We start from the raw sequence: 144,179 nt of genomic DNA, 5'->3' as shown, positions 1-144,179 counted from the left end.
ACCCGGTGACCCTGCCCCCCTCTGACGCACGGGACATGATGGGACTTGCCTGTGGCATTCCCTGTGACGTCACAGGGAAGTCCCGTCAATTCACCGTGCGTCAGAGGGGGGTGGGGTCACTGGGTGGACCCGCCCCTGTTATTTAAGAACCGTCAGACGAGGAGACGTCGTCACACAGCGGAAGCCTCCCTCCATGCCAGCATGGGTGCGGAGTGGCCCGGAGAAGAAAATGAAGAAGAGAAGAAGAGAAAAAGAGAAGAAGAGAAGAAAAGAAGAAGAGAAGAAGATGAAGAAGATGAAGAGAAGAGCAGGAGCCTCCCCCCATGCCATGGGTGCGGAGCGGCCCGAGGAGAAGAAGATAGAAGACGCCGCGGAGGAGATGCTGGACGAGAACGCCGGAGGAAGAACCAGAAGAGCCAGAAGAACCAGAAGAAGAAGATGAAGGAAGATAGAAGAAAGAAGAAGCATTTAAATAAAGGAATTGTCAAAAACTGTCTCTTGTCATTTTTAACATTTTTGACACTTTTTTAGTGAAATGGTAGGGGTAAGTACCCCCTTAGCATTTCACACGGGGGGGCGGGATCTGGGGGTCCCCTTGTTAAAGGGGGCTTCCAGATTCCCATAAGCCCCCCGCCCGCAGACCCCCACAACCACCGGCCAGGGTTGTGGGGATGAGGCCCTTGTCCTCATCAACATGGGGACAAGGTGTTTTGGGGGGCTACCCCAAAGCACCCTCCCAATGTTGAGGGCATGTGGCCTGGTACGGTTCAGTAGGGGGGGGCGCACTCTCGTCCCCCCCTCTTTTCCTGCGGCCTGCCAGGTTGCGTGCTCGGATAAGGGTCTGGTATGGATTTTTGGGGGGGACCCCACGCGGTTTTTTTTTTTTTGGCACGGGGTTTCCCTTAAAATCCATACCAGACCTGAAGGGCCTGGTATGGAATTTAGGGGGACTCCCATGTCATTTTTTTTTTTAAATTTGGTTCGGGGTTCCCCTGTGGGGAATTCCCATGCCGTTTTTATCAATGAACTTCTATGTGTATTGTCGGCAATGCAATAGCCGCGAGTAGTTTTAAATGGGTTTTTTCCTTTGAAATGTCATTTTGCTGTCAGACTGTTCTAAACACGGGAAACATGCGCCCCTTTACAGGCATACTATAGACACCCCCCAGCTATGAAATTTAAAGGGATATTACACTTTTATTGTTTGACTTTAAGCATTATTAAAATCACTGCTCCTGAAAAAACGTCCATTTTTAAAACTTTTTTTGCATTGATCCATGTCCCCTGGGGCTGGACCCAGGTCCCCAAACACTTTTTATGACAATAACTTGCATATAAGCCTTTAAAATTAGCACTTTTGATTATTCATGTTCGTGTCCCATAGACTTTAACGGTGTTCGCGTGTTCGAATAAACTTTTTTCCTGTTTCGCATGTTCTGGTACGAACCAAACAGGGGGGTGTTCGGCTCATCCCTAGTGACAAACAGTGCAGTGTTTATTGGTGATAAATACAAATCTATATACAGGTGCTGTACAGTGTTTCAGAAAAACAAACAGAACACAAATAGCCAAATAAAAACCTAGCCTTGTCTCAGCACCAATTACACAATATATACAGGCCCTAACTACCAGGCTGAAAAAGCCTACAGTTTGTCAGCTTCCACAGATGCAGCTTAACAGCTTTTTACCAACTTTTTGCTCTCATAGGCCAGTGTTGTCTGTGTTTTCCAGGCAGAGAGCGAAGGCTGTCTGTCACAGGTGAGTTTAAATTGGACTGGGGGAGAGGACCAAGATCTGAACTGGATCGTGGTTCAGAGATCTCTGAATGTGTATGAGAGGAGCCTGGGAGATGTGTAAACCCCAAACAGGAATTTTCTTGGCTCTCTCTGGGATGCTCTGCTACACTGGACTAACAAGAGATTTCCTTGTCAAAAGAAGTTTATTGAGTATACAATGTTATAAAGATACATAAAGTAAGTTTACAAGGATCTATAAAGTAAGCTCATTGTTTTACAGTAGGGTTTATATAGGTAAATATCATGAAATTTCAAATATTAAACATTGGGTTCACGTAAACCTAAATTAAAGATATATATCATTTCCTTAGTTACTTTTGTAGGTATTTAAATGATTTATACCTACTATACATATTGTTTACAAGTAGAGTGTATATAGGTCAAATAAATTCTGATAATGAGCTTTAATCGTAAGGTGGAGAAAAGGAAAGAGAAAGAAGAAAAAGGGTTGAAAGGTAGAGGTATGGTCCACAAGGTTGTCCCGCTCGTCAGTTTATTATTCTTTTTAGTTCTCTTTGAAGCCTTAGAATGGGTGTCTCTGTAAGTCATTTAATCTGTTACCATGGCAACAGGACAGAGTTATTGAAGTTTGACAGGAACTGTTGTTTTATCCAAGGATGCCAAAGTTTTTCAAATTTTGGAATTTGATTTTGATCGATGGCTACCATCTTAGCATGGGACATTGTATTATTCATTCTGTGAATTGTTTCTGCTAGTACCAATGTAGGAGATTTCCATGCCTTGGCCACTGTTTGTTTTGCAGCCGTTATTAGTTGGATCATAAGTTTGAATTGAGAGAGTGTTAACCATTCCGGTTTTAGATTAAGTAAAGTTAAATATGGATCTGGTTGTATTATTTTTTTAAATATTTTAGATGCAATCATAAAGACTTCCTTCCAGAAGGTTTGGATTACTGGGCACGTCCACCATATGTGTAAATATGTGCCTATTTCTGGGCATCCTCGAAAACAAAGAGCTGAGGTATTAGGTGAATATTTTGCCACTCTAGCGGGTACAAGGTACCAGCGAGTTAGGACTTTATAATTTGTCTCCAGTGCTAAGATGTTGGGTGAAGATGACTTAGATGTGAGCCATATGTTAGACCAGTCCGTGTCTTCTAAAGTTCGTCCCAGGTCCTCCTCCCACCTCTGAACGTAAGAGGGTCTATTAAGATTTGCTACTCCATATAATTGATTATAAAGTGATGAAATTGTACCTTTAGCAAATGGATCTTTTGTACAGATTGATTCAAAAATGGATAATTGGGATAATGGTGTATTCCCCTTTAGGAATGGTGTATAGGAAGGAATAGGAATAGGGAGGACTCTGAATAGATAAAGCAATTTGGGTAGAATAGTCATTTTGATTGCATTAATCTTCCCTATCCAGGATAAAGGAAGTTGCGACCATTGTTTTATTAGATTTGTGATCTGTCTTAATACAGGAGGATAATTGGTTGACAATAAGTCAGAATGAGATGCTGTTAAATGAATTCCAAGATATGGGATTGATTTTTCTGCCCATGTGAATGGGAGTGCAGCCCTAGCCGGGATCAATTCCATGTTTGTGAGTGAAATATTAAGCACTAGGCATTTCTTAGGATTAATCATAAGGCCGGATAGGGCTGCAAATCCATCAAGAGCTGGTATTAAGTTAGGACCAGAGACCTGTGGTGATGATAGAAAAAGTAATATATCGTCTGCAAATATACATAATTTGTGTGTAATACCTCCTACTTCAATGCCAGTTATAGTTTGGTTTGTTCTGATGTATTGGGCCATGGGTTCGAGTATAAGGGAAAATAATAAGGGAGATAATGGGCAACCCTGTCGGGTACCTCTTTCAATATTAAAGGCTTCAGATTTGTATCCAGCATATTTTATATAAGCTTTGGGTTTATTATATAAAGCTTTGATCCATGTTAAAAAGTGGGGTCCAAAACCCCATTTTTGTAATGAATATTGCATATATTGCCAGGATACTGTGTCAAATGCCCTCTTAATATCGAGAGATAGAAAACATAAAGGGATTTTCCGTTTTTTAGCAATATGTGCCAATAACACTGCCCTGCGTATATTATTGCCTGCCTGTCTATTTGGCATGAAGCCTACTTGATCTCTATGTATTAATTTTCCTATAAAGCTATTGAGGCGTTTTGCTATTATTTTTGCTAATAATTTAATATCGAGGTTTAACAGAGAGATAGGCCGATAATTCACACAGGAAGTATCATCAGAAAGGGGTTTTGGGATCATACAAACAATTGCCATTAGTGTTTCTTGCCGAAAAGAATGTCCATCTAGAAGTTTGTTAAAAGTTTCAGTGAGAATGGGAGAGAGTATTTCTGAGAATGTTTTATAGTATAAAGCCGAGTAGCCATCTGGGCCTGGTCTTTTGTTAAGTTTTAGGTCTTTTATGGCGTTAGCAACTTCATCTATAGTTATAGGCTCATCCAAACTGCTTTTTTGATTCTGAGATAACTCAGGTAAGGTTATTTTTGAGAAGAAGGATTCAGCCTCTGTAGGATTAAATTCATTGTTTGTCTTGTATAAAGTTGCGAGATGTGAGTGAAATTTATGGACTATTTTAACTGGATTACAAGTGTAAACATTTTTTGATAATTTCAAACGTATTGGTTTGAAAGATTTGTTAGTTGAATTTAATGCCCGAGCCAAATATGTACCTAGTTTGTTTGTATTCATGTAGAAATTGTGTTTGGAGCGTTTGAGGGATTTATCAACTGACTCAGTGAGAAATAGATCGTATTCCAATCTAGATTTTTCCAGATGAGATTTTGTACTCTGAGATGGATTATCTTGAAATGATATGTAGGCTGCATTAAAATTGAGTTCTAGTTTTTTTGCTAGATTTTTGCGTTCCCGTTTAAATAGTGCCATTTGTCTTTGTATTGAACCACGCAAGACAGGCTTATGAGCTTCCCACAGTGTTATTAGGGAGATGTCTGTTGTATTATTAATTAATATGTATTCCTTTAAAGCTTGTTCAATGGCCATCTGATGTAGTGGGTGTTTGAGCATTATGTCCGGTAAGTACCACGTTGGGTCATGCGCTTTTGGTATGGCTGAGGCTATAGTAGTGTATACTGCATTATGGTCAGACCACGGAATCGGAATTATATCTGATGCAATAATTTCTGGTATCATTCCTATTGTTAGAAAAATATGATCTATTCTGGTGAAGGTTTGATGAGGGTGCGAGAAATAAGTGAATTTCTTTTTCATTGGGTTACTTTCTCTCCATAAATCTACCAGATTGTATTTGGAAAGAAGTTGAGAAAAAGGTAATCTAGAGGTTATTTTGGATGGTGTAAAAGGTGATTTATCTAGAAATGGGAGGAGGACCTGGTTCGAATCCCCACACATTATCACTGTTCCTATTTTGTGTGTATTAATCACTTGTAATATATGTGAGAGGAATGGTGTAGGTTGTTTGTTAGGAGCGTAGTAGGAAATCACCGTGATTGCTGTATCCATTATATAACCCATGAGTATCAGGTATCTACCTTCTGGGTCTTTAATTTCTGATGATAAGGTGAATGGTGTGGATCGGTGAAATGCAATTAGAGTTCCCCTTTGCTTGGTACAGGCAGAAGCCGTGTAAATTTGTTGATAAAAAGGAGAAATATATTTGGGAGTAGAATCTTTGGTGAAGTGTGTTTCTTGGAGGCATACTATGTGAGCCTTCTTGTTATGGAAAGTACGGAAGGCTTTGGTCCTTTTTTGAGGGACATTTATTCCCTGAACATTCAGGGAAAGTATATTCAGTGGTGCCATGGCAATAGATCAAATAGTTTTGACTTACTTTTTGTTATGCAGAGCTGACTGCGCAGATCAACCTGTGTGGACTGAAGAGATGAATAGATAGAAAAGAAACCAGTGAATTCTGGAGTAAAGAGTAAACAAAAAACATATGAGATTAGATGATACATTGTATAAATTATTTTTTGCAAGTAATCACAATTTACCCATGAAAGAGAATAAATCTCTCTCTCAGGGGAATAAGTGCCTTCGTCACACTCCCACATAATATGGTTGGGAGAATGAGGAGGGCTAATGGGGGTACACGGATCTTCCGCTTACAGGAGAGAAGTGCTATGTCAAAAGACATCAAAATGATGTTTCATTAATTGGAGTGCAGAATATAGTTTTTGTTGAAATGATTTATTCCAGGGTGGTTGTATATGGTTAGTCTTGCCCTAGGCTAAATAATTCAGTTAGAAAGGTACTGTTAATAACTTTGGTATTGATGAAGATAGTTTGAATTATTTTGGGATTTTAACCCTTTTAGAGTAAACAATTACATATTTTATTCATATGTAACTGTTTAGATATGTTAACTCATAAAATTGAGGTTGTATTGCTTCAGATTAGAATAAACAAATACATAATTCTAGGAACTAGTTAGGTAATAATATATTTGTTTTAAGAAAAGAAAGAAAAAGCTTCCATTACTTCTGGATTATTGAACATATTTGTCCTAAAAAGTAATAAATCTATTGTTATTACCTGATAATATATAACTGAACACGAATTTCCTTATTTCACTTATATATTCTAAGGCTATATGAATCAGAAGTAATAAGAAATATAACTGGAATGTAACATGATCCCACACAGTGTGTGACTATCAGAATGCAGTTACATTCAGTTATAAATATAGGTTTTTTATAGAGAACCATCTCTTAGTATAATAAATGAAGAGATATCAGGAATTAGGATGTCAGTCCATTGAATCTTCTTGGTCCATGGATGATGTGGCATAACGGCCTCTTTTGTGAGAATGATGATTCCCATTTTGTTCTGACATTTTCTGGGTGCTGCCTGAAGGTGAAGATGATGCCATTCTTCTGCGTGTGGGAGTGTTGCTGCTTGTGGGTTCTGTCAGATTTAATTTTAAAAGGGTTTGTTGTAGTTCATCTGCTGATCTGCTTCTGTAAATTGTACCTTGGTAGTTAAATCTGACTGAAAAGGGGAAGCCCCGTTGATACATAATGTTGTGGCGTTGCAGTTCCATTAGCTGGTTTCATGGATCGTCTTTTAGTAATAGTAAGTTGGGATAGGTCAGCAAAAATTTGATAATTGTGTCCTTGAAAATTAAGTTCCTTTTTTTCTCTTGCAGCAATTAGTATTTGTTCTTTCGTTCTGTAATAATGAAATTTTGTGATTATATCACGTGGGGGTCCATCTTTCTTTTTGGCTGTGAGGGCTCTGTGTACTCTGTCCAGTTCTAAACGTTCAACAGGGATATCTGGCTTTAGTTCTTATAATAGAGCAGTAATAGTAGATTGCAGGTCTGTCACAGTTTCAGGTATTCCCCTTATGCACAAGTTTGAACGTCTGGCTCTAGTTTCGTAATCTTCGAGCTTAGTTTGAAGTATTAAATTCTCTTTTTTTAATTGTTCCAATTCTGTTATATTTTCTTGGGTTGTAATTTCAATTTCATCCATTTTTATTTCTAAGGCTGCGGTGCGGTTTCCCAGCTCTCTTATTTCTTTGGTTAGGCTTTTTGTTATTTGGTCTGAGGTTTGTTTTAAAGCCTTATGAAGCATCTTTTCAAATTGTAATAATATTACTGGGGACACTGAGGAGGCTTGTGGAGAAGTTTGTGAGAGGATTTGTTCTGTATCTGACTCAAATGGAGAGTCTTGCTGTGACATTTTCTGTCTGTGAGAGCGCCCTGATGCTGTATCTTGTGAGGTGACTGGAGCTGCTTCAGCTGCAGTGAGTGTCTGTGAGCTCTTTGTGAGGTGATTTTTATTTCTGCCACGGTTTCCTCCCAGTACCATATTTCCTGCCCAAACTTTCACAGTTTGTTCCCTGGGGCAAAAAGGTTCAAATGGATACCTTTTGAGCCTGCAGGCTCCGCTTTGTCCTTCTCTTCTCTCCTCAGCGGTGTGAAGCTCTAACAATGCATGTCTGCTCCGCTAGGCTCCGCCTCCTGCCCCCCTAACAAGAGATTTCATCTGAAGCTGACAAGGAAGTTCACAGAAAGTAGTAGATCCCATGCAGAGAGTCTTGGTTCTCCCTCGAGTCTCAGATGCAGCACCCCATCAAAAGCATTAGAGGAGTATAGAATAGTTCATACATGAGCATTTGGATTTGACAGAGAGTGCAGAGATCTGCCCTCTAAGAGAACTTAAGATCAGTAGAAGTCCAGAATGTACTTTACTTGAGGATTATAGCAAAAGAAGAACAAAGCAGCCCAAAATGAACAAACTTTATTCAAATCCTGTTGTAGGAATTATAGATGTCAGCTTAGAGAAAAACAGCAAAGGCTGGTTAGTCTTTTCCTCCCAGGACAAAAAACTGGAAATGAGATGAACAAGGGTGAAGTATTGGACCCTGTGGCAAAAGATCTCATCTGAGGGATAGAAGCTTTGAATCCAGGTAACCCGAAATCAAAAGCAGGAACCAAGGCCTTTTTGGCCAATAGGGAATTACTGTGATGATTGCTATTGTCGTTTGCAATAGACTTAAAAAAACTGTTTATGGATTGGACTTGAGGAAAGCTTGTGAAACCTTTCCTAATCTATCACAACATCCGCTCCCAGAGCTGCTGGCCTGGGTCCCTTGGAAATAGACTTTCCAGCTTACAAAAGTATGGCAATGCAGGCAGATTTAACTCCGGAATCTTGCCCAAAGATAGAATTAACTTGAAGGAACATGGATGTAGGGACCACTCCCTGCTCGATTGGGCCACAAAATATGGATTCCTCCCAGAAGTCTGAATGTAGACTCACTAAAATGTTAGAGAGATTCCTCTCTTCCCAGGTCACAATCACCTCTAATTCTCTCAGTAGACTAACCCTGTACTGTAGGTTCCAACCTGCCCCTTGAGGTAGCACACTACTGTCATGTTGTTCAGCTTCATCGAGACTAAAGAGCCTACTGTCAGGTGACAAAACACATAAGGAACATATAGGAGGTGGCCAGATATCTGTAATGTTCAAAAAGAAGATTTACTACTGTTCCACCACCCAAGGTTTTTCTGATGGTATGTGAGAGCCCAAATTAATATAGGAATGGGATGGACCATGGTCCCAATCATCATCAGGCATTGAAACGCTGACAGGAGAAGAGCGGAAAGCCAAGATAATCCACTATCCATATCACCAATATGCTCTAGCAGCAAAAAATAATGTATCCTAAACCATGATGAATTAGGCTCTCAGATACACAAGGACTTGTGTAGGGGTCAGATAACCCTTTTTTTAAACACTGGCCAGCCAACCTCTTGTAGTGTTCTGAGAACCCCTCTGGATTCTTGAAAAGGATCTCTGTTTTGAGAAGGAGTAGATTGAGAATCCAACCAGCAGACATGTAAGCTGCATAATATCTGTAGAAACAGAGGTACGTCAGAAAAGAGACAGCTCTTGGGAGTTAGAAATAGGCATCCCTCTGAGCAACAATAATACTCATGTTAAAATCTCAACTACTGGAATTGGTATTGCCGTCCCCCGAGAAGGTAAGATTTGAGGGTTAGCAGAACTGCTTGTCCTGAAGATCCAAGAACTCGAGACCAAAGCTGTACCCTCCTATCAGAAAAGGAGCAACCAAGTACCCATACAATATGTATGGGTGGCACAATCTGAAAAGCAAAGCTCTTTATTTGATTAGGGACTCTCTCTCTCCCATTCCAATTCTCCCAGGACTCCAAGCCAGGACTGCAGGAATAAATCTCTTCAGAGTTTATAGACACCAACTCTTGAACTGCAGTTTTCTATCCCTAAACACACGTTTACTCTGAGGCAGGAGGCCAGTCTAAATGCAATCTCAGCTCTTTGTTATCAATTAAAGCTTGCACTTGAAGAGGGCAGTTTTATCTCTTGCACGCAGACAAGAACTCTCACTTGTCGGAAATACAGTATTTTTCAGGGTAGAACTAATATTCTCCATCCCAATTTCCATTGTGTTTGAAGACAGGCAAGGGTCAAGGCAGGCTAACATATTGCAAATGCCAACAGATATACAGTATCTCACAAAAGTGAGTACACCCCTCACATTTTTGTAAATATTTTATTATATCTTTTCAGGTGACAACACTGGAGAGCTTCACAGGTTGCTACTGAAGTCCTCTTCCACTCCTCCATGTTGACATCATGGAGCTGGTGGATGTTAGAGACCTTGCGCTCCTCCACCTCCTGTTTGAGGATGACCCACAGATGCTCAGTAGGGTTTAGGTCTGGAAACATGTGTAGCGCTGGTAGATTTTTCAATCTACCACTGATAGGTTAATCTTGTGGGTTACTTGTTAGAGGAAGTTAGATTTGCCTCTGTTCCAGCTTGGCTGAGTTGCATGTAGTTCCACACTGTGCCGGTGGGTGTCGTTGTCACCATCAGCTGGTGTTGGAAAAGCAACGTGTTGAAGCATATGAGTGCTCCTCTGTCCCGGAGACAACTCGGTGGAGGTGGTCCTCCGAGTTGCATTCTGGGAGAGGGTATTTATGGGACAGACGCCATGTTTAGGGGTTTTTTCAGCTACCTGCTGGCCCTCCTGGCCGACAGGTATGCGTTAAGAGTACCACCTCGTGGTCCTCTGTTCCGGAGGCCCGCGTCGCTGCGGTGCCTGGGTGGGCTCAGAAGCCTGTCTGGGGTCTACCACAGCAGCAGAGGAACGGTCCTGAGCTGTCTATCCTGAGTGAAGAAGCTTGACAACTGAGAAGATCCCAGGGGAGGACCTGTCATGGAAGGATCATGCAAAGTGCTGGTCTGGAGAGGGGCCTGGTGACTCGGTTGGAGGACGTATCCTGAAGTAATCTTACTGCATAGTACTGCCGGGTTGGCTTAAAGGTTCAAGTACTGTGTCTGACATTCATTGCAAACCAATACATCCTGTGGCAGAGGATCGTACGGGTTTTATCCCAAACAAGTCTGTGGCAGAGACTTTTGTTCATGCTGTGTACTGGCTGCTGGGCAAGTGAGAGAGGCCTATCCAGGTGGGCAAAGATTGGGTCCCACAAGGGGGAGCGCATTCAACCATTCAACCGCAAGTGTTCAATTCCAGAGAATGTTCTAAAGAATACTAAGGAAAGGTATTTGAGCTTCCCTGCATCTTTCCTTCTGCCTCTTTCATGCTACTTCCTTTATTATTTGTTCATTAAAGCATTGGAAAATCTACTCAAGTGTTAGTGTCTACATCGTCCAGAGGTAAACTCAACGGAACCCTAGACCAGGTGCCGGTGAAACAGAGGTATCAAGAGTGAAGGTAACAGCCCGTTTTAAACCAGCAGCTCCACCGAGAGTTAGTGCTACACATGCTTGGCCAGTCCATCACCTTTACCCTCAGCCTCTTTAGCAAGGCAGTGGTCATTTTGGAGGTGTGTTTGGGGTCGTTATCATGTTGGAATACTGCCCTGCGGCCCAGTCTCTGAAGGGAGATGATCATGGTCTGCTTCAGTATGTCACAGTACATGTTGGCATTCATGGATCTCTCAATGAACTGTAGCTCCCCAGTGCTGGCAGCACTCATGCACCCCTAGACCATGACACTCCCACCACCATGCTTTACTGTAGGCAAGACACACTTGTCTTTATACTCTTCACCTGGTTGCTACCACACACGCTTGACACTATCTGAACCAAATAAGTTTATCATGATCTCATCAGACCACAGGACATGGTTCCAGTAATCCATGTCCTTAGTCTGCTTGTCTTCAGCAAACTGTTTGCGGGCTTTCATGTACATCATCTTTAGAAGAGGCTTCCTTCTGAGACGTCAGCAATGCAGACCAATTTTATGCAGTGTGCAGCATATGGTCTGAGCACTGACAGGCTGACCCCCCCACCCCTTCAACCTCTGCAGCAATGCTGGCAGTACTCATACATCTATTTCCCAAAGACAACCTCTGGATATGACACTGAGCACATGCAGAGAGAGTAAGAGTGATAACACCAAATTTAACACACCTGCTCCTCATTCACACCTGAGACCTTGCAACACTAACGAGTCACATGATATCGGGGAGGGAAAATGGCTAATTGGGCCCAATTTGGACATTTTCACTTAGGGGTGTACTGACTTTTTTTGCCAGCAGTTTAGACATTAATGGCTGTGTGTTGAGTTATGTTGAGGGGACAGCAAATTTACACTGTTATACAAGCTGTACACTCACTACTTTACATTGGAGCAAAGTGTCAATTCTTCAGTGTTGTCACATGAAAAGATAGAATAAAATATATACAAAATTGTGAGGGGTGTACTCACTTTTGTGAGATACTGTACCTTCTAAGGTCTAGATCAGCACATAAAGTTACCACTAGAGGATGCCACACCCCCAAGGACACACTCAATCACCATGCTTGAGTATACCCCTGAAGGACACAGAATCTTTCAATGACAACTCCATGCATCTGGCTATTCTCATGAAGGCCATATCAATCAAATCGGTGATTCCTTATGCTGGAAGCCCTCTTCCTCATGAGTGCCTAATATGACATCTTTCAGTGTAGATAGAAGTGTCCTAGTTGTGGTTTGAACTGAGGAACCCAGTCCTGCAAGGTAGACGTACTGATCACTAAGACACTCTGTTGCTCTGCCCTTCAGTTCAGTTTTGCACCACTCTTCTAGAATAAGCTCCTAACATAGACATTGTGGTAAAAAAAAACGCAGCACACCCTTTTGAAAGTGCTATCAAGACTTGCACTGCAGGTACTTGTGCAGCATCTTCCATTTTAGGCATCCTAACAGTCTTAGAAAAGGGAGGTACAAAAATCTGCATAAAGAACAACTTTAACAAAAGTGGAGTTATCCCTAACAGCCGGCATGGTATCTGGTTAAGTGGCTTGTGCTCATCTCAAGCCGCTCATACTTATGCATCCTAGAACTCTTCTGCAGGGTGTGCATTACACATGCTGGGCACACTCTGGACCAACCGCTGTTAGCCGGGTATTTGGTCAAAAATATAGTAGTCTTGCTGATGGCTGGGCACACTCTCAGACATGCTCATCATTGCATGTGTGCCTTAAATACCATCCTGCTATTTTTTGGGGAGTGCCACCTTATCTTAGCATCATCCCACTGATAGCTGGGAATAGTGTCATTCTGTACCACCAATAATTGGGAGCACTGATCCTCATTTTTTTGTGTGCCATGAATACCACCCTCCAGGTAGCTGGGGAACCTGGTATCATCCTGTAACTGTCCTGCTGTTAGCTGGGAACATCTCCACTCACTACCCTGTCAGAGATCCAGGAACTGACATCCATCAGTAAACCAAATAAATGATGGTAAGAGAAACACCATCTTGATAGGTCCTATGGGCAGGTCAGAAAAGGAACACAGTCTCTGAATCAGCCTCAAAATTTATGGGAGTGTGGTCTCAAGGGGTAGGAGCGAGGGCAGAGCGATCAGAAAAGTATGTTTAAATGTTTTAAAAAATCTGTACTCACTGAGTAGCTATGTACTGTATCTAATCACGGATCTTGTGGACAGATTACTGGGAGGGGCTGGGGAAGACCCGGCTGTCATGGTGCACGTTGGCACCAATGACAAAGTCAGAGGCAGATGGAGTGTTCTAAAGAACGATTTTAGGAACTTAGGAGCTAAATTGAGGAAAAGGACATCCAAGGTAGTATTCTCAGGAATACTACCGGTACATCGAGCCACAACAGAAAGGAAGAGGGAGATTAGGGAAGTAAACAAGTGGCTGAAGAGCTGGTGTAGTAAGGAGGGGTTTGGGTTCCTGGAGGACTGGGCCAACTTCTCAGTCGGTAACAGGTACTATAGAAGGGACGGACTGCACCTAAATGAGGAGGGTGCAGATCTGCTGGGAATGAAGATGGCCAAAAAGTTAGAGGGGTTTTTAAACTAGGCGATGGGGGGGGAGGGTCCAGAGGCAGAGATAGCCAGTGCGAAAGATATTCCAGAGGGTAGTATTGGGGGCATTAGTGATAGGTTAACCAAAGCACAAAAACACAAGGTGAGTATAGTAGCAAGTCCTAGTTGCAATCTCGAAACACCCAATACGAGGACAATATGCAACCCGTCTAAACTATGTGGCATGGTCACCAATGCCAGGAGCATGGCGGACAAGATGGGTGAACTAGAGACACTGTTGTACGAGGAGGATTTGGATTTTGTGGGAATTTCAGAGACCTGATTCAACAGCTCTCATGATTGGCTGGAAAACATTCAAGGGTATACCCTATACCGCAAGGATAGAGAGGGTAAAAAAGGGGGAGGGGTATGCCTATATATCAAGAATAATGTACAAGTGAATGTGAGAGATGACATCACTGAGGGAGCTAGAGAGGAGGTGGAATCCTTATGGGTAGAGCTCCAAAGGGATGAAGCTAAGGGGAAAATAATACTGGGAGTATGCTATAGGCCCCCTAACCTGAGGGAGGAAGTGGAGAGGGATCTCCTATCACAAATTGGATTAGCAGCAAAGATGGGAAGTGTTATCATAATGGGGGATTTTAATTATCCAGACATAGACTGGGCGGAGGGAACCGCGCATTCATTTAAGGCTCGCCAGTTCCTTAATGTCTTGCAGGAGAATTTTATGGGTCAGATGGTAGACGCACCAACTAGAAATAAAACATTACTGGATCTACTGATTACCAACAATACAGACCTGATCACGGATGTGGAAATACGGGGCAATTTAGGTAACAGCGATCACAGGTCAATTATTTTCAGTATAAATCACACAAATAGGAAACATAAAGGGAATACAAAGACACTGAATTTCAAAAGAGCCAACTTCCCTAAACTACAAACCTTGCTAAAAGGCATAAATTGGGATAAAATATTAGGAACAAAGAATACGGAGGAGAGATGGGTTTGCTTTAAGAGCATATTAAATAAGGGCATTAGCCAATGTATCCCATTGGGTAATACATTTAAAAGAGCGAACAAAAGTCCTGGATGGCTTAACTCCAATGTAAAAATGCATATAAAAGCAAAGGAGAAGGCCTTGAGGGATCATCCTCAGCATTCAGACTTTATAAAGAATGCAACAGGAAATGTAAGGGTGCAATTAGGACAGCTAAGATAGAACATGAAAGACACATAGCGGAGGAGAGCAAAAAAAAATCCCAAGAAATTCTTTAAGTATGTAAACAAGGTTTGCGAGCACTGAGCTTATTCTCTCTGGAGAAGAGACGCTTGAGAGGGGAAATGATTTCAATTTACAAATACCGGACTGGTGACCCCACAATAGGGATAAAACTTTTTCGCAGAAGAGAGTTTAACAAGACTCGTGGCCACTCATTAAAATTAGAAGAAAAGAGGTTTAACCTTAAACTACGTAGAGGGTTCTTTACTGTAAGAGCGGCAAGGATGTGCAATTCCCTTCCACAGGCGGTGGTCTCAGCGGGAAGCATTGATAGCTTCAAGAAACTATTAGATAAGCACCTGAATGGCCACAACATACAGGGATATACAATGCAATACTGACACATAATCACACACATAGGTTGGACTTGATAGACTTTTGTCTTTTTTCAACCTCACCTACTATGTAACTATGTAATGTGATTACATTTGTGACATTATTTGATTCTTTGGGGCAGGATAGATAGACAGATAGACAGACAGACAGACAGGGGGAAGTCACAGACTGGGCATTTTTTTCCATTACAACCTTGGCAGACCGACGACACCGGAAATCTTAAGACATAATCGTGAACTGTGGCAAAAAAAAAAAAAAAATTCCTAGCCAGCATTCACCCCATATAAATCTGCCTTCTTAAAATACAGTTCCTCCCTCCATGCTGCCAAACAAGCCTACTTTGTCAATCTCATCAATTCTCTGTCATCCACTCCTCATCATCACTTCTCTACTTTTAATTCTCTACTTTCTCCAAGTCCACTTCCAATCAGAAACTTATGCCGCGTACACACAACCGGACTTTTCGGCATCAAAGGTCCGACGGAATGAATCCGTCGGACAATTCGATCGTGTGTGGGCTTCATTGGACCTTTTCTGTCTAAAGATCTGACGAACCTTAGAAATAGAACAAGTTTCCTATCGAAAAATCCATTCGTCTGTATGCTAGTCCGACGGACCAAAAACGACGCAAGGGCAGCTATTGGCTACTGGCTATGAATTTTCTTATTCTAGTCTAGTATAGTCTATTCTTCGGAGTTCAGTCCGACGTAAAGTCCGCTCGTGTGTATGCGGTATAACTCACAAGATTGCCAATCACTTCAAAAACAAGATTGATGCAATTCATGGGGCATCTCCACTGCCCAGATAGCTATCCCAATTAACATACCCTGTACAAAACCACCCTCAATACTTTCATCTTTTGACCTTGTTACTACAGAAGAGGTTGCTAAAGTTTTCTCAGAAGCCTGCCTTACCATCTGTCTGCTAGACCCTGTTTCCTCACTACTATGGTCACCCTTTTCTTCTATCCTATGCTCCCTCTCTCACATTTTCAATCCCTCCCTCTCTGCTGGCACCTTCCCCTACCCTCTAAAACATGCGATGATCACCGCCATACTTAAAAAGCCCTCACTGGACCCCACCAGCCTGAACAACTTAAGACCCATCTCCTTGCTCCCGTTTATCTCTAAACTTTTAGAGAGATTGGTCTACAACTGTCCGAGCTAATACCTCACTGACAACAACCTTCTTGACCCCTTACAGTCTGGCTTTCACTTACTACACTCCACTGTAACTGACCTACCTAAACTTACTAATTATTTGCTAACTGCTAAAACCAATGGCAACTACTCCATACTCATAGTACTAGACCTCCCTGCAGCCTTTGATACTGTTGACAATCCCCTCCTCCTCAAAAAACTCCACTCTCTTTGCTTTCAAGACACTGCTCTATCCTGGTTCTCCCCCTACCTATCACAGCGCTCCTTCAGTGTTATGTATAACTCTGTCTCCTCCTCTCCACTTCCTCTTTCTGTAGGAGTCCCCCAATGTTCTGTCCTCGGTCTCCTCCTCCTCTCCATCTACACCTCCTTCCTCGGTCACTTGAAAAACCCCCATGGCTTTCAGTATCATCTCTATGCTGATGACACCCATATCTATCTTTCTTCTTCTCACCTCACTCCATCAGTCTTCTCTCGAATTACTAACTTACTAACTGACATATCAGCATGGATGTCACACCACTTCCTCAAACTCAATCTTTCTAAAACTGATCTCATAAAATTCCCTGCTGCCTATGCCCCCTCCCCTGACTTCCCCATCAAGATCAATAAAACAACCATCAGTCCATCCCCTCATTTGAGGGTGCTAGGTGTAATCCTGGACTCTGAGCTGTCCTTTGAGCCCCAAATCCAATCAAAGTCCAAATCTTATAGATTTCACCTCCTTAACATCTCCAAAATACGCCCCTTTTTAAATGCTTGAAATTACTAAGAAACGTATTCACTCCCTTGTTAACTCTTGCCTTGACTATTTTAACTCCCTCCTCATTGGCTTACCTCTTCACAGGCTATCCCCTCTTCAGTCTATCATGAATGCTGCGGCCAGACTAACCTACCTTACTAACCGTTCAGTGTCCACCACGCCTCTATGCCAATCCCTCCACTGGCTTCCCATTGCCCAATGAATAAAATTCAAAACATTAACAATAACATACAAAGCCATTTAAAACTCTGCCCAGAGCTACATCAACAACCTTGCAACCAAATATCACGCAAACCGTCCTCCACTAATAGCCAAATCTTTTATTTCCCCCATCAGTTCATCACTCACAGTTATTACCTTTTATTCCACCACCCCCTCCCTATTAGCTTGTAAGCTCCCAGGAGCAGGTCCCTCCTAACCCTCTTGTATTGAAGTGTATTGTTGCTGTATTGTCTGCCTTTTATTGTAAATAGCTATACAAACTGTTGGAGCTATATAAATCCTGTATAATAATAATAATAATAATAGATCTAAGCATTTACCTTTCTTTCTGTCTACCTATAATTTATCTCATATCTATGATTAATTGGTATCTATATATACAATAGATATAGATCTATAGATAGGTCAACCTCAGATCTACTGTATGTACGTATCTATCTATCTATCTATCTATCTATCTATCTATCTATCTATCTATCTATCTATCTATCTATCTATCTATCTATCTATCTATCTATCTATCTATCTATCTATCTATCTATCTATCTATCTTTTTGCCATCATTTATACATGGCTTATACAGGATAATTATAATTACAATATAATGTCAATCTAATATAAAGCATATAAAGTTCTAAACAAACAGTCAGGAAAAGCAGTTCTTACACTGAGCAGAAACCCCACAGAGGATCCACAAGAAGAAGGCGGTGTGTAGAAATATCATTCTCATGATTCAGAAATTCACCTAAAGTAAAATGTAGAGAAAATAAACAAAAATTTTATCTTGCCACAGTAAAATGTTAGGTGTTGCATAAAACTCACGTTGACTGTATTTGATCTTTGATTTTAGAAATCTCAGGTTTGTGTAGACCTAATCATTAAAACTCAATCAATATAAAGCATAGGTATAATTGAGATAGACTTGCTCTTTGATTTTTGAAAGAATAACCTTTAATTGGCCATTATAGTGTATGTAAAACCAAAAATTTGTGTTTTTAGTTTTCAATAGAGCAAGGAAGCATTAAAACCTGTGTCAATTATTTACTCCTGATCCCAGAGTAGCAACAAGAAGTAAGAATAAAATGAGGAGATTTTCCCTTTTAGATAGTCATCACCAGAATTAGTGTCCCCTTTGGAACATTTTACCTCAAATATTTTCTGTTGAAAACTTTAACATTTTCCCATCGCCTTTTGTCTCAGTGATGATTAAACGGGTTGTAAACCCTTGTTTCTTTTAAATAAAAATAACAAACATGCCTATACTTACCTGCTCTATGCAATCGTTTTACACGGAGCAGCCCCAATCCTCTTCTTCCGGAGTGCCCCACCAACATTCCAGGCCCCTCCTCTTCGCTGGGTGTCCTCACAGAAAGTCGCTTTCCCTGTTCGGACTTGCTACCGAGTCCCACTGCTTAGTTCTTTGACACAGACAGAGGGACTCGGCTCTGCCCCCACTCCCGTGTCACTGGATTTGATTGACAATTGAATTCCCCAGGCACAGCAATTGGGCCAGTGGCCTACTATCATGTGACAGCTGGGTTCAGCTGCACCTTAGCTCATCCTTAATTGTCACTGAGACAAAAAGTGATAGGAAATGTAAAAAGTTAGACGCCTGTCCGTTTTCATCCGATCCCATCCGATCCGATCTCCCAGATGGATGGAAAATAGGACCTCCATCCATATGGTTGTTGCAGGCAGGATCGGATTGGATAGTGGTGGACGTCAACTGAAAAACTGTCAGGCGGACCTGATCGGACAGCCCATGTGAAAGGGCCCTTATTCTAATTTCTCCCTCTGCACTTTATCAGCAGCAATTCCAGTGCTTTCCCTATCACAGTAAAGCATATTGTCAGCATGGCTGCTGGAAACACTGAGATAGAACCAGTGGTGTTTTTTTTATTGGTGGAGGGGGCAACAAGCAATGCACCCACAGCCACCCCCCACCCCCAAGTGTTGGTTGGGTCAATCGCAATCCCCCCAGTCGGTCAGCCCTGCACTGCCCCATCAAAGGCATGGGCAGCGCTTCCCTCCAGGCGATGGGCAGCGGCATCTCCTGTGCCTTCTCACGGCAGCCGTGCGTCTCCTCCCTCCTCTTGGCCAATAGGATCGCTTCTCCTTTCAGCTAATCAGGAAACGGGTCTCAAGACCTGCTTTCTGATTGGCCGGGAGGAAAATCAGTGTGACAATAGCGAATATTAATTTGCTGTTGTCACACAACTGGGTGGGCTCGGTGTATAGTGATCTGCGCCCCGAGCCCACCATTTTTTGAAACCTATTAGAGCCTCTGGCTCTAATCACATGCTTAAAAAAAAAAACCATTGGAATCCATGTGTCCGGTGCCCCGCATGTAAATTATAGCGCCGGACGCATGGAGAGGAGGTGGCGCCCCTAATGGAGTGGCCGCCACTGGATGGAACAAAGAACGAATAAAGGGTAAAAACAGTATTTTATTTTAAAGCCGCGTACACATGAGCGGAATGTCTCACAGAAAAAGTCAGATGGAAGCTTTGCATCGTCTATTCCGATCGTGTGTAGGCCTCATCTGACTTTTGTTTTCGAAAATTCTGACGGACCTAGAAATAGAACATGTTCTAAATATTTCCAACGGAATCAATTCCTATCGGTAAAACCGCTCGTCTGTATGCTGTTCCGACAGACCAAAAACTACGCATGCTCTGAAGCAAGTACGAAACGGAAGCTATTGGCTACTGGCTATTGCACTTCCTTTTTCTAGTCCCGTCGTACATGTTGCACGTCACCGCATTCTTGAAGGTCGGGCTTTGGTCAGACTTTGACTTGACCATGCGTAGGCAAGACCGTTTGAATGGAATTCCGTCGGAGTTCCGTCGAAGAAACCTTCGAGGTTTATTCCGACGGCAAACCCGGTCGTGTGTACAAGTTCAAGTATGTATTCTTAACTCAAAAAAGTCCCTTTTTTTTCTCTGGGTCTCCTGCAAATCTCCAAAGATCAGTGGTTCTCAACTCCTGTCCTCAGGACCCACTAACAGGCCAGGTTTGCAAGATAATTGAAATACATCACAGGTGATATTTGCTGCTCAGAGATGGCAGTATTCTAGTCTGCATCTCCCCAAGATAAAACTTAAAATCTGGCCTGTTAGTGGGTCCTGAGGACAGGAGTTGAGAACCATTGTGTTACATGGTGACTACGTTCATTCACAGTGTGTAATAATATAGCCACCCTCTCTTGCTTGCGTCCAAGATGGACTATGGACTATGAACTATTGGATTTGTAGCGTGCATCAAGCACTACACATTACAGCCACCAACGTGCACTGCATGTTCCACGCAAAGGAAAGTTAGGGGGGGGAGGAGAGGTTCAGGAGCTCACAAAAGATGTTACAAGGAGGCAGAAAAACCCAATAAGAAATGATTTCCTGAAAAATTGATTACAGGGCCAATAGGTAGTGGATGTGCATGGACTGTTTTGGCAAATAAGGATATTATTTAGTTTTATTTTAATTGTATATGATACAGTAGTTTAGCAAGTTGCAGTTATGGTCATTTTGATTTTTACAATTACCAACAACTAATATGCAACAAGATGGAATGGAGTATTCCCATAATATATGTATAATATATGTATAATATTTATTTTACCAAACCCTCCTTCAAACCCCCTCCCCCACCTAATTTAGGTTTAGTACCTAACCTTAATGTTTAAATACAGGTACTCTTTACAGCAAGTTGCAGAAGCTACACCTGATACACCTGGTGGCTAATACACCTGATACAGCCACCATTAAATAGTAAACCATCACTAATCTATGCCTTCAATAATAAAGCCACATACCTGAAGAGTAACCGAACAGCAGTAGCGTAATGCTCCTTTTTCCTTCTGGCTGAATGTTGCTTGGAGTTATCTGCTATTTATATGAATTTCTGATGTTTATCTTCAAGAGCAGATGGATGGTGAAGGTACATCCTGTTTTTCCAGAACAGTTAATATAAATTGATAACTCAAATCAATAGACATGTGCATTCGTTTTCATCCAAATGCATTTTCGTCCTAATTTCAGGTATTTTCGTTATCGTTTTAACAATCGATAATGAAAGTGCAGAATCCGAAAAACGAAAGATCCAACATAAACAAATGCTTTATTTTCATTTTCGTTGCTACAACAGCTCGATATAGATAGGAGATTCGACATGATGATGACAATAACAATCTGTGTCCATCAAACCTGTGGTCAAATTTGCCTAACCTTAACTCTATTAGTCCAAGATTATTCTACATAGAGAGAAAAGATTCGACGTAGGGGAGAAAAGATTCGACGTAAGGGAGAAAAGATAGATAAAAATAATGATGATGATGAATGTTATTGGCTGATTGTAACCAAAGAGGAGGAGCAGTAAAATAACTAGAACTAAGTACACACGTACTTTGGCTTATGGTGTCTGTTGAAAGTTCTAAGAAGATTCGACGGAGCAGGTAAACTATACGGCGTCGTACAGTTTAGCTGCTCCATCGAATCTTCTTTGAACATTCGACAGACACCATAAGCCTTCAATGACAGATTCGACCCTAATTTGGATTTTCGTACTAATGCAATTTTTAACGAAGAACGAAATAAATAAAAACGAATTTCGGGAGTAACTAAATAAATTTATTTTTCAGACGAAAACGAAATTCCGAAACGAAATATTTCAGTGTGCACATGTCTACAAATCAATAACTTTATTGGGTGTGTAACAATAAACTTATATTTACCATGGTACTTGAGCAATAATATTTATTACATTTTGTGTTGGGATGTTCTCCTCAAATGCAAATAGTAGTAAAAGAGGTAATATTTTTTTACAACAAATTTCAGAACTAGGTGGGTGACTTTTCTCAAGAAAGTGATTTATAGATGAGATAATATATTTCAAATAATTTTCCATTAAAACGAGGTGTATTACTTTTTTAAAGAAAGCAGTATAGTTTATAGACCAGGAAAGTAATGATCAGTGCCAAAAGGATACATGATACAAAGTAGGTATTCATAAATTAGGGTATTGGCCACAAGTCAATATTATAGTTTGTCCTCAGTGATCAGATGTCCAAAAAGTCAACTGAATTAAAGAAAATCCCTCAGCTGCTGGAGAAATATGCCCCCAGGCAAATAATAACATACAAATAGGACCAACACTTCTTTAATTCTATAACAGAGCAAGCTTCTGTTGTTGACCCTTGCAGTAATTTTAGACTCTCACCGGACTATATTATCCAACATGAGTAAGGGTCAAATAAAACTCATATTCCAAAGCAAATGTGTGGTGTCTTCTATCTTCTCAAGTGTTCTCCTTTAAGGCTCCATGCACACTGAAGCTCATAAACGGCCGTTTTTGGGAGTTTGGGCATTTTTTTTAACAGCCTATGAATTCCCCTCTATGTTATCCTATGTGTCCATGCACACATGGACGTTTTTGGATGTTTATCAGCAGTGGAGTTTATGGGCTGTTTTCTGAACGCCATAAAATCGCGTTCAGGTGTTCAGAATCGCGTTCAAAACGCCAAACGCTCATAAACCCTCATAAACATCGATAAATGCTCAAAAACATGGCTCACCAGCATTTTTTAATGTTTTTGATCCATTGAAAAAAAAGAAAAAAAAATACGCTAAAAAAACGCTAATAAACACTATTGCAAAAACATTAAAAAACGTTGAAAGACTCACCGCAAAGCTACTGCCATTTTTATAACATTATTTTAACGTCCAGTGTGCATGAAACCTAAAGCGCCAACATAGTGTTCCAAAAACAAAAAATAGCTATATAGTGTGAAATGTCAGGCCTAAAGTTACACTAAATGATATCCTTATTTTAAAAAAATCATCCATACATATCCACTAATTAATAACCCCGTTATCTATTTTCATGAAATAATCTCTTACGGTAGGGTAAGTTTACATTAGTAAGACTATGATTTGACCCAATTTTCAGTGCAATTATGCAGTATGACTTGGTTGCATTTTTTATGCATTTTTGATACTACTGCATTTTGACTCATCTCTGTGCATGGGAATTGTTTTTTTTTTAAGAATCATACTTGCCTAGGTGGATGCAGGATCGGTTCTATGCTGTATCTGTCCCCTGCCGGCTCTAAGGCTCATAGCTGCCTGAGTAGAGAGCGGGTGACTGTCAGTCACCAACTCTCTGCTCTTCCCATCCCCTGCGCTCACTGGAGTGCTGAGTTGTGGAGGGGCGGGAGCGACCGGCTCAGGTTCTCAGTGACTCGTTGAGAGGCTGAGATGGGTACTATTCAAGGCATGTGGGCAAATCCCAACCATATGGTAATGATCTTTTACAAGCCTGCACCGGCTCTGTGACATCAGCCAACAGCGGGATTTAGCCTGCTGTTTGCTGAAAATGAGTCACAAGAGTGCAGAACGAACTGCACTCCTGTGATCCACAGGAGAAGTACAGCCAAACAAGCTTTAGCTGTACTTCTCTTTGAAGAAGCCGGTATCCGCTGGCATCATAACAGCCAATGACTCTTCTCTGCTGTCAGCCATAAACCCCAGCTAAAACCAATGAGCTGTCACTGAAAAAACAGCATGCCCCCCCCCCCCCCCAATCCATACCAGGCCCTTCAGATCTGGTATAGATTTTAAGAGGTACCCCGTGTAAAAAAAAATGTGTGGGAGGTCCCCCAAAAAAATCCATGACAGGTTTTAAGAGGGGCGTATGCCAAAACATTTTCAAAGATGGCTTGGGGTCCTCTCCAAGATCCATACCAGGCCCTTATCCAAGCATGCATCCTGGTAGGCCAGGAAAGGGGGGATGAGCGTGCAGCAACCCCCTTCCTGAAACATACCAGGCCTCATGCTCTCAACATGGGGAGTACCCCCTGGCATAGCACCTAAGGGCCTCTTCCCCACAGTCCTGGCCCTGTGGTTATGGGGGTATTATTTGAATCTGGAAGCCCCCTTTAAAAATAAAGGGTCCCCCACATTCCATCCTCCTCCTATGTAAATGAGTATGGAGTACATAGTATCACTACTGTGATCCGGATGGCATTGGGCAGCCTCAGGGATCCCTCCTTCCTCCTCCCCTGGCAATCATAGCAGACTCCCTCACACATATATACACCACAGTTCATGCAGGTCTCCATTCAGCGGTCCAATTACTTGTGTAAAAACCCGGAAGGAGACACACATATACAAGGAACCAGGTGATAACTCCTCATGCTGGGACAAACCTTACAAGGTTGTCATCCTTTTTTGGCTTAATAGAACCCCCCCTGCTTACTAGGTCCTCTTGTGGCTCTCCCTCATAACATCATTTCTGGGGATTGGGATTGAAACCAAAGCGTGGTTTGGCTCACATTCCTAGTCACTCAATCCATCTTCTACCAAGAGTGTATATACAGAACCTCACAAAAGTGAGTACACCCCTCACATGTTTGTCATTTTTTTAATATATCTTTTCATGTGACAACACTGAAGAAATTACACTTTGCTACAATGTACAGTAGTGAGTAGGGATGAGCTTCGAGTTTGAGACAAACTCATGTTTGACTCGAACATCGGCTGTTCGAATAGCGAACAATTTGGGGTGTTCGCGGCAAATTCGAAAGCCGCGGAACACCCTTTAAAAGTCTATGACAGAAATCAAAAGTGCTTATATGCAAGTTATTGTCATAATAAGTGTTTGGGGACCTGGGTCCTGCCCCAGGGGACATGGATCAATGCAAAAAAATTTTTTTTAAACGGTCATTTTTTCAGGAACAGTGATTTTAATAATGCTTAAAGTGAAACAATAAAAGTGTAATAATCCTTTAAATTTCGAACCTGGGGGGTGTCTATAGTATGCCTGTAAAGGGGCGCATGTTTCCCATGTTTAGAACAGTCTGAGAGTAAAATGACATTTCAAAGGAAAAAAAGTCATTTAAAACTACTTGCGGCTATTAATGAATTGCCGGTCCGACAATACACATAAAAGTTCATTGATAAAAACGGCATGGGAATTCCCCACAGGGGAACCCCAAACCAAAATTTTTTTAAAAATTGGGGTGGGGTCCCCCCAAAAATCCATACCAGACCCTTATCCCAGCACGCAACCTGGCAGGCCGCAGGAAAAGAGGGGGGACGAGAGAATGGCCCCCCTCTTCTGAACCGTACCAGGCCACATGCCCTCAACATTGGGAGGGTGCTTTGGGGTAGCCCCCCAAAACACCTTGTCCCCATGTTGATGGGGACAAGGGCCTCATCCCCACAACCCTTGCCTGGTGGTTGTGGGGGTCTGCAGGCGGGGGGCTTATCGGAATCTGGAAGCCCCCTTTAACAAGGGGACCCCCAGATCCCGACCCTCCCCCCTGTGTGAAATGGTAAGGGGGTACAAAAGTACTCCTACCATTTCACAAAAAAAGTGTCAAAAATTTTAAAAATGACAAGAGACAGTTTTTGACAATTCCTTTATTTAAATGCTTCTTCTTTCTTCTATCTTCTTTCCTCTATCTTCTATCTTCTTTCTTCTATCTTCTATCTACCTTCGGTTTCTTCCTCCATCTTCTTCTGGTTCTTCCTCCGGTGTTCTCGTCCGGCATCTTCCTCTGCGGCGGCAGCGTCTTCTTCCCTTCTTCTTCTCGGCCCGCTCCGCATCCACCATGATGGGAGGCTCCCGCTGTGTGACGCTTCTCCTCTTCTGACGGTTCCTAAATAACGGAGGGCGGGGCCACTTTCTTGTGGCGTTCCCCGTGACGTCAGAGGGGGGAGGACAGGGAAGTCACTGTGCGTCAGAGGGGGGCGGGGTCACCGGGTAGCCCCACTCTTCATTATTTAAGAACCGCCAGAAGAGGAGAAGCGCCACACAGCGGGAGCCTCCCATCATGGTGGATGCGGAGCGGCCCGAGAAGAAGAAGGGAAGAAGACACCAGCACCGTGGAGGAAGATGCCGGACGAGAACACCGGAGGAAGAACCAGAAGTACCAGTAGAAGAAGAAGATGGAGGAAGAAACCGAAGGAAGATAGAAGATAGAAGAAAGGAGATAGAAGATAGAAGAAAGAAGAAGCATTTAAATAAAGGAATTGTCAAAAACTGTCTCTTGTCATTCTAAACATGTTTGACACTTTTTTGTGAAATGGTAGGGGTACTTTTGTACCCCCTTACCATTTCACACAGGGGGGAGGGCCAGGATCTGGGGTCCACTTGTTAAAGGGGGCTTCCAGATTCCGATAAGCCCCCCGCCCGCAGACCCCCACAACCACCAGGCAAGGGTTGTGGGGATGAGGCCCTTGTCCCCATCAACATAGGGACAAGGTATTTTGGGGGGCTACCCCAAAGCACCCTCCCAAAGTTGAGGGCATGTGGCCTGGTACGGTTCAGGAGGGGGGAGCTCTCTCGTTCCCCCCTTTTTTCCTGTGGCCTGCCAGGTTGCATGCTTGGATAAGGGTCTAGTATAGATTTTTGGGGGGACCCTACGCCATTTTTTCTTCAATTTTGGTGCGGAGTTCCCCTTAAAATCCATACCAGACCTGAAGGATCTGGTATAGAGTTTGAGGGGGACCCCACACCATTCTTTTTTTTACATTTTGGCCGTGGTTCCCCTTAATATCCATACCAGACCTGAAGGGCCTGGTATAGAATTTAGGGGGACCCCCACATCATTTTTTTTTTAATTTTGGTTCGGGGTTCCCCTGTGGGGAATTCCCATGCCGTTTTTATCAATGAACTTTTATGTGTATTGTCTAACCGGCAATTCATTAACAGCCGCGAGTAGTTTTAAATGACTTTTTTCCTTTGAAATGTTATTTTGCTGTCAGACTGTTCTAAACACGGGAAACATGCGCCCCTTTACAGGCATACTATAGACACTCCCCAGGTACGAAATTTAAAGGAATATTACACTTTTATTGTTTCACTTTAAGCATTATTAAAATCACTGCTCCCAAAAAACGGCCGTTTTTAAAACTTTTTTTTGCATTGATCCATGTCCCCTGGGGCAGGACCCAGGTCCCCAAACACTTGACAATAACTTGCATATAAGCCTTTAAAATTAGCACTTTTGATTATTCATGTTCGTGTCCCATAGACTTTAATGGTGTTTGTGTGTTCGAACAAATTTTTTGCCTGTTCGCATGTTCAGATGCGAACCGAACAGGGAGGTGTTCAGCTCATTCCTAGTAGTGAGTGTACAGCTTGTATAACAGTGTAAATTTGCTGTCCGCTCAAAATAACTCAACACACAGCCATTAATGTTTAAACAACTGGTAACAAAAAGTGAGTACACCCTTAAGTGAAAATGTCTAAATTGGGCCCAATTAGCAATTTTCCCTGCCCAATGTCATGTGACTCGTTTGTGTTACAAGGTCTCAGGTGTGAATGGGGAGCAGGTGTGTTAAATTTGGTGTTATCGCTCTCACTCTCTCATATTGGTCACTGGAAGTTCAACATGGCACGTCATGGCAAAGACCTCTCTGAGGATCTGAAAAAAAGAATTGTTGCTCTACATAAAGATGGCCTAGGGTATAAGAAGATTGCTAAGACCCTTAAACCTCGAGCTGCAGCATGGTGGCCAAGACCATACAGCGGTTTAACAGAACAGGTTCCACTCAGAACAGGCCTCGCCATGGTCGACCAAAGAAGTTAAGTGTACATGCTCAGTGTCATATCCAGAGGTTGTCTTTGGGAAATAGACGTATGAGTGCTGCCAGCATTGCTGCAGAGGTTGAAGGGATGTGGTATCAGCCTGTCAGTGCTCAGACCATATGCCGCACACTGCATCAAATTGGTCTGCATGGCTGTCATCCCAGAAGGAAGCCTCTTCTAAAGATGATACACATGAAAGCCCGTAAAAGTTTTCTGACGAAAGCAGACTAAGGATATGGATTACTCGAACCATGTCCTGTGGTCTGATAAGATAAACTTATTTGGTTCAGATGGTGTCAAGCGTGTGTTGGGCAGGTGAAACTGTCGGTACGCATGGTCCAGTCAAAGTTCCTCACCAAGGACTCAGGGCTGTTGGAAGGGCGGTGAGTGTTACCACAGTGGGGGGCTGGTGGTGCCAAGGAGTCTGTGAGGGAAGTCTGCTAGTACACGGTCACTAGTGGAGTCTTCATCAATACACACGGTGGATTATGGGGAGTCCTGAAGCACAAAAGAGACTGTGGGGATCTATGTCAAGTCGATGTTGCCTGCGGGCACATGATTTGCAAGTTGGGCTGGCTGGGAACAGTAGTCCATATTTCCTAGAAGATATGCTTTTAACCCACTGGGCCACTGGGGAGAGGTTCTGCAGGCCTCAGGCCTAGTGGCGACGAGCAATCAGAGCCAGTGGTGAGGCTTATTCAGAGTGGGCTCCTACTATTTTATAAAAGAATATGTGTCATGCTTCAATTAGTAACTGCAACCAGGTGCAAGGGTGCTTTGGGATCAACATGATGTTTTCCCATTGGCACTGTAATCCCACTGAAGTCTAAACCTGGTTGTTAACAGTTAGACAATGTTGTCCCATTTTAATGCTTTTGGCTTGAGGGGTTTTGTCTAATTTATATATTTTTTTATTTTTGAGAATTTTTGATACAAATAAAGTTGTTTTTTTCATTAATTAAAGCCACGTGTGCAGCATCTTTTCTCGGGATGGAATCTCCTTGCAGTCCTGATCTTGTTACTCAGTGTTTAGTGTAGTGTAGACCACACCAATTTCAGTGAGTTGGCAGTCTCTATATACATTTTTACCCATCTATGGTCATTTTGTGCTGTTGTATTGTAAATGTCCTCGTTACAGCGTTGGTCAGTGAAAATGCTGCTATTACTATATTGGTCTGTTTAAATGTTCATGTAACATTGGTGGTCGAAGTAAATGTCCCTGTTACAGTATATTGGTGACTGCTGTAAATGTGTTCAATTGGTGTTGACTGTAAATGCATCTATAACAATGGTGGTCAGTATTAAAGTGTTTGTGACTTTGCTGGTATCCCCTCTGGTTTATAAAGTTATTAACAACAGTATGTGTATTTTTAAAAAATGAGAAGGCTAAATAACATTTCTCACACTGCAGCTTTGCGGTCACGTGATCCTCTCCACTCTCCTTCCCCGATCTAAGGAGAGCAGTGCTGGTGTGTCCATAAGGGTGCATGGGCACCGCCCACTCTCTCCAGCCATCCCCTCTATGACCAATGGTTAGATTCATGTTAGATTCTTCTATCCGTGGCCACCACTGCCACCCCCTATTCAGGCGCCTGGTTCCTTTTCGGGCGCCTGAATTACAGTGGGGGGGTGTTTTTGAAGCACCTGATTAGAGCCATAAGCTCTAATAGATGTCAAAAAAGGTGACCTGCGAGCGCCATGTTTGGCGCTCACAGTTCACCCAGTTGTGTTAGAACAGCGAATGAATATTCGCTTTCCTAACACTGAACCACCTCTCTGCCAATCAGGTGCTCGGGTCTGTTACACATCACATGATTGGCTGAAACATCAGGCGCTGTGATTGGACGCCTATCAGGAGGAGAGGACGGGAGTAGAGGATGGGAGGAGACGCATGGAGGATACCGCTCGTCACCATCACCCACTGCCCCACCGAGACAGGGTAAGTGCTGGGCAGATGGCAAGCGGGGGCGGGGGTCATAGTGGCAGCATTCGATGGCACAGTGGCAGCATTCGATGGGCACAGTGGCTGCATTCGATGGGCACAATAGCTGCATTTAATGGACACACTGGCAGCATTTGATGGAACAGTGGCAGCATTTGATGGGCACAATGGCTGCGCTTGATGGGCACAGTGGCTGCAATTAATGGGCACAGTGGCGGCATTTGATAGCACAGTGGCTGCATTTGATGGTACAGTGGCTGCAATTGATGGGCACAGTGGCTGCATTTGATGGGCACAGTGAGGCTGCAATTGAGGTTTTTATTTCAGAATTTTTCAGTTTGTTTGCGCCCCCCAAACATTTTGAGCACCAGCCGCCACTGAAGGAGAGCAATGGGAGGGGCCGAGATTCCCCTCTGATGTCAGCCAGCCAGCAGAGGGAAGTCATGTGCCCCACAGCGGTGGGGTGAGAAAAGGTATTTAGTCTTGTCATTTAATTAAAAACACACACAAGTAATTAATAACTATATGAATCAGAGGTGATACAAGTATTTTTTGCTGCAAAAGTGGTTCCAATTTATTGGCAGGCAGTGGTTACTGAAACAGGAACTCCTCTGGACATTCTGATTCTTGAAACCTATATGACAAAAATCTGGCCACTGGGCTTCTGAGGCCCAATAAAGGCAGGGGAAAACCAAACCTGTAATGGAATAGAGTACTTTTCCGGTTAACTGTGATCAGTGTGTTAACATTCCTTATGTGATTCCTAGGACAGAGGATGCACTAACATATGACTTCCACTGAAGAGCCAGCAGCTTAAACTTTGCACAGCTCTCAATACCGGCTGTCAGTGACAGGTGGGGTCGCCACTTACCAATGCTATTGGATTCATTCTCAATCATGTGTTTTTCATGTTAGTAATAACATAGAGATCAAATGCAGGCTGGAGGCTCTGTTGACCGCCAGGATTAGCGTTGGGCGAAAGGTTTGACCTGAGCATGAGTTCGGGCCGAACATTGCCCGTTCATCAAACACCCAAATTGTCGGGTGTTTCGACCATTTGTTCTGCTCCGCAAACTTGTGGTGCATGGGCTCCCTCATTTTTCAAAGCTTGCGAAAGGACCTGAGAATTTGTTGCATCAAGGAGAAGGATCACTATTGGTTGGCAACCCACCTTGACCACCGTTACAAGGGAAAAAGTCTCAGAACTCATCCTGTCTCCGCTGAGGGAGCAGTGGATGAAATATCTGGAGGACACCTTAAAGAGGAGTTTATGTATTGCCTTTCCAGACTCTGCTAGGGTCCAGTCTCATGTAAAAGCTAGTTTTGAGGCTTCTGTTGGTCAAGAGAGGAGCGGTTGAGAAGAGAGCCGCCTCAGTGATGCATTTCAAACATTTTTTTAGTGCTCGGTGCCCAGGCCTGTCAGCTTCCACATCCCATCGGCAGTGTCTGCATCATATGGAGTTTTGAGGCTTCTGTTGGTCAAGAGAGGAGCGGTTGAGAAGGGGGCGCCTCAGTGATGCATTTCAAACATTTTTTTAGTACTCGGTGCCTAGGCCTGTCAGCTTCCACATCCCATCGGCAGTGTCTGCATCATATGGTGGGAGATTATCTAGGGGCAAAAACAGACATGGAGAGCTTTCCAGTTGATCATCCACTGGGTTACTGGGTCATGAGAATAGACCACTGGCCAGAACTTGCCCAGTATGCAAGAATTAAGTAGTCCTCTGCGCTACTAGGGAAAAATAAATATCCAAATAATCTTCTGTGGAATTGCTGCAATACCTGATGAATTCACAACTTCACAATTCACAAGAATATATAATAGTAAAGTGCACTCCGTCCACGCCCTACGCGTGACATCAATTGACTTCTTCAGGGGACTGAAGAAGTCACGTGACATGACCTAAAGTAACGCGTAGGGCATGGCCAGAGTACAGAGTGGACCAGAAGTGACATAAGAGGCGGACAAACGCCAATGTTTTTATCCTTTCAACCGCAGCTTACTGAATTTACATGTGAGCAGATATTATTTTAATAAATAGTCTTTTTTTAATGATACTACACTTTTGGAGGCACTTTTGTCTACGTCTTGTTTATATGTGAATTTGGATCTCCATCTGAGGATAAGCAAAGGACTCTCTAGAGGGATGGACCATCTTATCCATATTGGAGGTTGATCCAAGGCGCATGTTGTGTATATATGAGGTGAGAGTTCTGTGAGCACTGAGGTGTTGGTGGCAGCAGAAAGACTCTTATTATCATATCAAAGGTCTAATTATCAATATTATTTGAACACTTGAATTTCATATTTTGGACACTTTATTTGCACATTATTTGCCCAGTAGGGATGAGCTTCGTGTTCGAGTCGAACCCATATTGAACAATATGGGCCGCTCGCACCAAATTCGAGTGGCGCGTCACGGCCCATAATTCACTGCAGCATCGCAGTGCATTGTTGGCTGATGATTGGCCAAGCATGCACTATGACCCGCATGCTTGGCCAATCACAGCGCCGTTTGAACAGAGAGCTGTAATTGGCCAGAGCCAAAGAGGCTTTGGCCAATTATGGCTTAGGGGGTTTAGTACACGCCCCACACTATATAAGGTCGCCTGCACGGTAGCCCTGTGTAGTGTGTGCTGGCGTTCAGATAGAGAGATTTAGAGAGAGTGATAGACAGTGTCATTCGATTTAAGTTAGATAGAGTAGGCGGGTTGAGTAAGTTAGCAGCAGTTACAGTGTATTGTGTATACATATGCATCCCAGGTGTTGTGTATATATATATATATATATATATATATATATATATATATATATATATATACTGTATTCAGTTTAGCTAGATCCTGTTCTTCTCTTCCTGATATACTGACAGGCAGGCAGGTGTTTTTACAGTATTTCCAGCTACTGTACTGTGTACCCTGCACAGTCTCACCTACAGTATAGCAATCTGCACCCAGGTGCTTGTGTAGGCTCATTGAAGTATTTCCAGCTACTGTACTGTGTACTCTGCACAGTCTCACCCACAGTATAGCAACCTGCAGTGTAGGCTCATTGAAGTATTTCCAGCTACTGTACTGTGTACCCCGCACAGTCTCACTTACAGTATAGCTACCTGCAGCCAGGTGCTTGTGTAGGCTCACTGAAGTATTTCCAGCTACTGTACTGTGTACCCTGCACATTCTCACCTACAGTATAGCAACCTGCAGCTAGGTGCTTGTGTAGGCTCATTGAAGTATTTCCAGCTACTGTACTGTGTACCCTGCACAGTCTCACTTACAGTGTAGCAACCTGCAGCCAGGTGCTTGTGTAGGCTCATTGAAGTATTTCCAGCTACTGTACTGTGTACCCTGCACAGTCTCACCTACAGTATAGCAACCTGCAGCCAGGTGCTTGTGCAGGCTCATTGATTAATTTCAAGCTATTGTACTGTGTACGCTGCACAGTCTCACCTACAGTATAGCTACTTGCAGCCAGGTGCTTGTGTAGGCTCATTGAAGTATTTCCAGCTACTGTACTGTGTACCCTGCACAGTCTCACCTACAGTATAGTAACTTGCAGCCAGGTGCTTGTGTAGTCTCATTGAAGTATTTCCAGCTACTGTAATGTGTACCTTGCACAGTCTCACCTACAGTATAGCAACCTGCAGCCAGGTGTTTGCATAGGCTCATTGAAGTATTTCCAGCTACTGTACTGTGTACCCTGCACAATCTAACCTACAGTATAGCTACCTGCAGCCAGGTGCTTGTGTAGGCTCAGTGAAGTATTTCCAGCTACTGTACTGTGTACCCTGCACAGTCTCACCTACAGTATAGCAACCTGTAGCCAGGTGCTTGTGTAGGCTCATTAAAGTATTTCCAGCTACTGTACTGTGTACCCTGCACAGTCTCACCTACAGTATAGCAACCTGCAGCCAGGTGCTTGTGTAGGCTCATTGGTTTATTTCCAGCTACTGTACTGTGTACCCTGCACAGTCTCGCCTACAGTATAGCAACCTGCATCCAGGTGCTTGTGTAGGCTCATTGAAGTATTTCCAGCTACTTTACTGTGTACCCTGCACAGTCTCACCTACAGTAAAGCTACCTGCAGCCAGGTGCTTGTGTAGGCTCATTGAAGTATTTGCAGCTACTGTACTGTGTACCCTGCACAGTCTCACCTACTGTATAGCAACCTGCAGCCAGGGGCTTGTGTAGGCTCATTGGTTTATTGCCAGCTACTGCACTGTGTACCCTGCACAGTCTCACCTACAGTATAGCAACCTGCATCCAGGTGCTTGTGTAGGCTCATTGAAGTATTTCCAGCTACTTTACTGTGTACCCTGCACAGTCTCACCTACAGTAAAGCTACCTGCAGCCAGGTGCTTGTGTAGGCTCATTGAAGTATTTCCAGCTACTGTAATGTGTACCCTGCACAGTCTCAACTATAGTATAGCAACCTTCAGCCAGGTGCTTGTGTAGGCTCATTGGTTTATTTCCAGCTACTGTACTGTGTACCCTGCACAGTCTCGCCTACAGTATAGCAACCTGCAGCTAGGTGCTTGTGTAGGCTCATTGAAGTATTTCCAGCTACTGTACTGTGTACCCTGCACAGTCTCGCCTACAGTATAGCAACCTGCAACCAGGTGCTTGTGTAGGCTCTTGAAGTATTTCCAGCTATTGTACTGTGTACCCTGCACAGTCTCACCTAAAGTAAAGCTACCTGCAGCCAGGTGCTTGTGTAGGCTCATTGAAGTATTTCCAGTTACTGTACTGTGTACCCCGCACAGTCTCGCCTACAGTATAGCTACCTGCAGCCAGATGCTTGTGTAGGCTCTTGACGTATTTCCAGTTACTGTGCTGTGTACCCTGCACAGTTGCACCTACAGTATAGCTACCTGAAGACAAGTGCAGGTGTTATCATACTAAGAATACTACAGGCAGGCAGTTGATTCTGCTAGCTGCAGTATAATTGGTATATATATGTATATATATATATATCCCAGTTTTGTGCAGCTCACTGCAGGTCAATAGTATGTCTGGAAGGCCAACAAGGAGAGGCAGACAGTCACAAGCCAATAAAAGAGGGCAATCAGGCTCTGTGTCTAGAGGCAACAGTGCTGGTCGTGGACACGGTGCATCCTCATCAGCACGTGACCATGGGACACGCTCGGCCTTTTTTTCGGCAGCTGGCCATGTTGAGCTGCAACATGCGGAAGACTTGGTCGAGTGGATGATCAAGCCGTTCTAATCCTCCTCATCCTCTCTCACCCAGGCTCAGGGTACTTGTGTGGCAAAGCAGCTGCCAACGCGGCCTCTTCCCTTGGCTCAATGGCATCAGTGACTCCTTCCCTAGCCCCACCATGTCCTCCTGAGGAGTCCCTCGAACTGTTTGACCACAGTGTTGGGTACATGCTCCAGGAGGATGCCCAGCGTTTTGAAGGCTCTGATGATGATACTGAGCTAGATGAAGGCAGTAACGTGAGCACGGACAGAGGGGGTGCCCAAGAAGGACAGCAATCTGGCAGTCATGTTCCCGCCAGGTTTGCTCCAGTGATGAGGAGGGAGGGGATGATGAGGTCACTAACTCAACATGGGTGCCTGATAGGAGAGAGGAGGAGGAGGAGGAGGAGGCACATCACCAACGAGGCAGGATGCCCTCCAGGGGCCAGACTAAGTGCAGCACACTGACTGCATCACACCGCAGAGCTCCACATGTGCAGGGCGCTGCTGTCTCTGTGCGTTATTCCAAAAGTTCTTTGGTGTGGGCCTTTTTTAAAGACGAGTGTATCAGATCGCAACGCTGCTATTTGCAACATATGTCTCAAGCGTATCTCGCATGGCCAAAACATCTCCCGCTTGGGCACCACATGCTTGACCAGACATATGTTGAACTGCCATGCAGTTCATTGGCAAGTGTACCTAAAAGACCCACACCTAAGAACAAAGAGGACCTCTCCTTGCTCCTCATCAGCTGGGATCTCCAATCCCACTATACCTTGAGTCCTCTCTGAGACCTGCACTGAGAGGAATGAATTTGTAGAATTAGATTTGTTACAGCCAAGTACTTGCGGGCAATCTGCTATCGGTACACCGACGTCAGATTGTACCAGGCAAATTTCCCTGCCCCAGCTGCTGCAGCGCAGAAAGAAGTTCGCTCCCAGCCATCCACATGCCCAGCAGTTGAATGCTAGCACTTCAACTGCTACCTTTTCAGTTGGTAGACTCTGCCCCCTTCCGTGAGTTTGTGGAATGTGCAGTTCCTCAGTGGCAGGTTCCCTAATGCCGCGTACACACGGTCGGACTTTCCGGCATACTTGGTCCGGCGGACCAGAGTCCGCCGCACAATCCGACCGTGTGTAGGCTCCGGCGGACTTTTTTTCCCAAAAGTCCGCTGTACCTAGATTTAAAGCATGCTTTAAATCTTAGTCCGCCGGACTCAGTTCCTGACGGAAAGCCGGTTCGTCTGCATGCGTCTGTATGTTGGTCCGACGGACCAGATACGACGCAAGTGCAGAGTACTGCATCTCGCACTCGCTGCAATAGGAAAAACAAATTTGCCTATTGCGGTGAGTGCGGGGCATCCCAGGCCCTTAGGTCTGGGATGGATCTTAAGGGGAACCCCCTACACCGAAAAATCGTCGTGGGGTCCCCCCCAAAATCCATACCAGACCCCGATCCGAGCACGCAGCCCAGCCGGTCAGGAAAGGGGGAGGGGACGAGCGAGCGCCCCCCCTCCTGAACCGTACCATGCCGCATGCCCTCAATATGGGGGGGTGGTGCTTTGGGAGAGGGGGGGTGCCCTGCGAGACTCCCCCCCAAAGCACCTTGTCCCCATGTTGATGAGGACAAGGGCCTCTTCCCGACAACCCTGGCCGTTGGTTGTTGGGGTCTGCGGGTGGGGGGTTTATCGGAATCCAGGAGCCCCCTATAATAAGAGGGCCCCCAAATCCCGGCCCCCCACCCTATATGAATGAGTGTGGGGTACATGGTACCCCTACCCATTCACCTAGGGAAAAAGTGTCAATAATAAAACACACTACACAGGTTTTTGAAGTAATTTATTAGACAGCTCCAGGGGGGTCTTCTTCCAGCTTCGGGGGTCCCTCCGGTTCCTCTTCTCCCGGTGTTCCAGTTCTTCAGCTGGCTCCTCCGCTATCTTCATGCCGCTCTCTTGCCAGCGGAGGTCCGGACTACTGGCTTCTTCCCTCTTCTCTTCTCCAGATGTTGACACGACGGTCTCTCTGGCTGGATTGGTCTCTGAGCACTCCGATGTGACTTATATAGGCGGAGACGCTCGCTCGTCCCCACCCCCTTTCCTAACCGGGTCTGGTATGGATTTTGGGGGGGACCCCACGGCCATTTTTTGGCGTGGGGGGTTCCCCTTAAAATCCATGCCAGACCTAAGGGCCTGGTATGCCCCACAACAGGGCCTGCAGGCCCCGTCGTGGGGCATACCAGGCCCTTAGGCGAGATTCACTTCCTTTTCTAGTCCTGTCGTACCCGAGTCACGTTCAAAATGAACGGACTTGTCCGTGTGTGGGCAAGTCCGTTCATTCTGAAAGTCTGCCGTAACTCCGGCGAAAGTCCGTCAGAAAGACGGGCGGACCTAGCCTGCCAGAAAGTCTGGTCGTGTGTCGGCAAGTCCGTCTGTTCAGAAAGTCCGGCGGTAGTCCGCCTGACAGTCAGGCGGGAAGAACGTCGGACCAAGTATGCCAGAAAGTCTGCTCATGTGTACGTGGCATAACGCCACTTTTTCTGACGGAAGGCGATTCCGGCTCTCTACTGGCATGTGGAAGGCAATGTCTTGGCCTCGCTGGACAGGGCGGTCAGCGGTAAGGTGCATATTACTGCTGACTCGTGGTCCAGCAGGCATGGACAGGGACGTTACCTAAGTTTCACAGCGCATTGGGTGACTCTGCTGGCAGCTGGGAAGGATGCAGGACAAGGTGCAGTAGTGTTGGAGGTTGTCCCGCCACCACGCCTCCAAAATGCCACTACTGGTGATTCTGACACACCTCTCTCCTCCACCCCCTCCTCTTCTTCTTCCTCCATGGCCTCTTCCTGTGCTTTGTCCTCGGAACCAACAGTTCTGCGTAGGAGTTCAAGGGGCTACGCTAGTACGCAGGCCAAAAGATGCCATGCGGTGCTTGAGGAGCCACACTGGGGCAGAGGTTCTGTCAGCTCTGCAGGGGCAGGTTCAGAGGTGGTTGACGCCATGCCAACTTAAGCCAGGAATGGTGGTTTGCAACAATGGCACCAATCTCCTCTCTGCCCTCTGACAGGGACAAATGACCCATGTGCCCTGTTTGGCTCACATCCTTAACTTGGTGGTGCAGTAGTTCTTGGGCAGGTACCCGGGCTTACAGGATGTCCTGAGGCAGGCCAGGAAAGTCTGTGTGCATTTCCATCGGTCATATAATGCCAGTGCTCGGCTGGCAGACCTCCAAAAGGAATTTAACCTGCCCAAAAACCACCTAATCTGTGACATGCCCACCAGGTGGAACTCAACATCGGCCATGCTGCAGCGGCTGCACACGCAGTGTGCCCTCAGTGAGGGGAGTTTGTTTTTTTTTTCCCCATGCCAGTGGGCCATGATCAGGGATGCATGCACTGCCCTGTCACCATTTGAGGAGGCCACGAGGATGGTGAGCAGTGACAGTACATGCATCAGTGACACTGTCCCCCTTGTCCACCTGTTGGAGCACACGCTGCGTGGAATAATGGACAGGGCACTTGAGGCAGAACAGAGGCAGGAAGAGGAGGACTTCCTTAGCTCTCAAGGCCCCCTTTATCCAGACAGTGTTCCTGCGTGCCCGCCGATCACACAGGAAGAGGACAAGGAGGAGGAGGAGGAAGAGGAGGATTGTGTCAGCATGGAGGTGGAGCCTGGCACTCAGCATCAGCAGGAGTCTTCAAGGGATCATTTACAGTTCCAAGAAACCCATGGACTTGTACGTGGCTGGGAGGAGGTGTCTGCGGATCATGTCATCCTTAGTGACCCAGAGGCCCCCGGACCGAATGCCTCAGCAAACCTACGCTGCATGGCCTCCCTGATCCTGCAAAGCCTGCAGAAGGATCCTTGTATTCGTGGTATCAAGGAGAGGGATCAATACTGGCTGGCAACCCTCCTTGATCCACATTACAACGGTAAGGTTGCAGACTTTATCTTGCCAACGCAGAGGGAGCAGAGAATGAAACATCTTCGGGAGGCCTTACAGAAAGGTCTGTGTAACACGTTCCTAGAGACTGGGAGGTTACAAACTCCTGTTCCTGGACAACGTGTTGCTGAGGCTTTGGTCAGTCAAAGAAGGAGCGGTGGAGAAGGTGGCCGTCTGACCGATGCGTCCAGACAATTTTTTAGTCCGCAGCCCCAAGGTATGATTGGTTCCAGCAACCATCGCCAGCGTCTGTTTTACATGGTGCAGGAATACCTAGGGGCAAGATCTGACTTGGACACCTTTCCCACTGAAAATCCTCTAGGTTACTGGGTCTTGAGGATGGATCACTGGCCAGAGCTTGCACAGTTTGAAGTGTCAGATCCTTTCAAAGACTGCCTATGCTGATGCTGAGTGACTATCCTGTTATGCTGAGTAATTATTCTCTTCCTCCTCAATGATCATGCTGATAGCTTGTAAGAACATTTTTGGTTCTAGGCGCTACCACCAGTGCCTAAGGCCCAATTTTTCAGCCCCTGTTTAACAGGGGCATGTAATTATAATTTTTGATGCAATTCTTTGCAGCAGGGCTAGTTCCTGCGCTCCAACTAGAGTATCTATGAGGGGTTGCAGTGTTGTAGCACCAGCACCAGTGCCTAAGGCCCAATTTTTCAGCCACTGTTTCACAGGGGCGTGTAATTACAATTTTTGATGCAATTCTTTGCAGCAGGGCTCGTTCCTGCACTCCAACTAGAGTATCTGTGAGGGGTTGCAGTGTTGTGGCACCAGCACCAGTGCCTAAGGCCCAATTTTTCAGCCCCTGTTTAACAGGGGCGTGTAATTACAATTTTTGAAGCAATTCTTTGCAGCAGGGCTAGTTCCTGCGCTCCAACTAGAGTTTCTGTGAGGGGTTGCAGTGTTGTGGCACCAGTGCCTAAGGCCCAATTTTTCAGCCCCTGTTCAACAGGGACATGTAATTAGAATTCTTGATCCAATATTTCACAGCAGGGCCCGTTTCTGCGCCCACCAAGAGTATCTGTGAGGACTTACAGTGTTATGGCACCACTCCCACCACCAAAGGCCCAATTTTTCTGCCCCTGTTCAACAGGGGCATGTAATTACAATTCTTGATCTAATATTTCACAACAGGGCCCTGTGAGGGCTTACAGTGTTGTGGCCACAACAACACCTAAGGCCCAAATTTCTGCTGAGTACAGTATATAGGGCAGGCCCCTACTTTCAAACATCCAACTTACAAACGACTCCTACTTGCAAACGGAAGGCGACAACAGGAAGTGAGATGAAATCTACCCCTAGGAAGGGAAATTCTCTCCTATAAGAGTTAATATGGGAAAAACTTTTATCCTTTTTTGTCAGACACCATCATTTATCAAAAAAATCTCTAATCTTGTTCCGAGTACACTACATTGTGGCCTTATCATACAGACTGGCTCCCCAAGCCATTGTTTATAAAATAAATAAAGCTTGCAGAGAAGATTTCTTTTTTTTTGGGCTTTATAAATGTCATTTTTGCTGCAGCAGGTTCTTAACACAGTACAGATGAGCCACTTACTTTACAGGCACTCTAAGCAAATCACTGCTCATTAGGGATGAGCCGAACACCCCCCTGTTCGGTTCGCACCAGAACATGCGAACAGGAAAAAAGTTCGTTCGAACATGCGAACACCGTTAAAGTCTATGGGACACGAACATGAATAATCAAAAGTGCTAATTTTCAAGGCTTATATGCAAGTTATTGTTATAAAAAGTGTTTGGGGACCTGGGTCCTGCCCCAGGGGACATGGATCAATGCAAAAAAAAGTTTTAAAAACGGCCGTTTTTTCAGGAGCAGTGATTTTAATAATGCTTAAAGTCAAACAATAAAAGTGTAATATCCCTTTAAATTTCGTACCTGGGGGGTGTCTATAGTGTGCCTGTAAAGGGGCGCATGTTTCCTGTGTTTAGAACAGTCTGACAGCAAAATGACATTTTGAAGGAAAAAACTCATTTAAAACTACCCGCGGCTATTGCATTGCCGACAATACACATAGAAGTTCATTGATAAAAACGGCATGGGAATTCCCCAAAGGGGAACCCCGAACCAAAATTAAAAAAAAAAAATGACGTGGGGGTCCCCCTAAATTCCATACCAGGCCCTTCAGGTCTGGTATGGATATTAAGGGGAACCCCGGCCAAAATTTAAAAAAAAAAATGACGTGGGGTTCCCCCTAAATTCCATACCAGACCCTTCAGGTCTGGTATGGATTTTAAGGGGAACCCCGCGCCAAAAAAAAAAAAAAAACGGCGTGGGGTCCCCCCAAAAATCCATACCAGACCCTTATCCGAGCACGCAACCTGGCAGGCCGCAGGAAAAGAGGGGGGGACAAGAGTGCGGCCCCCCCTCCCTCCTGAACCGTACCAGGCCACATGCCCTCAACATTGGGAGGGTGCTTTGGGGTAGCCCCCCAAAACACCTTGTCCCCATGTTGATGAGGACAAGGGCCTCATCCCCACAACCCTGGCCGGTGGTTGTGGGGGTCTGCGGGCGGGGGGCTTATCGGAATCTGGAAGCCCCCTTTAACAAGGTGACCCCCAGATCCCGGCCCCCCCCCTGTGTGAAATGGTAAGGGGGTACATAAGTACCCCTACCATTTCACGAAAAAAGTGTCAAAAATGTTAAAAATGACAAGAGACAGTTTTTGACAATTCCTTTATTTAAATGCTTCTTCTTTCTTCTATCTTGCTTCATCTTCTGGTTCTTCTGGCTCTTCTGGTTCTTCTGGTTCTTCCTCCGGTGTTCTCGTCCAGCATCTCCTCCGCGGCGTCTTCTGTCTTCTTCTCCTCGGGCCGCTCCGCACCCATGGCATGGGGGGGAGGCTCCCGCTCTTCTCTTCTTCTCTTCTTCTTTTCTTCTTTTCTTCTTGTCTTCTCTTCTTCTCTTCTTCTCTTCTTCTTCATTTTCTTCTCCGGGCCGCTCCGCAATCCATGCTGACATGGAGGGAGGCTCCCGCTGTGTGACGGCGCTCCTCGTCTGACAGTTCTTAAATAACGGGGGGGGCGGGGCCACCCGGTGACCCTGCCCCCCTCTGACGCACGGTGACTTGACGGGACTTCCCTGTGGCATTCCCCGTGACGTCGCAGGGAAGTCCCGTCAAGTCACCGTGCGTCAGAGGGGGGCGGGGTCACCGGGTGGCCCCGCCCCCCCCCCCGTTATTTAAGAACTGTCAGACGAGGAGCGCCGTCACACAGCGGGAGCCTCCCTCCATGTCAGCATGGATTGCGGAGCGGCCCGGAGAAGAAAATGAAGAAGAAGAGAAGAAGAGAAGAAAAGAAGAAAAGAAGAAAAGAAGAAGAGAAGAAGAGAAGAGCGGGAGCCTCCCCCCCATGCCATGGGTGCGGAGCGGCCCGAGGAGAAGAAGACAGAAGACGCCGCGGAGGAGATGCTGGATGAGAACGCCGGAGGAAGAACCAGAAGAACCAGAAGAGCCAGAAGAACCAGAAGATGAAGCAAGATAGAAGAAAGAAGAAGCATTTAAATAAAGGAATTGTCAAAAACTGTCTCTTGTCATTTTTAACATTTTTGACACTTTTTTCGTGAAATGGTAGGGGTACTTATGTACCCCCTTACCATTTCACACAGGGGGGGGGCCGGGATCTGGGGGTCACCTTGTTAAAGGGGGCTTCCAGATTCCGATAAGCCCCCCGCCCGCAGACCCCCACAACCACCGGCCAGGGTTGTGGGGATGAGGCCCTTGTCCTCATCAACATGGGGACAAGGTGTTTTGGGGGGCTACCCCAAAGCACCCTCCCAATGTTGAGGGCATGTGGCCTGGTACGGTTCAGGAGGGAGGGGGGCCGCACTCTCGTCCCCCCCTCTTTTCCTGCGGCCTGCCAGGTTGCGTGCTCGGATAAGGGTCTGGTATGGATTTTTGGGGGGACCCCACGCCGTTTTTTTTTTTTTTTTTGGCGCGGGGTTCCCCTTAAAATCCATACCAGACCTGAAGGGTCTGGTATGGAATTTAGGGGGAACCCCACGTCATTTTTTTTTTTTAAATTTTGGCCGGGGTTCCCCTTAATATCCATACCAGACCTGAAGGGCCTGGTATGGAATTTAGGGGGACCCCCACGTCATTTTTTTTTTTTAATTTTGGTTCGGGGTTCCCCTTTGGGGAATTCCCATGCCGTTTTTATCAATGAACTTCTATGTGTATTGTCGGCAATGCAATAGCCGCGGGTAGTTTTAAATGAGTTTTTTCCTTCAAAATGTCATTTTGCTGTCAGACTGTTCTAAACACAGGAAACATGCGCCCCTTTACAGGCACACTATAGACACCCCCCAGGTACGAAATTTAAAGGGATATTACACTTTTATTGATTGACTTTAAGTATTATTAAAATCACTGCTCCTGAAAAAACGGCCGTTTTTAAAACTTTTTTTTGCATTGATCCATGTCCCCTGGGGCAGGACCCAGGTCCCCAAACACTTTTTATGACAATAACTTGCATATTAGCCTTTAAAATTAGCACTTTTGATTTCTCCCATAGACTTTTAAAGGGTGTTCCGCGGCATTCGAATTTGCCGCGAACACCCCAAATTGTTCGCTGTTCGGTGAACTTGCGAACAGCCAATGTTCGAGTCGAACATGAGTTCGACTCGAACTCGAAGCTCATCCCTACTGCTCATGTAAAAATTATGTCTTTTACAAACTTTTTTTGCATTAATACATGTCTTTCAGGGCAGTACCTAGACCCCCATATTCTTTGTATGTCCAATAACTTGCATCTAAGCCCTCAAGATGGGCACTTTTATTATTTCCATTTTGGCTCTTATAGACTTCAATGGAGTTTGTTATTTGGCTCCGAACTTTCGCAATGTTTGAGAGTTGGGTGGTGTTCCGGGTAGTGTTCAGCCCATCTCTAGCAAGGATGAACCATTCACCTGTGATTCCATCTATCTAACAGTGTAACTGTTACATACAGTTACACTAATAAAAATACTAGTAAATACATCTAAAAAATAGAAGTTAAAAAATACATTGATGAGCATGTTTTAGACTATAGTAAAAACAAGGCAAGTTTTTTATCAATATAACATTATAGTGAATTAATACCTTAGATTTCCTTAACACCTTCCGACCAACCGTATGCAAATTTGTGGCCTCACGGACATCGGTCTTAATCCATGAGTCCGTATACATGCCTACCAGTGTTTGTGCTGGGAGCACGTTACACAGCATATTCCTGTCACAGAAACCAGGCTCTCCCAGAAAGCCCTGGGTCTAGTATTAATGGTCTAGAATCCAGACTCCAGGTTCCCATTCACCTGATCTTTATGACAGCCTCTGATTGGCTAATCACTATGCAGCCCACCCTGTGTTTTATTTCTCCTCTGAATAGATAGAAATATACATTGTATGAGCCTCCCCCATCATCTGGAATGCTCTACCCCAATCCGTCCGATTTTCTCCTACTTTATCCACTTTCAGACGATCCCTGAAAACTCATCTCTTCAGAGAAGCCTATCTGGCCCCCACCTAACAACTGTACATTTATCTTCTCAATCAGCACATCACCCACAGTTATTACCTCTTGTATCTTTTGACCTTCCCTATTAGATTGTAAGCTCTAAGGAGCAGGGCCCTCTAATTCCTACTGTATCAAAGTGTATTGTATTTGTACTGTCTACCCTCAAGTTGTAAAGCGCTACGTAAACTGTTGGCGCTATATAAATACTGTATAATAATAATAATAATAATTGTATACATACAGGATACATTATATAATACATTGCATCTTTCTTTCCTTGCTATAGGATGAAAATGTAAAAAAAAAAAAGTGTATAACAAAAAAAAGAAAGATTGCTAGATCAAATAGCTTGATTTAGGTTGGGGTTAGTGCTAGGGTCAAGGTAAGGGTCAAAGATCAGGAACAAAGTTCAGGTTAAGTATTAAGGTTAAGTTTCTTATGATATAATTTGCTGAAGCTTCCCGCCCTGATTGCTAGTTATTGATCTATCATATGTATTCTACCATGGAGGCACCAGGAAACAGAAAAATGTATCCTACTTACCATAATTTTCTTTTCCTGGTGCCTATCCATGGCAGCATACCGAACCCACCCAGTTTGTTCCTAGGCTGTACAGAGAATGGGCTGTTGTGTGGGTGTTAACTTTTTATAGCTATGCACTGGTCCTGTGGGTGGAAGTAGGTGGGGCTACTATCATATTTATACTGCCATGGATAGGCACCAGGAAAAGAAAATTAGGGTAAGATACAATTGTCTTTTTGCACTCTTGAAGGTGGTGGAGCACTTGGAGAGGCACTATTCCACTGGTTTTATGTTTCACAGTACCAGTTTGGGATCTTTAATACAATTTCTGTTAGATTTTTAACTAATTATTGGTTTATGCACTATTGCACTTTATTCACCTTTGTATGGTGTATGAAATGTATTTATTTATTTATATTTATTTAATTTTATATGTTTTTATGAATTTGTATACTTTTCTATTTTGTCACAAGGCACAAATGAATTGATTTACTATTTATTTTACTCATATATTCATTTATGTGTTTATTTGTATTCACATTGCACAATAGATTGGTTTACTCTGTATAGTCTATCTTAATAATTTATTGTTGGCTGGAATTGTGATCACATTTAAAGAGACAGCACATCCATTTGCTTTATAAGGTTTGTATATCTGGTATTCGGGTATTGGGTTGTTGCAATCTTTGCAGATAAGTGTTTGACACAGAGCACAGGTGGTTGGGCAAAATCATGAGTTTAAATAGGGTGATGAGGAGGCAACATATTGGATCACTATTCAGAGGCATGCCTGCTGCACTTGTGAATGAGCCCTTAGTTTCATTCAGCAGTGGCACCCTTAGTGACCCAAAAAGACAAAATTTAGGTGCCACTCAGGCAGAGAGGTAAAGTCCAACTAGACTGCTGGGAGTGCAGACAAGGACAGGGAGCTCGTCCTAGCTCCAAGCTGCAGCATTGTTAAAAGAAAAGATCTATAATTCGCACATCATGAAACAGACCCATGTGCATGAAGTGAGATGAATGGCAGCCACAGCCTCAGACTCCTGCCAGGCCATGCCCTAACGTGTTTAGCTCCACCCCCTAGGTTTAACCATGATTAAGCTCCAAGGAGTGGAGCAAAACATGTTGGGGGCATGGCCTGGCTGGAGTCCAGGGCTGATGCTGACATTCATCTCACTTTATGCACATGGGTCTGCTTCATGATGTGCGACTTATGGATCTTTTCCTTTGACATTGCAGTGGAACCCTTAGGGCTCATTCACATGTAAATTTGGGGAGTGGTAAAATGCTGCAGTTGAGTTGTGGTTTTACCACCTCCAATCCCTACCCACCTTTAGCTGCTAAGGCAGCAGCCAAAGGTGTTCAAATGCAGCAACAGGAATTAAGCCCCCTGTTACTTTTTGATGGGTGCTACTGCCTGCCAATCATGACCCACTCAAGTAAATGAGGCCACTCTGCAAGTGCCCTGCAACTGCATGCTTCTGCGGGGTCCAAGGGTTTAACGCAAGTTGTGAGAAAGCAATACAAAGTGGTCTCATTCACTTGAATGGGTCATGCTTGGCAGGTGCTACACCCACAAACTATGACAGGGCATACAACTCCTGCTACTGCGACTGCAACATGTGTACACCCCTGGCCACTGTAGCTAAAGTAGGTGTGGTTGGGCGATAACACTTCCTAACTATGGGTTTTTATCACCCCCCAAACTGCAAATGTAAATGAAACCTTTCTGTTCAGTGCATCTGCAACTTTCCTGGGTTAGCTGCACTTTGCTATAAACTTTCCATTATATCCTACAGGTGTGGCGCACTTTCTGAAAGCACACCAAAACTCCTACATTCAGAAAGTGCACCAAACCTGCAGGATATAATAGAAAACTATGGCTAAGCACAGCAAACGCGCAGGGAAGCTGCAGGTACACTGCACTGCACCCGCGGTGTCGGTAAACTGCAACACATGAGTGTGAAAGCAGCCCTATACTATTATGTCCAGTGTATTGTTTCACACTGACCTAAAGATTTCTTCTTTCCTGCTGCTGGCACCACTCTGGAGAACACTAGCCGGGATGAGATATGAAGTGCATTTGGTATCACTCTGCCTTGGGCAGGAGCCAGCACTACAGAGGAGGCATTGGCTTATGCAGCTCTTGCTCCCTACTACACCTTCAAATTTACAAGTGGCCCCTCTACATTTCACTCTGTTTGATGCTCTTGGATGGTGGGTCAGCAAGCCCAGACCGCGATCTACCAGTCATCTGTCTGTGATCTGTTGGTAGACCGTGATCTACAGGTTGCTGACCCCCGATATATGTTATGGTTCTCTTTTGTCATTGGTAATGAGAGCAACAAGGTTGGGATCTGGAATATTAATTCCCCCTACCTCCCTGTTGGTAATAACCCACCACTATTTTAAATTTTACTTATTCAGATCAGATCCCTAAACATTTTCAATGCATTTCATCATTTTTAATATACTCCCTGCACACATACCATGTCTCCTCTGTATACTGGAACACAGAAAATTCTGATAACACATTTGACAACACACACATAATGCTGAACATTGTTTATTAAGCAGTGTTTGATTATTCAGATTATTGGCACATAAGGCAATCCATTATAACATTAATTATTGTATTAAACTGTTGCTCTTTTTGAGTGGTCCTTTCAGTCACTGTCATTGGTCCAGACTTCAACTTCGCATAAATGAAGACATTCAGTCTTTCCACGTATAATTATATTGACGTATCTGCCAGCCATGCCATGACAGTAGAAGGTCTGTGTTGCTCCATCTGGGATAGAGGTAATCACTGAACACCTGTTAAGTTAAATTCTTAATATCAATGATAACAGTCACAGTAATATGCCTTTATTTATTTTTTTTTTAAAAAAAGCAGCATGATAATATGTAAAGCAGAATAACTCAATTAAAGATAAAATAGAAAAGCAGGTTTTCCTGCAAAGCTTCAAAGATATCCAATCTACAATCTGCAAAGATCTCCAAATCTGCCGTTTTCCCCCACAGTACCGTACTTCTTTTTGACCACTAAATGTCTTTTTTCAGGTTAAGTGACAGTCATTATCATAATCCCACCTCCACTGAGCCCAGACTGCCATAGACACGTCCCCTGGGGCAGCCTCATCATTAAGCCTACACTCAGAGTATTACAGCATTAAGGACCGCTCCCCGCTGCTGCTAAAGAAGGAAAAGTATAAGGGCCCTTAATATCATTGGATAGGTCAGAAGCTCACTGGAAAAAAATGCATATATAAACACATACATATCCAAAACAGCTTTGATTGTTTTGGATTCGTATATATATTTTTAAGTGGGCGAGCACCAGGACATTTACCTCAGCAGTGGCTACCCTTAATTTTTTCTTGTTTCATTGTGCCTCAACAAGCTGACTGTTGTGATTTTTGAGAGCCCCAAGGCATTTGGTCCAGGTAGTATGTTTGTATGAATCCTATGTATATAGACGTCTACTTTAATCAAAATTCAAAACAAAAAAGGCATCAGCTACCATCCCCTCAACTTCATTCTCAATTCATTTGTCAGCTCAGGATTTTTTTTTCATCTGGAGTTATTATTGAAATTATCAAGGATCTGCTCCACTGGACAAGATGATTAATGAATGTTGTGGAAAATTTTATGAATGTATGTTGTCAGATACCCCCCAGTGTCAGTTTTGCAATGAAGAAGAGAAGAAGAGAAGAAGAGAAGAAGGAAGAAGAGAAGAGGATGAAGAAGAAGATGAAGAGAAGAGCGGGAGCCTCCCCCCATGCCATGGGTGCGGAGCGGCCCGAGGAGAAGAAGATAGAAGACGCCGCGGAGGAGATGCTGGACGAGAACGCCGGAGGAAGAACCAGAAGAGCCAGAAGAACCAGAAGACGAAGAAGATGAAAGAAGATAGAAGAAAGAAGAAGCATTTAAATAAAGGAATTGTCAAAAACTGTCTCTTGTCATTTTTAACATTTTTGACAGTTTTTTAGTGAAATGGTAGGGGTAAGTACCCCCTTACCATTTCACACAGGGGGGGGCGGGATCTGGGGGTCCCCTTGTTAAAGGGGGCTTCCAGATTCCAATAAGCCCCCCGCCCGCAGACCCCTACAACCACCGGCCAGGGTTTTGGGGATGAGGCCCTTGTCCTCATCAACATGGGGACAAGGTGTTTTGGGGGGCTACCCCAAAGCACCCTCCCAATGTTGAGGGCATGTGGCCTGGTACGGTTCAGGAGGGGTGGGGGCCGCACTCGCGTTCCCCCCTCTTTTCCTGTGGCCTGCCAGTTTGCGTGCTCGGATAAGGGTCTGGTATTGACTTTTGGGGGGACCCCATGCCATTTTTTTTTTTTTTTGGCGCGGGGTTCCCCTTAAAATCCATACCAGACCTGAAGGGTCTGGTATGGAATTTAGGGGGAACCCCACGTCATTTTTTTTTTAATTTTGGCCTGGGTTCCCCTTAATATCCATACCAGACCTGAAGGGCCTGGTATGGAATTTAGGGGGACTCCCACGTCATTTTTTTTTTTTAGGTTCGGGGTTTCCCTGTGGGGAATTCCCATGCCGTTTTTATCAATGAACTTCTATGTGTATTGTCGGCAATGCAATAGCCGCGGGTAGTTTTAAATGGGTTTTTTTCCTTCAAAATGTCATTTTGCTGTCAGACTGTTCTAAACACGGGAAACATGCGCCCCTTTACAGGCATACTATAGACACCCCCAGGTACGAAATTAAAAGGAATATTACACTTTTATTGTTTGACTTTAAGCATTATTAAAATCACTGCTCCTGAAGAAACAGCACTTTTTATGACAATAACTTGCATATAAGCCTTTAAAATTAGCACTTTTGATTTCTCCCATAGACTTTTAAAGGGTGTTCTGCGGCATTCGAATTTGCCACGAACACCCCAAATTGTTCGCTGTTCGGCGAACTTGCGAACAGCCAATGTTCGAGTCGAACATGAGTTTGACTCGAACTCGAAGCTCATCCCTAATCAGGAGCTTGGCCACCTCATGGCGACTGCATTAATGACTCCGAGCATACATGTCTGCGTACATGGGAACTATAGCATAACTATATGAAAATTATGGCCCACTGGGCCATGGTATAGTATGGTTTGCATCACTGGTAACAGTGGGAGTGTGCACACGGTAGTGTTCAAAGCCATGTGCTTGCCACATGGTTTTGCACACCACCGTCTGCACACATCACTACTGTATTCCTTTTTGAATGTATACATGTCTTTATTTGGTCATGTCCTTATGTGTTCATTTCCTGTGAGGTCACAAGCTTTGTAAGAGGTGTTTGGCTGTTGGAAGCCCAACCCTCGAGTTTTGGGACTTCTTGTTATGCTAATAAAAAGCCAGGAGACTGCTCGGCAGGGGAGTTTGGTGGCAGAGCGATGCTGGAGCTGAGTACGTAAGGATGTGTTGTGTCTGTTTGTGGGTAATGGGGCACACACCAGAGGATGGGCTACGGCAGAGGAAAGACATATGATCAAAAGGTGAGATGCATTTATATCATTAGATGAAATTGTTATTATTAGAAACAGGAGATTTGACCTTGTGCTCTATGTGCAACCAAATTTCGCTGTCATGAAGGATTTACATTGTGGGGCTCTTCATTTTTATTTATTTATTTTTTAAACATAGGACATTTAAAATTTTGTGTTTTGTTTATTTACCATTAACTTTTTTTGTGAATGAATGGGGTGGGGGTATTAAGGTCCTACCTTTTTTTAAGGGGAGTTCAAAATTCTGATAAGCTCACTTGCCTGCAGATCCCTACAATCACTGGTACAGGGTTGTTGGAAAAAAACCTTTGTAGTCATCAATAGGGATGAGCTTCGAGTTCGAGTCGAACCCATGTTCGACGCGAACATCGCATGTTCGACCGTTTGTCGAATTTCGAAAGTTATGGGCCGTTCGTGCCATATTCGAGTGGCACTGCACGGCCCATAATTCACTGTGGCATCGCAGTGCATTGCTGGCTGATGATTGGCCAAGTATGCACTATGACCCGCATGCTTGGCCAATCACAGCGCCGTCTGAACAGAGAGCCGTAATTGGCCAAAGCCAGGGTGGCTTTGGCCAATTATGGCTCAAGGGTTTAGTACACGCCCCACACTATATAAGGCCGCCTGCATGGCGGCCTTGTGTAGTGTGTTGCGGTGGCGGCGGAGAGATAGACAGGGAGACAGTGTCATTTCATTTAAGTTAGATTAGAGTAGTTTGAGTAGGCAGGCGAGTCAGTTAGCTGCACTTACAGTGTATTGTGTATATATATATATGTATCCTAGGTGTTGTATATATATTACACTGTATTCAGTTTAGCTACATCCGTTCCTGTTATTCTCTTAATAATGACAAGCAGGCAGGTGTTTTTACAGTATTTACAGCTACCTGAAGAAAATTGGTGGTGTTCTTCTGATCCTATTAGTATCGCAGGCAGCTGCAGTATTTACAAGTTAGTGTAGTGCGTCCTCTGCACAGTGTGCACCTAAAGCTACCTGAAGTAAATTGGTGGTGTTCTTCTGATCCTATTAGTACCGCAGGCAGCTGCAGTATTTACAAGTTAGTGTAGTGTGTCCTCTGCACAGTGTGCACCTAAAGCTACCTGAAGAAAATTGGTGGTGTTCTTCTGATCCTATTAGTACCGCAGGCAGCTGCAGTATTTACAGTTAGTGTAATGCGTCCTCTGCACAGTGTGCACCTAAAGCTTCCTGAAGAAAATTGGTGGTGTTCTTCTGATCCTATTAGTACCGCAGGCTTAGAACCCCGTGCTTAGAACAGTCCCTGCATAAAATGACATTTTTAAAGGAATAAAGGAATAAAAGTCACTTAAAATTGCTTACGGCTTTAATGTAATGTCCAGTCCCAGTAATATGGATGAAAATTAGTGAGACAAATGGCATAGGTACCCCCCGCAGGCCATTACCAGGCCCTTTGGGTCTTGTATGGATATTAAGGGAAACCCCGCACCCAAATTAAAAAAAGGAAAGGCGTGGGGCCCCAGGCCCTCTGAACAGCGATATACAGGTGGTGCAAACAAGACAGGGACTGTAGGTTTGTAGTTAAGTAGAATCTGTTTGTAATTTTGAACTGGTATATTTTTAAAGTGTAGCTCCAGCCAAAAAATCTATTTTTAAGCTTCTTGGAAAACATAGGGAAAGGATATCACCCCTGTGACATTTGTTTTGCTGTCTGTGCACCTCTTCAGAAGATTTTACCTCACTTTCTGTCCCAATGACAAATGTTTTTTGACAATTTGGGGTTTTTAGTGAAACAAGGATTGGTGATAAAGCATCAGTGGAAAGGAGACATGTTTTTCCCATATTAACTCTTACAGGAGAGAATTTCCCTTCCTAGGGGTAGATTTCATCTCACTTCCTGTTGTCTCCTTCCGTTTGCAAGTAGGAGTCATTTGTAAGTTGGATGTTTGAAAGTAGGGGCCTGCCCTATATACTCTGCAGAAATTGGGGCCTTAGGTGTTGGTGTTGCCACAACACTGTATGCCCTCACAGTTACTCTTGGTGGGCGCAAGGAACGGGCTCTGCTGTGAAATATTAGTTTAAGAATTGTAATTACATGCCCCTGTTGAACAGGGTCAGAAAAATTGGGCCTTTGGTGGTGGTGGCGCTGGTGCCACAACACTGTAAGTCCTCATAGTTACTCTTGGTGGGTGCAGAAACGGGCCCTGCTGTGAAATATTAGATCAAGAATTGTAATTACATGTCCCTGTTGAACAGGGGCAGAAAAATTGGGCCTTAGCCACTGGTGCCACAACACTGCAACCCCTCACAGATACTCTAGTTGGAGTGCAGGAATGAGCCCTCCTGTAAAATATTGCATCAGAAATTGTAATCACACGCCCGTGCTAAACAGGGGCTGAAAAATTGGGCCTTAGGCACTGGTGCTGGTGCCACAACACTGCAACCCCTCACAGATACTCTAGTTGGAGCGCAGGAACAAACCCTGCTGCAAAGTATTGCATCAAAAATTGTAATTACACACCCCTGTTAAACAGGGGCTGAATAATTGGGCCTTAGGCACTGGTGCTGGTGCCACAACACTGCAACCCCTCACAAATACTCTAGTTGAGTGCAGCAACGAACCCTCCTTGCAAAATATTGCATCAAAAATTGTAATTACACGCCCCTGTTAAACAGGGGCTGAAAAATTGGGCCTTAGCCACTGGTGGCGCCCAGAACCAAAAATATGCTTACAAGCTATCAGCATGATCATTGAGGAGGAAGATGATAGTCACTCAGCATAAGCAGTCTTGAAGGGATCTGACATTTCCAAAAAAATTATTCGGTTACATCAGCATCAGGTGCTTGGTAGCTGGTGGTGATCCAAGACTGATTCATTTTTATGAAGGTCAGTCGATCGACCGAGTCGGTGGACAGGCGCACCCTGTGATCGATTACAAAACCTCCAGCAGCACTGAATGTGCGTTCTGAAAGAAAGCTGGATGCAGGACAGGCCAGTAGCTCAGTTGCATACTGTGCAAGCTCTGGCCAGTGATCCATCCTCAAGACTAGAAATGAGCTTCGAGTTCGCCAAACAGCAAACAATTTGGGGTGTTCACAGCAAATTAGAAAGCCGCGGAACACCATTTAAAAGTCTATGGGAGAAATAAAAAGTGCTAATTTTAAAGGCTTATATGCATGGTATTGTCATAAAAAGTGTTTGGGGACCTGGGTCCTGCCCCACGGGACATGGATCAATGCAAAAAAAGTTTTAAAAATTGCCTTTTTTTTTGGGAGCAGTGATTTTAATAATGCTTAAAGTAGAACAATAAAAGTGTAATATTACTTTAAATTTTGTACCTGGGGGGTATCTATAGTATGTCTGTAAAGAGGCGCATGTTTCCCGTGTTTAGAACAGTCTGACAGCAAAATGACATTTCAAAGGAAAAAAGTCATTTAAAACTACTCGCAGCTATTAATGACTTGCCGGTCTGACAATACACATAAAAGTTAATTGATAAAAACGGCATGGGAATTCCCCACAGGGGAACCCTGAACCAAACTTCAGGGTTCTGGCCCTTCAGGTCTGGTATGGATATTAAGGGGAACCCCGGCCAAAATTTAAAAAAAAATGGCTTGGGGTCACCCTCAAAATCTATACCAGACCCTTTAGGTCTGGTATGGATTTTAAGGGGAACCCCGCTCCAAAATTTAAAAAAAAAATGGCATGGGGCCCCCCAAAAATCCATACCAGACCCTTATCCGAGCACGCAACCTGGCAAGCCGCAGGAAAAGAGGGGGGATGAGAGAGCGCCCCCCCTCCTGAACCGTACCAGGCCACAGGCTCTCAACACTGGGAGGGTGCTTTGGTGTAGCCCCCCAAAACACCTTGTTCCATGTTGATGGGGACAAGGGCCTCATCCCCACACCCCTTGCCCGGTGGTTGTGGGGGTCTGCGGGCGGGGGGCTTATCGGAATCTGGAAGCCCCCTTTAACAAGGGGACCCCCAGATCCCGACCCTCCCCCCTGTGTGAAATGGTAAGGGTACCATTTCACAAAAAAACTGTCAAAAATGTTAAAAATGACAAGAGACAGTTTTTGACATTTACTTTATTTAAATGCTTCTTCTTTCTTCTATCTTCTATCTTCTTTCTTCTATCTTCTATCTTCCTTCGGTTTCTTCCTCCATCTTCTTCTTCTGGTTCTTCTGGTTCTTCCTCCGGTGTTCTCATCCGGCATCTTCCGCAGCATCTTCTTCCCTTCTCCTTGGGCCGCTCCACATCCATGATGGCATGGAGGGAGGCTCTTGCTGTGTGACGCTTCACCTGATACGTAACCCCGCCCCCTTCTGACGTCACGAGGAATGCCACAGGGAAGTCCCCATCAAGTTCCCGTGCGTCAGAGGGGGCGGGATCACCGGGTGCCCCCCCCGTTATTTAAGAACCGTCAGAAGAGGAGAAGCATAACACAGCGGGATAAGAAAAGGCAGGCAGCTACAGTATTTACAGTTAGTGTACTGTGTCCTCTGCACAGTGTGCACCTAAAGCTACCTGAAGAAAATTGGTGGTGTTCTTCTGATTCTATTAGTACCACAGGCAGGCAGCTGCAGTATTTACAGTTAGTGTACTGCGTCCTCTGCACAGTGTGCACTTAAAGCTACCTGAAGACAATTGCTGTTGTTCTGATCCTGTTAATACCACAGGCAGGCAGCTACAGTATTTACAGTTAGTGTACTGCATCCTCTGCACAGTGTGCACCTTAAGCTACCTGAAGATAATTGCTGGTGTTCTCATACTAATAATAATACAGGCAGGCAGTTGATTCTGCTATCTGCAGTATCAGTAAATTTATACATCCCAGCTTTGTGCAGCTACATCTCACTGCAGGCCATTAGTATGTCTGGAAGGCTAACAAGGAGAGGCAGACAGTCACAAGCCAATAAAAGAGGGCAAGCAGGCTCTGTGTCTAGAGGCAACAGTGCTGGTCGTGGAGACGGTGCATCCTCATCAGCACATGGCCGTGTGACACGCTTGTCCTGTTTTTCTGCAGCTGGCCATGTTGCGGAAGACTTGGTAGAGTGGATGACCAAGCCATTCTCATCATCCACATCCTTTTTTAACCCAAGCTCAGGGTACTTTGTCTGGCAAAGCAACTGCCAATGCGGCCTCTTTCCTCAGCTCAATGGCATCAGTCATTCCTTCCCTAGCCCTACCCTGTCCTCCTGAGGAGTCCCCCAAACTGTTTGACCACAGTGTTGGGTACATGCTCCAGGAGGATACCCAGCGTTTTGAAGGCTCTGATGATGGTACCCAGCTAGAGGAAGGCAATAACCTGAGCCCAGAGAGAGGGGGTGCCCAAGAAGGACAGCAATCTGGCAGTCATGTTCCCTCAGCTGCAGCATACTGCCAGCTTTGCTCCAGTGATGAGGAGGGAGGGGAAGATGAGGTCACTGATTTTACATGGGTGCCTGATAGGAGGGAGGAGGAGGAGGCACATCTCCAACGAGGTAGGATGCCCTCCAGGGGCCACTTTAAGGGCAGCACACCAACTGCATCACACCGCAGAGCTCTGCATGTGCAGGGCGCGTTGTCTCTGCGCGTTATTCCAAAAGTTCTTTGGTGTGGGCCTTTTTTGAGACGAGTGCATCAGATTGCCCTGCTGCTATTTGCAACATATGTCTCAAGCGTATCTCGCGTGGCCAAAATATCACCCGCTTGGGCACCACATGCTTGACCAGACATATGTCCACCTGCCATGCAGTTCGTTGGCAAGCGTACCTAAAAGACCCACACCAAAGAACAAAGAGGACCTCTCCTTGCTCCTCATCAGCTGGGATCTCCAACCCCACTATACCTTCAGTCCTCTCTGAAACCTGCACTGAGAGGAATGAAGGTGTAGAATTAGGTGTGTCACAGCCAAGTACTTGCGGACAATCTGCTATCGCTACACCGACATCAGATTGTACCAGGCAAATTTCCCTGCACCAGCTGCTGCACCGCAGAAAGAAGTTCGCTCCCAGCCATCCACATGCCCAGCGGTTGAATGTTAGTTTGGCTAAATTGCTAGCATTTCAACTGCTGCCTTTTCAGTTGGTAGACTCTGTCCCCTTCCGTGAGTTTGTGGAATGTGTGGTTCCTCAGTGGCAGGTTCCCAAACGCCACTTTTTCTCATGGAAGGCAATGTCTTGGCCTCGCTGAACAGGGCGGTCAGCGGTAAGGTGCATATTACCGCTGACTCATGGTCCAGCAGGCATGGATAGGGACATTACCTATCTTTCACCACGTACTGGGTGATTCTTCTGGCATACCAATAAGATCTTGCGAGCCACAGATGGGTTAATGCCTCTAAAGTAAGTCTCTGGTGACAACAAGCTGCAAACACTAATCACGTTTCATACCCGTGTAAATTAAAATTAAATAAAATAAATGCGTTTGCGCTAGAAAATTTATAATAAAAATAAAAATCAGTATATAGAAAAAATATGTAAATGTCAAAATTTTTTTTACCTAGAACAATAATTTATATTTCCAATCTGTGATAAATTATTTAGTGATACAATAAAGTGCAACGTGCATAAAGTATTAGAAATCCAAGTGCAAACTCAGGTTTGAAAGAGTATTCACTCTCTCAATAAAGTGATAAATAAAGTTCATAAACGTTCATAAATGATAAATGCAAAGTGTACAAATACAGTGTCCATCAACAGTGATATCCATCATGCTCATCCAAGAAGTGTAAAATATATAACATGCTTCAGTGCTCTCCGGTGACCCCCAAAAGCCTATGTGCTCACCTCAGAGCGTGTGACACAGTACCCAAACTATGTCAAAACATGCTTGGGAGCCACTCCTGGGCTCTAACGATATGCAGGTGTTGACTTCCAACTTGCTCAATTAATAGCATTCCGAATCATAAATAAAAGAGAAGAAGCTCCATAGTATAATACTGTAAAGGAATTTATTCTAAAGATAAACACTCCCTTCCTAGGGGTACTCACATTGTGTGGGTGCGTGAGTGCACCATCCTATTCAGGGCTTTGTATATGAGAAACAGATCGCTGGTATGGCGTGCGGTATGGTGTACTCATCTCGCCTCTTCCTCCGTGCTGACAGCTCCATCCTGGCCCCTCCCCTTCATGTGTTCGGCACAGGGATCACGTGCCTTCATCAGGGGGTTCCTGAATGACTCAGTCTTGGATCACCAGCTACCAAGCACCTGTTGCTGATGTAACCGATTGATTTTTTTTTTAAATGTGATATCCCTTCAAGACTGCCTATGCTGATGGTGAGTGAGTATCCTGTTATGCTGAGTCACAATCCTCTTCCTCCTCAATTTTCATGCTGATAGCTTGTAAGAACATTTTTGGTTCTGGGCACCGCCACCAGTGGCCAAGGCCCAATTTTTGTGCCCCTGTTTAACAGGGGCGTGTAATTACAATTTTTGATGCAATACTTTCCAGCAGGGCTCATTCCTGCGCTCCAACTATAGTATCTGTGAAGGGTTGCAGTGTTGTGGCACCAGCACCAGTGCCCAAGGCCCAATTTTTCAGCTCCTGTTTAACAGAGGCATATAATTACAATTTTTGATGCAATACTTTGCAGCAGGGCTCATTCCTGCGCTCCAACTATTGCATTTGTGAGGGGTTGCAGTGTTGTGGCACCAGTGCCTAAGGCCCAATTTTTCTGCCCCTGTTCAACAATGGCATGTAATTACAATTCTTGATATAATATTTCACAGCACGGCCCGTTACTGCGCCCACCAAGAATAACTGTGAGGGCTTACAGTGTTGTGGCAACACCAACACCTAAGGCCCCAATTTCTGCACAGTATTTAGGGCAGGCCCCTACTTTCAAACATCCAACTTACAAACGACTCCTACTTGCAAACGGAAGGAGACAACAGGAAGTGAGATGAAATCTACCCCTAGGAAGGGAAATTCTCTCCTGTAAGAGTTAATATGGGAAAAACGTGTCTCCTCTTCACTGATGTTTGTCACCAATCCTTATTTCACTAAAAACCCCAAATTTTTAAAAAACATTTGTCATTGGGACAGAAAGTGAGGTGAAATCTAAAGAGGTGCACAGACAGCAAAACAAATGTTACAGGGGTGATAACCCTTCCCTATGTTTTTCAAAAAGCTTAAAAATAGATTTTTTGTCTGGAGCTACACTTTAAAAATGTACCAGTTCAAAATTACAAACAGATTCTACTTAACAACAAACCTACAGTCCCTGTTTTGTTTGCACCGCCTGTATCTTGTTGTTCAGAGTATATATGGCCTGGGGCCCCAAGCCTTTCCTTTCTTTAATTTGGATGTGGGGTTCCCCTTAATATCCATACAAGACCCAAAGGGCTGATTTTCATCCATTTTGCCGGGACCCGACATTACATTAATGCTGCAAGCAGTTTTAAATGACTTTTATTCCTTTAAAAATGTCATTTTGTGCAGGGACTGTTCTAAGCATGTGAAACACGGGCCACTTTACAGGCATACTATAGACACCCCCCAGGTCATTAAAATCACTGCTCCCAAAAAAACTGACATTTTTAAAATTGTTTTTGCATTGATACATGTCCCCTGGGGCAAGACCTGGTTCCCCAAACCCTTTTTAGGACAATAACTTGCATATTAGCCTTTAAAATAAGCACTTTTGATTTTGAACGTTCGAGTCCCATAGACTTTAATGGGGTTTTAACATTCGCGCAAACTTTCGGTCTGTTCTTAGGTTCTGGTGCGAACCAAACCCGGGGGGGTGTTCGGCTCATCCCTAGTCATCAACATGAAATGTGATGTGTTTGGCAGGGTGGTCCACCTGTCAATGTACCCTCCCCTTGTAGAGGGCATGGTTCAGGAAGGAGGAGCACAATAATGCTTACTTTTTCCTTTTTTGTGGACCTTAAGGGTTTGGTATGAATTTGTGAAGGTTTCCACACGTTTTCATTTTTTTTTGTATGGGGTTCTGTGACAGACCCAACCAGAAGAGGGGCTTTTGGAGAGGACTAGGGGCAAGCCTAATGTGGAGTTCCAGGGAGCCAGGACAGTCAGCCCGTCTCCCCTGCGACAAGCTGATGTAGTGAAACTCCTACTCCCAGTTGAAGCACTGGCAACAGGGCAGAACGTCGCTGGCCTCTGCCTAGCACCTATAGTTCTCCATGGTTTCAGGGTCCATGACCTCTGTCCCAAACCTACTGATGACAACTATTCCCTGCGGCCCAGAATTGAGATCATGTGGACCATCTGTGTGGGTTCACTCTGCCCGACTAATGAATGTCCAGACAGGGTGGAGGTCTGGGAACTTGTTAGTTCACTTTTGATGGGGAGAGAAATGTGACTGACCCAACCAGGACAGGGGCTTTTGGAGAGGACTAGGGGAAAGCCTCCTACCCACTGACTATGGGTCCTGGCATTTGAGGGAGCTACAAGAATTCAGGAAGAGGTTCTGTTATATAATGAAAAAATACATTATTACATTTAACAGTCAAGGAACCCATGATGGTCTCTGGCAACTTGAAATTCAGTGAACAGATGTACGTGAAAAGAAAGAGGGTTAATGAGATTTGGACAACCCTGGGTCTTCTTGAATGCTGCTGCTGGATAGTCAGAGGTGGGGTGAGATGACTGTTTGTTATGTGTTTATTGTTAAAGTGATTGAAAACTCTGTTTTTCTTTAAAAGTAGCAAACATGTTATACTGTTCTGTTGCATTAGATTTGAACAGAGCAGCCCCTCCCTTCTGTTCAGTTCCCTCACAGCAAGCAGCTTGCTATGGGGGCACCCAAGCCGAGTCACAGCTCCCTGTGTCCATTCAGACATGGAGCCCTGACTCAGCCCCACCCCCTCTCTCGCAGCAGTCAATGACGCCGCTGCTGTGTTTCAGCCCATCAGGAGGGAGAATCTCGGACGGCTGAGACACTCGTGGACATCACTGCACGGAGAGGGTCCTCAGGTAAGTGTTAGGGGGGCTGAGGGGGGCTGCTGTACACAGGAGGCTTTTTATCTTAATGCATAGAATACAAAAAACCTTCTGCCTTTACAACCCCTTTAAACTAGATCTCGCCCATTGTTAATTGTGTTACATAGTTACATAGTAGGTGAGGTTGAAAAAAGACACACGTCTATCAAGTCCAAACCTATGTGTGTGATTATGTGTCAGTATTACCTTACATATCCCTGTATGTTACGGTCATTCAGGTGATTATCTAATAGTTTCTTGAAGCTATCAACGCTCACCGCTGAGACCACCGCCTGTGGAAGGGAATTCCACATCCTTACTGCTCTTACAGTAAAGAACCCTCTACGTAGTTTAAGGTTAAACCTTTTTTCTTCTAATTGTAATGAGTGGCCCCGAGTCTTATTAAACCCTCTTCTGCGAAAAAGTTTTATCCCTATTGTGGGGTCACCAGTACAGTATTTGTAAATTGAAATCATATCCCCTCTCAAGCGTCTCTTCTCCAGAGAGAATAAGTTCAACGCTCGCAACCTTTCCTCTCATAACTAAGATCCTCCAGACCCTTTATTAGCTTTGTTGCCCTTCTTTGTACTCGCTCCATTTCCAGTACATCCTTCCTGAGGACTGGTGCCCAGAACTGGACAGCATACTCCAGGTGCGGCCGGACCAGAGTCTTGTAGAGATCGTTTTATCTCTGGAGTTGATCCCCCTTTTAATACATGCCAATATTCTGTTTGCCTTATTAGCAGCAGCTTGGCATTGCATGCCATTGCTGAGCCTATCATCTACTAGGACCCCCAGGTCCTTTTCCATCCTAGATTCCCCCAGAGGTTCTCTCCCCAGTGTATAGATTGCATTCATATTTTTGCCACCCAAATGCATTATTTTACATTTTTCTACATTGAACCTCATTTGCCATGTAGTCGCCCACCCCATTAATTTGTTCAGGTCTTTTTGCAAGGTTTCCACATCCTGCGGAGAAGTTATTGCCCTACTTAGCTTAGTATCGTCTGCAAATACAGAGATTGAACTGTTTATCCCATCCTCCAGATCGTTTATAAACAAATTAAATAGGATTGGTCCCAGCACAGAACCCTTGGGAACCCCACTACCCACCCCTGACCATTCTGAGTACTCCCCATTTATCACCACCCTCTGAACACGCGCTTGTAGCCAGTTTTCAATCCAGGTACTTACCCTATGGTCCATGCCAACGGACCCTATTTTGTACAGTAAACGTTTATGGGGAACTGTGTCAAATGCTTTTGCAAAATCCAGATACACCACGTCTACGGGCCTTCCTTTATCTAGATGGCAACTCACCTCCTCATAGAAGGTTAATAGATTGTTAATCGAGTCACCTATTGTTTCTGTCTGTCAATTAACTTTGCTAACTCTTGGAGATATCTCAAAAGAGATTAACCTTCTGTGAGCTCTACATTGTTATCTAAACCATTGTATGATGTTTTGGGTAAATATTTGGTTGTATTGGTTTTATTGTTCATGTGATGACTGACCTACTTTTCAACTGTATAAAAGACAATAATTCTGTGTACCATGCTTGGGGTAAAAAGGGCTGGTATTAGCTCTCGGTCTGCTCGAAAAGATTTGAAGGGCAGAATATACCGTTTGGTGGAAGGAAGTACCTAAGTGGGTACCAAGTGGTTCCGTCACATTTGGTGGCAGTGGTGGGATGCTTCCAAACCACCACTGGGATCTGGGGTCCGGTTAGCAGAAGAGGAGAGGTACAGATATCAGCCACCATGGAAGAGAAATTCCTAAGGAGAGTGCAAGAGATGCAGATGAAGCACAAAGGACCAGTGCCAACGCAGGTCCTGCTGGGATGGTATAACTGTGCCCGCTGGTAACTCTGGAAGGAATAGCTGGACAGAGAGTAGAGCTGCCAGGGAAAAATTCTCTGCCATCAAGGAAAGGTACTGGTCACAGTATAAATTGCAGGTGCTGTTTTTGGGAGAACAACTGCACAAGCAATGGACAGCTGAATTAAGTCGGCCGGCCAGGGCAGAGATGTGGCTGGATGAGAGCTACAGGGCCCTCCTGTAGCCCTGTAGCCCAAGGATGCCTTTGGACAGCCAAACAGAAGGCTTTGGCTTCGGAAGCCTGGGGCTGTAATATGGGAAGCTGTCAGGGGACCCTGGTGACTTTGGGAGTGATCTGGAATGGCAGTTAGAGGAATTCATGGAATACAGAGAATAGATGCTGATAATCTCAGAAGTGCTCCGGGCACTGGAAGATTTGGAGTTTCTAGTCATTCAGGAATGGGAGCTGGAGATCACCTACAGATGACTGCTAGACTCTTCTCAGCAGCAGGGCTTGGCTTCCTTTACCTGGGACTAGCGGGAAGTTCCAGTCAACAGCTCTGAAATCATGGCTAAAGTATCGGCAATGGGGCAGAGTAACAGTGTGCTTTGCCCACCTCCAGCTATGGAAGCGGAGCTCTTATGGCAGATGTAAAAAATGTTCACTCACCTTGACAAACCTGTTTCTGCACAGGATGAGCTTGGGTGCAGGAATACGTTTGTCCAGCAGCCGGGTGAGGGTATTGGAGATGGAGCAGCTGGCTCATCTCCCCAGTGACAGGTCATGGAGTGAGAGGAGATAGTGAACCTCTATCCCCAGCCACCAGCCTCAGAGACTGGGGATTTAATAAACTTTTCTACTGAGGAGTAACAATCCAGTGATCCTCCAACACAGGAGCTGGCACCAAGGCAGAGTGCCGCTGACCTCTGCCTGCAACAACTGGTGACCCTGGAGGATTTGTGCAAGGCCAATGACTTTTCATATTACAACAGTCAGCCAGGTTGGAGGAAACTGTCTTCCCTCCCAGCAAGGATCTGTGCACCTGGGAGACAGTACAAGAGAATATCGTCATAACTGGCTCATCTCCCCAACGACAGATACATAGTTCAGGAGAGAAGGTGGACATTCTTCCTCCCCAGCGGAAGCCCCCCTCCCTCCCCAATAGTTAGTCGAAGCGGATGATGTGGGGTCCCCAGCAGAAGCGCTGACAACAGGGCAGAGTGCTACCAACCTCTGCCCAGCACCGGCAACAACTGCGGAGCTCCAGGGAGACAGGGCAGTTGGCCCCTCTCTCCAGCAACAAGCTGATGTAGTGGAGCTCCTACTCAAAGCTGAAGCACTGGCAACAGTATAATCTCCCCAAGTAAATAGTGCATGTGTACATTTATACATGCATGTGAAAAAAGTATACATAAACTTCTGTGTTCCTTTATATATCAAAAAAAGTCCAAAACATGTGTCTTCAGTGTGCTTATTTGTCTCAAATCACCATGTTTCTGCTGCCAATATAATATATCCCAACCGTGTCAATCTTTATCACCAGTGCAGTGTTCCTCCACCATCCACACAAGCCGCTTTCCTATATGTTTGACTGTATAGTAAGGTCTAAATGTGCCTGACCCTTTAAATTGGGCTGCTGCTGCAAGTAATCTGCTGCTTATTTACACCAGATGTATCAATCTTCTGTAAAATGTATGCCACCAAACCTCCTCCAGCAATCTAACTACAGCGCACCAAAACCTGTGCATATAGGGTTATAGCCACTTTAATACATGAATTTCCCCCTTAAGGTAAAGCATCAGCAGTAGTAACATGTGTATATGGCTCAGATTCCGCCTGTGCGTGATGACGTCATGTGGCAAAGCCCCTGATGCATTTTGTCACCAGACCTTGACTTCCTCAAAGGGAAGACTTCTTCTAAGGCAGGGATCTCCAAACTACTGCCCTCCAGCTGTTGTGAAACTATACATCCCATGAGGCATTGTAAAACTCTGACATTCACAAACGTGACTAGGCATGATGGAAATTGTAGTTCTTGAATCCTGAACAATTGGAGGGGTTTGGAGACCCCTGTTCTATGGTGACACTGCACTAAATTGCCTGCAACAGTCTGCAACAAACCAAACTGACCTTGTCTAAAAGTTCATGTTAAAAAAGGGTTTAGTTTGCACACATCTGCAAATACATGCGTAAGCTGTAGTGGCCATGTGAACTGTTAGACAGGACAATTTGGTTTGCTGCAGGCTGGCTGGTAAGTGAGCTGGGAATTTTTGTTTATTGTTTTTTGACATGCCTCATCCTCCCATGTGCTCCTAAATGCCAGTTATAGGTTGTTGTGGTTGCCATTCTTTGTACTGTTGGTGAATTTGTGAGGGACTCACTGCTTACCTTCTCTGCCGTTGTGCTATTGCTGGGTGTCCAGTGCATTCTTGTACTTTTAAGAAGGTATGGGCTCCCTCCAGGCATACCTGCCCTTAAACGATCCATTATTATATACAGGTATGTGCTCCAACTAAGGAGACTCTCAAAATTATAGAGTAAGGATTACAATACCCTGGGGTGCCGTGCTGTGGCCGCTGCAGCTTATGCATGTATTTGAAAATGTGTGCAAACTAAGCCCCTTGGTTTTAAAGTGAACTTTTAGACAGGTCATTTCAGTTTGTTGCAAGCTGGCAGGTAAGTGAGCTGGGAATTTTTGTTTGTTATTTGTTGACATGTCTCTTACTAGATACCTTGGACTTTATACTTTCCAAACAGGGGTCATTTTAGGGCCTCAAGATATGAGATAGGCCTTCGGTATATCAGGACTGATCAATTTTCAAATATATACAGTATACCATAGATTGTAGACTGATTTGAATGCTGATTTGGGTTATTTTTTACTACAGACATGTAGCAGAGTACATTGATTTTTTTATAACAGAAACTAAAAAACAATTTTCAACATTTTTGGCATATTTTCGTTTATACAGCAAAAAAAAATAAAAATCCACTGGAGATTAAATACAACCAAAAAAAGCTCATCTGTCTCAAAAAAATTATATATTATATAATTATATTATGACTAATTAATTGTCATTCAAAGTTTGACAGTGCTGAAAACTTAACCATTTGGCATCCAGAAAGTTGTATCCCCTTCATGACCAGAGCATTTTTTGCTATTCAGCATTGTGTTACTTTAACTGACAATTGTGCGGCCATGGAACACTGTATGCAAATTAGTTTATATCTTTTTTTTTTTATACAGATAGAGATTTCTTTTGGTGGTATTTGATCACCACTGGGTTTTTATTATTTATTATATAAATGAAAAAAGATTGAAAATAATGAAATTAAAATCTAATTTCTTCATAAGTTTAGGCCAAATTGTATTCTGCTACATGTATTTGTAAAAACAAAATCACAATAAGTGTATCTTAATTGGTTTGTGTGAAAGGTATAGAGTCTACAAACTATGGTATATACTGTATACTGTAATTTACACAGCTTTAGGCGCTATACTATAATATTGGTGATCAGTGACTTATAGTGGGATTGTGATAGGGTGGCACACAGGGCCAGATCTAGCCAGTCTGATGTGGGGCTGCAGTAAAAAATGTTGAGGGGAACAGGAAAGGAGGTCAGCAGAGCAGTGTACAAAACAGGAATCAGTAGGGGAGTGTATTGGGGTTCAGCAGGGCAGAGGATAGTGGTTAGCAGAGCAGAGGGCAGGCATCAGCAGTTTGTAGGGCAGTGAACAGGGGGTCTGCAGAGCAAAGGATGGAAGACAAAAAGTCAGCAGGACAGAGGATGAGAGGTCAGCTGCAGAGTATACAGAGTTCAATATGGTAGTATACAAGGGGTCAGCAGGGCAGAGGACATATAATATGTTCCTAAAGATGAACTTAGCCTTTAAAAGGTATAACAACTTGAGCCCTGGAAGGTTTTACCCCTTTCATGACCAGGCCATTTTTTGATTTTCGACACTGAACTAATATAACTGATAATTGTGCAGTCATTAAATGCTGTACCCAAACAACATTTATGTAATTTTTTTCAGATGCAAAGAACTTGTTTTTTACTTTCTGCTATAAAACATATCCAATAAAAAAATCTAAAAATATATTTTTTTTTCATAAATTTTGGCCAAAATGTATTCTGCTACCTGTCTTCGTAGGACACAGGGCTCTGGGCTGTGATTGGACACAGCTGATCAGCAGGTCCTGGCCATGAATCATTGGCTGGGACTTGCTGACAGAATCTTGCTGTGTACAGTCTCAGCTCCAAGCTTCAATGTGGCAGGAAAAATGGCCATGAGCCACACATCAAGAAGCAAACCCGTGTGGAAGGATGAATGGCACTCTCAGCCCGGGATCCAGCTGGGGGTGTGGCCTGGCCAGAGTCTGGTCTGCGGCTGCCATTCATCCTTCCATAAGTGTCTACTTCTTGATGTGCAGCTCAAGGACATTCCTCGTGCCACATTGAAGTAATCTGCCTGGCTTTGCAATAAGCAAGTCAAAACAGCATGACAAAATCTAGGAAAAGACATGGGATCCCATGGGAAAGAATAGTGAAATAAGTTCTGCAGTTGGCCAGTTGGAAAGTCTTAAAGAGGAATTGAACAGAATCTGAGCCTGCTGTTCAAAATGCACATATATACAACAGTCCTTGTATCCACAAAAAATGAATTTCTGTGTCACAACTGGCAGACACAAGTAAACCTCAGGACTAGGGATGAGCTTCGTGTTCGAGTCGAATGCATGTTCGACTCGAACATCGTGTGTTCGGTCGTTCGCCGAATTACGAACGTTATGGGCCGTTCGCGCCAAATTCGAGTGTCACGTCATGGCCCATAATTCACTGCGGCATCGCAGTGCATTGCTGGCTGATGATTGGCCAAGCATGCACTATGACCCGCATGCTTGGCCAATCACAGCGCCAGGGAGGCTTTGGCCAATTATGGCTCAGGGGGTTTAGTACACGCCCCACACTATATGAGGCAGCCTGCGTGGCGGCCTTGTGTAGTGTGTTGCAGAGGAGAGAGTTAGATAGACAGAGAGACAGTGTCATTTGATTTAAGTTAGATAGAGTAGGCAGGACGAGTCAGTTAGCTGCACTTAGAGTGTATTTTGTGTGTATATATATATATATATATATATATATATATATACATCCCAGGTGTTGTATATATATATATATATATATATACGCTGTATTCAGTTTAGCTAGATCAGTTCCTGTTATTCTCTTCCTAATATACTGACAGGCAGGTAGGTGTTATTATAGTATTTCCAGTTAGTGTACTGTGTAACCCTGCACAGTTGCACCTACAGTATAGCTACCTGAAGCCAGGTGTTTGTGTGCTTCTTCTGATCCTATTAATAGCATAGGCAGGCTCTTCAAGTATTTCCAGTTAGTGTACTGTGTACCCTGCACAGTTGCACCTACAGTATAGCTACCTGAAGACAAGTGCAGGTGTTCACCTACTAATAATACTACAGGCAGGCAGTTGATTCTGCTAGCTGCAGTAAAATCCGTATATATATATATATATATATATATACATCCCAGTTTTGTGCCGCTACATCTCACTGCAGGCCATTAGTATGTCTGGAAGGCCAATAAGGTGAGGCAGACAGTCACAAGCCAATAAAAAAGGGCAAGCAGGCTCTGTGTCTAGAGGCAACAGTACTGGACGTGGACATGGTGCATCCTCATCAGCACGTGGCCGTGGGACACCCTTTGCCTTTTTTTCGGCAGCTGGCCGTGTTGAGCCGCAACATGCGGAAGACTTGTTCGAGTGGATGACAAAGCCGTCCTCATCCTCTCTCATCCAGGCTCAGGGTGCTTTGTCTGGCAAAGCAGCTGCCAACGCGGCCTCTTCTCTCGGCTCAATGGCATCAGTACTCCTTCCCTAGCTTCACCATGTCCTCCTGAGGATTCCCCTGAACTGTTTGACCACAGTGTTGGGTACATGCTCCAGGAGGATGCCCAGCGTTTTGAAGGCTCCGATGATGGTACTCAGCTAGAGGAAGGCAGTAGCGTGAGCCCAGACAGAGGGGGTGCCCAAGAAGGACAGCAATCTGGCAGTCATGTTCACCCTGCTGCAGCATACTTCCAGGTTTGCTCCAGTGATGAGGAGGGAGGGGTTGATGAGGTCACGGACTCCACATGGGTGCCTGATAGGAGAGAGGAGGAGGCACATCACCAACGAGCCAGGATGCCCTCCAGGGGTCAGCTTAAGGGCAGCACACTGACTGCATCACACCGCAGAGCTCCGCATGTGCAGGGCACTGCTGTCTCTGCGTGTTATTCCAAAAGTTCTTTGGTGTGGGCCTTTTTTGAGACGAGTGCATCAGATCACACCGCTGCTATTTGCAACATATGTCTCAAGTGTATCTTGCGTGGGCAAAACATCTCCCGCTTGGGCACCACATGCTTGCCCAGACATATGTTGACCTGCCATGCAGTTCATTGGCAAGCGTACCTAAAAGACCCACACCAAAGAACAAAGAGGACCTCTCCTTGTTCCTCATCAGCTGGGATCTCCAACCCCACTATACCTTCAGTCCTCTCTGAGACCTGCACTGAGAGGAATGAAGGTGGAGAATTAGGTGTGTCACAGCCAAGTACTTGAGGGCAATCTGCTATCGGTACACCGATGTCAGATTGTACCAGGCAAATTTCCCTGCCCCAGCTGCTGCACCGCTGAAAGAAGTTTGCTCCCAGCCACCCACATGCCCAGTGGTGGAATGCTAGCTTGGCAAAATTGCTAGCACTTCAACTGCTACCTTTTCAGTTGGTAGACTCTGCCCCCTTCCGTGAGTTTGTGGAATGTGCGGTTCCTCAGTGGCAGGTTCCCAAATGCCACTTTTTCGCACGGAAGGTGATTCCGGCTCTCTACCGGCATGTGGAAGGCAACGACTTGGCCTCACTGGAGAGGGCAGTCAGCGGTAAGGTGCATATTACCGCTGACTCATGGTCCAGCAGGCATGGACAGGGACGTTACCTAAGTTTCATGGCGCATTGGGTGAGTCTGCTGGCAGCTTTGAAGGATGCAGGACAAGGTGCAGTAGTGTTAGAGGTTGTTCCGCCACCACGCCTCCAAAATGCTACTACTGGTGATTCTGACACACCTCTCTCCTCCACCCCCTCCTCTTCTTCTTCCTCCATGGCCTCTTCCTGTGCTGATTTGTCCTCGGAACCAGCGGTGCTCCGTAGGCGTTCAAGGGGCTACGCAAGTACGCAGGCCAAAAGATGCCATGCGGTGCTTGAGCTGGTGTGCTTGGGGGACAGGAGTTTAACAGGGTCAGAAAAATTGGGCCTTTGGTGGTGGTGGTGCCACAACACTGTATGCCCTCACAGTTACTCTTGGTGGGCGCAGAAACGGGCCCAGCTGTGAAATATTAGATCAAGAATTGTAATTACATGCACCTGTTGAACAGGGGCAGAAAGATTGGGCCTTTGGTGGTGGTGGCGCTGGTGCCACAACACTGTAAGTCCTCACAGTTACTCTTGGTGGGCGCAGAAACGGGCCCTGCTGTGAAATATTAGATCAAGAATTATAATTACATGTTCCTGTTGAACAGGGGCAGAAAAATTGGGCCTTAGGCACTGGTGTCACAATACTGCAACCCCTCACAGATACTCTAGTTGGAACGCAGGAATGAGCCCTCCTGTAAAATATTGCATCAAAAATTGTAATTACACGCCCCTGTTAAACAGGGGCTGAAAAATTGGGCCTTAGGCACTGGTGATGGTGCCACAGCACTACAACCCCTCAAAAATACTCTAGTTGAGTGCAGCAACGAACCCTCCTTGCAAAATATTGCATGAAAAATTGTAATTACACGCCCCTGTTAAACAGGGGCTGAAAAATTGGGCGCCCAGAACAAAACATATTCTTACAAGCTATCAGCATGATCATTGAGGAGGAAGGGGATAGTCACTCAGCATAACAGGATAGTCACTCAGCGTCAGCATAGGCAGTCTTGAAGGGATCTGACATTTAAAAAAAAATTATTCGGGTACATCAGCATCAGGTGCTTGGTAGCGGGTGGTGATTCAAGACTGATTCATTTTTATGAAGGTCGGTCAATCTACAGAGTCGGTGGACAGGCGCACCCTGTGATCAGTTACAAAACCTCCAGCAGCACTGAATGTGCGTTCCGAAAGAACGCTGGATGCAGGACAGGCCAGTAGCTCAATTGCATACTGTGCAAGCTCTGGCCAGTGATCCATCCTCAAGACCCAGTAACCCAGAGGATTTTCGGTGAGAAAGGTGTCCAAGTCAGATCTTGCCCCTAGGTATTCCTGCACAGACGCTGGCAATGGTTGCAGGAACCGATCATACCTTGGAGCTGCGGACTAAAAAATTGTCTGAACGCATCGGTCAGACGGCCACCTTCTCCACCGCTCCTTCTTTGACTGACCGAAGCCTCAGCAACACGTTGTCCAGGAACAGGAGTTTGTAACCTCCCAGTCTCTGGGAACGAGTTGCACAGACTTTTCTGCAAAGCCTCCCAAAGATGTTTCATCCTCTGCTCCCTCTGCGACGGCAAGATAAGGTCCGCAACCTTACCCTTGTAACGTGGATCAAGGAGGGTTGCCAGCTAGTATTGATCCCTCTCCTTGATACCACGAATACGAGGATCCTTCCGCAGGCTTTGCAGGATCAGGGAGGTCCTGAAGTGTAGGTTTGCTGAGGCACTCGGTCCGGAGTCCTCTGGGTCACTAAGGAGGACATGACCAGGCTCCACCTCCTCTTCCTCCTCCTCCTCCTCGTCCTCTTCCTGTGTGATCGGCAGGCACGCAGGAACACTGTCTGGATAAAGGGGGCCTTGAGAGCTAAGGAAGTCCTCCTCTTCCTGCCTCTGTTCTGCCTCAAGTGCCCTGGCCAATTTTTCCACGCAGCGTGTGCTCCAACAGGTGGACAAGGGGGACAGTGTCACTGATGCATGCACTGTCACTGCTCACCATCCTCGTGGCCTCCTCAAATAGTGACAGGACAGTGCATGCATCTCTGATCATGGTCCACTGGCGTGGGGAAAAAAACAAGCTCCCCTGACCCTGTCCTGGTGCCATAGTCGCACAGGTACTCATTGATGGCCCTCTTCTGTGTGTGAAGCCGCTGCAGCATGGCCAACGTTGAGTTCCACCTGGTGGGCATGTCACAGATTAGGCGGTTCTTGGGCAGATTAAATTCCTTTTGGAGGTCAGCCAGCTGAGCACTGGCATTATATGACCTGTGTAAAGGCACACAGACTTTCCTTTACTGCCTCAGCCCGGGTACCTGCCCAAGAACCGCTGCACCACCAAGTTAAGGACGTGAGTTAAACAGGGCACATGGGTCAGTTGTCCCTGTCGGAGGGCGGAGAGGAGGTTGGTGCCATTGTCGCAAAGCACCATGCCTGCCTTAAGCTGGCGGAGCGTCAACCACCTCTGAACCTGCCCCTGCAGAGCTGACAGAATCTCTGCCCCAGTGTGGCTCCTTTCCCCCAAGCACACCAGCTCAAGCACCGCATGGCATCCTTTGGCCTGCGTGCTTGCATAGCTCCTTGAACGCCTACGGAGCACCGCTGGTTCCGAAGTCAAATCAGCACAACAAGAGGCCATGGAGGAAGAAGAAGTGGAGGGGGTGGAGGAGAGAGGTGTGGCAGAATCACCACTAGTATTATTTTGGAGGTGTGGTGGCAGAACAACCTCCAACACTACTGCACCTTGTCCTGCATCCTTCCCAGCTGCCAGAAGAGTCACCCAGTGCGTGGTGAAAGATAGGTAACATCCCTGTCCATGCCTGCTGGACCATGAGTCAGCAGTAATATTTTGTTACTATGTTCTAATTGTATATGTTTAATTTATCAAGGGATATTCACTTAATTTTCAATGTTGGATTGGTGATCATATGTATGGTCGCTAATCCTCTTTAGCGCAATTCCATTTTTTCCCATTTGATTTCTACTGTGTTTGTGCTACATAGAGGAATTGCAGCTTTATTTCATATTGTTTTATACACTTCACCGATGCGCAGTTTCTTTCTCCCCTTTTTTTCAATCACGTTTAAACACATTAATTGCGGCTTGGTGACTGGGTTAGACCAGCATGGATATTTTTGAATTCCGGGCAAAGAGAGTGGTGGACACTTTGGGTGTTTTTGATTCTACCCCACTAGTCTCGGACTCAGGAATTAGTGGTCTCTTTATGAGACTAAAACACCTGACAACATCGGAGACACATACCCAATGGGACATCGCATTCCTTGAAACATATATCAAGGGGGCTATGGTCCCGAGGAGTCTGTGATGGGAAGTCCCCCCTCAGAAGGGTGATCCTTCAATGACACAGGTATTGGTCTTTTACGTTTCCTCATTCAGAGGAAGAGAGATAAACTCGCTCGTCTGGATGGGGAAATCAAGACCATTAGAGACCAACTAGCCCCTCATATTAACACTGAAGAATACAAGGAACACTCCAAGGGTCTTCTAAAAACATTGGAGAAGGAGGATAGGGATCAAAAAGCCAAAAAGAAAAAGAAATACATCAGGGACAAACAAGATTATCAATCTGGGTTTGTTTTCATTTGGCAGAAAAAGCTTGCCTCACTTGATGAGGAAGATAGGAGGATGGCCACACAATCGCAAGAAATTGCCCCACCTGCCGCTAAGTCTGTTCCACGTCAAGAGAGGCAAGCAACTCAGCACACACCCAGGAGGGATTTCCGTCCCAAGGGTGTTAGGAACAAATCCAAAGGTCATAGGAATGGATCCAATTATGGCCCCAGAGGGACTTCCTCTAGGGGACCACCTGGGAATCCCAGACATGATCAATATAGGGATCGAAACCCTGACTACCATTCACAACCTTGGGATACCCCCCCAACAACTTGGGGGACCCTACTGTGGTCCATTTGTGGTCCATTTTCTGATGGTTATGCAAATCAGGTTTCGTTACAAAACCGGTTTTATCCTCTGTCGGATCTGGACACCCCCAGACACCAGAGAGCTTGACAGGATTATATCCATCCTGGCCCACCCCAATATTCGGGCCCCCCCCCGGTGCTAGAAATAACCAGAATTGGGGTGTTCCCAGGGATTCAGTCAAATGCCCTGTAGAACGAAAAGAGGAGTCATTGGGGGGAGGCGGGTCCAGGCACGAAAAAAGTAAAGGACCTAGGAACTGGCATTTTCAACTTATCCAAACAGACTCTGACTGATTCTGAGAAGAGACTGTTGGATAAAGGTTTGAAGTTTGCTCAGCCCAGGAGCCTGAGCAAGTTCCAAACCTATATGGACGTGCACAAGTTCACCCGAAAGTTGAACATCAAACGTTACATGTTATCAAACCCTATAAATAGGGCGGTAAATGTGACTAGAGGAGAGTATCAACATTCCAATCTCTCAAATGCTTCTCTCTTTAATCCCCTGGCCCTTTGGCTCCGGCCATTCGGGTCTTCAGGGATGTCGTATTACGTGACCTTGAGCAGATCAAGGTCAGGAAGGCGAGATTGCATAGGGATTTACAAGCTGGATTGGAATCCCTTTACAATAATAAATCCCTGGTCATTAGACCAGCCGACAAGGGTGGGGGGATTGTAGTTTTAGACCGTTGTGATTATCAGAAGGAAATGCATCGGTTAGTTGATGACACTGAAACTTACACAGTTCTAAACAGAGACCCCCTGGTCAAATACAAAAAGGAGCTTGAGTTGATTGCAGATGTTGGTCTTCGGAGAGGCATATTGAGTGATAAGGAAAGACGATTTCTGGTCCCTAGTGCTCCTCGCACTCCGGTCATCTATTACCTCCCGAAGGTCCATAAAGATCTGGTTTGCCCCCCGGGACATCCCATTGTGAGTGGGATAGACTCCATCACGTCCCGGGTGGGCAAATATATCGACCACTTCTTGCAACCCCTGGTCTCTAGGATACCATCATTTATTAAGGACAGCAGACAGGTGATCAATTTGCTCTCTAACATCACCCCCAGGGAGGGTCTCTGGATGGTGACTGCCGATGTGTCTTCACTGTACACTATTATTCCTCATCATCTTGGTTTACAGGCGGTGGAGTTGTTTCTTACCCATGACTCTGGCTTACCTCCCACACAAATTAACTTTATTATGGAACTACTACAATACGCTGCCAGTCACAATTATTTTTGGTCTGAGCACCAGTTCTACCGTCAAGACCGGGGTGTGGCCATGGGGGCGAAATACACTTCGAGCCTGGCCAACCTCTTCATGGCCAAGTGGGAGGAGGACGTCGTTGATGCACCCAGGAGACCGGAGGTGCTCCTGTGGGCCAGATACATTGACGACGTCCTCCTCCTATGGGATGGCTGTGAACTGGAGTTACACAATTTTATGACACCCTTAAATGATAACAACAGGGGCATCAAATTCAATTTTGAAGCCAGTCGCAATACCATCCACTTCCTGGATCTAAAGATCCAAATAGTGGATGATAAATTTGTGACATCAACCCATTTTAAGGCGACCAACAGGAATTCATATATCTCTGTAGACAGTTGCCATCACGAACCTTGGCTCAGGGCTATTCCCCAGGGCCAATTTTTACGTCTGAGATGTAATTGTTCAGACATTAACACCTTTGATGAACAAGCATCCGCCCTTATGGATAGGTTCATTGAGAAAGGGTACGATCAAGCCTCTCTGTCTCTGGCTGTGAAAATGGCACGAGATAGAGATAGATCTTCACTTTTGTCTGATGCACCCCGACATAAAGCTGATGTTTCTGATGTTGTGCCATTTATCACCACTTATTTGGTACAACATCGTAACATCAAGCAATTGATACAGAGACAATGGCTCCTGTTGGGCAGTGACCAAGTCTTGCGCACTGCTTTGCCAGCCAGACCTAGAGTGGTCTTCAAGGGAGTGGCCTCCCTTGGCAGCAGAGTAGCTCCCTCCGTCCAAGACCCTCCACGGGAGAATCAATGTTTTCTCCAGAATTTCACTGGTTATTATAAATGTGGGAAATGCCAAGTTTGCTCTTTGAATGTCAATAGAGCAAGGCGAATTACCACATTTACATCCACCAGCACTTCAAGATCATATGAGATCGAACCCTTCATTACATGCACCTCTGAAGGGGTGGTCTATCTTCTACAATGCCCTTGCGGGCTTCAGTATGTGGGGAGGACCAAAAGGGCTTTGCGTGTTCGCCTGAAGGAACACATAGGGAATATAAGGAGAGGCTATGATAAGCATCCTGTTTCCAGACATTACAATCAGGTACACAAAAGGGACCCCTCTAACACACTATATGTGGGTATTGATAAATACAGACAACATTGGCGAGGTAGCCTGTTGGTCAGGGAGATCTCCAAAAAAGAGATGTCCTGGATCCACAGGCTCAAAAGCTATATACCATTTGGCATGAACGTCGATATAGACGTGAATGCCTTTATCAACAATGCCTGACGAGGGATGGGAAACACTCTCTGCTATTTACCATCCACATAGGTTATGGGTAGCCCACCGTCTTCTAAGACCGAGGTGTGCTTTGTTTGGAGGGCGTTATTGTATTTTGATTGTGAGCTTGTTGTTAAAGATATTCTCTGTGAGAGCCTTCGCTTTGAGTTCCTATTCATTTGGACCACCTAGATAGCTCTAGCATTATGGGTGGGTGGTGATATATACACCGTTTCCAACTCCCATTAACATCTTGTGGTCTATTCGACCCCTTACTCCCATTTATCATTTATCAAATCTTGGGGTTTTTCTTTAGTATTGATTCCTAACCTTAATAGCATAATTTCAACTTAAGATGGCATGATCATCCTTCATAAGGTTTTTTCCAATTGAATTGATTTTTAATTCTGGGAGTACAATCTTATTAAAATTATTGTGTTTAAATTCACTGGTTTTATTTAACATATTTTTGCAATTGACTTAGCGTGATCCAGGTTTGACATGGATTAACGGTTTGTCTGCTGTTTTTGATGTGGCTACTGGGTGGCCATTGCTCATTTGAGCGTGTCCCCCTGTGTCTATATCAAGCCATGTCCGGTCCGTGATACGGATCATGTTGGATGCCGTGACCACACTGTTTATGGCTCCATTGAGGTCTGTCTTCTTGTCTGAACCTTAATATATTTACTGTAGGTTTCTGCGATCTGTGCGCCCATTTGAATCTAGATTTTTATTACCAATCTATTCAGAAATGTATTTTTTATTTTTGTTAGCCATTGGATTTACTAGCCGTGGTTATCGCAATTTATTTAATGACACTGATTTGTGCTTATTCACTTTAGTGCCTGCTTGGCACTCTTTTTTACCATATTACTGGGATACCCAAACCTTTTATGAGTTCTATGGTTCCTAGATGCTTGACCCCATAGCCCACTTCCAGCTAGCAGAGCCATGTCACTTCATGTGGAAGATCGCATCCCAGTTGACTGAGTGTGCATCTGCACACTTGGCACCACTCAATGTCTGGGATTTAGATCTACTGCGCAAGTCCGGCGATGTAGCGGAATTCAAAGCGAGGCTTGGTCAGGCTGTTTTGCTATAAAGGGAGGTGAAGAGACGCGCCGCCCGTGCCCCTGGACGACGTAACTTTATTACGAAACGTCGCGTAGGTCGGAGCGACGTGTTCACGTCACCTCCCATCGCTGCTGTGGATACCAGTAGGACGGGCTGTCTGTGAGATTCCGGCCGACGCTCCAGACTGCACTAAGCGCTTACTATTGTCTTCTAGCATGTGAGTTTATTTCTTTTAATTATTTTAATAAAGCCAACAATTTTACACTATTTGGAGCCTTTCTATCTTTCATGCCATATCCATATTGCTGTGGGCTGATGTTCGAGTACCTGTCAGTGTGAATACTTCCATCACGGTACCAGGGTCCCCGATGTTTCATCCTAGCACAAGGCTTCTGGTCCATTGGTCGTGATCCGAGTCACTATCTGTAAACAGCTCTCTCTGATCCTCTGTAACGGGGGATCATGAGTTTCTGGTAAGCGGCCAGTCTTTATTTATGGTGGTGAAACAAACACTTTGCCTTCATACAGCAGGATTTTGTGTCTATTTGGATTTCTTGATTTTTTATTTATCACTCGGGTGATCCACTTTTTTTCTTGTATATGGACTTTTTTTTATATATACATCATTGCATATTTGATGGACTATTATTTTGTTACTATGTTCTAATTGTATATGTTTAATTTATCAAGAGGGATATTCACTTATTTTTCAATGTTGGATTGGTGATCATATGTATGGTCGCTAATCCTCTTTAGCGCGATTCCATTTTTTCCCATCGGTAATATGTACCTTACTGCTGACCGCCCTGTCCAGCGAGGCCAAGACATTGTCTTCCACATGCCGGTAGAGAGCTGGAATCGCCTTCCGTGAGAAAAAGTGGCGTTTGGGAACCTGCCACCGAGGAACCGCACATTCCACAAACTCACGGAAGGGGGCAGAGTCTACCAACTGAAAAGGCAGCAGTTGAAGTGCTAGCAATTTAGCCAAGCTAGCATTCAACTGCCGGGCATGTGGATGGCTGGGAACGAACTTCTTTTGGCGGTGCAGCAGCTGGGGCAGGGAAATTTGCCTGGTACAATCTGACGTTGGTGTACCGATAGCAAAATGGCCCCAAGTACTTGGCTGTGACACACCTAATTCTACACCTTCATTCCTCTCAGTGCAGGTCTCAGAGAGGACTGAAGGTATAGTGGGGTTGGAGATCCCAGCTGATGAGGAGCAAGGAGAGGTCCTCTTTGTTCTTTGGTGTGGGTCTTTTAGGTACGCTTGCCAACGAACTGCATGGCAGGTCAACATATGTCTGGTCAAGCATGTGGTGCCCAAGCGGGAGATGTTTTGGCCATGAGAGATACGCTTGAGACATATGTTGCAAATAGCAGCGGTGCGATCTGATGCACTCGTCCCACACCAAAGAACTTTTGGAATAACGTGCAGAGACAGCAGCGCCCTGCACATGCGGAGCTCTGCGGTGTGATGCAGTCAGTGTGCTGCCCTTAAGCTGGCCCCTGGAGGGCACCCTGCCTCGTTGGTGATGTGCCTCCTCTCTCCTATCAGGCACCCACGTGGAGCTGGCAGTATGCTGCAGCTGGGGGAACATGACTGCCAGATTTCTGTCCTTCTTGGGCACCCCCTCTCTCTGGGCTCACGTTACTGCCTTCTTATAGCTGAGTACCATCATCGGAGCCTTCAAAACACTGGGCATCCTCCTGGAGCATGTACCCAACACTGTGGTCAAACAGTTTGGGGGACCCCTCAGGAGCACATGGTGGGGCTAGGGAAGAAGTGACTGATGCCATTGAGCCGAGGGAAGAGGCCGTATTGGCAGCTGCTTTGCCAGAAAAAGTACCCTGAGCCTGGGTGAGAGAGGATGAGGAGCTTGAGGACGGCTTGGTCATCCACTCTACCAAGTCTTCCGCATGTTGCAGCTCAACGCGGCCAGCTGCCGAAAAAAAAGACAAGCATGTCCCACGGCCACGTGCTGATGAGGATGCACCGTCTCCATGACCAGCACTGTTCCCTCTAGACACAGAGCCTGCTTGCCCTCTTTTATTGGCTTGTGACTGTCTGCCTCTGCTTGTTGGCCTTACAGACATACTAATGGCCTGCAGTGAGATGTAGCTGCACAAAGCTGGGATGTATATATATACTGATACTGCAGCTAGCAGAATCAACTGCCTGCCTGTAGTATTATTAGTATGAGAACACCAGCAATTGTCTTCAGGTAGCTTTAGGTGCACACTGTGCAGAGGATGCAGTACACTAACTGTAAATACTGTAGCTGCCTGCCTGTGGTATTAATGGGAGTAGAACAACAGCAATTTTCTTCAGGTGGCTTTAGGTGCACACTGTACAGAGGACGCAGTACACTAACTGTAAATACTGTAGCTGCTTGTCTGTGGTATTAATAGGATCAGACGAAACCATCAATTTTCTTCAGGTAGCTTTAGGTGCACACTGTGCCGAGGACACAGTACACTAACTGTAAATACTGTAGCTGCCTGCCTGTGGTATTAATAGGATCAGAAGAACACCACTAATTTTCTTCAGGTAGCTTTAGGTGCACACTGTGCAGAGGACACAGTGCACTAACTGTAAATACTGTAGCTGCCTGCCTGTGGTATTAATATGAGCAGAACAACAGCAATTGTCTCCAGGTAGCTTTAGGTGCACACTGAGCAGAGAATGCACTACACTAACTGTAAATACTGTAGTTGCCCGCCTGTGGTATTAACAGGATCAGAAGAACACCACTAATTTTCTTCAGGTAGCTTTAGGTGCACACTGTGCAGAGGACACAGTACACTAAATGTAAATACTGTAGCTGCCTGCCTATGGTATTAATAGGAGCAGAACAACAGCAATTGTCTCCAGGTAGCTTTAGGTGTACACTGTGCAGAGGACGCAGTACACTAACTGTAAATACTGTAGCTGCCTGCCTGTGGTATTAATAGGATCAGAAGAACACCACTAATTTTCTTCAGGTAGCTTTAGGTGCACACTGTGCAGAGGACACAGTGCACTAACTGTAAATACTGTAGCTGCCTGCCTGTGGTATTAATAGAAGCAGAACAACAGCAATTGTCTCCAGGTAGCTTTAGGTGCGCACTGAGAAGAGAACACACTACACTAACTGTAAATACTGTAGTTGCCCGCCTGTGGTATTAATAGGATCAGAAGAACACCACTAATTTTCTTCAGGTAACTTTAGGTGCACACTGTGCAGAGGACACAGTGCACTAACTGTAAATACTGTAGCTGCCTGCCTATGGTATTAATAGGAGCAGAACAACAGCAATTGTCTCCAGGTAGCTTTAGGTGTACACTGTGCAGAGGACGCACTACACTAACTGTAAATACTGTAGCTGCCTGTCTGTGGTATTAATAGGTTCAGAAGAACACCACCAATTTTATTCAGGTAGCTTTAGGTGCACACTGTGCAGAGGACGCACTACACTAACTGTAAATACTGTAGCTGCCTGCCTGTGGTATTAATAGGAGCAGAACAACAGCAATTGTCTCCAGGTGGCTTTAGGTGCACACTGTGCAGAGGACACAGTACACTAACTGTAAATACTGTAGCTGCCTGCCTGTGGTATTAATAGGATCAGAAGAACACCACTAATTTTCTTCAGGTAGCTTTAGGTGCACACTGTGCAGAGGACACAGTGCACTAACTGTAAATGCTGTAGCTGCCTGCCTGTGGTATTAATAGGAGCAGAACAACAGCAATTGTCTCCAGGTAGCTTTAGGTGCACACTGTGCAGAGGAAGCACTACACTAACTGTAAATACTGTAGCTGCCTGCCTGTGGTATTATTTGCAATATGTTTTTTATTAAAGTTTTTTACAAGAATAACAAGAATAGTCAAGTACATTGTGGTCAGTAATTTTTGTCGAGCAGGGTACACATGAGATATGAGTAATCATATTCTTACATTTATAAGTGCATCATCATCTGTAGCCACGTTTCTATATGTTTGTACAGAATGCTCTCCCCCCTTCCCCGGACACCCCACATGGGAGCCAGCTGTGTCCAGGAAAGTGGGAAGCCACACCCCGCCACAAATCCACCTTGTCTGTTTTCCCCTCTTTGGCCACAGACATTGGTAGTATACAAACATGTTCATGTGAGTCGAGTCATATCAATGGAAGTCCTTAAGCGTTTAAACGATATTCCCTCATGACAGTATGTTGATATTAGAGTTATACTTGACAAAAATAAAAGAAGATATAAAGGAATATTAACTGAGATAAACCAATAATAACATAGTATGTCCATTGAGCAGTCAATATATAAAGATTAGTTATGCGTATCAAACTATAGAATTTTTATTTAGCATTTCCCAAAAAATCTGAGACCCATGTTTTGTGGGTACCATGTTAGCCAGGTATTCCATATTTTAGAAATTTTTCCCTGATTACCTAGACTCCAGGCAAATTGTATTTCATACATCCTGTGCGTATTTATTATTTGTAGGGTTTCTGTTATGGGAGGTGGATCAGTGTCTTTCCAGTGACGTACTATAGTGAGTCTAGCTGCAATCAGTAAGTTGGACACTAGTGGTCTTAAAGGCGCTGGAATAGAATCAATTTCTAATGAAAGGAGTGCCACACCCGGGGAACACGCAACCTCTACACCTGTGACATGTTTTATTATCTGAAATATAAGCATCCAAAACCTATGGATACGTGGACATGACCACAGCACATGTAAAAGTGTCCCTGTCTTACCACACTTCCTCCAACATTCCGGCGAGGCACCTGGTGCAAATTTTGAGATACGATAAGGGGTAAGATACCACCTCAAAAGTATTTTGTGATGCAGTTCCCACAGGTTGGCACTTCTCGTGGAGGTATATGTGACATTAAGGGCTTTTTTCCATTGGTCTTCTGTATAATGTTTCCCAAAGTCCTTCTCCCATGCTGCTATATTAGTGGTTTTACTGAAGGAATGTTTATTCTGTAGGAATTTGTAAAACAATGCTGTTCCTTTAATTTTTGTGCAGTTATTTGTAAGAAAGGCAACAATTCGCCAGGGTGGGTAAGTAAGAAGGTCGCTTCTTTTTTTCTCTAATAAATGGGATATTTGAATGTACTTATAGTAATCTGATTCTGGGATATCATATTCAATCTGTAGTGCTCTAAATGTTTTAATTGTAGGCCCAATTAAAAGGTCTTCAAGTAGTAGTTCTCCTCTGGAACCCCAGTTAACTAGTGATATGTCTGGTATAATAAATTCTAGAGCATTGATCGGGAATTTTAAAGGAATTTGAGGTCCTTCATGTGTTATATGTTTAAGGAGATATTGCCATGCTTCGGCCGAAGCTTGAATGGTAGGGGTATATGAAAATGATTTATGTAAATGGTATGGGCTGGTAATTAGATAATTGTACAAATTCCCTCCTTTGATTTAAGACTTCTCTAGTTCTGTCCAGAGGGTATTATTATGGGAAGGGAACCAATCCTTCACCTGTGCCAAGATGGTAGCCACATAGTAATCTTTAATCACTGTATGACCTTGTCAGGGACGTGTTGGTGGTCATCGGGCTAACATACGTGCACGCAGGTGCACGAGAGGATTTTCCAGAACAATTCAGCCAAGTTTCCCACTGGGGGGCGCTGGCGCGCTTCCGCGCGCGCCCGTTCGCGCGAGCGCGCGCACGCCCGTTCGCGCTAGCGCTGTTTGGTGCCAAAGTCCCTTTAAATAGGTGTCAGTTACTTCCATCAAGTGCTGTTCGTCTGCAGCTCTGCACCTGAGTTCTGTAATCTGCCTGCTATTGCTATTGTGTATTGACCCGGCTCCGTCTGACTATTCTGCTATCTCCTACCCGACCCGGCCTGCCTGACCTTGCTGTATCCTGTTACCTGTTGCCGATTACCTGCCTGCCTGACTATTCTGTGATCATCCCTTCTGCCATATACCTGCCTGATCTCCTGCTGATACGGACTGTTTGACTCTGCTTTGCTTGTGTCCTGTGACGCTGCTCACCACCTGCTCTTCCAGCTCCAGGTTCTGCTGCTGCAACATCCTTCTCCTGCCTGCTATCGGATCCGCTTCTGCTTACCTGCATCCGCTATACAGCCTCCCTGAAGGAAGTCTCATCAGTTCCTGCGCTGGTCATCGCAAGAAACCGCATCAGGCACTCCTACCCACTGTGCTCAGTAGACTACTGTCCCCACTCCAGTGGCTTCTGAACCAGTGCTTAAGAGAGGTCTCCTTCCACCAGTCAGGCTCAACTACCAGGTACCTAACAGTATGAACAGCCATGTCTGAGCCCGCAGGAGAGGCCTCTCCTATCAAGGAAATCTGTACGCACTTAGCAGCACTCACGCAAGCCGTAAAGACTTTGCAAGACAGTTATACCAGACTGGAAGGTCAAGTTCTGAACCTCAGTAGCCCAGGAGGCGCATCTCCTGCTCCAGCAGCAGCTCCAGCACAAGCCACTGTATCTCCCTCTGTGGTTATGCTTCCACCCGAACCGAGGGTTCCCATCCCTGAGAGGTTCTCTGGGGACCGCACGAAGTTCCTGGCCTTCCGCAGTGCCTGTCAGTTATATTTTGCCCTACATCCACGGACTTTTTCTTTGGAGGCTACTAAAGTAGGATTTGTGATATCCCTTCTGCAAGGAGAGCCGCAAACCTGGGCTCATCGCCTGCTGGAAGACAACTCAGCACAGATCCAGTCCTTGTCCTCTTTCTTTGAAGCCATGGCCCAATTGTATGATGACCCTCAGCGTACTGCCACCGCTGAGTCAGCTTTATTCGCGCTCCAGCAAGGCCGCAGACCGGCCGAGGACTATGTCACGGACTTTAGATGCTGGAGCGCGGACACACAATGGAATAATGCGGCATTACGCCATCAATTCCGCATGGGGTTATCCGAGAGCCTCAAGGATGAGCTTGCACGAGTAGGAATGCCGGATACCCTTGAGGAACTTATTGCTTTAACCATCCAGATCGATCGGCGCCTTCGTGAACGCCGATCTGAACGCTCCTCCCAGCAAACGCGCCCCATGTGGATGACCGCCAAAGTTCCAATGCCTACTTCCCGATACCTACCTTCTACCTGCTCCAACCCGGCCACTCCAACACCTGATGCTCCGGAACCGATGCAGTTAGGACTACTGCGTTCTACTCTACCTCCAGAAGAGCGGGCACGTAGACGTCAGCTGAACCTCTGCCTCTACTGTGGTGGGACAGGCCACTATGTGAACAACTGCCCGGTCAAGACCAGTAAGTGTGTTTCCTCTACCCCGGCCAGTCTTTCAGCATTAACCGCCAATGCCACTCAACTTGCTCTCCCTCTCTTGTTACAGCTCCAGGGAAGAACAATCCGGATCAACGCCATCATTGATTCTGGGGCTTGCAGCTGCTTTATTGACTCTGCCTTTGCTGCTCAACAAAATCTTCCTCTGAAAGACAAGACACACAAACTTTCCATTTTTCTGGCCGATGGATCCCACATAAAATCAGGACAAGTCTCTCAGGAAACCCTTCCACTGGTTGTCACCTGTTCTGCTCAGCATAAAGAGTTCCTGATTCTGGACGTTATCTCCTCTCCTCTGTTTCCGATCATTTTGGGCATGCCTTGGCTTCAGGCCCATAATCCCCACGTTAATTGGTCTACCGGTGAAATCAAGTTTCTATCTCCCTATTGTCAGAGACATTGTTTACCTGAACCCTCCAAACCAGCTGCCACCTTACTCTGCATGAATGTAGATCCAGATCACCTCCAAACCATACCAGAAGTTTATCACGAATTTGCAGATGTTTTCAGCAAGAAGGGAGCGGACTCCCTGCCACCCCATCGCCCCTATGATTGCCCAATTGAGTTGCTTCCTGGGGCTGAGATTCCCTTCGGGCGCATCTTTCCATTATCTGAGAAGGAACAAGAGGCACTTAAGCAATACATTAATGAAAACCTCGAAAAGGGCTTTATTCGACCTTCTACCTCCCCAGCTGGGGCTGGTATATTCTTTGTTGCCAAAAAAGATCAGACTCTTCGTCCATGTGTGGACTATCGGGACTTAAATAAGATCACAGTCAAAAATGGCTACCCATTGCCCCTGATACCTGAACTATTCCAGAAGTTGAGGTCTGCTGTTATCTTCACCAAATTGGATTTAAGAGGGGCCTACAACCTGGTCCATATTCGGGCCAGGGATGAATGGAAGACGGCTTTCCGGACCCGTTTAGGGCACTACGAGTACTTGGTCATGCCCTTCGGCCTATGCAATGCCCCTGCCACATTCCAGCATCTGGTCAACGATATATTCAGAGATTTCCTGGACATCTTTATGATAGTTTACTTGGATGATATTTTGATCTTCTCTAATTCCCTTAACCAACATCGGGAACATGTTCGCAAAGGTCTTGAGCCGTCTTCATTTACATGGACTGTATGCCAAAGCAGAAAAATGCGAATTTGAACAAAGGGACATTCAGTTTTTGGGGCTAGTGATCTCTCCTACCGGCATTAAAATGGATCCTCAAAAAGTATCCGCTGTGCTAGATTGGCCAGCCCCTCTGGACAAGAAGGGCGTACAGCGCTTTGTCGGATTCGCAAATTTCTACAGAAAATTTATTAAAGGATTCTCTGCCATCATTTCACCTATTACGCAGCTAACCAAGTAGAACTGTCGCTTTCACTGGAGCTCTGAGGCTCAGGAGGCCTTTGAAGAATTAAAAAGACGGTTCACCTCAGCTCCAATTCTCAGCCATCCTGACCCATCCCTACCTTTTATTCCGGAGGTGGATGCTTCTGAAGTGGCCGTGGGTGCAGTCATCTCTCAGCGACAGGGGAACAAGGATCTGATGCACCCTGTGGGTTTTTTCTCCAGGAAACTCTCACCGGCTGAGCGAAATTACGATGTGGGTGATCGAGAGTTACTGGCCATTAAGGCAGCACTGGAAGAGTGGAGGTATTTGTTGGAGGGTGCAGTCCATCCGGTTCTAATATATACGGATCACAAGAACCTCGAATATTTAAGATCTGCTAAAAGACTGAAACCTCGACAAGCTCGGTGGGCCTTATTTTTCACACGTTTCTGTTTTCATATTACCTATCGGCCAGGAACCAAGAATGTAAAACCAGATGCGCTGTCGCGCATGTTTGGCCATCCGAAGGAACCTTCTGTACCTGACACCATCCTGCCAGCAAATAATTTTCTACTCCTTCAGACGGACATCCTGTCCTTGATCAGACAAGCATCACCAGAACCTTCAAGCCTTCAAGGACTTGCTGTAGTACCTCGAGATGGGTTATTATGGAAAGGAAGTCAGATATTTGTGACATTTTGGGGTCCGTAAGACCCTTGAACTCGTGCAACGCACGTTCTGGTGGCCTAACATGAAAGAATTCTGCAAAAAGTACGTTAGCTCCTGTCCTGTTTGCATTCAAAATAAAACCTCCAAGAACCGAGCTTGGGGACTGTTGAGGCCGTTGCCCATACCAGATAGGCCCTGGAGGATGATAGCAATGGACTTTATTGTTGAATTACCATGCTCAGAAGGATGTTCGGCGATCTTCGTGGTCGTCGATCGTTTGTCCAAAATGGCCCACTTTTTGCCCTTAAAGGGGACACCTTCTGCTGTAGAGACTGCCCGTGTATTCATCAAGGAGATCGTCAGGCTGCATGGAATTCCTGCAAATATAGTATCCGATAGGGGGGTGCAGTTTACGTCACGTTTCTGGAAAGCCCTATGTGAAATACTGAAAATCGAATTAGCCCTGTCTTCAGCGTATCACCCCCCAAACAAATGGGCAAACCGAACGTTCAAATCAAACGCTAGAGCAGTACATTAGATGCTTTACCTCATTTGTACAAGATGACTGGGTGTCCCTATTACCTCTAGCGGAATTCGCTTACAATAATGCTAGCCACTCTGCCACGGGTCAGTCCCTGTTTTTTGCCAATTATGGTTTTCATGTGTCTTTCTTACCAGATTTTCTTCCAGAATCCCCAGTTCCAGCGGTCCAGGACACAGTACAGTTTCTCAGTCACAACAACCAGATGCTACAGGAAGCGATATCCAAGGCACAAGCAGACAGTAAGAGGTTCTTCGATCAAAAGAGAAGAGGAGATCTAGACCTGCAGATTGGTGATAAGGTATGGCTGTCTACCAATAATATTAAACTAGCTTGTCCTTCCAAGAAGCTTGCTCCTAAGTTTATTGGACCTTTTCCGGTGAAAAAAAAGGTTAACGAGGTGTCTTACGAACTGTGTTTACCTGACTCACTTAAGATCCATCCTGTGTTCCATGTGTCATTATTGAAGCTTGCTGTAACCGATCCCTTCCCTAATAGGGGCACCAGGGTCCCCGAACCTGTCTTGGTGGACGGAAACGAGGAATATGAGGTGGAGGCTATCCTCGATTGCAGAAAGAGATTGGGGCAGGTACAGTTCTTGATCAAGTGGAAGGGGTATGGTCCGGAGAACAATTCTTGGGAACCCAATAACAATATTCACGCTGAACGTTTGATCCAGGCCTATTTCTCTGCTCATCCTGAGAAGAGGAGTTATCTGGGCATCCGGAGGCTGCCCGTTGGGAGGGGGCAATGTCAGGGACATGTTGGTGGTCATCGGGCTAACATACGTGCGCGCAGGTGCACGAGAGGATTTTCCAGAACAATTCAGCCAAGTTTCCCACTGGGGGGCGCTGGCGCGCTTCCGCGCGCGCCCGTTCGCGCGTGCGCCCGTGCACGCGCCCGTTCGGGCTAGCGCTGTTTGGCGCCAAAGTCCCTTTAAATAGGTGTCAGTTACTTCCATCAAGTGCTGTTCGTCTGCAGCTCTGCACCTGAGTTCTGTAATCTGCCTGCTATTGCTATTGTGTATTGACCCGACTCCGTCTGACTATTCTGCTATCTCCTACCCGGCCCGGCCTGCCTGACCTTGCTGTATCCTGTTACCTGTTGCCGATTACCTGCCTGCCTGACTATTCTGTGATCATCCCTTCTGCCATATACCTGCCTGATCTCCTGCTGATACGGACTGTTTGACTCTGCTTTGCTTGTGTCCTGTGACGCTGCTCACCACCTGCTCTTCCAGCTCCAGGTTCTGCTGCTGCAACATCCTTCTCCTGCCTGCTATCGGATCCGCTTCTGCTTACCTGCATCCGCTATACAGCCTCCCTGAAGGAAGTCTCATCAGTTCCTGCGCTGGTCATCGCAAGAAACCGCATCAGGCACTCCTACCCACTGTGCTCAGTAGACTACTGTCCCCACTCCAGTGGCTTCTGAACCAGTGCTTAAGAGAGGTCTCCTTCCACCAGTCGGGCTCAACTACCAGGTACCTAACAGACCTATTCCCCCCGCTTGTTTGATTTTAGTAAGTTTATTGAATGCACATCGTGCTTTTTTTCCCAACCCATAAATACCTATCTATCTCAAATTGTGCTTGTTGGAAGAAGGGTTTAGGAACCGGTATGGGTAAAGTTCTGAAGAGACATAAGAATTGTGGCAGGATTTGCATTTTGAATGCAGCTAACCTCCCTGTCCAAGACAGTTCAAACCGCTTTAGTTTATCTAGTCTGGATTTCAGAGATTGCAGGAATGGAGTATAGTTTTCTTTAACTAGATTGGAGATTGTAGATGTAAGAGTAATACCTAAATATGATATACCGTTTTCTTTCCACATGTAAGGAAAATTATCACTTATATGTTGTTTCATAGCGTCAGATAGGCCTAATCCCAATAGGTACGATTTGTTTTCGTTAACTTTGTAATATGAGATCGCATTAAATAACTGCAGGGTTTGGTGAACAGAGGCCAGGGAGGACTTCACATCGGTAAGTATCAGGATGACGTCATCCGCGAACAAGCTAATGGTATGCATTCTACCTCCAATTGTGATCCCTTTAATTTTTGGATGCTGGTGAATGTAGGTTGCTAAGGGTTCCATCAGTGGATTAAAAATTAGAGGAGATAAAGGGCAACCTTGGCGAGTACCATTTGTTATGTTGAATGGGGTAGATAGTGTGCCTGATAGATAAACTTGTGCTGATGGTTTGGTATAAAGGGCCATAATGGCTTGATATATCTGGCCATGAAAACCAAATTTGTTCAGTACTTGTTCTAGATACGTCCAGTGAATCCTATCGAACGCCTTCTCTGCATCCAAAGCAAGGAGCAGAGAAGGCGTTCTTCTTTTGTTGGCTATGTGTGCGAGGTTAATTAGGTGTCTGGTCGCGTCTGCAGTTTGGCGGCCTTTAGTAAAACCAGATTGATCTGGGTGAATCAACGATGGAAGGAGATCTACTAACCTGTTAGCTAGCAATTTAGCGTAAATTTTTAGGTCGTTATTGAGTAACGATATCGGACGAAAATTTTGAGGTGTATTAGGGTCCTTCCCTGGCTTCGGCAACGTCACAATTATTGCTTTTAACATTTCAGGTGGAAAAGAGGAGGAGGAGGCAGCTTGATTATATATCTCTGTGAGTCTAAGAGTTAGCATGTCTCTAAATGTCTGGAAATATTCACCTGTGAAACCGTCCGGTCCAGGAGATTTATTGTTTGGGAGTGAGTCAATCACTTGTGAAATTTCTTGTGTCGTGAACTATGAATTTAATGCTGTGTTTTGTGTATCTGTGATTTGAGGAAGTTTTAGTGTGCTAAGAAATTCAGAAATTGTCTGAGATAGTGGTTGAATCGTGTTTGGGTCTTTTGTCAGGTTATATAGAGAACTATAATAGGTACTAAAGGCATCAGCTATAGCCTGGGGATGGTGTAATTTAGTTTGGGTTTCTGGATGTATAATGTAGGGAAGCTTAGTTTTATGTCTCTGCCCTCGTAATCTATCTGCTAATAATTTCCCTGCTTTCTTACCGTTTGCATAATATGTCATTTTCAACCTCCTAGAGGATTTTTCAAAGTCCTCCAGTAGTATAAGTCAGAGATCAAGTCCTAGTTTGGTTAATTGGTCTGATAAGACAAGGGAGAAATTTGCTTTATTCTGGGTTTCCAATGTTTGAATTTGTCTAGAGACATCCAATATACTCTGCCCCCTCATTCTCTTAGCCCTTGCCCCCATTTTGATGAGGAGGCCTCTCATAAACGCTTTATGTGCGTTCCATGTCACAAATGGATCAGTAACTGAATTCACATTATGTTCAAAAAATTCAATCAAATCTTTCTGCAATATCTCCTTGGAAGAATCATCCTGGAACAGCCGCGGGTTGGATCTCCAGATATAAGTGGGGTTGTTTTTAGAAGTGTCATCCACCAGCAGCGACACCGAGGCATGATCCGACCAAGTGATACCATTAATCGCAGAGGATCTAATTTTGGTTAGTAACCCTTTATCTATCAAAAAAATATCAAGTCGTGTGTAAATTTTGTGACTAGTTGAAAAGAAAGAAAAGTCTTTCTCCGTAGCGTTAAGGCACCTCCATGCGTCGTATAGGTCATAGCTTCTCAATATTGGTTGTAGGGTCTGGGTTTTCTTGGTAGTTTGCGAGCTAGAATCCATTTCAGGGTCGGGAGGTAGATTAAAATCTCCACATAGAAGCAAGTGGCCTCTCTGCAATCATGAGATCTTTTTCATAAGTTTATGTAGGAAGCGGGTCTGATGGGTGTTTGGAGCGTAGACATTCACCAACATATAGGTAGTGTTATTGAGGTCGCAAATCAGAATGTGGTATCTACCTTGCGTGTCTTGAACTTCCGTGTGAAGGCTAAAGGCTACAGTGTCTTTTATTGCCGTAAATACCCCTTTCTTTTTTGCATCTGAACTTGCAGAGAAAGTATATGGGAATTTGGGGTGAGAGCAATTGGGTTGGGCCTGTTTTTTGAAGTGTGTCTTCTGCACGCAAATGACATCAGCATTATGTTGATTGGCTTCTCTCCACATGGATCTGTACTTTGCAGGGTGGTTAAGACCTCTGGCATTAATTGTTAAGAAGGTAATGGTCATGGTGTAAGATCAGATTGTAGAGTGTTAGGTAGAATGTGTTGGTAACACTTACATGTGGTCCTAGGATCGATGATGCAGAGCCATATCCGACGTAGGATGGGTCATTTGCGTCTGTGGTTCTTCTGAGGGTAGTCTTGAGCGGGTAAATAGGTGTTTGGTAATTTTTTCTGCTGTGGACATACATAACGGTTAACATAGAAAGAAAACAGCTGAAAAAAAAAACATAGAAGGGTTCTAACCGAAACCCTGTATAGGTCGGTGTGACCTGAGTGTGACTTGTAGTCACTTAAATTGCATTTGAGGGGTAAACACAGAAACAGTTCAGCTTAGCTTTTTCCTCTGCTCAGGAATTAGTAATGTGTAATCTGCACTGGCTTCAGTCAGCTCGGGTATGCTTGCCAGCGTTTTTGGAAGTGACCAAGCTCCAGTCTCCTGCTACATGGTCAGGACTATGTGAGGCGTGGGCCTTTGGTGAATCCTCTGTAATGATATGCCATCTTTGGAGTAATTGCATTCCTTTGACAAGCGTGTCAACGACATGTTCCTTCCCATCTTTAGTGATGATCAGTTTAGTAGGAAACCCCCATTTGTATGAGATCTTGTGGTTTCTCAGTGCTTTGGAGATTGTATTGAGGTTCCTACGTTTTTGTAGAGTGAATTGTGATAAATCAGCGAAAAACTGTAGGTCCTTATACTGTGGTGGAAAAAGATCTTTACTGCGAGAAGCCGCCATCAGGCTTTCCTTAGTTTGGTAAAAGTGTAGCCGGAGTATAACATCTCTGGGGATGTTGTCCGGCAAATGAGAGGGCTTGGGTAGGCGGTGGATTCTGTCCACGGTAATGTCTAGATCTGATAGATCAGGTAATATAGCCTGAAAAAGTTGAGCCGTGTAGGTGCGTAGGTCGGATTGCTGGACCGACTCGGGGATCCCCCTTATTTTAAAGTTATTTCTCCTAGAGCGGTCCTCAATATCTGTCAGTTTAGCTTTAAGGGCATCTAGCTCATCAGTGTTGTTATCGTTTGCATCCACAAGATCATTGATGGTGGTCATAAATTCCCCCATTTTGTGTTCTATGTGATCTACTCTGGACACAGTTTCCTTTAGTTCCACACCAAACTTATGGACACAGGACAGCATATCGGCATGCAGTGAGCTCCTAAGAGAGACTAACATGTCCTTTAGTGTGGTGTCCAGCACTGGTTTGTTGGTAGTGGGGAAGAGATCAATTGAGTCAGGGAGATCTCTGGTATCCTCCCCTGAGTCTAGGCCTGGTGTTAGATCGCGGCTGGAATCCGAGGCATCCAGCCTCAATCTTGCCTTCTCCGGGCTACCCGAGGTGGGGGTATGTATAGGAGATTGTGAGCTTCTCTGTGGGGCATTTCTTTTGTGAGGATTACCCTTGCTTGGATCGCATAGGGGAGTACTGGACATACCTAGCGCTGCAGTCCCGCCGCCACCATCTTGCTTAGGCCCGAGCGGGTAGTATTCCATACGTTTTTGTGGCCTCCGGTTGTCTTTATGGCGCTGAGGCATGATCGATCGGGTCCCCGGGCTGTGCTGCAGGTCAGCTGGTGGTATTGAGCTGGATTAGCTTGTTTAGCCAGGCGATGTGTGCCAGTGTTTTCCCGAGCGCTGTGGAGCTTCTCTAGTGATCATCCATCTTCCTCCGCGGCAAGCTCCGCCTGCCTGTGGTATTAATAGGATCAGAAGAACACCACTAATTTTCTTCAGGTAGCTTTAGGTGCACACTGTGCAGAGGACACAGTACACTAACTGTAAATACTGCAGCTGCCTGCCTGTGGTACTAATAGGATCAGAAGAACACCATCAATTTTCTTCAGGTAGCTTTAGGTGCACACTGTTCAGAGGACACAGTATTCTAACTGTAAATACTGCATCTGCTTGCCTGTGATATTAATATAATCAGAACAACAGCAATTGTATTCAGGTAGCTTTAGGTGCACACTGTGCAGAGGACGCACTACACTAACTGTAAATACTATAGCTGCCTGCCTGTGGTATTAATAGGATCAGAACACCACTAATTTTCTTCAGGTAGCTTTAGGTGCACACTGTGCAGAGGACACAGTACACTAACTGTAAATACTGTATCTGCCTGCCTATGATATTAATAGGAGCAGAACAACAGCAATTGTCTCCAGGTAGCTTTAGGTGCACACTGTGCAGAGGACACACTACACTAACTGTAAATACTGTAGCTGCCTGCCTGTGGTATTAATAAGATCAGAAGAACACCACTAATTTTCTTCAGGTAGCTTTAGGTGCACACTGTGCATAGGACACAGTGCACTAACTGTAAATACTGTAGCTGCCTACCTGTGGTATTAATAGGAGCAGAACAACAGCAATTGTCTCCAGGTAGCTTTAGGTGCATACTGTGCAGAGGACGCACTACACTAACTGTAAATACTGTAGCTGCCTGCCTGTGGTATTAACAGGATCAGAAGAACACCACTAATTTTATTCAGGTAGCTTTAGGTGCACACTGTGCAGAGGACACAGTGCACTAACTGTAAATACTGTAGCTGCCTTACAATACACTGTAAGTGCAGCTAACTGACTCGCCTGCCTATGCTATCTAACTTAACTTAAATGACACTGTCTCTCTGTCTATCTATCTCTCTCTCAACGCCGGAACACACTACACAGGGCCGCCGTGCAGGCGGCCTTATATAGTTTGGGGCGTGTACTAAACCCCCTGAGCCATAATTGGCCAAAGCCACCCTGGCTTTGGCCAATTACGGCTCTCTGTACAGACGGCGCTGGGATTGGCCAAGCATCAGCCAGCAATGCACTGCGATGCCGTGACGCGCCACTCGAATTCGGCGCGAACGGCCCATATAGTTCGGAATTCGGCGAACGACCGAACAGGCAATGTTCGAGTCGAACATGCGTTCGATTCAAACACAAAGCTCATCCCTACTGCAGAGTATATAGGGCAGGCCCCTACTTTCAAACATCCAACTTACAAATGACTCCTACTTGCAAACGGAAGGAGACAACAGGAAGTGAGATGAAATCTACCCCTAGAAAGGGAAATTATCTCCTGTAAGAGTTAATATGGGAAAAATGTTGCTCCTTTCCACTGATGCTTTATCACCAATCCTTGTTTCACTAAAAACCCCAAATTTTCAAAAAACATTTGTCATTGGGACAGAAAGTGAGGTGAAATCTTCTGAAGAGGTGCACAGACAGCAAAACAAATGTCACAGGGGTGATAACCCTTCCCTATGTTTTCCAAAAAGCTTAAAATTGATTTTTTGGCTGGAGCTAAACACTTTAAAAATGTACCAGTTCAAAATTACAAACAGATTCTACTTACCAACAAACCTACAGTCCCTGTCTTGTTTGCACCGCCTGTATATTGCTGTTCAGAGGGCCTGGGGCCCCACGCCTTTCCTTTGTTGGGAACCGACATTACATTAAAGCCGTAAGCAGTTTTAAATGACTTTTATTCCTTTAAAAATGTCATTTTGTGCAGGGACTGTTCTAAGCATGGGAAACACGCGCCACTTTACAGGCATACTATAGACACCCACCAGGTACGATATTTAAAGGAATATTTCACTTTTTTTTCACTTTAAACATCATTAAAATCACTGCGAAAAAACGGCAGTTTTTAAAACTTTTTTTTGCATTGATACATGTCCCCTGGGGCAGGACCCAGGCCCCCAAATCCTTTTTAGGACAATACCATGCAAATTAGCCTTTAAAATTAGCACTTTTGATTTCAAACGTTCAAGTCCCTTAGACTTCAATGGGGTTCTAATGTTCGTGCGAAGTTTCGGTCCGTTCGCAGGTTCTGGTGAGAACCTGAACCGGGGGGGGTGTTTGGCTCATCCCTACTCAGGACATTATTTTTTAATTAAATGCTTCCATTATATACAATGCTGTGAAAAAGTATTTGTCCCCTTTCAGATTTTTTTTTTTTTTTTTGCATATTTGTCACACTTAAATGGCTCAGATCATTAAACAAATTTTATCATTACACAAAGATAACCCGAGTAAATACAAAATGCAGTTTTTAAATGATGTTTTTTTTATTAAGGCAAAAAAGCTGTCCAAACCTGCCTGGCTTTATGTGAAAAAGTAATCGCCCCCTAAACCTAATAATTGGTTTTGCCACCCTTGGCAGCAACAACTGCAATCAAGCATTTGCGATAACTGGTAATGAGTCTTTCACATTACTGTGGAGCAATTTTGGCCCACTCTTCTTTGGTAGAATTGTTTTAATTCAGCCACACTGGAGGGTTTTCCAACATGAACGGCCTGTGTAAGGTCATGAAATGGCATCTCAATTGGATTTAAGCCCCGGCTTTGACTAGGCCACTTAAAAACCTAAATTTTGCTTTGATTGAACCATTTGGAGGTGGACTTGCTGTTGTGTTTCGAATCATTGTCCTGCTGCATAACCCAAGTGCACTTGAGCTTGAGGTTATGAACTGATGGCCAGACATTCTCCTTTAAGATCCTTTAGGATCCTTTAGGATTTTCTGGTAGAGCTCAGAATTCATGGCTCCATCAATTATAGTAAGTCGTCCAGGTCCTAAAGCTGCAAAGCAGCCCCAGACCATCACGCTACCACCACCATGTCTGACTGTTGGTATGATGTTCCTGTTTTGAAATGCTGTGTTAGTTTTATGCCAGATGTAATGGGACGCACACCTTCCAAAAAGTTACATTTTTGTCTCATCAGTCCACAGAATATTTGCCTAAAAGTCTTGGGGATAATCAAGATGTTTTTTGGTAAATGTGAGATGAGCCTTTGTGTTCTTTTTTGTCAGTAGTGGCTTTGGTCTTGGAACTCTCCCATGGATGCCATTTTTTCCCTGTCTCTTTCTTATTGTTGCAAATCTTTAGATGTTGTTCTGGGTTCTTTAATGACCTCTTGGAAGAGTCGTCGTCATGCTCTTGGAGTAATTTTTGTAGGCTGGCCACTCCTGGGAAGGTTCACCACTGTTCCAAGCTCTATTTGTGGATAATGGCTCTCCCCATGGTTCACTGGAGTTCCAAAGCCTTAGAAATGGCTTTGAAACTTTTGCTAGACTGATACATGTACATTACTTTGTTTCTAATTTGTTCTTGAATTTTTTTAGATTGTGGCGTAATGTGCGGCTTTTTATGATCTGTTAGCGTGCTTCAATTTGTCAGACAGCTTCTTTTTATGTGATTTCTTGATTCAACAGGTCTGACAGAAATCAGGCCTGGGTGTGTCAAGTGCAATTTAACTCAGCTTTCCAAAAAATTGTGGTTAATCACAGTTCATTCATGATTCAGCATGGGAGGGGGCAATTACTTTTTCACATAGAGCCAGGCAGGTTTGAACAGCTTTTTCCCTTAACAAATGAAATAATAATTTAGAAACTGTATCTTGGATTTAGTCAGTTTATCTTTGTGTAATATTAAAATTTGTTTGATGATCTGAATGTATTTAAGTGTGAGAAATATGCAAAAAAAAATTTAAAAATCAGGAAGGGGCAAATACTTTTTCACATCACTGTGTGTTTTTATGCACACAAAGGTGATATATTTGTCTTATGTGGCCATACATGAATCAAAATCCATCTGGTTCAACAGGGACTGGCTGAATTTTGATCCATTTATGGCAGTCTGGCTATACAGAAGTCGATCTAGGAAAAGTTCTGCAAGATCAGCACCGCCTACTATAGCTGGCAGTACTGATCAGTGTATTCTGGTGGCATGGAAGTCTCTCCGCTGTCAGAACACAATATGTGTGGATGAGGGAATCAAGTGATGTATAGACTACCTTACTGAGCCTACCGTAAAGAAGAACTTCATTAAAAGCAACAACTGTTTAGACAATTAACAACTTGGTTAGGTTTATGTATATCTTTGCATAATGTACAGCATACAGGGGTCAGTAGTAAGTAATAAACAAAACAACATATGGAGTGCCACATTCATATCAGAATACCACCTTACATCAGTGTCCCCAGAGTGCCACCACCTTACATCAAATTCTGCAGAATCCCCAGCCAGATCATTGTTCCTATGTACACAAATGGGTTTATTTACTAAACCTGGAGAGTGCAAAATCTGGTGCAGCTCTGCCTAGAAACCAATCAGATTCCAGATGTTATTGTCATAGCTTCATTGAACAAGCTAAAGTTAGAAGCTGATTGGCTACTATGCACAGCTGCACCAGATTTCTAGTGCTCCAGTTTTAGTAAAGCAACCCCAGAGTTTTGGGCTTTTTCAAATAATCTGTGCTTTTGTAAATAGAGCACCCTCTAGTGTGTGCTAGTTGGTAGTATAGGTTTGTAAGTGTAGATCGTTAGTGTAGGTACATTAATTTTAGCTCAGAGTTAAGCCTAAGCTGTGATTCTGGGTCAGGGTTCAGTGACTCAGGGCTGGATGACTCATCCTAGCAGCCTCTCTGTTGCCTCCCCCAGTTTTGAGACATTGGAGAATGTTCTAGACATAGAGGATGGAAGCTAGGAGGAGCTGCTTGGAATATTTATGAGAAGCCAATCCTCAGTAAAGGGCTGGCAGGGGGCAGGCCATCTTGTAAATAGGCATGAGTCATGCCAGCAGTGGGCAGTCAGGTGGAATATGGATATGGAGTGCTGAGGAGGCTGTCGGTGGCCCTTGAGGATGTCCCCTAGCCTGGGAGGGGTGACATCAGGTTGGGGCTCAGGTGCTGGAAAGATTCTACCAATAACACATGGAGAAAGCCCTTCCTGGAGGCACGGGAGCTAGGAGAGAGGACAACAGGAGCAGGTCAGCACTTCCGGGAGATCTCCTGCGAGTCAGCCGGGTGGGCTGGTGAGTGTCAGTCTGGAGGACTGCTGGGAGAAGTTAGCCTGGAGGGCTAGTGAAAAGGGCAGAGGTGTTGCTGGGATCAGTAGCCAGTGATACAAGCTGGACACTTTTCTTTTTGCTACACATACAAGGGGCCTCGGGTTCCTGCCTGTAATGGGCCAATGTTTAAAATATGACAGAGAGCCTGATCTTCACAGTGATCCAGCTGAGTTCTGCAAGCAAGTGAGTGCTGGAGGAAGAGGTGGAGCTGTATATAGAGACTGTAGATAGAGACTTTATATAGGAAAAGTTGTCCCTGATGTTCGTTGTTGAAGTCAATGGGCATCCCATAATCCCATCATCTCCCATCCCTATCCAAGTTATTACCCTCAATAAATAACAAAAACAAAGTCATGGACTGTTCTCTGACTCTGAAGTGCCTGTGAAAATTCAGTGTGCCTGGCTGTTCAAGATGGGGGATCCTAGTTCATCTGTGGTCCACTACATTAAAATTAAAAAAAAGAAAAAAAAAAAAAATGAAAAGAAAAAAGGCGCTTCTAAGTGCAGAAGTAAAACTTTATATTTCCCAAAAGGGTTAAAAACACTTGCAAAAGGATGGACGGGTAGAAGCACATCATATTAGTAATATGGCAGGTGGTTCAGCGTTCTGATAGTCCCAAGGAGTCTCAGTGATATCCGCAGGTGTGATTATATGACAGCATATTCTGATTTGGCCGACAGATGGAAGCCACAACTCTCCTGGATACTGGGAAGACAGTTAGGCTGTCTGAGACAGCATGGAAGCCGAATCCGGGAAGTGACGTCAGCAGAAAGGGACCAGAAACCAGCGTGGACAGCAAACCGGAAGTGATGCCATCAACATGCGACGTGTTTAGGAACAGCTAATTGGTTCCTTTTTAAAGCAATGACTCAACATTAACAGCACAGTCAGTCAGCAGGTTTCAGGCAAAATCATTGGCTAAAATCTGCTGCCAAATTCGCGCTGTGTCCAATCACAGCACGGGTTGACAGGGGGTGCACCCATACGCACCCCAAACTTGGAAGAAGTCCAATTCACATACATGTATGTGACTGTGCCTGCAACTGCTGCTCGCTCACAGTATATATACTGTGAGCAGTCGGCAGGTGGTTAAAAGTAGCTTGGGCAGGAAGGGAATGAAAGTGTCTGGTATTGAGGTGGGTAAACATGACTAATTTAATCAGTTTAGTTTAATTATTATTTTTCTAAATGGAAAATAAAACCATATTATGCAAGACTGCATCACCAAAAAAGAAAGCCTTGCTTGCCTTAAAAAAAACCTATGTATTACTTTGATACTTTAACATTCAGGATTTTCAGGAATTCAGCAACGTTGTAGCAAGTGAAAGTGCTCTAGTGCCGCGTACAGGCGATTGGACATTCCGACAACAAAACCGTGGATTTTTTTCCGGCTCAAACTTGTTTTGCATACACACGGTCACACAAATGTTGTCGGAAATTCCGAACGTCAAGAACGTGCTGACGTACAAGACGTACGACGAGCCGAGAAAAATTAAGTTTAATAGCCAGTGCGGCTCTTCTGCTTGATTCCGAGCATGCGTGGAATTTTGTGCATTGGAATTGTGTACACACGCTCAGAATTTCCGACAACAAGTTTTGTTGTCGGAAAATTTGAGAACCAGCTCTTAAACATTTGTTGTTGGAAATTCCGACAGCAATTGTCCGATGGAGCATACACACGGTAGGATTTTCTGACAACAAGCTCCCATCAAACATTTGTTGTCGGAAATTCCGACCGTGTGTACGCGGCATATGAGTTAAGTCCAAGGAGGTGCTTGCCACCTCCTGGGCTTATCTCTATTTTTCATATCTGACAGGTTTATTGTGATCCAACAGAGTAGCTTCCAGAGTTTGATGCTGGACTCAGCTGCTCTCAGCCCCTTCATATGTAGAGTTTGTGTAGATACTATGCCCGCCCCTGGTGGAGTTGCTATCAGGGTGAGGATCGCACCTGGGTGACACCAACACATGCTCAGCTCTGAGTCCTCACACAGACTGACATTCTTTGCCCTCCTTCCCTGTCTTTCTCCTTGCCCTCTCTCCCTTCTGTCTGTGGTCTGGTTGTTGTGGCAGATCATCTGCTTCCCATTGCATAATCCAGCCCCCACCTCCCTCCCCCGTCATACGTGTAAGTGATCAAAAATGAATCTGGAGCACTATCACAAAAGAGCAGGGAGGAAAGCTGTGCAGAGCACACACACTCCACTGACACACATGGTGCACACACTGTGCAGAGAAGGGATGATTGACTCACTACGTCTGCTGCTTTCCAGCTCTAGCATGTGATTGAATGGGAGTGTGAGCACTGGTGTGATGTACAAGGTATATCTGAGTGCAGGGGCTGGGGGATGTATAAGGTGTATGTGAGTGTGGGCACTGTGGGGGCTGTGGTGTATAAGGTGCATAGGAGTGAAGGCACTCGGGGGCTTTACAAGTTATACTGTATGTGGATGTGAGCACAGGGGGGATGTACAAGGTGTGAGTGTGGGCACTAGGGGGGTGTACAGGATGTGAATGTGGGCACTAGGGGGGCTGGGGTTATAAGGTGCATGGGAGTACAGGCACTGGGGGGGGGGCTTTACAAGCTATATTTGGGAGTGAGCACTGAGGGGATGTACCAGGTGTGAGTGTGGGCACTGGGGGTGTACAGGACGTCAATGTGGACACTAGGGGGGCTTGGGTGTATAAGGCGCATGGGAGTACAGGCACTGGGGAGGGAGCTTTACAGGTTATATGTGGGTGTGATCACTGGGGGGTGAACAAGGTGTGATTGTGGACACTGGGGGTGTACAGGGTGTGAATGTGGGCACTAGGGGGGCTGGGGTGTATAAGGCACATGGGAGTACAGTCACTGGGGGGGCTTTACAAGTTATATGTGAGTGCTGGGGGGTGTACATGGTATGAGTGTGGGCACTTGGGGGTGTACAAAGTGTACGTTACTGGGCACTGGGTGGGAAAGTAGGGATGTACAAGGCATATAAAAGTGGAGCACTGGGGGGAGGTACAAGGTGTCTGTGAATGGGCACTAGGGGATACACAAAGTGAGTGTAGGCACTGGGGGAGGGAGGGGGGTGTACAATGTGCTTGTGAGTGTGGGTACTTCCAGGGATTTAGAAAGTGCATGTGAGTATGGGGGCATTGGGGAAGACAATGCACAAGGTGTATGTGTGGCCATGGGGGGGCAAGATGTACAACTAATCCCTGACAGATATCGTATAATAGTTCTAGTTCATTTAAGTCAGGGCTATGCATATGTTTAGTTTAGTTTCAGAACCAATTTGACTTATATTTGATAGTACATGAAGAGATGAATTATACACCTTGATACCTTAAAGTGGTTTTACAGGCAGAAGTTTTTTTTTATCTTAATGCATTCTACGCAATAAGATAAAAAAACCTTCACTGTTCAGCAGCCCCCCTCGGCCCCCTAACACTTACCCTCTCGATTCAGCGATGTTGCACGAGAAACTGTCCGGACTCTCCCTCCTGATTGGCTGAGGCTCACTGGCTCCCGCTGCTGTCAATCATGGTCAGTGAGCCAATGTGAAGAGGGGGGGCGGGGTGGAGCCGTGGCTGTATGTCTGAATGGACCCACAGAGCAGCAGCTTGGCTCGGGTGCCCCCATAGAAAGCTGCTTGCTGTGGGGGCACTCGGCAGGAGGGAGGGACCGGGAGAAATGGCGAGGGACCCGAGAAGAGGAGGATCTGGGCTGCTCTGTGCAAAACCACTACACAGAGCAGGTAAGTATAACATGTTTGTCATTTTTAAATAAAAGGAAAAACAAGACTTTACAATCACTTTAACAATAAAACATGCAAGTACCTTACTGCAGTTCAATAGAAAATTCCAATAAAGTAATAAGAAATTCTTAGTCAGGGGCTTCCAGTGTTTTTAAAAAGTTTGACATTTTGGCTAGTTTATGCATCAGGCTTGGAAAAAAAAGGAGAGAGCCCGATGCGCTAGCCTGCCCAGTGTCTACTGCTCTGTCACTCCGCAGCGGCAGGAAAGAGCATTGTGGCAGGTAGGGATGGGCTTTATGTTTATGAATTCGACTCAAACATTGGCTGTTCGCCCGTTCCCCGAATAGCGAACAATTTGGGGTGTTCGCGGCAAATTCTAAAGCCGCGGAACACCCTTTAAATGTCTATGGGAGAAATCAAAATTGCTAATTTTAAAGGTTAATATGCAAGTTATTGTCATAAAAAGTGTTTGGGGACCTGGGTCCTGCCCCAGGGGACATGTATCAATGCAAAAAAAGTTTTAAAAACGGACATTTTTTCGGGAGCAGTGATTTTAATAATGCTTAAAGTGAAACAATAAAAGTATAATATTCCTTTAAATTTCGTACCTGGGGGGTGTCTATAGCAGGGATATGCAATTAGCGGACCTCCAGCTGTTGCAGAACTACAAGTCCCATGAGGCATAGCAAGACTCTGACAGCCACAAGCATGACACCCAGAGGCAGAGGAATGATGGAGGTCCGCTAATTGCATATCCCTGGTCTATAGTATGCCTGTAAAGTGGCGCATATTTCCTGTGTTTAGAACAGTCTGACAGCAAAATGACATTTCTAAAAGAAAAAAAGTAATTTAAAACTACTCGCGGCTATAATGAATTGTCGGTCCGGCAATACGCATAAAAGTTCATTGATAAAAACGGCATGAGATTCCCCCACAGAGGAACCCCGAACCAAAATTAAAAAAAAAAAATGTGTGGAGGTCCCCCCAAATTCCATATCAGGCCCTTCAGGTCTGGTATGGATATTAAGGGGAACTCTGCGCCAAAATTGGAAAAAAAAAATGGCGTGAGGGTCCCCCTCAAAATCCATACCAGAGATATTAAGGGGTCCCCCCAAAAATCCATACCAGACCCTTATCCGAGCACACAAACTGGCAGGGCGCAGGAAAAGAGGGGGGGATGAGAGAGAGTGCCCCCCCTGAACCGTACCAGGCCACATGCCCCCAACATTGGGAGGGTGCTCCCCCAGAGCACCTTGTCCCCATGTTGATGGGGAGAAGGGCCTCATCCCCACAACCCTTGCCCCGTGTTTGTGGGGGTCTGCGGGCGGGGGGCTTATTGGAATCTGGAAGCCCCCTTTAACAAGGGGACCCCCAGATCCCAGCCTCCCCTGTGTGAATTGGTAATGTACCCCTACCATTTCACAAAAAAAATGTCAAAAACGTTAAAAAAAGACAATAGACGTTTTTTGACAATTCCTTTATTAATGTCATCTTCTTTCCCCGCTTCTTCTATCTTCTTCTGGCCTTCCTTCGGTGTTCTTATTCTTCCTCCATCTTGTTCTTCCCCGGCTTCTTCCTCTATCTTCCTCCGGTCTTCTTGTCTGGTACCTTCCTCTCCGCTTCGTCCTCTGATCCGCCTCAATGGGAATCTCCCGTTGTGTGACGCTTCTGTTCAGGTGACAGCTCTTATATAATGGAGGCCGGGGCCACTCGGTGACCCCGACCCTTCTGACGCATGGGGACTTCCCTTTGGCTTTCCCCATGTTGTCAGAGCGGGCGGGGTCACCGTTTACGTAAATGGGTGACTTCACCTGGTGGCCTGCCCCCTTGTGACATCACTGCCCCATCATGCACCGCTCTGTCACATCATAAGCAGGTTGGGCCATCAGGTGACTTCACCAGGTGGTCCTGCCCCTACCTATATAAGAACTGTCGAAGCGGAGAGGAGGCATTCAGCGGGCGGCCGTCCTAGAAGACGGGACATTTTTTTTTGGGCCCGGCGGTGCGGCGGGCGGAATGATTGGCAATGAATTTACATCAGGGTACACTGTTTTTTATTTTTTTAATAAAGGATTGGTCAAAAACTGTGTCTGTGTTTTCCTTTTTTAGTACACTTTTTTGGTGAATGGGTAGTACTATGTACCCCTACCCTTGCCAAAGGGGGCTTCCAGATTCTGATAAGCCCCCACCCGCATACTCTGACAACCACAGCCCAGGTTTGTCAGAAAGAGCCCTTGTCCCCATCAACAAGGTAGAATCCCCCTGTCCCAGAGCACCCCACCATGTTGAGGGCATGTGGCCTGGTATGATTAAGGAGGGGGGGCACATGCCCATCTCCCTCCTTTCCTGACCCGCCAGGTTGCGTGCCTGAATAAGGGTCTGGTATGGATTTTTGGGGGCCCACACCATTTTTTTAAAATGTTGACAAGGTACCCCTTAAAATCCATACTAGACCCAACTAGCACTTTTTTTTTTGTTTAGCTGTCAACGGGGAAACTCATTGACAGCTGATGACTCATCGGTTGTTAAGGACGCCGCGGCCGGCTTCCTGGTCTCACTCCTTAACAACCAGCTTATACTGCACCCTGATTAAACAAAGCTTTGCCCACTCAGGTCTCAGAATGCACTGTGCATCATGCAGTGCATTGCAGGGTGTTCAGCGGGGCGAACACCCTTAAAATTCTGGTGATCAGCGAATGGCTAAACAAGCAAATGTTCTGCCTGAACTCATGCTTGGGCCAAACCGTTCGCCCATCCCTAGTGGCAGGCAGCTATTAGGACTTAACTCATGGTGTGCTTGCACTTTTTTACAAAGTTGCCAAATTTGTGGATTTCAACTTTAAAGTGGAACTTTAGTCATAAAATTAAGTCCTGCTAGATCACTTCATGCTGGTCACTTTTGTAGGTATAGCCATGTAAAACATTAAAAATAAGTGCCTATACTGTTTAAAATCCAGTAATACACTCTCTCTCCCTGCTCTACACATGTTCAGTCCCTCTCTTTTTTTAGGCACTGTGCCGAATTTATAGTCTGACAACCTAAAGATTTACTGCTGTTCAGCTTTAGCAAAATGGCAGCCTCCAGCAAGAAGAGACAGTACCATGGCTGGAAGCACACACTCATTTTGGTAGCATAATTATTAATGTGGAGTGTATGTTCCTTGCTAAAAAAACATTATTTTTATTAAGTTGTTATGGGTAAAGTTCCACTTTAAGTAATGAGAACGTTATCAAAGCCCCATATCAGAAATGCAAAAACTGCTCTGTTCCATAAGGTGTACAGTATATAGAAATGAGAGCTGAAGATGTTAAAGGAGAATAATATGCAAACATCATCCTTACCTGGGATTATGGTTTCCATTGTTACTCAGAGAGTTTCCAATGAGAATTTCAGCACCATTTATTCTATAACCATAACTGTTTCTGTTAGTGACTTTGATGTAGGCAATTTTGTACGGTTTCAGGAGGTCCACCCTCCACCAAGGAGACAGTTGTACGTCTGTATGTGAGCAGGAACCATGGGCAAATGATGGATCCTGGTTCCCATCTATTGCATTTATTGCGGCTGACTGGAAGCCATAGCGGACATCGTTTATAATTGTGGACTGAGTTGCTCGACCATGAAGGGCAACATTCCGATCTGTTAGACAATATGAAAGTAGAGCACCATATTACTTGGTGTATAAACAGTAATAGAGAGATGATACAGGAGATATAGTGCAGAAGCACAAGGGGTATTCTTAATAGCTTTTATCACTATGGAGATGTTGTTGTATTTTCTTTTAGTAGTAGACATTTTCTAGCTCATCATACTTACAGTACCTGTGCTGCCATTCATAGTCAGTGTGCTATTACTTGCCAATGATTTCATGCTTGGACACAAAGTCAAGTGGTGGCCCATTCAAAACGCATGATCCAATTTGGGTCAACACCCATAGTTTAACACTGTTCTGGTTGTGTACTTATGTGTACTTACATTACAAAAGTTGCCATCTATTCAGTTGGAAACGTAATATACCTTACAGTCTGTTCCGTAGACTGGGTAGGAATTGCACGAATATTACTGACTATATGACACAAGGGAAAATGTATAGAAAAAGGCTATAAAGAAGAGCATATTGGTAATGTCTCCAATAGGTATCTTGACAAATACCGTAGTGATAGGATAACCCACATTCCCATAAAAAGTCGAGATTTCCCTACAAAATATATTACAAACTATAATAACTAATACTGGCAAATTAAAAATACTCTCCAAAAATATTGGCCCATCTTATTGCAAGATCCGGCCCTAACTAACATCTTACCCAAAAGACCTAATATTTTGTTTAGAAGGGCTAGGAATATTAAAAATCGCATAGCACCCAGCAACTTAAAGGAGTCACCACCCAAGACAGGAAATATTCCTTGTAGGAATGATGATCCACACACCGGTTATTGCTCTTAAAGAATCTTAATTTTATCGAAAAGCCACAGTGTACAAACGCAGATAAAATCAGTTGCCGCGTTTCAGCCTATGAAACCTTAGTCATAACCCATTCCTTACCTGTTTGACATCCGTGGGACTTGCAAAAAATCCAACTGTAAGACTTGTGCATTTATAAAGCATGACCAAAAAGAGTTTAAGGACAATAACAGGAAAATCTACAACATAAACCAGTTTATCACATGTGGCTCCTAATATGTTGTTTATGGATTGAGGTGCCCATGTGGCCTATATTATGTGGGCCGTACTATCTGTACTATGCGAACAAGGTTCAATGAACACAGGAGGTTCATTGAAAATGGCATCACACAACACAGTGTACCACACAACTTTAGCGTTCACCATAATGAAAACACTAGTGATCTGGAATTGTTCAGGATAGAAGCTCTATGCATTTGCCAGAATGGGAGAGATATTCCAAACTATGCCATAGAGAGACCTTCTTGATCTTCACTTTAAATGCCATGAGTCCAGGAGGGCTCAATGGCGAATTGGAGATTAGTACTATTATCTGATTACTAGTTTTGTTTCCCCCTCTTCCTCCAGAGATTATTCAGTGAATCTGCCTCCAGTTGGTTGTTTACTGTGCGCACCACAGGTATGTACATAGGTGGGTGCAGGCATGCACATCAATGATTTGTGCGTGTGGGTGCACACATATGTCCATATCTTGGTCACTTTACAGTATACCAACTGGAGTTTTTCTTATGTTTGCTTTTTTATGTTTGTTACATACACATACATTTAGCAACAGGCTTTCAGTTATACATGCACACACACATATAAGAGAATGCTCACCATCCCATGGGGGCATGCATATTACACATATGGAGTGTGCAGAGATTGTTGTACATCCAGAACATAACTCAAACAAAAATTAACTAAATTGCACATAGGTTGGCATGGGCAATGCTACACCAGGGACAATTAATACTAGTGTGTGGATTATTCTAAGCAGTTCAGTCCAAAATATATGGACAGATTTTGTTTTATCGTAAGGAAAACTTTTTGAAGTTTTAATATATTTTAGAAAAACTATATTTTCAAAAAGTATATTCTTGAAAAAAATATGTTTAAAGAATATATATAGAACAATCATAGAATATATGTATTGATTTTATATATCCTTTACATATAGAGTTTTATATAATAACCCTAAAACCTCTCGAAATACCGATCATAAGGTTTTTTCCATCTATTTTATTTATTTTTTAAATCACGTAAACTATTTTATTTCTAAGTACCCTTTTTGGAGAGAAATAAGGATTTAATAGAACAGAATGTGTATTATGAATAACAATCAAGTTGCCTTTTAAACATTAGCCATGTGTTTCTTGTGGAAAGTCCATCAGCTAGCAATGAAAGGGTTAACAATCCTGGTAATTATATTATATAAGGGCTCCCAAGACAGCACAGTGCAGACCTGAAGGAGGGGACACCCTATGAAATGAGTTGTCTTGACAACTTGCAACATTCCTTGTAAGCTGATTCTGCCGAGTATCACATGATTTTAAACATTTGAGGCTCTTTTTTGTTGCATTTCGGAAAGACTTCAGTCTGTGACCAATGCAATTCTGACTTTTGGACACCCTGTCCTCCATCGGCATGAATATCCGCCAACTTGTGATGATTGGTATGCCTAATAACTGATACGCTGAAAGATTAGTTAGCTTAGCTACCTCCCCAAAAGGGGACTTGTCTCCTCTGTGGAGTCATTGTTCCTGGTGCAGGAAGAAAGTCTTTTCTTACTACAAAACCAGTTAATACAGTTGTCAACCTTCCCTTGGGCCCTTCGGACCACATGGGTTACTACAGGCTACTTTATCCCTCTTGCGACCGTGGGATGCAACCAATGGAAAAGAGCTATTTGTTCAAGTGAGATAATTCTACTGTTGCTCTCTCCAATGGTAACTTTACTGTATTTTTTCAGAGATTCAGAACTACTTCCCGGTAGGTCATTGTTGTAATGAGACTAGTTGGTCTCTAGATGATGGCTCCTCCCAACTCGATCAGAGTCTGTACTAAGACTCTTTTCCCAGAACCTGGAAGTCTTTGCGCCAGTCTGCCCGATGAACTCGTAGTGAATTCTAACGGCCAAGCGAAGGTCAAGCGAAGGTACTTGCCGAAACATGGGCATCTCAAAGTGTGTATACAGTATACGCACACACTCAAACACACACTTGTGAACGACCACAACATACAGGGTATACAAGGTAATACCGACATAAAATCACACACATAGGTTGGACTTGATTGACTTGTGTCTATCCTCAACCTCACCCATTATGCAGCCATGCAATTATGCAACTTGCTAGGTCTAAAGACCATCTACAGTCTTCGCCTAGGTTTCCACTATTGTGACCTAAAATTTGTGCGATTTTACTGCGATATCTATGTGACTTGAATCGATGCCTGTGTATTCTTGATGTCCATGGCCCCAAGTACATCACAGTGGGATCAAAAGTAGTGTAGGGACTACTTTGAAGTCGCTGCAACTTGGAGTTGCACCGCTATAAATGATACTCCTTGAAAATCATGGGGTATGATTTGTGGCGGTCAAGCCTTACTGACAGCTAGAGAGATTAATTACAACAATGGCCTGTGCAATTTTGGATCCTCATCCTTTTGCTTGTTATTCAAGTCTTACTTTTGACTAGGGATGAGCTTCGAGTTCGAGTCTAACTCATGTTCAACTCAACATCGGCTGTATGCCAGTTCGCCGAACAGCGAACAATTTGGAGTGTTCGCGGCAAATTCGAAAGCCGCAGAACACCCTTTAAAAGTCTATAGAAGAAATCAAAAGTGCTAATTTTAAAGGCTTATATGCATTGTATTGTCATAAAAAGTGTTTGGGGACCTGGGTCCTGCCTCAGGGGACAAGGATCAATGCAAAAAAAGTTTTAAAACGGCCATTTTTTCAGGAGCAGTGATGTTAATAATGCTTAAAGTGAAACAATAAAAGTGTAATATTCCTTTAAATTTCGTACCTGGGGGGTGTCTATAGTATGCCTGTAAAGGGGCACATGTTTCCCGTGTTTAGAACAGTCTGACAGCAAAATGACATTTCAAAGGAAAAAAAGTCATTTAAAACTACTCGCGGCTATTAATGAATTTCCGGTCCGACAATACACATAAAAGTTAATTGATAAAAACGGCATGGGAATTCCCCACAGGGGAACCCCGTGCCCTTCAGGTCTGGTATGGATTTTAAGGGGAACCCCGCGCCAAAATGAGAGAGCGCCCCTCCTCCTGAACCATACCAGGCCACATGCCCTCAACATTGGGAGGGTGCTTTGGGGTAACCCCCCAAAACACCTTGTCCCCATGTTGATGGGGACAAGGGCCTCATCCCCACAACCCTTGCCCAGTGGTTGTGGGGGTGTGCGGGCGGGGGGCTTATCGGAATCTGGAAGCCCCCTTTAACAAGGGGACCCCCAGATCCCGGCCCTACCCCCTGTGTGAAATGGTAAGAGGGTACAAAAGTACCCCTACCATTTTACAAAGAATTGTCAAAATGTTAAAAATGACGAGACAGTTTTTGACAATTCCTTTATTTAAATGCTTCTTTGTTCTTCTATCTTCTTGCTTCTACCTCCCTTCTTCTATCTTCTATCTTCCTTCGGTTTCTTCCTCCATCTTCTTCTTCTGGTTCTTCTGGTTCTTCTGTTCTTCTGGTTCTTCCTCTGGTGTTCTCGTCCAGCATCTTCCTCCGCGGCGTCTTCTTCCCTTCTTCTCCTCGGGCCGCTCTGCATCCATGATTGCATGGAGGGAGGCTCCCGCTGTGTGACGGTTCTTAAATAACGAGAGCGAAGCCCCCGTGACGTCAGAAGGGGCGGGGTTACGTAACGGATGACCCCCGCCCCCTCTGACATCATGGGGAATGCCACAGGGAAGTCCCCATCAAGTCCCCATGTGTCAGAGGGGGCGGGGTCACTGGGTTGCTCCGCCCACCCCCCGTTATTTAAGAACCGTCACACAGCGGGAGCCTCCCTCATGCCATCATGGATGCGGAGAGGCCCGAGGAGAAGAAGGGAAGAAGACGCTGCGGAGGAAGATGCCGGAAGAGAACACCGGAGGAAGAACCAGAAGAAGAAGAAGATGGAGGAAGAAACTGAAAGAAGATAGAAGAAAGAAGAAGCATTTAAATAAAGGAATTGTCAAAAACTGTCTCTTTTCATTTTTAACATTTTTGACAGTTTTTTTGTGAAATGGTAGGGGTACCCCCTTACCATTTCACACAGGGGGGAGGGCCAGGATCTGGGGGTCCCCTTGTTAAAGGGGGCTTCCAGATTCCGATAAGCCCCCCGCCCGCAGACCCCCACAACCACCGGGCGAGGGTTGTGGGGATGAGGCCCTTGTCCCCATCAACATGGGGACAAGCTGTTTTGGGGGCTACCCCAAAGCACCCTCCCAATGTTGAGGGCATGTGGCCTGGTACGGTTCAGGAGGGGGGGCGCTCTCACTCCCCCCCTCTTTTCCTGTGGCCTGCCAGGTTGCGTGCTCAAATAAGGGACTGGTATGGATTTTTGGGGGGACCTAACGCCATTTTTTTATTTTGGCGTGGGGTTCCCCTTAATATCCATACCAGACCTGAAGGGCCCCCCACATTAATTTTTCTTTAAATTTTGGTTTGGGGTTTCCCTGTGGGAAATTCCCATGCCGTTTTTAATCAATGAACTTTTATGTGTCTTGTCGGACCGGTAATTCATTAATAGCCGCGAGTAGTTTTAAATGACTTTTTTTCCTTTGAAATGTCATTTTGCTGTCAGACTGTTCTAAACACGGGAAACATGTGCCCTACTATAGACACCCCCCAGGTACGAAATTTAAAGGAATATTATACTTTCATTGTTTCACTTTAAGCATTATTAAAATCACTGTTCCCGAAAAAACAGCCGTTTTTAAAACTTTTTTTTGCATTGATCCATGTCCCCTGGGGCAGGACCCGGTCCCAAAACACTTTTTATGACAATAACTTGCATATAAGCCTTTAAAATTAGCACTTTTGATTATTCATGTTCGTGTCCCATAGACTTTAACACATCGAACACATTTTTTGCCTGTTTGCAAGTTCTGGTGCGAACCGAACAGTGGGGTGTTCGGCTCATCCCTACTTTTGAATAACAACCATGTAGTCACAACCCTTGTGCTCTAATGCGTTATGGAGGGGATGCAATGAATTGGCAGAGAGGAATAAAAAATTCCATCGGTTTCCTTAATGCACAGAACCCACGGATCCTAAGCTCAAATTTACGTATAACTGTCAGCTGACCCTACTGGGCAGCTTGGGTTTAGGCAAATAAAGATGATTATTGATTCTTTATTCTCCGCTATAGTTCTCCCAGGTTTAGCCTGTCATTCACTCTTCTTTACTTTGCCTTTTGGCTATCCTCTGGTCATTTGAGATTAACATAATGGATTAATCCTCCTTTTAGATATCACCCAATCCAACTTGAACAGTCACCAATCTGACTTAAAGCAGCATGTGTTTACTTGTGGGATGAGCCATAAGGGTTCACTGACCACAATGATTACTGGAGAAACAGCATACAGTCTTGTATCCGCAATGGCTGAACTGCATCATTGACTACTCCATTTTCAATCTAGGATCTACCATCATAGAGAGTTTATCACTGATCAGAGCTCTGCTTTCATCCTGTCTGGGGTCCTGACAGTCTGGCTACCGAAGTGATCTCAGTCGCAGGTCACAAAACACTATTTAACAGTAGTATAAACCTTCTTCATCTCTGGCTCTATTTTCTGTCCAAGGGTCTCTGCAAAGGATATTGTGTCTTCTTTTGGAAGAATGGCACCTTTGGTTAATCTAATGAAGCCTGTTTGGCCATCTGCTTTTGAGGCAGAGGTACCCTTTAGATGACTTTGTTCGAATAGCTTAGTACCTGAGTTCCACACAGTCAGTTTGGACGGGGTTAAAGTATCCCCTTTTGCTTCTGATATGCCAACTTGCCATAGCAATTTCCCAGAAGCAAGCTAAGGTTGACCCCTCTGGCCAGTCTGATAAAGACTCCCTGGTCAAATGCTTCTGAGGTAGAGGTTGCTTTAAATAAACACAGTTGTTTGATTAGGCTTGGTATGGAAACATTAATGACTGTAGGCCTTCTCAGTCTCTGTCCATTTGTCACTGCTTCTGGCCTGCAACTTTGTTTTGCATTTTGGCCGACACACCAGTTACCACCAGACCACTATGATTACTGTAGAGATCTCTTGATCTGCCTCTTCTGGCAGTGAACTCCATAGTAGTACCTTCAGGGCTGAAGAGGATCTGTCCCTTGTTACAGGAGCAGGTTGACTGGTGTTGGTGTTGAGTGCTGGATAGATTACACTCATTATGCCCATAATGTGCACTCTATTAGGATACCTGCCCTCACCTTAGTTAAAGTTGCTGGTCTCTAGGAAAGCTGATTGCTACTGGTTCACAGATGAGCTGAAAGCCTGGAGCCATGCCTGGGAGTATTTGCCATAATTGCCATTACAAAGCCACATATCTCTCTGTGGGGGTACCACAATTAACACAAGCAATTTACATATTGCTACAAGTAAGTACTATGGAAATGCGACTAAGCAGATCCTGACTTTTATTTTAGCACCAAGGTCAGCATGTACAGTAAACGCATAGAAATAAACACATAACAGTCATTCATACTGTAGATTTAATGTAATTACAGGTAAGCGGTGCAAGTTAATAGTCATCTGACAATTAGCACTAGCAGGTTAAACCTACCTTAGACACATGTACCGCCAAGGATCATACCACAAGCAAGCATCAATACACAGTGAGCCCAGTCTGCAGGGCCAGGCCGTGTGTTAATAGGAAAGGGCTCAGTATCAACTGTTATCAGTCCAAGCATTAGCAATACTGCAGACACAGATTTCAACCTGTGAAACATTAGTAACAGAGTGTAACTGTAACTGACCTACTTAAACTCATTAATGATTTACTAACTGCTAAAACCAATGGCAACTACTCCATACTCATAGTACTAGACCTCCCTGCAGCCTTTGATACTGTTGACAATCCCCTCCTCCTCAAAAAACTCCACTCTCTTTGCCTTCAAAACACTGCTCTCTCCTGGTTCTCCCCCTACCTATCACAGAGCTCCTTCAGTGTTATGTATAACTCTGTCTCCTCCTCTCCACTTCCTCTTTCTGTAGGAGTCCCCCAATGTTCTGTCCTCAGACCCCTCCTCCTCTCCATCTACACCTCCTCTCTTGGTCACTTGATAAACCCCCATGGCTTTAAGTATCATCTCTATGCTGATGACACCCAAATCTATCTCTCTACTCCTCACCTCACTCCATCAGTCTCCTCTCGCATTACTAACTTACTAACTGACATATCAGCATGGATGTCACACCACTTCCTCAAACTCAATTTTTCTAAAACTGATCTCATAACATTCCCTCCTGCCCATGCCCCCGCCCCTGACTTCTCTATCTAAATCAAAAATACATCCATCAGTCCCTCCCCTCATGCCAAGGTGCTAGGTGTAATCCTGGACTCTGAGCTGTCCTTTGAGCCCCAAATCCAATCAATGTCCAAATCTTGTAGATTTCACCTCCTTAACATCATCAAAATACGTCCCTTTTTAAATGCTTGAAATTACTAAGCAACTTATTCACTCCCTTGTTATCTCTTGCCTGGACTATTGTAACTCCCTCCTCATTGGCCTACCTCTTCACAGGCTATCCCCTCTTCAGTCTATCATGAATGCTGCGGCCAGACTCACCCACCTTACTAACCTTTCAGTGTCCACCACACCTCTATGCCAATCCCTCCACTGGCTTACCATTGCCCAATGAATAAAATTCAAAACATTAACAATAACATACAAAGCCATTTACAACTCTGCCCTGAGCTACATCAACAACCTTGTTTCCAAATTTCATGCAAACTATCCTCCGCTAATAACTAAATATTTCATTTCTCCCATCAGTTCATCACTCACAACCCCCTCCCTATTAGCTTGTAAGCTCCCAGGAGCAGGGCCCGCCTAACCCTCTTGTATTAAAGTGTATTGTTGCTGTATTGTCTCCTTTTTATTGTAAAGAGCTGTACAAACTGTTGGCTCTATATAAATCCTGTATAATAAAAAATAATAATAATGTATCTAAGCATTTACCTTTCTTTCTGTCTACCTATAATTTACCTCATATCTATGATTAATTGGTATCTATATATACAATAGATATAGATCTATAGATAGGTCAACCTCAGATCTACTGTATGTATGTATGTATGTATGTATGTATGTATGTATGTATCTATCTATCTATCTATCTATCTATCTATCTATCTATCTATCTATCTATCTATCTATCTATCTATCTATCTATCTTTTTGCCATCATTTATACATGACTTATACAGGATAATTATAATTACAATTTTAATGTTAGCCTAATATAAAGCATATAAAGTTCTAAACAAACAGTCAGGAACAACAGTTCTTACACTGAGCGGAAACCCCACAGAGGATCCACAACAAGACGACGGTGTGCAGGAATATCATTCTCATGATTCAGAAATTCACCTAAAGGAAAACGTAGAGAAAATAAACAAAAATTTTATCTTGCCACAATAAAATGTTAGGTGTTACATAAAACTGATGTTAACTGTATTTGCTCTTTGATTTTAGAAATCTCAGGTTTGTGTAGACCTAATCATTCAAACTCAATCAATAAAAAGCATGGGAATAATTAAGATAGACTTGCTCTTTGATTTTTGAAAGAATAACCTTTAATTGGCCATTGTAGTGTATATAAAGCCAAAAAATTGTGTTTTTAGTTTTCAATAGAGCAAGGAAGCATTAAAACCTGTGTCAATTATTTACTCCTGGTCCCAGAGTAGCAACAAGAAGTAAGAATAAAGTGAGGAGAATTTCCCTTTTAGATAGTCATCACCAGAATAAGTGTCCCCTTTGGAAAATTTAACTTCAAATATTTTCTGTTGAAAACTTTAACATTTTCCCATCGCCTTTTGTCTCAGTGATAATTAAACGGGTTGTAAACCCTTGTTTTTTTTCACTAAAAATAACAAAAATGCCTATACTTACCTGCTCTATGCAATCGTTTTACACAGGGCAGCCCCAATCCTCTTCTTCTGGAGTGCCCCACCCACATTCCAGGCCCCTCCTCTTCACTGGGTGTACAGAAAGCCGCTTTCCCTGGGGGCACCTGTAGGGGCTTGCTGCCGAGTCCCACTGCTATGTTAATTGACACAGACAGCGGGACTCGGCTCTGCCCCCACTCCCGTGTCACTGGATTTGATTGACAATGACTTCTGCTGCTATTAATCTGTCCAATGAGGAGTGAGACAGTGGCTGTAGCCTCTGCGTTCATGCCCATCACTGGATTGGATCGGGCTCAGGTAAGAAAAAAAAGGGGGGGTCGAGGGAGCTGCAGAACAGAAGGGATTTCACCTTTATGCACAGACTGCCATAAGCTGAAACATCTTGAGGCTTTACAACCAATTTAAGGAAGAGCTAAGTTTCAGCCAAAACACAGTTTGGCTTGAACCCTCTGGAAGTTGTCACATGATAGCAAGCCATTGAAACTATCAGCTGCGTTCAGTAAATTTCCTTTTCCACAGGTGCAAGTAACAAATTGACATCATTGACCTAATATGGCCACCCAGCCATATTTGGCCAACTGATATGGCCACATCCCTGTCCCTTTGTAGAAGTAGAATGAGTGAGCTGGTGTCACCAGCATCCTCACCCCATTGCTATGTGTGGCTGCTGGGTGGGGAATTCCCCAGGCACATCAATTGGGCCAGTGGCCTACTATCATGTGACAGCTGGGTTCAGGTGCACCTTAGATCATCTTTAATTGTCACTGAGACAAAAAGTGATGGGAAATGTAAAAAGTTAGACTTCAGCTCACTCTTATAGAGCGTACACACGGTCAGACATTTTGACCGGACTGGTCCGACGAACGCCGACGGACCAAATCCGGCGGACAATCAGATCGTGTGTGGGCTTCACCGGACCTTCAGCAGACATTTCCAGTCACAAATCTGACGGACTTTAGATTTGAAACATGCTTCAAATCTTTACGTCGTAACTCCACCGGACCCAGAAATCCGCTCGTCTGTATGCTAGTCCGACGGACAAAAACCGACGCTAGGGCAGCTATTGGCTACTGGCTATCAACTTCCTTATTTTAGTCCGGTGTACGTCATCACGTACGAATCCGTCGGACTTTGGTGTGATCGTGTGTAGGCAAGTCCGTTCGTTAAAAAGTTCATTAAAAAGTCCATCGGAAGTCCGTCAAAAGTCCGGTCGAAAGTCCGCTGGAAAGTCTGTCGGACCAGTCCGGTCGAAAAGTCCGCCCATGTGTAGTGCTAATGGTAACCAGAATTAAAAGAAAGGGTGAAGCTACCCAACAGGAACACTCACAGCTGCTGTAGATTGAAAAGAAAAGGTAACTTTTAATAACATTCTTTTACAAATATGGCTCCTGTAGCAATTGTATATTGTATATTTTCTTTTTTACATTTTTTCCCACAAAAGTGGCATTAGGCTTTAGGTTTTATGTATTGATCTATTTTCTTTTGAGTTAAATGTTGTTCTCTCACTGGGGTCAAGGGAGGATGATTGGGGATGTGCGTGGTAAGGCCTAAAAAACGGTGAATCCAGTAAGGTTATTGGTGCATGTGCTGTGTTGTGTTTTCTCAGTGGTGAAGAAGAAGGCCAACCAGAACCAAAATTGTGAAAAAATACCACCACATTGTGACTCTTAGCCACTGGGGATAGTATTCATAGTTTGTGTTTAAGTTATTTTTATTAATTTAACAAAGGATTACAAAACAAAGTACATCATCATAAAATACATCCTAAATTACAAAAGACATTGAGATCTCAGACAGGACATAACATATATACAATACCTACATACAGTATATATAAAAGGTAAATCTCCTTGAACCTTATAATTACCAAGTATAATGAGATTTTTCGGCCAGAAGGAGGCAAGAGATAGCATGAGAGGCGGAGACACCCTGTTTCTGAATGCAAAAACTTCTGCAGATCTCCCACCCAGACAGATCTAGGGGGTTACCCGACTTCTCCACCTGGTCTATGCACCCCTCACCCTCCCCCAATCCCCTCATCCTCCCCCTTCATCACCCCCCACCGCCCCATTGAGTCCTCTGATGTGGCAAAATCAAGTCATAAAAATGTGATGTGATAATTTAAGGGACAGGATCTAGGGAGAATTATGTCTTCCGAGTTCTACCCTAACCATCCCTCACTATATACTCTAACCCAACCCCTTTATCCCTCCCCCTTTGTGATTACCCATTCTGGTCCATAATGGGCATTCTTTACTCTTGAGCAGATTCACTATTCCAAAATGCTGTGAGAAAAAAAAAAGTGCCAAAAAAACCCCCAAAAAAACCCATGGATAAAACAGAAAAAAACATTTGTGATATTTTAGGGGGTAAAAACTAGTACTAGTATGTCCATGTGCTTATGAGTTAGAGTGTGTTTGACCCCCTTGTGTTGTATCTTTTGTTCTGGGGGATTTTTTTTCCTGGGATCTATTTAAAGTCAGTGAGAATGTACGGTCTAAAAATAACCCCTAAGTGTCCATGTTAGTAAAGTCTATGGAGTCCAGTTCATTTGGAGTGACTTGAAATTTATTTTTATCGCCAATCAGTATGCCCTATTATCGCAATAAGCCTGTGGATCGCTTTTGAAATGTATCTTCTTTGTTTGCAATGATCTCTCGCTTCAATATTCTTCTTTTTCAATATTTTAAATATTCAATAGTTGTTATGTTTTCAAATTGATAGCTTCTTGGTCACCTAGTGTATTGATTTTGGCCTCTATAGCTAAAATTTGTGAATGAATTTTAAAGCGATTGTAAACTCTGCATTTTGATTTTTACCTACAGGTAAGCTTATCAGACATCTCAACCTGCAAAAACTCATTTCAGGGAGGTGGTAAACTAATTTCAGGGAGGTGGGTGTGGTTTAAACCATGCTACATATTGAGCGTGGCTTAAATGGGGTGTGGTTTTATAGAGTCTGAGATGACTTACATAGGGCAGAATGTAGTAATGTTAAATAGGGACTATACAGTGCGGAGTATATGGCGGTGGGTAGTATGTGCAGGAGAGGAGAGCGGAGTGTATGTAGGTGGGTATAATGTGCATGTGAGGCGTGTACAGCGGTGGGTAGTATGTGCAGGATGGTGTCATTAGGGCAGTGGACGGTGTCAGTAGTTCTTTATTTTTATTATTTTTTTACAATTTTATTTCTTTAATTATTTCTTACAATTTTTATTTTTTATTTTTTGTTTTTCACAATGATTAGGGGTGGGGGTAGTGGACACAGAGTCAGTAGAGCAGTGTGTCAGTAGTTTTTTGGTGTTATTATTTTCTCTATTAATTTTTACAGTTTTGTTGTTTATTATTTTCTTGAAAGTTTTTTTTATATTTTTTTTCACAGTGCTTCTGGGGAAGGTAATGTGGTGGTAATGGTGTCAGTAGTTTTTATATTTACATATTGTTTTTTTTTTCAATAATTTTTTTTAATGCTTTTTGGGGGGTGGGGGTTGGGGCAGTGGATGGTGTTTGAAAGGCAAGAGGGTGGTGTCAGTAGTTTTTTATTTTATATATTTTTTTATAATTAAATTTTTTATAATTTTTGCTTACAATTTAATTTTTTTATATTTTTTGCATTTTTTTGTAATCAACCCTGTTTGGGGGGGGGGGGGGGGGCTTTGGTAAGATATCAGGCATCTAAATAGAACCGTGACATCTCCCCTATGAGACAGAGAAAGAGGCTGAGGACACAGATTCCCCAGTCCTTTTCTCAGCATTGAAGATGAATGGACAGAAGACAGAGGCTCCTGTCCATTCATAAACTGAGCAGAATAACACACAGTTTACTATGCTCGTTTTTCACATGACACAGGAGCGATCTCGGTCACTGTGTCCAATACAGAAAAGGAAGGGGCCGTTAAATGACCAGTCCCTTCCTCTGCTCGCCATCCTGACTGATCCCCACAGCTGGCGGGAGAGGAGGGAAGCCGGCTGTGGGGGACGAGGGAGTTTGGAGGAGGAGGACAGGGAGCCGGAGAAGAAGGGGGGGAGAAGGAGAAGGAGGGGGCTAGAGGAGGAACACACAGGGAACAGTCGGGGATGATCGGTGCAGCAGGAGGGACAGCTGTGATCACAGATTTCCCTGTATAGCTTTTTAGCCGTCAACCACGGGAGGGAGAGGAGAAGCGGATGTCAGCTATACAGGGAGATCGGTGTTCACAGCTGTCCCCCCTGCTGCACCGATCATCCCCGGCTGTGAACCAGGGGTCCATCCAAGATCAGCCCCACAGCTGGGATATCGTGGCAGCACTTGCGGGTGTCCGGGAACTGCCGCCGAAATGCAGGAGGCTCCCACACCTTGCGGGAGACTTGAGATATCTGGCTTTAAATGAAGCATACCTAAATAAATATCTCCTAAATGTGCATCGTTTAGGAGATATTCTCGTGAGGAGCACCCGGTGATGACGGAGCTGTGCTGTGCCCGAGACACCCGCATGCAAGCGCCGGAGTGACATCATCGCTGGCTTGGTCATTCAAGTCGCAGCAGCCCATTAGTTTCAAGGGGAAAAACATAAAATTGCTGCGCTAAGGTATTTTAACCATACAAGGTTGTGTCATCCGTGGGATGGGAGAGGGATAGAAATTGTCTGAAATCTGAACATGTAGTCCAAAAATCCAGAAAAGTGGAAAATCAGAAAGTCAATAGTAAATTAGAACTGGTATAGGGAGGACTTCTGAAAGGGATATGTTTGGTAGGGGGTCCGTAGCCTGGGTAGTTTACCACAGGGGGTGTAGCTGGCACTGAGAAGGCAGCATGCTGAAGGGTAGAAGAACCTCTGGCAAAAAACATAAGAAGGACAAGCACCGCTAGATCTAAGTACAGCAATGAGTTAACATTTTTTAATGAAAAGTAATGCACTTACTGGAAACAGGGTAAAAGCAGGCACATCTTTGATAAAGTCAGATTCGGCGACAGGGTCCAAACATAAGCCTTCAGATGGCGTTGCAGGATCCTTCTCGGCAGCGCTAGTGGACTCCGGTGTCTCGGGCTTGAAGCTTCAGAGTGCACAAGGAGGACATCAATTGGAGGGTTCCAGGTCGCGGTGTGATCATGCTGTGACGTGCACGTAATCGGAGCATGCTTGCTCCTTCATCAGGCATGAGCACGCATGCTCCGAACGTGTGCATGTCACAGCATCATCACACCGCGACCTGGAACCCTCCAATTGACGTCCTCCTCGTGTGCTCTGCAGCTTCAAGCCCTGGACACCGGAGACCACCGGCGCTGCCGAGAAGGATCCTGCAACGCCATCTGGAGGCTCACATTTGCACCCTGTCGCCGAATCTGACTTTATCATAGTTACATAGTTACATAGTAGGTGAGGTTGAAAAAAGACACAAGTCCATCAAGTCCAACCTATATGTGTGATTATGTGTCAGTATTACATTACATATCCCTGTATATTGCGGTCATTCAGGTGATTATCTAATAGTTTCTTGAAGCTATCAATGCTCCCCGCTGAGACCACCGCCTGTGGAAGGGAATTCCACATCCTTGCCGCTCTTACAGTAAAGAACCCTCTACGTAGTTTAAGGTTAAACCTCTTTTCTTCTAATTGTAATGAGTGGCCACGAGTCTTATTAAACTCTCTTCTGCGAAAAAGTTTTATCCCTATTGTGGGGTCACCAGTACAGTATTTGTAAATTGAAATCATATCCCCTCTCAAGCGTCTCTTCTCCAGAGAGAATAAGTTCAGTGCTCGCAACCTTTCCTCATAACTAAGATCCTCCAGACCCTTTATTAGCTTTGTTGCCCTTCTTTGTACTCGCTCCATTTCCAGTACGTCCCTCCTGAGGACTGGTGCCCAGAACTGGACAGCATACTCCAGGTGCGGGCGGACCAGAGTCTTGTAGAGCGGGAGAATTATTGTTTTATCTCTGCAGTTGATCCCCCTTTTAATGCATGCCAATATTCTGTTTGCTTTATTAGCAGCAGCTTGGCATTGCATGCCATTGCTGAGCCTATCATCCACTAGGACCCCCAAGTCCTTTTCCATCCTAGATTTCCCCAGAGGTTCTCCCCCCAGTGTATAGATTGCATTCATATTTTTGCCACCCAAATGCATTATTTTACATTTTTCTACATTGAACCTCATTTGCCATGTAGTCGCCCACCCCATTAATTTGTTCAGGTCTTTTTGCAAGATTTCCACATCCTGGTGGAGAAGTTATTGCCCTGCTTAGCTTAGTATCGTCTGCAAATACAGAGATTGAACTGTTTATCCCATCCTCCAGGTCGTTTATGAACAAATTAAATAGGATTGGTCCCAGCACAGAACCCTGGGGGACCCCACTACCCACCCCTGACCATTCTGAATACTCCCCATTTATCACCACCCTCTGAACACGCCCTTGTAGCCAGTTTTCAATCCATGTACTCACCCTATGGTCCATGCCAACGCACCTTATTTTGTACAGTAAACGTTTATGGGGAACTGTGTCAAATGCTTTTGCAAAATCCAGATACACCACGTCTACGGGCCTTCCTTTATCTAGATGGCAACTCACCTCCTCATAGAAGGTTAATAGATTGGTTTGGCAAGAACGATTCTTCATGAATCCATGCTGATTACTGCTAATGATATCATTCTTATTACTAAAATCTTGTATATAGTCCCTTATCATCCCCTCCAAGAGTTTACATACTATTGATGTTAGGCTAACTGGTCTGTAATTCCCAGGGATGTTTTTTGGGCCCTTTTTAAATATTGGTGCTACATTGGCTTTTCTCCAATCAGCTGGTACCATTCCAGTCAATAGACTGTCTGTAAAAATTAGGAACAACGGTCTGGCAATCACCTGACTGAGTTCCCTAAGTACCCTCGGATGCAAGCCATCTGGTCCCGGTGATTTATTAATGTTAAGTTTCTCAAGTCTAATTTTAATTCCGTCCTCTGTTAACCATGTAGGTGCTTCCTGTGTTGTGTCATGAGGATAAACACTGCAGTTTTGGTTACTGAAGCCCCCCGATTCACTCGTGAAGACTGAGGAGAAGAATAAATTCAATACCTCTGCCATCTCCCCATCCTTTGTAACCAGATGTCCTTCCTCATTCTTTATGGGGCCAATATGGTCTGTCCTCCCTTTTTTACTGTTTACATACTTAAAGAATTTCTTGGGATTTTTTTTGCTCTCCTCCGCTATGTGTCTTTCATGTTCTATCTTAGCCATCCTAATTGCACCCTTACATTTCTTATTGCATTCTTTAAAAATTCTGAATGCTGTGGATGATCCCTCAACCTTGTATTTTTTGAAGACCTTCTCCTTTGCTTTTATATGCATTTTTACATTGGAGTTAAGCCATCCAGGATGTTTGTTCGCTCTTTTAAATTTATTACCCAATGGGATACATTGGCTAATGCCCTTATTTAATATGCTCTTAAAGCAAACCCATCTCTCCTCCGTATTCTTTGTTCCTAATATTTTATCCCAATTTATGCCTTTTAGCAAGGTTTGTAGTTTAGGGAAGTTGGCTCTTTTGAAATTCAGTGTCTTTGTGTTCCCTTCATGTCTCCTATTTGTGTGATTTATACTGAAACTAATTGACCTGTGATCGCTGTTACCTAAATTGCCCCGTATTTCCACATCTGTTATCAGGTCTGTACTGTTGGTAATCAGTAGATCTAGTAATGTTTTATTTCTAGTTGGTGCGTCTACCATCTGACCCATAAAATTGTCCTGCAAGACACTAAGGAACTGGCGAGCCTTAAATGAATCAAAGATGTGTCTGCTTTTACCCTGTTTCCAGTAAGTGCATTACTTTTCATTAAAAAAATGGTAACTCATTGCTGTACGTTTCAAGGTAAGTCTTTCATAATGTGCTAGTATGCAGGGCATACAAGCAGATTATGATATTGCCTTGCAGGAAGAAACTTTTTTTTTTCTTTTTTGTCAAGAGCTTACTACCTCTTTAGAGCGGAGTCCCGCTTAAAAAAAAAAAATTAAAAGTCAGCAGCTACAAATACTGCAGCTTCTGACTTTTAATAATTGGACACTTTTCTGTCCCAGGGTCCAGCGATGCGGCGCTGGCATTGTAACTGTGGCCGCCCGGCTGTGGCTTCACAGCCAGGCACCCACTGCGCATGTGCGAGCCGGACCACGTGCCGTGACAATCATCTGGGACCTGTGATGTGTCCCAGATGATTGCCTAGAGGGAGGGGGCAGAGCTGATCTCCCTTCTGATGCCGAGGTAAGTGGCGTAAGGAGCCTAGGTGAGTAAGGAGGTAGGTTACAAAGGACCCCCTAGCAACAGGCATAGGTGAATAAAAAAAAAAAATGTTTTCCAAATGTTATTAATCGTTTTTAATGCAGCTGAAAAATGCTAAAATAAATTTAGGAGTGGAACTCCACTTTAACTCATCCCTCCCATATTCAGTAAACTTATTACATGCAAGCTACACATTTGTAGATTAGAATTCCATTTGCATTTAATGACCTTAGCAATTTCTTAATTAGTAGGACAATTAGTATCCTGATGTTCTTGGGACACAAATTCGATTTTTGATAATGCTCAAGATATACAGTTGTGCTCATAAATTTACATACCCTGGCATACCCTGGCAGAATTTATGATAACACAAAAACTTTTCTTTCACTCATGGTTAGTGTTTGACTGAAGCCATTTATTATCAACCAACTGTGTTTGCTCTTTTTAAATCATAATGACAACAGAAACTACCCAAATGACCCTGATCAAAAGTTTACATACCCTGGTGATTTTGGCCTGATAACATGCACACAAGTTGACACAAAGGGGTTTGAATGGCTATTAAAGGTAACCATCCTCACCTGTGATCTGTTTGCTTGTATTTAGTGTGTGTATATAAAAGGTCAATGAGTTTCTGGACTCCTGACAGACCCTTTCATCCAGTGCTGCACTGACGTTTCTGGATTCTGAATCATGGGGAAAGCAAAAGAATTGTCAAAGGATCTGCGGCAAAAGGTAGTTGAACTGTATAAAACAGGAAAGGGATATAAAAAGATATCCAATGAATTGAGAATGCCAATCATCAGTGTTCAAACTCTAATAAAGAAGTGGAAATGAGGAGTTCTGTTGAAACCAAACCACGGTCAGGTAGACCGACAAAAATTTCAGCCACAACTTCCATTAAAATTCTTTGGGATGCAAAGAAAAACCCACAAATAACTTCAGGTGAAATACAGGACTCTGAAAACACATGGTGTGGCTGTTTCAAGATTAGGGATGAGCTGAACATCCTCTCCCAGTTCGGTTTGCAGCAGAACATGCGAACAGACCAAAAATTAGTGCGAACACGCAAACCCCGTTAAAGTCTATGGGACTCGAACGTGAAAAATCAAAAGTGCTAATTTTAAAGGCTAATATGCAAGTTATTGTCATAAAAAGTGTTTGTGGACCTGGGTCCTGCCCCAGGGGACATGAATCAATGCAAAAAAAGTTTTTAAAATAGCCGTTTTTTCGGGAGCAGTGATTTTAATGATGCTTAAAGTGAAACAATAAAAGTGAAATATTCCTTTAAATATCGTGCCAGGGGGGTGTCTACAGTATGCCTGTTTTAGTGACGCATTTTTCCCGTGTTTAGAACAGTCCCTTCACAAAATGACCTTTCTAAAGGGATAAAGGTAATTTAAAACTGCTTGCGGCTGTAATGTAATGTTGCCCCCCCTCCCAGCCCATACCAGACCCAAAGTCCCTTTGGGTCTGGTATGGATATTAAAGGGAACCCCACACCCAAATTTTAAAAAAAATGCGTGGGGCCCCCAGGCCCTATATACTCTGAACAGCAGCAGTATACAGGCGGTCCCTGGGTTAAAAACAAGATAGGGACTGTAGGTTTGTTGGTAACTTGAATCTGTTTGTAATTTGGAACAGGTACATTTTGTAAGTGTAGCTCCACCCAAAAAAATCTATTTCTAAGCTTTTTGGATAACATAGGGAAGGGTTATCATCATCCCTGTAACGTTTGTTTTGCTGTCTGTGCCCTTGTTCAGAAGATTTCACCTCACTTTCTGTCCCAATGACAATTGGATTTTGAAAATTTTGGGTTATTAGGGAAACAAGGATTGGTGATAAAGCATCACCTTTTCCCCATATTAACTCTTACAGGAGAGAATTTCCCTTCCTAGGGGTAGATTTCCTCTCATTTCCTGTTGTCTCCCTCCGTTTGTAAGTAGGAGTCAGTTGTAAGTCGGATGTTTGAAAATAGGGGACCGCCTGTATATACTATATGGCCTGCCCTATACTCTCTGTGGAAAATTTGGGCCTTAGGTGTTGGTGGTACCAGAACACTGTAAGCCCTCACAGTTACTCTTGGTGGGCGCTGAAACGGGCCCTGCTGTGAAATATTATATCAAGAATTGTAATTACATGCCCCTGTTAAACAGGGGCAGAAAAATTGGGCCTAAGATGGTGGTGGTGACACAACACTGTAAAGCCTCACAGATACTCTTGTTGAGCACAAGAACAAGCCCTGCTGTTAAATATTTGATCAAAATTTGTAATTACGCGCCCCTGTTAAACAGGGGCAGAAAAATTGGGCATTAGGTAGTGGTGGTGGTGCCCTGAACCGAAAATATTCTTAGAAGCTATCATCATGAAAATTGAGGAGGATCAGGATAGTCACTCAGTATAATAGAATAGTCACTCAGCATATGCAGTATTCAAGGGATCCCACATCCATAGAAAAATCAATCGGTTACATCAGCATCAGGTGCTTGGTAGCTGGTGATCCAAGACTGATTCATTGTTATGAATGGGAGCCGATCAACAGAGTCTGTGGACAGGCTCACTTTGTGATCCGTTACAAAACCTCCAGCAGCACTGAATGTGCGTTCAGAAAGAACGCTGGATGCAGGACAGGCCAGTAGCTCAATTGCATATTGAGAAACCTCTGGCCAGTGGTCCTTCCTCAAGACCAAGTAACCCAGTGGATGTTCTGGTGGAAAGGTCTCCAAGTCTGATCTTGCACCTAGATATTCCTGCACCATGGCATTCAGACACTTGCTGGAACCGATCAGACCAGGGCGCTGAGGACTGAAGAATTGTCTGAAGGCATCGGTCAGCAGGCCACCTTCTCCACCGCTCTTTCTGTGACTGAACAGAGCCTCAGCAACACATTGTCCAGCACCAGGAAATTGTAACCTCCCAGGCTCTGAAAAAGCATTGCACAAACCTTTTTGCAAGGCCTCCCAAAGATGTTTCATCCTCTGCTCCCTCTGCGAAGGCTGGATAAGTTCTGCAACCTTACCCTTGTAACGTGGATCAAGAAGGGTTGCCAGCCAGTAATTATCCCTCTCCTTGATACCACGAATCCTAGGGACCTTTTGCAGGCTTTGCAGGATCAAGGAGGCCATGCAGCATAGGTTTGCAGAGGCATTCTATCCTGAGTCCTCTGGGTCACTAAGGATCACATGATCCTCAACCACCTCCTCCCAGCCACGTACAATTCCATGGGTTTCTGGGGACTGCAAATGATCCCTTGAAGACTGCTGCTGATGCTGAGTATTAACCTCCACCTCCATGCTGACACAAGCCTCCTCCTCCTCCTCTTCTTCTTCCTGTGTGATCGGCAGGCCTGCAGGAATTTTCTGGATAAAGGGGGCCTTGAGAGGTAAGGAAGTCCTCCTCTTTCTCCCGCTGTTCTGCCTCAAGTGCCCTGTCCATTATTCCACGAAGCGTATGCTCCAACAGGAAGACAAGAGGGACAGTATCACTGATGCATGCACTGTCACTGTTCACCATTCTTGTGGCCTCCACAAATCGTGACAGGGCAGTGCATGCATCCTTAATCAGTAGCTACTGGTGTGGCGAAAAAAAGCCAAGCTTCCCTGACCCTGTCCTGGTGCCATACTCACACAGGTACTCATTGATGGCCCTCTGCTGTGTGTGCAGCCACTGCAGCATTGCCAACATTGAGTTCCACCTGGTGGGCATGTCTCAAATGAGGCGGTTCTTGGGCAGGTTGCATGTCATCCAGCCGAGCACTGGCATTAAATGACCACAGACTTTCCTGGCCTGCCTCAGGAGATCCTGTAAGCCCAGGTACCTGCTTAACAACCACTGCACCACCAAATTCAAGACGTGAGCCAAACAGGGAACATGGGTCAAGTGTCCCTGTCGGAGGGCAGAGAGGAGGTTGGTGCCATTGTCGCATACAACCATTCCTGGCTGAAGCTGGCGTGGCGTCAACCACCTCTGAGCCTGCCCTTGCAGAGCTGCCAGAAGCTCTGCCCCAGTGTGGCTCCTATCCCCTAAGAAGACCAACTCAAGCACCGCATGGCATCTTTTTGCCTGAGTGCTTGCGTAGCCCCTTGAACGCCTACGAAGCACCGCTGGTTCAGAGGAGAAATCTGCAGAGGAAGAGGCCATAGAGGAAGATTGAAGAGGAGGGGGTGGAGAAGAGACCTGTGGCAGAATCACCACTAGGGATGAGCCGAACACCCCCCGGTTCGGTTCGCACCAGAACCTGTGAACGGACCGAAAGTTCGCACGAACGTTAGAACCCCATTGACGTCTATGGGACTCGAACGTTCGAAATCAAAAGTGCTCATTTTAAAGGCTAATTTGCATGGTATTGTCCTAAAAAGGGTTTGGGGACCCGGGTCCTACCCCAGGGGACATGTATCAATGCAAAAAAACTTTTAAAAACGGCCGTTTTTTCGGGAGCAGTGATTTTAATGATGCTTAAAGTAAAAAAAAAAAAGTGAAATATTCCTTTAAATATCGTACCTGGGGGGTGTCTATAGTATGCCTGTAAAGTGATGCGTGTTTCCCATGTTTAGAACAGTCCCTGCACCAAATGTCATTTTTAAAGGAAAAAATCTCATTTAAAACTGCTTGCGGGTTTAATGTCATGTCGGGTCATGGCAATATGGATGAAAATCAGTGAGACAAACGGCATGGGTACCCCCCAGTCCATTACCAGGCCCTTTGGGTCTTGTATGGATATTAAGGGGAACCCCGCACCCAAATTAAAATAAGGAAAGGTGTGGGGTCACCAGGCCCTATATACTCTGAACAGCAGTATACAGGCGGTGCAAACAAGACAGGGACTGTAGGTTTGTTGTTAAGTAGAATCTCTTTGTAATTTTGAACATTTTTAACGTGTTTAGCTCCAGCCAAAAAATCTTTTCTAAGCTTTTTGGAAAACATAGGGAAGGGTTATCACCCCTGTGACATTTGTTTTGCTGTCTTTCCTCCTCTTCAGAAGATTTCACCTCACTTTTTTGTCCCAATGAAAAATGTTTTTTGAAAATTTGGGTTTTTTTGTGGAACAAGGATTGGAAAGCATCAGTGGAAAGGAGAAATTGTTTTCCCATATTAACTCTTACAGGAGAGAATTTCCCTTCCTAGGGGTAGATTTCATCTCACTTCCTGTTGTCTCCTTCCGTTTGCAAGTAGGAGTCGTTTGTAAGTTAGATGTTTGAAAGTAGGGTCCTGCCCTATATACTCAGCAGAAATTTGGGCCTTAGGTGTTGCTGTGGCCACAACACTGTAAGCCCTCACAGGGCCCTGCTGTGAAATATTAGATCAAGAATTGTAATTACATGCCCCTGTTGAACAGGAGCTGAAAAATTAGGCCTTAGGCACTGGTGCTGGTGCAACAACACTGCAACCCCTCACAGACACTCTAGTTGGAACGCAGGAACGAGCCCTGCTGCAAAGTATTGCTTCAAAAATTGTAATTACACGCCCCTGTTAGACAGGGGCAGAAAAATTGGGCCTTAGGCACTGGTGCCACAACACTGCAACCCCTCACAGACACTCTAGTTGGAACGCAGGAACGAGCCCTGCTGCAAAGTATTGCATCAAAAATTGTAATTACACGCCCCTGTTAGACAGGGGCAGAAAAATTGGGCCTTAGGCACTGGTGCTGGTGCCACAACACTGCAACCCCTCACAGACACTCTAGTTGGAACGCGCCCTGCTGCAAAGTATTGCATCAAAAATTGTAATTACACGCCCCTGTTAGACAGGGGCAGAAAAATTGGGCCTTAGGCACTGGTGCTGGTGCCACAACACTGCAACCCCTCACAGACACTCTAGTTGGAATGCAGGAATGAGCCCTGCTGCAAAGTATTACATCAAAAATTGTAATTACACGCCCCTGTTAAACAGGGGCTGAAAAATTGTGCCTTAGGCACTGGTGGTGGCGCCCAGAACCAAAAATGTTCTTACAAGCTATCAGCGTGATGATTGAGGAGGAAGAGGATAATTACTCAGGGATAGTCACTCAGCATCAGCATAGGCAGTCTTTGAAGGGATCTGAGATTTCAAAAAAAATTATTCGGTTACATCAGCATCAGGTGCTTGGTAGCTGGTGGTGATCCAAGACTCATTCATTTTTATGAAGGTCAGCCGATCGACCGAGTCGGTGGACAGACGCACCCTGTGATCGGTTACCACGCCTCCAGCAGCACTGAATGTGCGTTCCGAAAGAACGCTGGATGCAGGACAGGCCAGTAGCTCAATTGCATACTGTGCAAGCTCTGGCCAGTGATCCATCCTCAAGACCCAGTAACCCAGAGGATTTTCGGTGGGAAAGGTGTCCAAGTCTGATCTTGCCCCTAGGTATTCCTGCACCATGTAAAACAGACGCTGGCGATGGTTGCTGGAACCGATCATACCTTGGGGCTGCGGACCAAAAAATTGTGTGAACGCATCGGTCAGACGGCCACCTTCTCCACCGCTCCTTCTTTGACTGACCGAAGCCTCAGCAACACGTTGTCCAGAAACAGGAGTTTGTAACCTCCCAGTCTCTGGGAACGCGTTGCACAGACCTTTCTGCAAGGCCTCCCGAAGATGTTTCATCCTCTGCTCCCTCTGCGATGGCAAGATAAGGTCCGCAACCTTACCCTTGTAGCGTGGATCAAGGAGGGTTGCCAGCCAGTATTGGTCCTTCTCCTTGATACCACGAATACGAGGATCCTTACGCAGGCTTTGCAGGATCAGGGAGGCCATGCAGCGTAGGTTTGCTGAGGCATTCGGTCCGGAGTCCTCTGGGTCACTAAGAACGACATGGTCCGCAGCCACCTCCTCCCAGCCACGTACAAGTCCATGTGTTTCTTGGGGCTGATCCCTTAAAGACTGCTGCTGATGCTGAGTGCCAGGCTCCACCTCCATACTGACACAATCTTCCTCCTCCTCCTCCTCCTCTTCCTCCTCGTCCTCTTCCTGTGTGATCGGCGGGCATGCAGGAACACTGTCTGGATAAAGGGGGCCTTGAGAGCTAAGGAAGTCCTCCTCTTCCTGCCTCTGTTCTGCCTCAAGTGCCCTGTCCATTATTCCACGCAGCGTGTGCTCCAACAGGTGGACAAGGGGGACAGTGTCACTGATGCATGCACTGTCACTGCTCACCATCCTCGTGGCCTCCTCGAATGGTGACAGGACAGTGCATGCATCCCTGATCATGGCCCACTGGCGTGGGGAAAAAAAACCAAGCTCCCCTGACCCTGTCCTGGTGCCATAGTCGCACAGGTACTCATTGATGGCCCTCTGCTGCGTGTGCAGCCGCTGCAGCATGGCCAACGTTGAGTTCCACCTGGTGGGCATGTCACAGATTAGGCGGTTCTTGGGCAGGTTAAACTCCTTTTGGAGGTCCGTCAGCCGAGCACTGGCATTATATGACCGGCGGAAATGCACACAGACTTTCCTGGCCTGCCTCAGGACATCCTGTAAGCCCGGGTACCTGCCCAAGAACCGCTGCACCACCAAGTTAAGGACGTGAGCCAAACAGGGCACATGGGTCATTTGTCCCTGTCGGAGGGCAGAGAGGAGGTTGGTGCCATTGTCGCAAACCACCATTCCTGCCTTAAGTTGGCGTGGCGTCAACCACCTCTGAACCTGCCCCTGCAGAGCTGACAGAACCTCTGCCCCAGTGTGGCTCCTGTCCCCCAAGCACACCAGCTCAAGCACCGCATGGCATCTTTTGGCCTGTGTACTTGCGTAGCCCCTTGAACGCCTACGGAGCACCGCTAGTTCCGAGGAAGAGGCCATGGAGGAAGAAGAAGAGGAGGGGGTGGAGGAGAGAGGTGTGTCACAATCAGCATTTTGGAGGCGTGGTGGCGGAACAACCTCCAACACTACTGCACCTTGTCCTGCATCCTTCCCAGCTGCCAGCAGAGTCACCCAATGCGCCGTGAAACTTAGGTAACGTCCCTGTCCATGCCTGCTGGACCATGAGTCAGCGGTAATATGCACCTTACCGCTGACCGCCCTGTCCAGCGAGGCATGGACATTGCCTTCCACATGCCGGTAGAGAGCCGGAATCGCCTTCCGTGAGAAAAAGTGGCGTTTGGGTACCTGCCACTGAGGAACCGCACATTCCACAAACTCACGGAAGGGGGCAGAGTCTACCAACTGAAAAGGCAGCAGTTGAAGTGCTAGCAATTTTGCCAAGCTAGCATTCAACCGCTGGGCATGTGGATGGCTGGGAGCAAACTTCTTTCGGCGGTGCAGCAGCTGGGGCAGGGAAATTTGCCTGGTACAATCTGACGTTGGTGTACCAAAAGCAGATTGCCCACAAGTGCTTGGCTGTGACACACCTAATTCTACACCTTCATTCCTCTCACTGCAGGTCTCAGAGAGGACTGAAGGTCTAGTGGGGTTGGAAATCTCAGCTGATGAGGAGCAAGGAGAGATCCTCTTTGTTCTTTGGTGTGGGTCTTTTAGATACGCTTGCCAACGAACTGCATGGCAGGTCAACATATGTCTGGTCAAGCATGTGGTACCCAAGCGGGAGATGTTTTGGCCACGCGAGATACGCTTGAGACATATGTTGCAAATAGCAGCGGTGCGATCTGATGCACTCGTCTCAAAAAAGGCCCACACCAAAGAACTTTTTGAATAACGCGCAGAGACTGCAGCGCCCTGCACATGTGGAGCTTTGGGGTGTGATGCAGTCAATGTGCTGCCCTTAGGCTGGCCCCTGGAGGGCATCCTGCCTCGTTGGTGATGTGCCGCCGCCTCCTCCTCCTCCTCCTCCTCCTCTCTCCTATCAGGCACCCACGTTGAGTCAGTGACCTCATCATCCCCTCCCTCCTCATCACTGGAGCAAACCTGGCAGTATGCTGCAGCAGGGGGAGCATGACTGCCAGATTGCTGTCCTTCTTGGGCACCCCCTCTGTCCGTGCTCATGTTACTGCCTTCATCGAGCTCAGTATCGTCATCAGAGCCTTCCAAACGCTGGGCATCCTCCTGGAGCATGTACCCAACACTGTGGTCAAACAGTTCGAGGGAATCCTCATGAGGACATGGTGGAGCTAGGGAAGGAGTCACTGATGACATTGAGCTGAGGGAAGAGGCCGCTGCTTTGCCAGACAAAGCACCCTGGGCATGGGTGAGAGAGGATGAGGAGGATGAGGACGGCTTGGTCATCCACTCGACCAAGTCTTCCGCATGTTGCGGCTCAACACGGCCAGCTGCCGAAAAAAAGGCCAAGCGTGTCCCATGGCCACGTGCTGATGAGGATGCACCGTCTCCACGACCAGCACTAGACACAGAGCCTGCTTGCCCTCTCTTATTGGCTTGTGACTGTCTGCCTCTCCTTCTTGGCCTTCCAGACATACTAATGGCCTGTAGCTGCACTAAGCTGGGATAGAACACCTGTAATTTTCTTCAGGTAGCTTTATATACTGTAACCAGACAAGCCTGCCTGTCAGTAGGAAGATAACAGGAACGGATCTAGCTGAACACTGTGAGCAGGACGCACTGTACTAAATGTAAATAGTCTAGCTGCCTGACCGTGGTACTAATAGGATCAAATAGAACACCTGTAATTTTCTTCAGGTAGCTTTATATACTGTAACCAGACAAGCCTGCCTGTCAGTAGGAAGATAACAGGAACGGATCTAGCTGAACACTGTGAGCAGGACGCACTGTACTAAATGTAAATAGTCTAGCTGCCTGACCGTGGTACTAATAGGATCAAATAGAACACCTGTAATTTTCTTCAGGTAGCTTTATATACTGTAAAAATAAAAATAAATAAACTGCGCTAAAACAAAGGTTATATGTGTTGGGTGAGTTAATAGTGTGACCTAACACCAACAAAAATATAGAAAACAAGTCCAGTAAATAAAAGTCCAAATTCCCAAAGTAGTAGGTATTCAGTATAAATGTGGATGCTGTTCCAAATGAGCTATGATTGCTCTTACCAGAAATCCAAAGATATAAGCGGATGGCAAAAAACCCTTGCCAGGGCCTCTGAGGTATTGGACCAATCAGCACCGTCCGTGGTCAGATCAAAATCCCCTCAATGAATGCAGGAGAGAAGCAAACACAAGAAAAAACTGGCCATAGTGTAGTATGTTAAATGCTAAACATGGACATACGAACATACCAATCACCCTGGTGTGCACATAAAAACAACCAAAAAAAAGGGGAGGGAAGTGAAAAAAACCCCACCACCGTGGCTGTAGATTGTGCTTACCAACTCACGATGATAAACAGGTTCTTAGTAGGTTAGGAGCTGACATAAAGCACCTTGATACGTCCTCATTAACCCGAAGTTCACATCGTCAGTAAACCACTGGCTGGATCCACGAGGTGCAATGAAACTCAGATATGTATAAACGAAACTGTCAGCAGAAGTGAACAGCAGAGACAGTACAAGCTTCCGGGTACGGCCGTCCCCTGGAAGCGTCGGCACCTGGCTCCAGCTTTATATACTGTAACCAGACAAGCCTGCCTGTCAGTAGGAAGATAACAGGAACGGATCTAGCTGAACACTGTGAGCAGGACGCACTGTACTAAATGTAAATAGTCTAGCTGCCTGACCGTGGTACTAATAGGATCAAATAGAACACCTGTAATTTTCTTCAGGTAGCTTTATATACTGTAACCAGACAAGCCTGCCTGTCAGTAGGAAGATAACAGGAACGGATCTAGCTGAACACTGTGAGCAGGACGCACTGCACTAAATGTAAATAGTCTAGAAGATAACAGGAACGGATCTAGCTGAACACTGTGAGCAGGACGCACTGCACTAAATGTAAATAGCAGGAACGGATCTAGCTGAACACTGTGAGCAGGACGCACTGCACTAAATGTAAATAGCAGGAACGGCTCTAGCTGAACACTGTGAGCAGGACGCACTGCACTAAATGTAAATAGCAGGAACGGATCTAGCTGAACACTGTGAGCAGGACGCACTGCACTAAATGTAAATAGCAGGAACGGATCTAGCTGAACACTGTGAGCAGGACGCACTGCACTAAATGTAAATAGCAGGAACGGATCTAGCTGAACACTGTGAGCAGGACGCACTGCATTAAATGTAAATAGTCTAGATAGAAGATAACAGGAACGGATCTAGCTAAACTGAATACAGTGTATATATATATATGCAACACCTGGGATGCATATACACAATACACTGTAAGTGCAGCTAACTGACTGACTGTTCTGCCTAATCTATCTAACTCAAATCAAATGACACTGTCTCTCTCTCTCTCTATCTCTCAGCACACCGGAACACACACTACACAGGGCCGCCGTGCAGGCGGCCTTATATAGTGTGGGTTGTGTACTAAATCCCCTGAGCCATAATTGGCCAAAGCCACCCTGGCTTTGGCCAATTACAGCTCTCTCTACTGACGGCGCTGTGATTGGCCAAGCATGCGGGTCATAGTGCATGCTTGGCCAATCATCAGCCAGCAATGCACTGCGATGCCGCAGTGAATTATGGGCCGTGACGCGCCACACGAATTTAGCGCGAACGGCCCATAAAGTTCGGAATTCGGCGAACGGGCGAACAGCCGATGTTCGAGTCGAACATGGGTTCGACTCGAACACGAAGCTCATCCCTAATCACCACTAGCATTTTGGAGGCGTGGTGGCGGAACAAGCTCCAACAATACCGAACCCTGTCCTGCTTCCTTCCCAGCTGCCCGCAGAGTTACCCAGTGCGCCGTGAAAGAAAGGTAACGTCCCTGTCCATGCCTGCTGGACCATGAGACAGCAGTAATATGCACCTTACTGCTGACCGCCCTGTCCAATGAGGCCAAGACATTGCCTTCCATATGCTGGTAGAGAGCCGGAATGGCCTTACGTGAAAAGAAATGGTGTTTGGGAACCTGCCACTGAAGTACTACACATTCCACAAATTCACAAAAGGGGGGCAGAGTCTACCAGCTGAAAAGGCAGCAGTTGCAGTGCTAGCAATTTGGCCAAGCTAGCATTCAGATACTGAGTATGTGGATGGCTGGGACCGAATTTCTTTTGACTGTTTAGCAACTGGGGTAGGGAAATTTGCCCGCTAAAATTGGATGTTGGTGTACTGCTAGCAGATTGGCTGCAAGTACTTGGGACACCTATTTCTATACCTTCATTCCTCTCAGTGCAGGTTTCTGAGAGGACTGGAGGTATAGTGAGGTTCGAGATCCCAGCTGATAAGGAGCAAGGAGAGGTCCTCCTTGTTTTTTGATGTGGGTCTTTTAAGTGCTGTTGCCAATGGACTGCATGAGAGGTCGTCATATGTCTGGTCAAGCATGTGGTGCCAAGCGGCTGCTGTTTTGGCCACGCTTGATAAGCTTCAGACATATGTTGCAAACAGCACAGGGAGTCAGCAGTGCCCTGCACCTGTGACAATTCAATCCTACCCCGCAGCCTTCGAGTCCCGAGCATCACTGACGCTCCGGCCCTGCCCCTCCCTTCTGGTTGTGAAACAATAGGTATCGTTCTGTATGGCGCACCGCTGCCAGCCTGCCTCCCCTGTGCATCCATCACTCTCAGTGCCATCATGGGGGCCCCAATTTTGGGGCAGCGTGGGCTCAAGGACCAGCTGCTTTGGGGAAAGTGCAAAGGCCCCCATGTAGCTGGGGCCCCTGGACAGTGCCCAGGTGTGCCCACTCATTAAGACAGCCCTGTCTGTCCCCCCATACTACACCAGGAGAACTCTCACCACTCCCCAAAATTACACTGGAAGGCTTCCCACCAAACATTACACACTACATATACACTATATTGTACATTACACACGCCTGCACTATATACACTATATTGTACATTACACACGCCTGCACTATATACACTATATTGTACATTGCACACTACATATACACCATATTGTACATTACACACGCCTGCACTATATACACTATATTGTACATTACACATGCCTGCACTATATACACTATCTTGTACATTACACACGCCTGCACTATATGCAATTGGCTACACCCACTGTTCACCGCTGCGCGTGCCACATTACTACTCCCCTAGGGCACACAGAGGTGTCCGAAGTATTTTACAATCTCATAGTGTATGCTACAAAAAAATGCCAAGCCCCGCTGAAGTGTTCGGGTTTGGCTCGAAGAAAAGGTGGTAACCCTACTTCCAATGCTCTAAAGGCTTGAAATCCCATGAGAATGCACTCCAGCCCATTGCAGGGGTTTATTTTCACAGGATTTTGAGCATCCAGCTATCCCAGGAGATATCAGAGAGGCAAAAACTTTATTTTTTAAATCACCTTCACAGACAATTTGACTTTAGGGGTGGGTGCTTTCAATAGAAGTTCCAATTAAAAAGGAAGGTCTGTGAAAAAAACAATTACAACAAACAACAATTAGGAAATATGCCCGGTGAAAATAATAAATAAACACACATGCTGCCTGCTATCACTGTTGTGCACATAGACAGGGAAAGGCTGTAAAGAGGCTGCAGGATATCGGCAGCATTATCATGTAACAAAGGATGTAAGAAGGTTAATAAACCCCCTCCCCCACACACACATTTCTCCAAGGTACACAGCATTTTGCTACCTAGATGACATTTATTAAGGATTTATACATACTTTAACAAACATGCCAGTGCCAAGTCTTAGGTCCCTTTCACACATGTGGACCGTTTGTCCGTTTTTCATCCATCTGCTGACAGATGAAAAACAGTTATCAATGCATCTCTATAGAAAAATGATAATCATCCATTTACATCCGTTAAAATCCACATTTTTGTTCTGTTAAAAAAAATTTAACGAATGAAAAACGGATGTAAATGGACAAAGGATTCGTTCTTGCATTGGTAGTGGATGTAAAAAAACTGATGTAAAAACTGATAAGAAACTGATGAAAAACCGATGTAAACTTCATCCATTTTTTTCTTTTAAAAAATGTGACTAAACTGATGAAATGAATGGTCCACTTGTGTGAAAGGGTAGTGGGACAGAACCTGCTAGCTCAGTGGGGGATTGATCCGCTGATCCTCGTTGAGCAGGCGGATGTCAGGTCGATCTCCACTCACTGAGCTATGGGGAGATCGGGCGAAAAAGGACTGCCTGTCTGTTTTCATCCGATTCACCAGTGCTTAAAAGAAAAAAAACCCCATTGGAATCCATGTGTCCAGTGCCCCGCATGTAGATTAGGAGGCCGGACACATGGAGAGGGGGCGGCGCCCCTAATGGAGTGGCCGTCCACTGGATGGAACAAAGAACGAATAAAAGGTAAAAACAGTATTTTATTGTAAAAGTTTAAGTTAAAGTTCAAGTATGTATTCTTAACTCAAAAAGGTCCCTTTTTTTCTCTCCTGCAAATCTCCAAAATGTCTTTTTTTTTTTTTGCTGCTCTGATATTCAGCTTCCTGTTAGATGTGACTACGTTCATTCACAGTATGTAATAATAAAGCCACCCTCTCTTGCTTGCTTCCAAGATGGACTATGGACTATGAACTATTGGATTTGTAGTATGCATCAAACAGTACACATGACCGCCACCAACGTGCACTGCTTGTTCCACACAAAGGAAAGTTAGGGGGGGAAGGAGAGGTTCAGGAGCTCACAAAAGATGTTACAAGGAGGCAGAAAAACCCAATAAGAAATGATTTCCTGAAAAATTGATTACAGGGCCAATGTGGATGTGCATGGGCTGTTTTCACAAATTATGCCGTGTACACACGAGTGGACTTTTCGGCATCAAAGGTCCGACAGTCTTTCCGACGGACTTTCGACAGAGTTACAACGGGCTTTCGACGGACTTTCTAATGAACGGACTTGCCTACACACAATCACACCAAAGTCCGACAGATTCGTACGTAATGACGTAGACCGGACTAAAATAAGGAAGTTCATAGCCAGTAGCTAATAGCTGCCCTAGCGTCGGTTTTCGTCCGCCGGACTAGCATACAGACGAGCAGATTTCTCCATAGGAACTGGGTCCAGCGGAGTTCCAGTGGAAAGATTTGAAACATGTTCCAAATCTAAAGTCCGTCTGATTTTTGACAGAAAAAGTCCGCTGAAGGTCTGAAGAAGCCCACACACAGTCAGATTGTCAGACGGATTCGTTCCGTCGGACCAGTCCGATTGAAAAGTCCGCCCATGTGTACACGGCATAAGGATATCTACTGAAGCCCCTGACCATTTGGCTGGCTAAAGACCAGAGGACTTTTTTCAATTTGGCACTGCGCTGCTTTAACTGGTAATTGCACGGTCATGCAATGTTGTACCCAAACAAAATTTGCGTCCTTTTTTTCCCACAAATAGAGCTTTCTTTTAATGGTATTTGATTGCCTCTGTGATTTTTTGCGATAAAAATGGAAAAAGACAGAAAATTTTTTTAAAAAATTATATTTTCTACTTTTTGTTATAAGAAAAATCCAATAAACTCAATTTTAGTCATACATTTAGGCCAAAATGTATTCAGCCACATGCCTTTGGTAAAAAAAAAATGCCAACAAGCGTATATTTATTGGTTTGCGCAAAAGTTATAGCGTCTACAAACTAGGGTACATTTTCTGGAACTTATACAGCTTTTAGTTTATGACTGCCTATCTCATTTCTTGAGGTGCTAAAATGGCAGGGCAGTACAAGCCCTCCAAATGACCCCATTTTGGAAAGTAGACACCACAAGGAAATTGCTGAGAGGCATGTTTAGCCTATTGAATATTTTTTTTTTTTTGTCCCAAGTGATTGAATAATGACCAAATTTTTTATTTTACAAAAAGTTGTGACTAAATGATATATTGCTCACACATGCCATGGTTATATGTGGAATTGCACCCCAAAATACATTTAGCTGTTTCTCCTGAATACGGGGATACCACATGTGTGGTACTTTTTGGGAGCCAAGCCACGTATGGGGCTCCGAAACACAAGCACTGCCTTCAGGATTTCTAAGGGCGTAAATTTTTGATTTCACTCCTCACTACCTATCACAGTTTAGAAGGCCATAAAATACCAAGATGGCACAAAACACCCCCAAATGAACGCATTGTGGAAAGTAGACACCCCAAGCTATTTTCTGAGAGGCTTGTTGAGTCCATGGACTATTTTATAATTTGACACAAGTTGCGGGAAAATTACAAACTTTTTTTTTTTGCACAAAGTTGTCACTAAATGATATATTGCTCAAACGTGCCATGGGCATGTGTGGAATTACACCCCAAAATACATTCTGCTGCTTCTCCTGAGTACGGGGATACCACATGTGTGGGACTTTTTGGGAGCCTAGTCGCGTTCGGGGCCCCGAAGACCAAGCACCGCCTTCAGGATTTCTAAGGGGCATACATTTTTTATTTCACTCCTCACTACCTATCACAGTTTTGAAGGCCATAAAATGCCAAGATGGCACAAAACCCATCCAAATGACCCCGTTTTGAAAAGTAGACACCCCAAGCTATTTGCTGAGAGGCATGGTGAGTATTTTTCAGCTCTCATTTGCTTTTGAAAATGAAGAAAGAAAAGAAAATTTTTTTTATTTCTTTTTTCAAATTTCAAAACTTTGTGACAAAAAGCGAGATCTGCAAAATACTCACTATAACTCTCATCAAATAGCTTGGGGTGTCTACTTTCCAAAATGGGGTCATTTGGGGGCCTTTTGTGCCATCTGGGCATTTCATGGCCTCCGAAACTGTGATAGGCAGTGAGGAGCGAAATCAAAAATTTACACCCTTAGAAAGCCTGAAGGCGGTGCTTGGTTTTCGGGGTCCCGTAAGCGGCTAGGCTCCCAAAATGTCTCACACATGTGGTATCCCCGTACTCAGGAGAAGCAACAGAATGTTTTTTGGGGTGTAAATTCACATATGCCCATGGCATGTTTGAGCAATATATCATTTAGTGACAACTTTGTGCAAAAAAAAAAAATGTCTTTCTCCCGCAACTTGTGTCAAAATATAAAATATTCCATGGACTCGACATGCCTCTCAGCAAATAGCTTGGGGTGTCTACTTTCCAAAATGGGGTCATTTGGGGGGGTTTGAACTGTCCTGGCATTTTATGCACAACATTTAGAATCTTATGTCACACATCACCCACTCTTCTAACCACTTGAAGACAAAGCCCTTTCTGACACTTTTTGCTTACAGGAAAACATTTTTTTTTTTTGCAAGAAAATTACTTTGAATATTTTTTTAAAGCAAAGTCCATACAGATTAAAATGGTGGGTGTTTCTTTTTTTTACGCTGTATTTGCGCAGCGATTTTTCAAACGCTTTTTTTGGTAAAAACACACTTTTTTTGGAAAAAACAAACTTTTTTTAATTTAAATGCACTAAAACATACTATATTGCCCAAATGTTTGATGAAATAAAAAATATGATCTTAGGCCGAGTACATGGATTGTTGGGACAGGAGAGCCAGAGAAAACCATGGAAGACAGTATGGGGGGGACATTCCCTCCCACTGCTTGTAAAAGCAGTCTAGAGGCTAATTAGCTGCTAGGATTGCTTTTACATAAAAGCCGACCGCTGGCTGAAAAGAATGATACCAAGATGATACCTAAACCCGCAGCCATCATTCTGGTATAACCACTCAAAGTCCAGCAACATACCAGTACGTTGCTGGTCCATGTTGGGCATATATTGTAATCTTTTTTTTTCATGCAGCCTGTGGGCTGAATGGAAAAAAGAGATTGATCATGGGTATGTCCACCATTAGAATACCTCCCTTCATCCACCCACTTCTAATAATGGGCATACATGCACCATTTTGTTTTTAACTGTGGTGGTAAAATAACCTCCTACAACGCTGGAGTCACGGCTTTATGTATCGTGGGAGCAAACGCTGTTGCTGTCAAGATAAATAAATCAGTGCTGCGGCTGAATGGCCTAAAAATATATGCCGAAGCATGGGGGCATCTGCCCCAAAAGTTAGGAGCAAATTGCTCCTCCACCCCTGCTGCCCCCATGCTTCGGTATGTATAGTTACATAGTTACATAGTTAGTCAGGTAGAAAAAAGACACAAGTTCATCCAGTTCAACCTTAAAAACAATAAATAAATATAATAAAAAATATCGTACAATCCAATATACCCAATTTTATACCCCCAGTTGATCCAGAGGAAGGCAAAAAACCCCAGCAGACCATGCTCCAATTTGCTACAGCAGGGGAAAAAAATCCTTCCTGATCCCTCAAGAGGCAATCAAATTTTACCTGGATCAACTTTACCTATAAATGTTAGTACCCAGTTATATTTTGTACATTTAGGAAAGTATCCAGGTCTTTCTTAAAGCTCCCTGAAACGGTACATGAATCTGCGTACCTATGTAACTGCAATGCTTACTGCCCTCATGCCTGATATCCCTGCCATTGAGCTTTCCATAGATAGGATCCACAGGCTACCTAAACCCTCATTCATCCCAGAAAATGCTCCCAGGGATGTTCTGTTTCAAATGCATTTTTACCAAACAAAAGAACGCCTGATGTTAGCCACACGTAAAGGGGAACACCGCAATACTGATTACGCAGCACTACAGTTCTATGCAGACCTGTCGCAATTCATCTTGCAACTGCGCAAGAATCTGAATAATATCACTAAAGGATTAAGGAACCACAATGTTACCTACAGATGGGGTTACCCAACTAAACTGCTAGTTACTAAAGATGGAATGAACCATGTGATCACACCGCCATCTAAAGGCTATCATATGCTCCAATAATGGAAGATCACACCAGAGGAACACTCCACCCCTCCTGACTAGGGATGAGCCGAACACCCCCCTGTTCGGTTCGCACCAGAACATGCAAACAGGAAAAAAGTTCGTTCGAACATGCGAACACCGTTAAAGTCTATGGGACACGAACATGAATAATCAAAAGTGCTAATTTTCAAGGCTTATATGCAAGTTATTGTCATAAAAAGTGTTTGGGGACCCGGGTCCTGCCCCAGGGGACATGGATCAATGCAAAAAAAAGTTTTAAAAACGGCCGTTTTTTCAGGAGCAGTGATTTTAATAATGCTTAAAGTCAAACAATAAAAGTGTAATATCCCTTTAAATTTCGTACCTGGGGGGTGTCTATAGTGTGCCTGTAAAGGGGCGCATGTTTCCTGTGTTTAGAACAGTCTGACAGCAAAATGACATTTTGAAGGAAAAAACTCATTTAAAACTACCCGCGGCTATTGCATTGCCGACAATACACATAGAAGTTCATTGATAAAAACGGCATGGGAATTCCCCAAAGGGGAACCCCGAACCAAAATAAAAAAAAAAAAATGACGTGGGGGTCCCCCTAAATTCCATACCAGGCCCTTCAGGTCTGGTATGGATATTAAGGGGAACCCCGGCCAAAATTTAAAAAAAAAAATGACGTGGGGTTCCCCCTAAATTCCATACCAGACCCTTCAGGTCTGGTATGGATTTTAAGGGGAACCCCGCGCCAAAAAAAAAAAAAAAAACGGCGTGGGGTCCCCCCAAAAATCCATACCAGACCCTTATCCGAGCACGCAACCTGGCAGGCCGCAGGAAAAGAGGGGGGGACGAGAGTGCGGCCCCCCCTCCCTCCTGAACCGTACCAGGCCACATGCCCTCAACATTGGGAGGGTGCTTTGGGGTAGCCCCCCAAAACACCTTGTCCCCATGTTGATGAGGACAAGGGCCTCATCCCCACAACCCTGGCCGGTGGTTGTGGGGGTCTGCGGGTGGGGGGCTTATCGGAATCTGGAAGCCCCCTTTAACAAGGTGACCCCCAGATCCCGGCCCCCCCCCTGTGTGAAATGGTAAGGGGGTACATAAGTACCCCTACCATTTCACGAAAAAAGTGTCAAAAATGTTAAAAATGACAAGAGACAGTTTTTGACAATTCCTTTATTTAAATGCTTCTTCTTTCTTCTATCTTCCTTCATCTTCTGGTTCTTCTGGCTCTTCTGGTTCTTCTGGTTCTTCCTCCGGCGTTCTCGTCCAGCATCTCCTCCGCGGCGTCTTCTGTCTTCTTCTCCTCGGGCCGCTCCGCACCCATGGCATGGGGGGGAGGCTCCCGCTCTTCTCTTCTTCTCTTCTTCTTTTCTTCTTTTCTTCTTTTCTTCTCTTCTTCTCTTCTTCTTCATTTTCTTCTCCGGGCCGCTCCGCAATCCATGCTGACATGGAGGGAGGCTCCCGCTGTGTGACGGCGCTCCTCGTCTGACAGTTCTTAAATAACGGGGGGGGGCGGGGCCACCCGGTGACCCCGCCCCCCTCTGAGGCACGGTGACTTGACGGGACTTCCCTGTGACGTCACGGGGAATGCCACAGGGAAGTCCCGTCAAGTCACCGTGCGTCAGAGGGGGGCGGGGTCACCGGGTGGCCCCGCCCCCCCGTTATTTAAGAACTGTCAGACGAGGAGCGCCGTCACACAGCGGGAGCCTCCCTCCATGCCAGCATGGATTGCGGAGCGGCCCGGAGAAGAAAATGAAGAAGAAGAGAAGAAGAGAAGAAAAGAAGAAAAGAAGAAAAGAAGAAGAGAAGAAGAGAAGAGCGGGAGCCTCCCCCCCATGCCATGGGTGCGGAGCGGCCCGAGGAGAAGAAGACAGAAGACGCCGCGGAGGAGATGCTGGACGAGAACGCTGGAGGAAGAACCAGAAGAACCAGAAGAGCCAGAAGAACCAGAAGATGAAGCAAGATAGAAGAAAGAAGAAGCATTTAAATAAAGGAATTGTCAAAAACTGTCTCTTGTCATTTTTAACATTTTTGACACTTTTTTCGTGAAATGGTAGGGGTACTTATGTACCCCCTTACCATTTCACACAGGGGGGGGCCGGGATCTGGGGGGTCACCTTGTTAAAGGGGGCTTCCAGATTCCGATAAGCCCCCCGCCCGCAGACCCCCACAACCACCGGCCAGGGTTGTGGGGATGAGGCCCTTGTCCTCATCAACATGGGGACAAGGTGTTTTGGGGGGCTACCCCAAAGCACCCTCCCAATGTTGAGGGCATGTGGCCTGGTACGGTTCAGGAGGGAGGGGGGGCCGCACTCTTGTCCCCCCCTCTTTTCCTGCGGCCTGCCAGGTTGCGTGCTCGGATAAGGGTCTGGTATGGATTTTTGGGGGGACCCCACGCCGTTTTTTTTTTTTTTTTTTGGCGCGGGGTTCCCCTTAAAATCCATACCAGACCTGAAGGGTCTG

At 44.9% G+C, this 144,179-nt stretch overlaps 1 protein-coding gene across 1 annotated transcript; it reads right to left on the bottom strand.

Moving 5' to 3' along the window:
- Positions 1-47,678: 47,678 nt before the first annotated feature.
- Positions 47,679-114,338, bottom strand: LOC141141337 (fucolectin-like). Its single transcript, XM_073629008.1, has 3 exons — positions 114,247-114,338; positions 104,631-104,928; positions 47,679-47,883 (listed from the first exon to the last, which is right to left on the bottom strand). The coding sequence occupies exons 1-3, from the start codon at positions 114,308-114,310 to the stop codon at positions 47,733-47,735; spliced, it is 513 nt and encodes a 170-aa protein (XP_073485109.1). The 5' UTR covers positions 114,311-114,338; the 3' UTR covers positions 47,679-47,732.
- Between the last annotated feature and the right edge of the window lie 29,841 nt (positions 114,339-144,179).

The sequence above is a fragment of the Aquarana catesbeiana genome, linkage group LG04 (assembly GCF_042186555.1).
Source record: "Aquarana catesbeiana isolate 2022-GZ linkage group LG04, ASM4218655v1, whole genome shotgun sequence".
Taxonomy (NCBI): Eukaryota; Metazoa; Chordata; class Amphibia; order Anura; family Ranidae; genus Aquarana; species Aquarana catesbeiana.
This window is presented reverse-complemented; position numbering and strand designations above follow the sequence as displayed.

What these genes read in the sequence shown, in the direction of transcription:
- LOC141141337 (XM_073629008.1), bottom strand. Translation starts at nt 114,310, where the DNA reads ATGAGAATGATATTCCTGCACACCGTCGTCTTGTTGTGGATCCTCTGT. An exon ending in CTGTGGGGTTTCCGCTCAGT is followed by an intron (nt 104,929 to 114,246) that starts GTAAGAACTGTT and finishes ATTGTCTAACAG; the next exon opens with ATCGGAATGTTGCCCTTCAT. An exon ending in AATGGAAACCATAATCCCAG is followed by an intron (nt 47,884 to 104,630) that starts GTAAGGATGATG and finishes TTAACTTAACAG; the next exon opens with GTGTTCAGTGATTACCTCTA.